The 143,596-nt window shown below is 47.0% G+C and overlaps 2 protein-coding genes and 1 non-coding gene across 4 annotated transcripts in view; all 3 read left to right on the top strand.

Moving 5' to 3' along the window:
• Positions 1–33,873: 33,873 nt before the first annotated feature.
• On the top strand, positions 33,874–116,770 carry LRRC20 (leucine rich repeat containing 20). Of its 2 annotated transcripts, none has more exons than XM_057505938.1 (5): positions 33,874–34,015; positions 39,483–39,623; positions 64,230–64,379; positions 91,880–92,047; positions 114,173–116,770. In XM_057505938.1, the coding sequence occupies exons 2-5, from the start codon at positions 39,542–39,544 to the stop codon at positions 114,325–114,327; spliced, it is 555 nt and encodes a 184-aa protein (XP_057361921.1). In that variant the 5' UTR covers positions 33,874–34,015; positions 39,483–39,541; the 3' UTR covers positions 114,328–116,770. The 2 variants fall into 2 exon arrangements, with proteins under 2 accessions (XP_057361921.1, XP_036784622.1); XM_036928727.2 differs by having other exon boundaries at positions 33,889–34,011; positions 39,477–39,623.
• LOC118933914 (U6 spliceosomal RNA) lies at positions 113,299–113,405 on the top strand. The gene has a single exon (XR_005033282.1). It is a non-coding gene; the product is annotated as a U6 spliceosomal RNA (small nuclear RNA).
• Positions 116,771–123,546: 6,776 nt separating the features above from the next.
• NPFFR1 (neuropeptide FF receptor 1) overlaps positions 123,547–143,596 on the top strand; it is a 21,350-nt gene continuing 1,300 nt past the window's right edge. Inside the window, exons 1-4 of the mRNA XM_036928590.2 lie at positions 123,547–123,858; positions 135,948–136,293; positions 141,042–141,141; positions 143,458–143,596. The exon at positions 143,458–143,596 is cut by the window's right edge and continues 1,300 nt beyond it. Coding sequence (XP_036784485.2) covers positions 123,547–123,858; positions 135,948–136,293; positions 141,042–141,141; positions 143,458–143,596 — 897 coding nt within the window. The remainder of the gene's footprint in view (positions 123,859–135,947; positions 136,294–141,041; positions 141,142–143,457) is intronic.

Below are 143,596 nucleotides of genomic sequence, written 5' to 3'. Positions count from 1 at the left end.
AGGCCACAAAAAGAGCCTCAGTATATTCAAAAAGATTGAAATTGTACCAACCAGTTTCTCAGATCACAAAGGTATGAAACTAGAAATAAATTAAGCAAAGAAAATGAAAAAGCCCACAAACACATGGAGGCTTCACAACATGCTCCTAAATAACCAATGGATCAATGACCAAATACAAACAGAGATCAAGCAATATACGGAAACAAATGGCAACAATAATTCAACACTGCAAAATCAGTAGGACGCAGCAAAGGCTGTGCTGAGAGGAAAGTATATCGCCATACAGGCCTACCTCAGGAAAGAAGAACAATCCCATATGAGCACTCTGAACTCACAATTAACAAAACTAGAAAAGGAAGAACAAAGGAGGCCCAAAGTCAGTAGAAGGAGGGACATACTAAAGATTAGAGCGTAAATAAATAAAATCGAGAAGAATAAAACAACCAAAAGAATCAATGAACGTAAGAGCTGGTTCTTCAAGAAAATCAACAAAATAGACAAACCCCTAGCCAGACTTATCAAGAAAACAAGAGAGTCTACACACATAAACAGAATCAGAAATAAGAAAAGAAAATCACTACAGACACCCCAGAAATACAAAGAATTATTAGAGAATACTGTAAAAAATTGTATGCTAACAAACTGGATAACCTAGAAGAAATGGACAACTTTCTAGAAAAATACAACCTTCCAAGGCTGACCAAGGAAGAAACAGAAAATCTGAACAGACCAATTACCAGTAACGAAATTGAACTGGTAATCAAAAATCTACCTAAGAAAAAAACACCTGGGCCAGATGGCTTCACCACTGAATGTTATCAAACATATAGTGAAGACCTAATAACCATCCTCCTTAAAGTTTTCCAAAGAGTAGGAGAAGCAGGAATACTTCAAAAACTCATTCTATGAGGACAGCATCACTCTAATACCAAAACCAGGCAAAGACACCACAATAAAAGAAAATTACAGACCAATATCCCTGATGAACATAGATGCAAAAATACTCAACAAAATATCAGCAAACCGAGTTCAAAAATACATCAAAAAGATCATCCATCATGATCAAGTAGGATTTATTCCAGGGATGCAAGGATAGTACAACATTTGAAAATCCATCAACATCATCCACCACATTGACAAAAAGAAGGACAAAAACCACATGATCATCTCCATAGATGCTGAAAAAGCATTTAACAAAAATTCAACATCCATTCATGATAAAAACTCTCAACAAAATGGGTATAGAGGGCACGTACCTCAACATGATAAAGGCCATATATGACAAACCCACAGCCAACACTATACTTAACAGCGAGAAGCTCAAAGCTGTCCTTTAAGATCGGGAATAAGACAAGGATGCCCACTCTCCACACTTCTATTCAACATGGTACTGGAGGTCCTAGCCATGGCAATCAGACAACACAAAGAAATAAAAGGCATCCAGATTGGCAAGGAAGAAGTCAAACTGTCCCTGTTTGCAGATGACATGATATTGTACATAAAAAACCCTAAAGAATCCATTCCAAAACTACTAAATCTAATATCTGAATTCAGCAGAGTTGCAGGATACAAAATAAATACACAGAAATCTGTGCATTCCTATACACCAACAGTGAACTAGCAGAGAGAAAAATCAGGAAAACAATTCTATTCACAATTGCATCAAAAAGAATAAAATACCTAGGAATAAACCCAACCAAGGAAGTGAAAGACCTATACCCTGAAAACTACAAGACACTCATGAGAGAAATTAAAGAAGATACCAATAAATGGAAACACATCCCATGCTCATGGATAGGAAGAATTTATATTGTCAAAATAGCCATCCTGCCTAAAGCAATCTACAGATTCAATTCAATTCCGATCAAAACACCAACAGCATTCTTCAACGAACTAGAGAAAATCGTTTTAAAATTCATATGGAACCACAAAAGACCCTGAATAGCCAAAGCAATCCTGAGAAGGAAGAATAAAGCTGGGGGGATTATGCTCCCCAACTTCAAGCTCTACTACAAAGCCACAGTAATCAAGACAATTTGCTACTGGCACAAGAACAGACCCATAGACCAATGGAACAGACTAGAGAGCCCTGATATAAACCCAACCATATATGGTCAATTAATATACGATAAAGGAGCCATGGACATGCAATGGGGAAATGACAGCCTTTTCAATAGCTGGTGTCAACAAAACTGGACAGCCACAGGCAAGAGAATGAAACTGGATTATTGTTTGACCCCATACACAAAAGTAAACTCAAAATGGATCAAAGAACTGAATGTAAGTCATGAAATCATAAAACTCTTAGAAGATAACCTAGGCAAAAATCTGAATATAAGCATGAGCAACTTCATCTTGAACACATCTCCTTGAGCAAGGGAAACAAAAGCAAAAAGCAAAAATGAACTCATGGGACATCAAACTAAAAAGTTTCTGTAGGGCAAAGAACACCATCAACAGAACAAAAAGGCATCCTACAGTATGGGAGAATATATTTGTAAATGTCATATCCTAGAAGGGGTTAACATCCAAAACATATAAAGAACTCACATGCCTCAACACCCAAAAAGCAAATAATCTGATTAACAAATGGGCAGAGACTATGAAGAAACAGTTCTCCAAAGAAGAAACTCAGATGGCCAACAGACACATGAAAAGATGCTCCACATCACTGATCATCAGGGAAATGCAAATTAAAACCACAAAGATATCACCTCACACCAGTAAGGATGGCCAGCATTGAAAAGACTAAGAACAACAAATGCTGGCGAGGATGTGGAGAAAGGGGAACTGTCCTACACTGCTGGTGGGAATGTAAGCTAGTTCAACCATTGTGGAAAGCAGTATGGAGGTTTCTCAAAAAACTAAAAATAGAAATACCATTTGACCCAGGATCCCACTCCTTGGAATTTACCTAAAAGAATACAACTTCTCAGATTCAAAAAGACATATGCACCCCTATGTTTATCGCAGCAGTTTTTACAATAGCCAAGATATGGAAGCAACCGAAGTGTCCATCCATAGATGAATGGATAAAAAAGATGTGGTACATATAAACAATGGAATACTATTCAGCCATAAGAAAGAAACAAATACTACTGTTTGCAGCAACATGGATGGAGCTGGAGGACGTTATGCTCTGTGAAATAATCCAGGCGGAGAAAGAAAGACAAGTGCCAAATGATTTCCCTCATTTGTGGAGTATAACACAATGAAGCAAAACCGAAGGAACAAAATAGCAGCAGACTTGGAGACTCCCAAGAAGGAACTAGTTGTTAGAAAAGGGAGGGGTGTGGGAGGGTGGGTGGGGAGGAAGGGAGAAGGGGATTGAGGGGTATTATGTTTAGTACACATGGTGTGGGGGATCACGGGGAAAACAGTGTAGCACAGAGAAGGCAAATAGTGAATCTGTGGCATCTTGCTACACTGATGGACAGTGCCTACATTGGGGTATGGGACGGGACTCAATAATATGGGTAAATGTAGTAAGCACATTGTTTTTTCATGTGAAACCTTCTTAAGAATATATATCAATAATACCTTAATAAAAAATTTAAAAAAGAAAGTTATTGTTAGTCCCAGGAGAGGAAATTCCAGGGCAAAATACCTCTAAAAACCAAAATCAGTCAAAGGGAGAAATAAAATTTAAACCCATTTATTGCTCACAAACTGCAGTCCGGGACCTTCTCTCTCTCCTGCTCCAACAGAAGCAAAACCAGCCCTCCCCTCGCCTCTCAGGTACAGATAAGCCCTCCTTGCCCAGGTAATTACCCACTGATATGGAGATGAACTTCTCTCCACCCCTGAGGATATGCAAATGCACTAAAGCCATACTTCTTTCCACCTCTGAACACCTATTGGTATGCAGATGTACTAAAGCCAGGCAAGATATTCTGGAAAATCTACAGTTTTACCCACAGTTACATTATCCAAAACAAAAAAATTAGAATAGTAGCATTGTTTTACATTTTGGCAAACATGTTAATACAAGGCAGCTGGAGCTCACATCTGTTGATGGATGCAGTCTGTTGTGATGTATTATTTTGATTCAAGTGTAAGAAAAAAACCCAGATTCACACAGATATGTAGCCGAAAAGAGGGAACCTCACAGCCTGGGAAGGGTCTCAGGGACCCCCAGAGATCTCTAGACCACACTTGGAGGACTGATGCTCTAGACAACATTGCCTCTGCGCATGTGCCCAAGATGAAATTAAAGAGAGAATCATGGACACCACCAACATCGCTATTTTGTAAATGAGGAAATTCCTATTTTGCAAATGAGCAAATTGAGGCTGAGAGATAGTGAGTGTTTAACTCAAGTAAAACAGCTACTTTTTCACTACTCAGAGAGCCAAACAGGTGCTTAACAAAGACACAGACAAAAGAATTTACACAGCAAAACAATTATTTTGGTTGGCAGTCTGGTCATGCCAGAGCATGACATGGAACTAATTTTGTGGTGTTGTGAGTGTCCAAGAATTCAGGAAGAAAAGCCCCTTGCCTGCCTTGCAGGTATCATTGATACACAATCTTATGAAGGTTTCACATGAGCAACACTGTGGTTTCAACATTGACCCATATGATCAAGTTCCCTGCCCCCCACATTGCAGTCATTGTCTTATCATAGTAAGATGCTACAGAGTCATTATTTGTCTTCTCCATGCTATACTGCCTTCCCCATAACCATTGTGAGTGCTAACTGTAGTGCCCCTTAATCCTCTTCTCCCTCCCTCCCCGCCCACCTTCCCCAACCCCTTCCCTTTGGTAACCGCTAGTCCCTTCTTGGAGTCTGTGAGTGAGTCTGCTGCTGTTTGTTCTGTCAGTTTTGCTTTGTTGTTAAAACAATAAATGTTTATTATCTCTGAGTTTTTGAGGGTCAGGAACTGAAAGTCCCTCTCTCCTGAGGTTGCAGTGAAAATGTTTGCCAGGGCTATAATTATCTGAAGGTCTGGCTGGGGCCAGTAGATTTGCTTCCGAGCTCACTCCCATGGTTGGGGACAGGAGGCTTCAGTTCTCACTGAGTGGACCTCTCCATAGCATTGCTCTAGTATTCTCATGAGAGTGCAGCTGGCTTCTCCCTGAGTAATTGAACAAGAGAGGGAACAGGAGTAAGCTACAATGAATCTTATGATCCAACGTCAGAACTCAGCTATCAAGTCATTACTTCTGCTACATTCTATGCATTAGAATTGAGTCACCAAGTGCTGCCAACATTCTCTAGGACAGAAATTAGGGTCTAACTTTGGAAGGGAGGTCTATCCGAGAATTTGTGAACATATTTTAAAACCACCACACTTGCCCGAGGTCACAAAGATTATAAGCATTTTAACAGGAGAAGCCCAGTGTGCAAGCACTGATAAACCTCTGCTTGTATGACACTTGTGAAATGTTCCTTTGGCCAAAGCAAGTCACATGGCCAAGCCCAGAATCAGTGTGGAAGAGGACAAGAGTCTACATACCAAGAGTTATTCATTGGGGCTACCAATAAAACAGTCTACCACAATGCAATATCTTTTATCTCCATGAAATGTTAATATTAAAAAATTTTAAACTTCAAAAATTGTCTTTTGTGACTTGCATTGTTTCTGTTTTCTTTGTATTTATTTCTCTAACTTTTTTTCAGGTTAAAAGGGTTCCTCACACTTCTGATGATATTTGGTTGTCCATTCATAGTTAGATATAAGTGAGGGACTAAAATACTTCAAGGAAGCTCTGAGTTTGAGAGATGGAGGAGGGACTGTCTCAGGGTGAAGTTCTCTATGGGGTAGTTTAGATGCAAGCCAGCCATTTCATTGGGGGACCCCCCAATTTTATCTTTGCTGGTCTGCGTTCTCCAAGAAGGAGCTTCTATATTCCTTCCTGGGAAGCAGAAGTCTGGGTGCCAGGTTCTGAAAGCCAGGCTGGGCCTGGGCAGGGAACAGGAACTCCCCATTCAGAACACAGGCTTTCGCCCACTCCCTTGCTTTCAGAACAACACCTTCTTCAGGTCACACTCTGGGAAGGACCAGGGTTTCCCTAGGACCTGCTATATCTATTGTTCAATCTCCCTAGAAGGTAAACTGCCCATCATCTGCAGGCAAGGTGCTTAGCTGGGCAGGAAGGTGGAGGAGATTTGGGTGTTCCAGCTGTTCCTTTTACAGACTTTGAACCAGTCTCATTCTTCCCTACCTTGCACCCCTGACTACTGAGGTACCTGGAGCCCCTGATCTGTGAGCCTTCCTGGAGAGCTGTGACAGGACCTGGCCTTTCTCTTGTTAGATGCTGCCCCTCGGCTTTTCCTGCTCTGCTATTCAAATTATCCCGTCTCTCTGCTTTCCAGCTTCTGCAATGTTGCCATCACTAGTTAGCTGTCATATCCTTCCCAGAATTCTTAGTCCTTATGTGTTTATGCTTTAAAAAAAAAAACCCTCCTCTGCTCTCAATTTTGGGTAGATCTAATGGGAAGTAAGATCTAAACCCATATGTGTAATCTGCCTTGTTTCATTTAAAGAGCAAACATGTTTTTAAACAGCCTATCAGTCAGGAGTCAATTGCAATAACAGAAAGAGTTTATTCAGAGAAGCAGGTACTTAATACAAACTATATAAACTAGAGGAAAGGGCTCTAGGCAGAGCCTCCAAGAGTGACCCTCAGAGCCCTGGAGAACTGACCCTCCAGAGAGCTCTACCTAGACCAGAGCCAGGAAACTGGGCAATAAGCAGCTACTGTCCCACCTGCCAACCCCACCTTGGCCGCAGTTCAGAGATCAGGGAGCGGCAGCCAGACCGTCAACTTCAAAGCCACACAGAGCTATTGAGTTCATGACAGCAAAACAGATGCCTGCAGCCACATGGACTCTCTTCCCACTTAACCCAGTTCTGAATCAAGTCTCGTGTGAAGGTGTCTGATTGGTATAATCCCAACCTCCAAAATACATCTGGGCTCTTGCTGCAAGAGAATATTTTTTTTAAATGCCCCCCTCTTTTATTTTTTAGCTTCCTTGCCTCTGCAGGATAAGAAGGCATGCCAGAAGGAAGTTAGGAAAGGTGTCCAGGGCACCAGTCTATGTATCTACTACAGAAAGTAAGAAAATGTGTATAAACATTTTGTAACTGGACAGTATGGATTCATTCCCGCCGTTTTTCTCATCTAACCTAATTTCCTTTCTCCCAGTCTCTGGGATTAAATTCTAAAAGCATCCCCTCCTTGCCTTTGCTCATGGGCTAGCACACTTTTTCTGTAAAAGGTAAAGTAAATATTTTAGGATTTGCAGGCCATAGGTCTCTGTCACAAATATTCAACTTTGTTGTAGTGAGAAAGCAACCATAGACAACATGTAGATAAATTAGTGTAGATCAGTAAGACTTTATTTACAAAAACAGGTGGCCAGCTGGATGTGGCCTGCAGGCCATAGTTTACAGACCCCTGCCTTTGCCTATATTGTCAATAAATCCATAATGAGCACCTACTGTGGTGTCAGGTGCTTTCTGGGGGAGGGGATATAGCAGTAAACAAGACAGAGATGCCCCTGCCCGGTGGATCAAACATTCTGCCTGGAGTGATGGTTTCTTCCTCTTTCACTTCCCTGCCTAACCCAGACTCTTATTTAATACCCATTTTGGGTTGGCTTGACTTTCCTCTCCTCAGCCAGGGCTGGTTCCCTCCCTCTGGGCTCCCATAGTGCCCTGCGTGAGGGTGGTGACTTGTACCGACCTTGTGTATGAGTGGTGTCTGCTTATGCATCTGGTTCCCTGCAGGATTGCAAACTCCTCAGGGATGAGGACTGAGCTTTCCTTGCCTTGCATCCCGCAAGGCCTGGCTGAGAATCAGCCTTTCGTCCTTGTGTATTGAGCTGATTTATAAATGGAATCACACTGTAGGTACTGTTTTATATCTGGCTTCTTCTTCAGCAAGTTTTGTTTGTATCAATAGTCCATTCCTCTTTATAGCTGAGTAGTACTCCATTTATGGAAACTCCGCAGAGGGATGAAAGTTTAAAGGGAAAAGATACCTCTGCTTTCCTCTCCAGAGCCTGCTGTGGGGAACTAGGAGCGTCTCATGCGGCCTTAAATGTACAGGCTGAGGGTCATCCCTGAATGAGGTTGTCTAGATAGTTGGGGATTGGGAAACTGCTGATGCAGTTGTGATGCCACAGATGCAGTACCCTTGGATTCCTACCTAATGTGCTGCCAGGATCAAACATGCAAAACGTAGCACATTTCTTGGGACTTTTAACATTTATTAGTGTAATTGGAGTTGCAAAGAAATGAAAGTGGCCTAGGGGTCCCTGACCCAGAAGTGCCCTTCCTGTAGTCTGTTATTTCATTGTTTAGCTATCCCTGCTTTCCAAAACTCATTGCTCTGAACTCCCCAGTATTCACCTGGTGCTGCTGTTCACTCTGGTTCTGTCCTTCCCAGGAGATGAGGAAGGCTGGTTCCCACCCTCTGTAATAAAGCCACCCACGCTGGATCTGTTTCATCATAAGGATAATCTAATCATCCTTTACCCTTGATTAACACTTTTCCACTTTACACAGCACTTTGGGAACATTTTTCACCCTAAGCTGGGTCACAGCTCTGTGGTGGATGTGGGCTGCTTATTATTCTTATCTACATTTTACAGATAAAGAAACTGAGGCTCAAAGAGGTTATGGCTGCTCTGAGGTCATGCAGCCAGGACCTGTGGTGTTGGGACTAGTGCTCCAGCTTCTGGCTGGCCGTCCTATGTGCTTTCTCCTGCATCATAAAGAGGGCAAGGTGTCTCTTGGGTCCCCACTCTTTATTGTCACATTCTGTCACTACCAATTAGCTTTGGCTGTTCTAAAACTTTATCTAAATAAAATCATACCATATGTACTGTTTCATATCTGGCTTCTTCATGTAGTATAAACACACTGGGGAATGAGCAGCATCCCATTTCTTGAGTCCCTGAAACATAAGAGACAGAATGTCAATAATAGAAACAGATAACATGGATAGTCATCTAGGGTGAGTCAGGTGCTCTATAAGGCCTTCCAGAGATCTTATCTCTAATACTCCCAACTGCCATATAAGGTAGGTATTCTTATGCCTGTTTTGCAGATGCAGAAGCAGCCTCAGAGAAGCTAGCTTGTCCAAGGTCACCTGCTGCATCTCTAGAAATTCTCACTGTGGTTGGAAACCGTCTGCTGTGTACAGGCTAGGACATCAGACATGCTTTCATTCAAATGCTGGCTTGCCCACCTGCCTGCTGTATGACCATGAGCTCTGAACCTGTTCTCTCATCTGAAAAATAGGAGGAGGAACCCCTCATTCACACAGCGCTCTTCTGAGGATTCAAAGTCAGGCCCAGCCAAGGTTTGGCCGATGGGAATAGTGGTTAGGCACCAATCCAGATTCAGGAAGTATCAGGGGCCACGGGGCTGGGAGAAGAGGGACAGGCAGAAGAGCAGATGTGTGACTGTCAGGGATGCCAGAGGGGCCGTGCTTCAGTCTCAGTGGTTCATCTTTGGAGATCTTGTCAGGTGATGCCAACGGAAGTCTGTAGTTGTAGACCTCAGTAAGTGAGGTACAGTTTGTCCAAAGCTATGTAAACACACTAAGTTTTCTGTTGAAGCCAGTTTATCTGCCTGTTTACTACAGTTCAACACCTGTGTTTCCTGTCTTTCTCCCTCTCCATTTAGTAGAAGCCTCTTTATGGGTACAATCCTGCCTCCATGACCCCTGGCCTGCAGGGCGAAAGTGGGCAGTGTGCTTAATGCCACACTGTGTTCAGTGTCACGTGCTGGTTTTGATAACTTGAGCTCCAACCAGAAAGAGCACTTTTGACATGGAAACATACCATATGTACTGATTCATATCTGGCTTCTTCATGTGCCATGTCATCCAAATTGTGAATGGTGTGTCCCACACTGTACCAGCCACAGCAGAATGGCAGGGCACACTGTACAGAGCCTGGAAGCCAAGTGTATGCTCACCAAGATGAAGCAAGAGGTGCTTTGCCCCAGGGAGCTTCTGTCCTCTTCTGGGTGGAACTCAGGTTTCTCCGTGGGAATCCCTTTCTGGGTAGGTGTTATTAGTTTCAAGGTGGAAGACTGACTTGATTACTAGGAATCCGATTCTCCATGCAGGCCTTGGGCAAGCTACCTGGCTTCCATCTCTCTATCAACTAATTCATTCAGAAATACCTGTTCAGCTCCTAATCTGGCCCTGACTCTGGGTTCATGGGTGAACAGGGGCAGACCTCATGGAACTTCTATCTAGCCATGGGATTCACCTGCCTTGGTGACAGCTCCATGCATCCAGTTCTCTTGGCTGGATTTGGATGGGGGTTATTCATGCATCCACACTATATTAGGTTCAGAAGCCTGGGGGAGCAATGACTGGCAGTATATGTAGGATTGCATTACTACCCTCTCTTCCATGGCTTCTCATTATTCTTGGAATCTTGAAAAAGGCCCTCCATGGTCTGAGCTCATCTCTTTCCTACCTTTTCCCCTCTCGCTTTCTGTGCTCTTGTTCCTCAAATGACAATACTCCCTCCCATTACAGGGCCTTTGCACATATTGTTCCCTTTGCCTGGTTGTTCTCTGCGGTGAAAAGATTATAAGATGACCCCCGTGATCCTCACCTCCTGCTGTCCATGCCTTTGAGTGTGAGTGGGGCCTGTGACTTAAAGCTAACCAATAGAATATGACAAGGGTGATGGGATGTTAAGTGGTGATTATCTTAAGTTATATAAGACTCCACCTTGCTAGTGGACTCACTCTGGAGTGCCTTTCCCTCTCCTTTTCCCTCTCTCTCTCTGTTGCTGGCTTTGAAGAAGCAAGCTGCCATGAGTCCTGCAGCCCCAAGGAAATGAATTCTGCCAAAGCTGGAATGAGCTTAGGAGTGGATCCTTCCCCAATCAAGCCTCCACGTGTGAATGCAGCCCTGCCTCACACCTTGATTGCAGCCTTGCAGAGGACCTAGCTCAGCTGTGTAGACTCCTGACCCACAGAAACTATGAGACAATAAATGTGTTGTTTTAAGTTGCTGTTTGTTGTTTTAAAAAAAAGGCTCTGTGAATTTATTATTATTCTCTGTATGCAGCATAGCAAACCAGTATATTCTCTCATACTCACCTAGTTGACTCCTACTCATCCCCACCTTACTCAGATGAATTTCTCAGGCAGCTTTTCTTACCCTCTCTGCCAAGTTCAAGGCTTATTTGAGGTTCTTGTGTCATTGTGTTCCTCACCTCCATACAACATGTCCAATTATAATTGTGTGATTATTAAATTAGTATCTGCTCCTCCACTAGACTGTAAGTTCCATGAAAGCCTCCTATCAATTTTCCCCAGGGACTAGCATGGTGCCTGAGCTGCTCAGGGGATACCTGTTGGGGAAATCATTTGTAGGACATTCAGGGAGAGAAGGAGTTCAGTGATAGACAGGGATTGTTCGATGGCTAAGGGCTAAAATGGGGAAAATGGGGGGAAGGTGGAATATGCAGTTCTAAAAACTCACTTTTAATGTGATGTATCTGGACAACTGAAGCTAAAAGTATATTAGTAGGCATCCTTGATGGGAATAATATCTCTCCATATCAGAATGAGCTCCCCCAGGGCTTGGCATGAGTGTATTTCTCCTTCCTTCTTCCAGAAGAACATCTAGTATTTTGATCACCAAGCAGCTCTCTTAACAATGTCCTCCCCTTGAGTTTCCACTTTCAGGAGGGAAAATGCAGGGGGAGAAAGCAGGGGTAAGGTAAGGTGGAAGAAGTTCCAGCCTGGCAGTTTTAATAAGGGCCACAAAATGCCAAATAGTTTGCCCAAATAATGGAAAAGTGAGTACATGGAGTGCTAGGTACTGAATTGTGTCCCCCCAACTCACCTGTTGAAGCCCTAACCCCCAAGGTGACTGTGTTTGGAGATGGGCCTATAAGGAGATAATTAAATGGGGCTGCTGCCTTTATAAGAAGAGATGCCAGAGATTTCCTCTAGCATGTGAGGATACAGTGAGAAGGCAGCTGTCTGCAAGCTGAGAAGAGAGGCCTCACCAGAAACCACATCAGCTGGCACCTTCATGTTGAACTTCTCAGCCTCCAGAACTGTGAAAAAATGAATTTCTGTTATTGAAGACCCCCAGACTGTGGTATTTTGTTAGGCAGCCTGATCAGATTAAGACATGGAGTTATCCAGAAGGCTCTATTTTATGCTGGGTGTGGATAAAATGAAAGGTCCTGTGGCCAGGATTCTCACCTGGCCCTGGTTGGCTAGCTCACTACACACCTGTGGGCAATATGTTGCTATTGACTCTATATAAAGAGCTCCACCCAGTGGTGTGGTTGTGATTTCATGGCACAGCTGCAAGGCTGCATGAGAGCAGAGCAGAGGCTGGAGCCGTGGCAGTGCCGAGGATAAAGGCTCAGAGTACGGCTGTGTGAGACGACTGTGCAGGCAGAGAGGCCCAGAGGCAGAGACCGGCTTGCTGCATGCAGACTTGCTCTGAGTGGACAGAATTTTACTGACTGACCTGCCACCATGGAAATAAAGTTGGGTATAACCCTTTCACCCCAAGAACGTTTTACTGTCATTTTCTTTGGTCACACTGAATCCATAGTGAACTTGCCTGGGACTGAAACCCATTGGCAAGGCACTGGGAAAATAAGGTTGGGGGCTTTAGAGTTTCATCTTGTGTTTCCTCTATCTTCACTTCAGTTTGTTTTTCACCCTGCCTTTGCACAGAGGCTGCTTTGATGTCACAACTTGTGGACAATTTTGGTCCTCCTCTGACCTCTTTTTCTCTACCCTTTCTCCTCCCTCCAGTGTCTGCACACTCGTCTCTCCTGCTTCCCTTGGTTCCTTCCTGGCATCCTCTTTTTGGTCTTCATTCACCATTTGCTACCCACCTGCCCCTGGAGTAAATGCTGATGTTCCCCAGGCTTTGCCCTTGGCCCCCTTCCCTTCTCACTCCACACCTCTCCTGGATGAGCTCTCCCACTTTGCTTTGGCTTTTATCGATAGCTCCCAAATTGATAGCTTCAGCCCAGATTTTGCTCTGAACTCCTGTGGGGAAAATGGAAGTTCCTATGGCCAGGATCCTCACCTGACCCTAAACTACTTGATGATATGGTTGGCCTACTGCTAGGCTACTGCTTCTACACCCATTGGCAATGAGCTATTATTGACTGAGTTTCTACATAAAGAGCTCCACCCAGTGCTCTGGGCAGAGGTAGAGACTGAGGTGGATTACAGACAGGTTGACTTCTGGATGCAGACGTGATTCTAGTGCTAGACCTACTGCTGGGAGACTAAAGCTGGATATAAACCCTTTTACCCCATTTGTTGGTCTCACTGACTCCACAGTGAACCTGCCTGGGGCTGAAACCCTCAGGCAAGACAACTTCCAACTTGGGTATCTAACTGGATGTCCCTGAAGCAATTCTGATTTTACATCCTCTAAATCTCCCCTCTACTCCAAATCCTCCCCTCTCCTGCATGCCCTTTCTTGGTACATGGCACCATATCCTCTGATCTCTCCAGCCAAAGATTAAAGGTCAACCTTGGTTACTCTTCTCCTCATTCTTCATATCTAATCAGTCACAGGACTTGCCTTTTCTGCTTCTTAAGTATTTATTTCCACCCACCTGCTTCTGTCTCTTCTGCCTTAGTCCCATCTGGAGACCCTGAAAGACTATGATATATTTGTTGCCTCTGTATGGCCTTATTTTAACAAGCAAAGGGAGAAGGGCAGTAGATACACAGAGGAAATGGTGTTTTGCTCTTTCTAAAGTTGCAGCAGAGAAGTGAGTTGATGTCTGCATTTGTGGAATTTAGTGCATTTTTTAAATTAAGGTATCATTGATATACACTTTTATGAAGGTTTCACATGAAAAACATTGTGGTTACTGCATTCACCCATATTATTAAGTCCCCCCCATACCCTATTGAAATCACTGTCTATCAGTGTAGAAAGATGCCAGAGTCAGATTTAGTGGGTTTTTTTAGTGAACCCTGCCCCTGGAGGCATTCATGGTGAGGCTTGGGGAAGCCTTGCATAGGATATTAAATGTGGTCTACTGCTTTGGGCAGGGAGGTGGGCTGGACCAGAGGTGGTACCCTGGTGACCGCATCTAATTTATAGATGCTTTTTATTTGGCTCACCTATAGTTTGAAATTCTCTAATGATTTGCCAACATTTAAAAACCTGGAGATTTCAACATAAAACATTTCTAGCTTTTCTTGAAAAGTCAGATTTAGCAATTCCCGGCCCAGAGCACAGTACAGATGCTGCTCCATCTGATAAACTGTTCTCCACATTTTTCACCTGCCTGCCTTGCTCACTCACTCTTCTGCCTGCAACCCAGAAGCACCTGAGCTCACTGTACCTGAACTAAATATTCTCAAATTCTCATCCAGCTTTTGATTTTACATAGCTGAATTTAGGCAAGGGAGGACACTCCCTTGGATTTTCTCTAGGTTTCCCCCACCTGGCTGATTGTAATAAATCCATCTTCCCTAGTCTCCTCAATAGGAAGCATTATTGAACCCATCTGTGTTTTGCCTCATCTCCACTTCCCTTTCCCATCCACCCCAATCATCTTCTGTTTCTAATACTCCTCTGGCACAGGTCTTTCACCCTCTGCAGCCTACCAGTTCCCAAAAGCCCAGGCTTCTCAGGCATTTCAGTAAAGAGTATGTGTGCCTCTGTCTTGCCATTGTTCTGGAAGTTACATGACTTCTAAAAAAGACATCAGAAGATAGATGAGGGGATGTTCTTATTTATATGAGGTTCCAAACATCCCCTAACAGGTGCAGATGGATTAATGGCTGTCCAGGGAGATGCCGGACCAGTTAAGAATGCTTTCAGCAGCAGGTAATAGAAAAAACTCTTCAAAAGCCTGAACAGAAGCCATGTAACAGGATGTCCAGAGCTCTGAGGCTGCTGGGAGTTGGTTCAGGGCCTGCAGCTAGCATATTCACATTCTAGACAAGAAGGAAGCTGTCTCAGTTTATCAGGAAAGCAAACACTTGCCCATGTACCTCCAGCTGATCTCTGTTTTTATTTCATTGGTGTTATCGGTTGAATTGTGTCCTCCCAAAGTTGTGTTGGAGTCCTAACCCTCAGTACCTCAGACTGTGACCGTATTTGGAGACTGCATCTTTAGAGAGGCAATCAAGTTAAACAGAGGTCATTAGGGTGGATTCTAATCCACCATGACTGGTGTCCATGTGAAAAAGTTGAAATTTGGATAGAGACAGACATTTACAAAAAGAAGGCAATGTAAAGAGATAATGGGAGAAGACAGCCATCTCTAAGTCCAGAAGAGAGGCCTGGAACAGATCCCTCCCTCACCGCCCTCAGAAGGAATGACCCCTGCTGGCAGCTCCTTGATTTGGGACTGCCAGTCTCCAGAACTATGAGACAATAAGTTTCCATTGTTTAAGCTGCCCAGCCTGTGTTGTAGCAGCTCCAGGAAACGGGTCCGATTGACCAGACCCGCACACCTGGTTTCCCCTAGTTTCAAGAGATGCAGGGAAAGTGATTATTTGGTTGGTACATTGCTGCCCAAAACAAAATGGGATTCTATTGACGAGGGAAAAGAAGGGGTGGATAATCGAATAGCAACCAATAGCATCAGCCAATATCTTGCAGTCAGGGGCAAGAAAAGCTGATCTACAAGAAAGGGTGGAGAGAATGGATGAATTAATGATTTCCTGGCCAATAAACTCCATGCCTGTGCCACATAGATGCTTCCATAGTCAGTTTCATTCCTCCCCTCAAGTAGCTCATAGTTAGACTACAGACACAAGGTCTGTACTTATAAACCATCTTTCCCTGGCGCCAGTAGTCTGAGCATGAAAATCAAGGTTTATTTCTTTGCTTTAGTCCCCACCTGCTGAATTATAGAAACCCCTACCCCTCCCTTTGAATGGTACCACTAATTGTTCCCCAGTGCCCTTTTCTCCTTCTTTTTCATAATAAAATTCACAAATTTTAGCTGGGCACATGACCACCCAGCCTCCCTTGTTGGGTGTGGTCACATGATCAAGTCAGGGCCATGAGACCTGGAAGACAGTGATGGCTGCAACTTCTGGGCCATCTCCCTAAACGCAAAGTGGCTCACTCTGGACACTCTTTGCTTCCCACCAGCTCAGAAATGGTCCAGCTGCAGCAGCAGCCTCGGACCCAGCCGTGGAAGCAAAATGTTGAAGACGACAGAGTAACTGGCCATCCTGGTTTCTAGATGACTCTTCAGAGCAGAGTTGTCAGCCTTCCCCAGATCATCTGTTTCAGGAGAGAGAACTATTTTATTCAAGTTTCAGTATTTTGGGGTCTTTTTTATAGCAGCCTAGTTGTACCCTGATTGATATTCTCCCTGAAAATAAAATAGGGGGTTCCTATATGTACCTGCAGACATGGTTGTCCTCTAACACTGTCCCCACTCTGACGTAACTTACACATACTTTGTTCCCAAAGCACATAGCAGTCGTGTCTCTACTTACAGTTTCTTGCAGGACCCAGAAACTAGAGGTAAGGCCAGGATAAGGCTAGACCTAGACCTTACTTTCAGGCTATATAAGAGTAGAATTGGTAGCAGAGAGTGAGAACCTCTTAAATTTTGTACCCTGGAATCCTCTGGTACCTCTCCCTAGTTTCAGCCCTGCCAAAAGCTATAGAATTGTCACTAAAAAACTTAAAACAGCTGCTTGCTCTTTGACCTAACTGCTAGGAATTTACTGCTAGGAATCCTTCCTATGGAAATAAATATACGATTGTTTTCTTGAAAGAGTATATAAATATAAGACTGGAAGGACATGCACTCAAATGATACCAGTAGATACCTTTTGGACATAGGGTGATAGGTAATTTTTTCCATTTGTAGTTTTTTGTTTTGTTTTGCTAATTTTCTGGACTTTGCAAATAGTTATTTTTGCAGTTAGGGAGGAAAAAACACTATTAAAATGTTTTCTAACTATTTTTTCTAAAAGTGACTTGTCATTCTTGGGCTAAGCACCTTGTACCTTCTGGGGAGCACTTTCCCACAAGGCTTTCTGATCCCTTACACAAATAACCCCACAGAGTTTCACCCCACGAACTGCCCAGACAGACACAGACATGTCCAAATGGGACAAGCCTGTTGCAGGTGCTATGTTCTTTGAGGGGATATGATGGCTTAAAGGCCCTGTGTAGGCCTGGACAGAACTCTTCTCCTTCGAACCTCCATCTCCTCCCCCAGCTTATACCCAGGGAATTGATATCCTAGTGGATGAGGTGGGATAGACAAGATTTGAATCCTGACTCTGCCATGTACAAACCACATGACTCTGGACAAGTCATTTGGTTTCTGTGCTCAAGATTTCACATCCCTGAAATGGAGATAGCACTAGTAGTTACTTCACAAGGAGGTCTTCTGGAGTGGATAAGAAAATGCATGTGAAGTGTGCATCACAGACTGGCATGAGGTGACACAACAAAAGGGAGGTTTTGGCATTGTTATTTACACCCCCATGTGGATGTCTGGACCTTCATCTTGTTGCGGGGCAGCTGTGTCTGGGGAGGTCTCTCCCTGTGCACTAGGTGAAACCTCAACCTGGACAGGGGAGGGTTCTTAACTTCAGATGAGAAAAATCTTGAACAGGTAGGACAAGTAAGGAAGGAATTCATCAAAGCGAGACTAGCGGGAAATGGCTGCTGTCTTGCAAGCAGCAGAGAGCAAGGAAGAAAGAGGGAGAAAAGAGCTCATTGAATTCTGTTTGGCCTAGGGCAAATCCCTTGCCAACTCCTAAAGCCAAGTTAACCTGGCATCCAGTGTCTGCTTGGATCTACACAGTGTGGGAACTAAGTCCCTACCACCCAACTGGTGCAGGGCACTGAATGAGGGTTGATTATATTCTGAGAACTTCCCAAAGGCAAAAAAGAAGGAGATTTTCAGGTAGGCTACTAAAGAGTATGACTGTACAGCAGCCGTCCTGTGTAGGTCTCCCAGGTGGCGGGAACTTGCAAGCCCAAATCAGAGCTCTCAGTAGCTCCTCCCTACTTATCCAGAGTAGAACAGAGACAGAGTGAAGACTTGTGCTTAAGTCTGGAAAATAGAATGAAATAATAAAGTAACAAAGACACTTACCACTAGAAGAGCGCAGAGACAAAACACAGTAAGTTGAGCAGTGAGAAGTCTTTATTTAAGGCAAAAACTACACACTTGAAGAAAGGGGAGTGCGAGCAACCTTGGAGAGGAGGCGCCCTTAAGGGCTTGGGATTCTGTCTTTTAAGGCTTTCAAGAATGGGGCAGTGGGAGTCGTGGGATGTAGGCTTGACGTATGGTCTCATATCTCTCTCCAGTGAAAGACGTTATGTCACCATCCACAGTCAGTCCTCCAGATATTCTGTAAAATAAACTTAATACAAGGAATTTACCAATCCTGTTCTTCTCCAGGATACTGGTTACCCTCAAGCAGTGGGGACATATCATTTAAGACTACTTGCCCTGCCCTAAGATAGGGTCAGTTGTTGGATGATTACTAAAGAATATGTTAAGAATCTTACCTCCTAACTCCCTGATTTTTAAAATGGAATCTGAACCTTAAGATGGAGTTTCTCTTGTTCTTACTGTACTGTTTATATCTTGGCATTTTTCATCATAGGCAGGAAGAGTTAATCATGGTGCTTGTCCCATGTCCCTGCCCTACTTCAGTCTCAAACACAATATTGGGCATGCTGACCTCTTGATCACCCCCTTACCCTAAAGCTGTTTCTCTCTGGGCCTAGGTAATGGCACCACCCAATAACAGCTGAAGCCAAAAGCTAGGGTGTCATCCCTGATACCTCTTTCCTCCAGTCTCTAAATTAAATCCATCATCAAGTCTTGATGATTCTGCCTTTTAACTGTCTTATATTTTTCTGCCTCCTGTCACCCTCATCTCTCTCCCAGAAGACAAAGTGAGCCTCCTAATTGTTCTTCCCATGCCCAATCTTGGCCCCCTCCAATACTTTCCCACACTGCAGCCAGAGGGATCTAAAATACAAATCAGATCTTGTCACCCTCCCTGTTCAAAACCCTTTATGACTTTCGATTGCATTTAGGGCATAAAAGGTTACCAAGACCAGCCCTGCCTGACCCCTGCTCACTTCTCATCCTATGCCTTCTCTTCTATTGCACACCAGCCTCACAGACCTTCCATTGGTTCCTTGAAAGTCCCAGCTCTTTGTAGCTTCAGGAGCTTGGCATGTGCTGTGTACTCTGCCTGGGACACACTTCTCCCACTCTTGTCCTGGTCCTGCTCACCCATATGATTTCTGTAGGCCCCAGACTGGATGCAGTTTTCACAAAGAGGCCCCTCCTAAACACCCAGTCTAAATCAAGCCGTACAGTTACTCACTTTCCCTATACTTTCCTTCAAAGCCTTTTCCACAAACTATCATGATCAAGATGTATTTGTATGTTCTTTTAATGTCTGCATCTGATATCAAATTAAACACTGCAACAGAGAAGAGATCATGTTTCTTTTACTAAATCCCATATCTGTGATACTTAGCACAGTATCTGGGGCAAAGTCTACATTAAATAAAATACTTGTTAAAAGAATTAGTTAAATATCCAATTAAACTGTAACTGAATGTTAATTTTTATGCTATACAAAGTCACAGTAAATGGTATAAGGATTTGGATCAGTGAGAACTTATTCTGGTCTAGTTTGGCCTGGTAAATCATCTTGAAGAAGCAGCAAGCATCCACCTATCTACCCATGTACCAATACAACCACCAGCCATTGATCCATCCACCCACTTGCCCAACTGTTCATCCTTCATTTCACCTGAGGGTCATCGAATACGTATTATGCACGTTGATTCAAAATGTTGAAAGTTGAAAAAGACTTAGAGATCATTGAGTACAATTAATCACAAGCATTTTGGACTTTGATTCACAATAAAAATATACATTTATATCAGACCCAATACATACATTTGTATAAAACAGAAATAAAAAGTTCATTAAATGATGCTATTCTCATGTGTAAGTCTCACTGCTGTTTTCTTTTCTATTTTTAAGAAGTGTCAGCGTTACGCACTGTGGCTGGCAGCTTCTGAGATGGCTGCCTGTGATCCCAACCTCCCGATAGCCATACCCTATGTAATCCCTTCCTTCGAAGTGTGAGCCAGACTTATGGACTTGCTTCTGAATAGAATATAGCAAACAGGATGAGATGTCATTTTCAGGATTAGGTTACAAAAGACTGTGACTTCTGTCTTGCTAACATTCTCTCTTGCTGATGCTTTCTTGACCTCTAGCTTGCTCCTTCAGATAAAGCAAACTGCCATATCATGGGATGCTCTCTAGAAAGACCCACACGGCAAAGAACCAAGGGAGGTCTCTTGCCAACGGTGTGTGAGGACTTGAGGTCTTAGTCCAAAAGCCCACAGGAACTGAGTCCTACCAGCAACCATGGGAGGCATCTTGGATGAGGATTCTTTCCAGTCAAGTCTTGGGAGAGAGACTTGGAGCCAGAGAACCCAGCTAAGCCATGCCCAGAATCCTGATCCACAGAAACCATGATACAGTAAATGTTTTTAGCCACTAAGTTTTGTGTAATTTGTTAAGTAGCAATAGATAACTAATGCAGTTACTAAATTGACTTCTCAACCTGTGAATGGGTAATGACCTGCAAATTGAAAAACACTGATCTAGGTCTAGATGCAAATTCTGTGCTGGGCAGTGAAGAGAGGTTCATGGATGGATAAGACCAGCTCATTGCCTTCAAAAAGCTTGTAATGTCTTTTGAGGATCTAACAATTTAATCGGATGCATATGTTTTTAGGTTAGAGTGTTCAGGTTGTTCAAAGACAGTAGAACTAAATAAGGTTCACTGAGGCTGAGATAGACCATTCTGATGAGCACCAGGACAACTTGGTTGGGGGAGTCCTTCTAGGAGAAAATAGGCTTCACAGGAGGACCCAAAGGGATTTCCACACCCAGAAAAGCTTGGAAGACAGAGAAGGAGCTCATGAAGAACTCTGCTCAGGGGAAAGCAGCCAGATCATATCTCATTTCCACTGTGGGTAGAGCCTGAGGATTACTCAGTATGCTGGGTGTGACCAGGGCTTTTATGAGGATCAAATGAGTAAATATGAGTAAAATGCTTAGAACGGTGGTGCCTGATGCTACATGTTGTTATTCTTGTGGTTTTGCTGTTGTCCTCTGGTCCTGGCCGTAGTTATGTTCATCAACAACTTTCGGATTACCAAACCCCAAAGCCTTTCCCAGTGCCTCCCTCACCCCCTGCAGCATCTGGCCCTGCTGCCCACATCCACTAGTGCAGGGCTCTAGACCCCCTCCTCTGGGAGCCAGCCCTGCCCTCTCTGCTGGCTTTCTTCTCTCTTACCTCCAGCTCCCACCTTCTAATGGTCCTATAGTGTGCCTCCTCAGACCCTGCCACTTCTCACTGCTGACCCCTTCTCTCTGAGGAGTCTCCTCATCTCACATACTTTCATCCAGGGTGCAATACAATGAGTTATAAGAAATACATATTTGGTCATTCAGATGACCAAATATATATTTCCCAGTATATTTGGTCTTCATCCACAGTTCCTGAAAACACTGCAGAGTCTTAAAGGTGAAATAGGTATCTTGTTAATGAGACTTTTGAACTCCACCCAAGGGCAGGGGCTGGAGGCTGAATCAGTCAATGGCCAATGATTTAGTCAGTCATGACTATGCAGTGAAGCCCTCACAAAAACCCATGAGAGGAGCACATCTCTCTCTTGCATTCTGCTTCTTATGATCATGGTATCTCCCCTGCCAAGTAAGTATGAATCCTGCTTCTTTGTTGGAGAAAGCTTCCATGTGCCACCAAGCCAGCCTCTACCTGGATAGAAACTCCTTTATTTGGGCTGTTGCCCTATGTATCTTTTCATCTGGCTGTTAACTTGTATCCCTTATTAAACTGGTAAACTTAAGTGTTTTCCCAAGTTCTGTGAGCTGCTCCAGCAAATTAATAGAACCCTAAGAGGGAAGTCATTGGAACCTCTAATCTGTAGCCTGTTGGTCAGAAGCACAGGTAAACTGCCTGGGGCTTGTGAACGGCATCTGGAGTCAGGGGTGGAGGGTAATCAGGGAGGACAGAGCTCTTAACCTGGGGAATCTGGCTGGTGCTGTCTCTTGGCAGATAGAGTCAGAATTGAGTTGACTCTCTGACACCTGGCTGGTGTTCAAGAATTGCCTGGTTTTGTGCATGGCTAGATCCCCTCCCCCCCGCCCCCATGCATTGAAATCGGGTCTGGGAACCTGAAAGGAGTTGTATTATTGCTGCTGTGTGAAAAAAGATACACACACCTCTAACCTATGAGGCTGCAGCTTTAGCTCTAGCCCCAATCTCTCTCTGGACCTCCTGACCTCTACTTCCAAGATTTGATGGACAGTTCCAAATGGACATCCCCCTAACCTCCTTCCCAACATACCCTAAATCCTCCTTCTCTTTATTTGCCCCTAGACCTGCATGTCCTCCTGCTCCCTTAATCCCTTACAGGGCACAGCCACGGCCCCCACACCTGACACCTCTCCCACACATTTTCCTCCTCCATCTCCACATTGATTTCCAAGTGCTGCAGAGTCTATCAGAAGTATCTCTTGAATCTGTTCCTTTTCTGTCCCCAGTACAACTACCTATGTCAAGCCCCTGTCTTTCTTACATAGATCATCAAAGGGGCTTTCTTGTGGTCTTTCCATAGTTTAGGGGTTATACATGCAGGCTGTGGATGTAGGCTCCTGAGATTGAAATCTTATTCTACTACTTACTAGCTGTGTGGTCTTTGACAATCTCTTTAACTTCTCTATGCCTTAGTTTCCTCATCTTTAAAATGGGGCTGATTAGTAATTACCTGGGCAAAGGAGGGCTCATCTGTACCTGAGAGGTGAGGGGAGGGCCAGTTTTGCTTCTCCTGGAGCAGGAGAGAAGGGCCCGGACTGCAGTTTGTGAGCAATAAATGAATTTTAAACTTAATTTCTTCCTTTGACTGATTTCAGTTTTCAGAGGTATTTTGCCCCGGGATTTCCTCTCCCCAGACTTATAATTATTATTATCATTATTGTTATTATTCCAAATAATTATATGCTTTCTTCCTTTCTCCCAGAGTATTTCCCTAATCACATCATGCCTTTGCTTAAGGGGTTTCAAAGCTCTCCATTACTCACTGTGGGAGATTGTTGCAGTTATGGTCCGCATATGTTTAGTCTTCCCTGTATCCACACCCTTGGTGTCCTTCCATATTGATTGTGGGCCTGGCCATGTTTTAGTTAATGGGGTAATAGAAAATTGGTGCCACTAGCAGAGGCTTGAAAAATGCTTCTGCTATGGGCTTGCCTTTTAGCCTGAGCTGCCACCTGGGTAGTAAGAGGGCATATGACTTAGAGGCTCCAGTCTGTCCCTGCTGAGACCCTTCAAACAGAAGCATGCCTACTGCCAGACACAGGAGTGAGGCTGTCCTAGACTGTCCAGCCCCAGGCAGAGGCCTGCTGACTGCAGACATTGGCTAAGCCAGTTCAAACCAGAACTGCCCAGCTGACTTGCAGAATTGTAGGGAAAAAACACTCATTTGTTGTTGTAAGCCACTAAACTTCCAGGCGGTTTGTTGCAAAGCAAGTGCTAAGTGAAACACAAGTATCACCTTGTCAGCCTGGCAGTAAGAGCTCTCATGATCAGTTCAACGTTCCTTTTCATGCCATTCCCATGGCTTCCTTACTCCCCTAGCCTCAAAGGTGAACATTCGGTGTTTCCAGGCATGCTTTATGCTTTCTGGCCTGTACACCTTTGCTCAAGCTGAGCAGCTCTGAAAACAGTCTTCCCTTCCCTGCTCCTTTCCCATTTTCACCCTTTTCTTGGTCTTCTATGTCTATTAAAATTCAACCCATCCTTTAAGACTTATTCAGGTAGCATATTTTCCTGCAGTTGGCAGGCAAACGGGGAGCAGCCTGTCCTTGAAACTCTTTACTTGGTACTGCTGAACTCATATTTCTGTTCGTTGTAATGTGAGACCTTCCCAAGGTAGGAGCTATATTCTTGGAGGTCCAGGAGCACTGATGTGAGAGAATTATTCCTTTTTCAGTCTCTTTCCATCATTTTGGATTGACCAAGTCACTGGTGTGTCTTTACCATCTCCGTAACCCTTGTTAGTCTGCTTTTATAACAAAGAGAACAGCCCTCAGGACCAGGCCTTTGGAAGTCAACAATACTTTGCTAGAATTTAATAACATCATTTTGTTTTCTTTATATTTTTTCCCAGTTTCATAGAGATTTAATTGACTTACTGTATATATTTTTATTTTATTTTATTTTATTTTTTATTTTTTTGAAGAACATTATGTTTACTAGGCTCTCCCCTACCCCAAGTCCCCCCCACAAACCCCATTACAGTCACTGTCCATCAGCATAGTAAGATACTGTAGAATCACTACTTGTCTTCTCTGTGTTGCAAAGCCCTCTCCTTTCCCCCACCCCCCACATTATAAATGCTAATTATAATACCCCCTTTCTTCTTCCGTGCCCTTATCCCTCCCTACCCTCCCATTCTCCCCAGTCTCTTTCCCTTTGGTAACTGTTAGTCCATTCTTGGGTTCTGTGATTCTGATGCTGTTTTGTTCCTTCAGTTTTTCTTTTGTTCTTATACTCCACAGATGAGTGAAATCATTTGGTATTTGTCTTTCTCCGCTTGGCTTATTTCACTGAGCATAATACCCTCAAGCTCCATCCATGCTGTTGCAAATGGTAGGATTTGTTTTCTTCTTGTGGCTGAATACTATTCCATTGTGTATATGTACCACATCTTCTTTATCCATTCATCTACTGATGGACACTTAGGTTGCTTCCATTTCTTGGCTATTGTAAATAGTGCTGCGATAAACATAGGGGTGCATCTGTCTTTTTCAAACTGGAGTGCTGCATCCTTAGGGTAAATTCCTAGAAGTGGAATTCATGGGTCAAATGGTAAGTCTATTTTGAGCATTTTGAGAAACCTCCATATTGCTTTCCACAATGGTTGAACTAATTTACATTCCCACCAGCAGTGTAGGAGGGTTCCCCTTTCTCCACAACCTCGCCAACATTTGTTGTTGTTTGTCTTTTGGATGCTGGCCATCCTTACTGGTGTGAGGTGATATCTCATTGTGGTTTTAATTTGCATTTCTCTGATGACTAGCGATGTGGAGCATCTTTTCATGTGTCTGTTGGCCATCTGAATTTCTTCTTTGGAGAACTGCCTGTTCAGCTCCTCTGCCCATTTTTTAATTGGATTATTTGCTTTTTGTTTGTTGAGGAGCATGAGCTCTTTATATATTTTGGATGTCAAGCTTTTATCAGATCTGTCATTTATGAAAATATTTTCCCATACTGTAGGGTACCTTTTTGTTCTATTGATGGTGTCCTTTGCTGTACAGAAGCTTTTCAGCTTGATATAGTCCCACTTGTTCATTTTTGCTTTTGTTTTCCTTGCCCGGGGAGATATATTCATGAAGAAGTCACTAATGTTCACATACAAGAGATTTTTGCATATGTTTTTTTTCTAAGAGTTTTATGGTTTCATGACTTACATTCAAGTCGTTGATCCATTTTGAATTTACTTTTGTGAATGGGGTTAGACAGTGATCCAGTTTCATTCTCTTACATGTAGCTATCCAGTTCTGCCAGCACCATCTGTTGAAGAGACTGTCATTTCCCCATTGTATGTCCATGGCTCCTTTATTGAATATTAATTGACCATATATGTTTGGGTTAATGTCTGGAGTCTCAAATCTGTTCCACTGGTCTGTGGCTCTGTTCTTGTGCCAGTACCAAACTGTCTTGTTTACTATGGCTTTGTAGTAGAGCTTGAAGTTGGGGAGTGAAATCCCCCCTACTTTATTCTTCTTTCTCAGGATTGCTTTGGCTATTTGGGGTCTTTGGTGTTTCCATATGAATTTTTGAACTATTTGTTCCAGTTCGTTGAAGAATGTTGTTGGTAATTTGATAGGGATTGCATCAAATCTGTATATTGCTTTGGGCAGGATGGCCATTTTGATGATATTAATTCTTCCTAGCCAAGAGCATGGGATGGGTTTCCATTTGTTAGTGTCCTCTTTAACTTCTCTTAAGAGTGTCTTGTAGTTTTCAGGGTATATGTCTTTCACTTCTTTGGTTAGGTTTATTCCTAGGTATTTTATTCTTTTTGATGCTATTGTGAATGGAATTGTTTTCCTGATTTCTCTTTCTATTGGCTCATTGTTAGTGTATAGGAAAGCCACAGATTTCTGTGTCAATTTTGTATCCTGCAACTTTGCTGTATTCCAATAACAGTTCTAGTAGTTTTGGAGTGGAGTCTTTAGGGTTTTTTTATGTACAATATCATGTCATCAGCAAATAGTGACACTTTAACTTCTTCTTTACCAATCTGGATTCCTTGTGTTTCTTTGTTTTGTCTAATTGCTGTGGCTAAGACCTCCAGTACTATGTTGAATAACAGTGGGGAGAGTGGGCATCCCTGTCTTGTTCCCGATCTCAGAGGGAAAGCTTTCAGCTTTTCACTGTTCAGTATGATGTTGGCTGTGGGTTTATCATATATGGCCTTTATTATGTTGAGGAACTTGCCCTCTATACCCATTTTGCTGAGAGTTTTTATCATGAATGGATGTTGAATTTTGTCGAATGCTTTTTCAGCATCTATGGAGATGATCATGTGGTTTTTGTCTTCCTTTTTGTTGATGTGGTGTATGATGTTGATGGATTTTTGAATGTTGTACCATCCTTGCATCCCTGGGATGAATCCCACTTGGTTGTGGTGTATGATCCTTTTGATATATTTTTGAATTCGGTTTGCTAATATTTTATTGAGTATTTTTGCGTCTATGTTCATCAGTGCCTCTGTGTCCTTACAAATTTTCTGTCTGGTGGATCTGTCCTTTGGAGTGAATGGTGTGTTGAAGTCTCCTAAAATGAATGCATTGCAGTCTATTTTCTCCTTTAGTTCTGTTAGTATTTGTTTCACATATGCTGGTGCTCCTGTGTTGGGTGCATATATATTTATAATGGTTATATCCTCTTGTTGGACTGAGCCCTGTATCATTATGTAATGTCCTTCTTTATCTCTTGTTACATTCTTTGTTTTGAAGTCTATTTTGTCTGATACTAGTACTGCAACACCTGCTTTTTTCTCCCTATTGTTTGCATGAAATATCTTTTTCCATCCCTTGACTTTTAGTCTGTGCGTGTCTTTGGGTTTGAGGTGAGTCTCTTGTAAGCAGCATATAGGTGGGTCTTGTTTTTTTATCTATTCAGTGACTCTATGTCTTTTGATTGGTGCATTCAGTCCATTTACATTTAGGGTGATTATCGATACGTATGTACTTATTGCCATTTCGGGCTTTAGATTTGTGGTTACCAAAGTTTCCAGGTTACTTTCCTTACTATCTAAGAGTCTAACTTAACTCACTTAGTATGCTGTTACAATCACAATCTAAAGGTTCTTTTCTATTTCTCCTCCTTTTTCTTCCTCCTTCATTCTTTATATATTAGGTATCAGATTCTATACTTTTTCTCTATCCCTTGATTGGCTTTGGGGATAGTCAATTTAATTTTGCATTTGCCTCACAATCAGCTGCTCCACCCTCCCTATCATGATTTTACTACCTTTGGTGACAAGTATCCACCCCTAGGAACACTTCCATCTATAGCAGTCCCTCCAATATAGACTGCAGAGATGGTTTGTGGGAGGTAAACTCTCTCAGCTTTTGCTTATTTGGAAATTGTTTAAGCCCTCCTTCAAATTTAAATGATAATCTCGCTGGATAAAGTAATCTTGGTTCCAGGCCCTTCTGCTTCATGGCATTAAATACATCATGCCACTCCCTTCTGGCCTGTAAGGTTTCTGCTGAGAAGTCTGTTGTTAGTCTGATGGGCTTTCCTTTGTATGTGATCTTATTTCTGCCTCTGGCTGCTTTTAACAGTCTGTCCTTATCCTTGAGCTTTCCCATTTTAATTACTATGTGTCTTGGTGTCGTCTTCCTTGGGTCCCTTGTGTAGGGGGATCTGTGGATCTTCATGGCCTGAGAGACTATGTCCTTCCCCAGATTGGGGAAGTTTTCAGCAACTACCTCCTCAAAGACACTTTCTATCCCTTTTTCTCTCTCTTCTTCTTCTGGTATCCCTATAATGCGAATATTGTTCCACTTGGATTGGTCACACAGTTCTCTCAATAGTCTTTCATTTTTAGAGATCCTTTTTTCTCTCTGTGCCTCAGCTTCTTCGTATTCCTCTTCTCTAGTTTCTATTTCATTTATTGTCTCCTCCACTGTATCCAACCTGCTTTTAATACCCTCCATCGTATACTTTAACGATTGGATCTCTGACCTGAATTCATTCCTGAGTGCTTGGATGTCTTTCTGTACCTCCATTAGGATGTTGATTATTTTTATTTTGAACTCCCTTTCGGGAAGAGTCATGAGGTCCATATCATTTAAATCTTTCTCAGGAGTTGTATTAACAGTTTTACTCTGGACAAGGTTCCTTTGGCGTTTCATGTTTGTATATGGCGCCCTCTAGTGTCCAGAAGCTCTATTCTGGAGCTGCTGAGCCCCTGAAGCAATGTAGGGGGTCGCAGGGGAGCGGTACTTGGGGTAGGAAAGAGCTGTTCCCCGCCTCCCGGCTCCTGTGCCTGTCTCCACTGCCTGAGCCAGTGGGCCGAGCAAATAGGTATAAGTTTTTGTCCCAGAGCAGCCAGATATGGATCCCTGCTTTCCACAAGCAGCCAGAATCCCAGTCTCCCCAGGAACTCTGCCTGTATTAACTTTCCAACCCGGTAGTCATGCGAGTCTCATGAAAGCACCATGAAATGTAGGTTTGTGCTCCCAGAGCAGATCTCTGGAGCTAGGTATTCAGCAGTCCCAAGCCTTCCACTCCCTCCCTGCTTCGTTTCTCTTCCTCCAGTGAGATGGGGTGGGGGAAGGGCTCGGGTCCTGCAGAGCCACAGCTCTGGTATGTTACCCCATTCGGTGAAGTCTGTTCTTTTCTCCCGGTGTGTGCAGTCTGACGCTGTCCTCTTTCCTGTTGCTCTCTCATGATTAGTTGCGCCAATTAAATTTTCTAATTGTATCCAGTTTTAGGAGGAAGCCTCTGTCTCTCCTCTCACACTGCCATCTTTAATCCTCTCTACTGTATTTATTTTTAAGGTTACTTTCTATTTATGGCAAGTGATACTAATTTCAATTTATAGTAATGATATAAAATGTCCTTTTAAAATAAACATTTTTAGGTTAAAAATTGAGTCAATTTAAAGGAAAAAGTAAGTAAATAATAATGTACTGTGCTAGTAAATTGTATCGCTAAGGAAAAAAAGTTCTGATGTATATAGTGTGTGCTTATTTCCATGGTGTAAATTCTCTCACCATGCCTACTTCCAATACCAAGATGATGCCACTGAACACTGAGCTGGAAAAAGACATGCAGAATGAGCTGTCTGAGTCAGTACTAAGTTACTCATGCTCACCACTGGGTGGGGCTCAGATATAGCAAATATCAGGAAGTGGTACAGCAATGGCTAAAGCTGAAGAAACACTTGATTAAAGTCACCTTTTGTATGAATTGTATTTTCCATAGCAAGGTGCTTGCATCTTATGGATACTGATTGCTTCTTGTTCATCTTTACAAATCCTGTATTGCTGGAAGGCTGATCATGGTGATTACCACTCACCAGGCTGAAACTTCTGGAAGAGGGACTGGATGAACTGCTCTTTTGCTTAGGAAGACAGTGATTTGGAGTGACAGAACATTCCTGGCTGTGGCTAACTCAGCTCCAGGCAAAGGTGTGGCTCCAGGTGGAGGGCTCTGGGAGGCACAGGATGACGTATGGGGGCTGGCTCACACATGTCAATGGGATTTCATATTTTGTTTCTACCCAAATATGCTTTTCCCTCAAGGGGTGTATGATAAGGACAAACATATAGAATGGAAAATGAGAGATTTAAGACCCTATATTAGTTTGTTGGGGCTACTGTAACAAAGTACCATAAACTGGTGGCTTAACAACAGAAATCTGTTGTCGCACAGTTCTGGGGCTAGAAGTCGAAATCAATGTGTCAGCAGGGATGGTTCCTTCTGAGGGCTGTGAGGGAACAGTCTGCTCCAGGTCTCAGTCCTTGGCTTATAGATAGGCATCTGCTCCCTGTGTCTCATCACATTATCTTCCCTTTATGCACGTTTTTCTGTGTCCTAATTTCTCCTGTTTATAAAGACTCTAGTCATATTGGATTAGGGTCCACCTATTGACATCATTTTAATTTAATTATCTCTATAAGGACCCTATCTCAAAATAAGGTCACAGTCTGAGGTACTGGGAGTTAGGACTCCAACATGTCTTTTTGGGGAGATACAAGTCAACCCACAATGAGTCTCGAGATTGATTCTCAGAATTCTTTGATGAGAAATGATGAGCTCTGTCGTAGAAGTTGACTGCTGGCTCTGTCCACTCAATAGTATCCCTTACACAAGTGCTGTGAGAATTTATCTTGCTCAGTGAGAGGTAAAACTTCCCAGAAACAACCAGGTTAACAATTTTGTCATTGCACAACAGATTTCCTATCTGACAGGCAGCTTGCAAAGCTTCCACGCACCAGCAGCGGCTATGTCCAAGCCCTGGCAAACAGCTAAGTCCCTCTCTGTTCATAGATGAAGGTTGTATGGCTTCCACCTCAGGTGACCAGGCTTGGACTAGGTCCAAAGGGGGCCGTCCAGACCTCCAAAAGATGTTCTGGATCTCTTGAGGGGCTTATTTGAGGCCAACTGAGCTTCTTCACTGAGAAGCTTCAGTAGGGCTTCCCCTTGCACAGCCCTATCTTCCTGTTCCCCTCATTTATTCTGAAACTGAAGGTGGCAATGGTTATCTTGTGACTGAAAGACAAAATTTTGCCAATTGTTTGTGTTGAATGAAATCTGTAGTACTGCAATTGAAAATCTTAGCACTGTTCATAAATACTTACTGAGCATCCACTCTATGCTGTATTGTGGAGATATTTATTGAGCACTGCAGAAGACTGCTGAACTAGTCCCAGTTTTCCACCCATTCCCATATCCATATTCCTTGCAATGCGACTGCTGTTCTGCCATCAGATGGAGTCTATTTCCCTACTCTTGAACCTCTGTTGCATTTACAACTCGGTTTAGTTAATAAAACTGTGAAAGTGATGTAGTGGCAGTTTTGAGCCTAGACCTTGAGAGACCTTGCACAGTTCCACTCTTGTGCTTGGAGCCCTGCAGCTCCACATAAATCCAACTATGCTAGCCCACTGGTGGATGATAGACATGTGGCCCAGTTATCTCAGTTCACAACTAGCCACCCCCCTCAGAAGCAGAAGCCTCTGGCTGCCTAGTCACTGATCCCAGATGCATGAGGGAGTCCAGCTGAGACCAGAACACTTGCCCAGCTGAGCCCAATCTAAAATGCTGACCCATAAAATCATTAAATAAATAAATAGTTGCTGTTTTAAGCCACTTCTAAGTTTTGGGGTGTTTTCTTATGCAGGGGAAAAAGTACTGACTGATAAACATTTACTAAGTGCCAAGCTCCGGTCTATTTGAAATATGGTAGAGTCTTGGGAGAAAAGACTTGTGCAGAGATGGCATAATAATGGGCATGGTGTATTAAGTGCTCTGGAGAAGCAAACACACAAGGAACAGAAAAGGTGGCATTTGAGCTGGGGAGTAGTCTTGTGTGTGTTGAGTTGAGAGGTCCAGGATGAAATTCTTGGGAGAGGGGACTAAGTAAGGTGAGGCATGAATGTGGGATACCCCCGGCTGGGGCCATCAGTCAGTGGTATTTACAGACCCCTTACTATGTATACAGAAGGGCTGTACTGGCTATCTCAGGCCTACATATGGCCTAACAGGGGAAAGAAGATATCCATGTGTAGAAATTCACTAGAAATATAAGGTTAGTTTTAAGTGAAACAGAATGAAACTGTGAAGCAAGGTCTGCTTTGTCCAGAATAATAAGGATGTTGGCTTGGGCAGAATAGGCTTCGATCCACTTGCTATTTGTATCTGGCACCTTGTATATACGTGGGAGCAACAGAGCAATGGTGAGGTAAGGGAAAGGTTCCCAGTCTTCCCAGGATGGTGTCAGAAAACACGGCTGCTCAGATGTCCACATCCATGGTAACCCCTTAGGGCAGGGTCTGTGTCTGGTTCATCTTGATATAATCTAAGACACAAGACCTTGCATACCCTAGGCATTCAGTTTCAAAGGCTCTTTTTGGAGATGTTTTTCATCATCTTCCCTTTATTCCAACTTACCCATTGTATTCATTTCCTAGGGCTGTTGTAACAAACTGCCACAAACTAGGTGGCTTAAAACAAGAGAAATTTATTCTCTTATAGTTCTGGAAGCTTGAAGTCCAAAATCAAGATGTCCATAGAGTTGGTTTCTTTTTGGAGGCCCGAAGAATCCATTTCTTGCCTCTTCCAAGCTTCTGGTCCTTGCCCAAAATCCTTATAGTTCCATGGCTTCTAGACTCATCACTCCAGTCTCTGCCTCTGCCTTCACCTGGCCTTCTTCTTGTGTGTGTATGTTTCTTTTCTCTTGTTACAAGACCACCAGCCATCCTTTACTCCAGCATGACCTTGCCTTAATTAATTCTGTTTGCATGGACCCTGTGGATAAAATGAAGGTTCCTGTGGCCAGGATTCTCCCCTGGCCCTGGTTGGCTAGCTCACTGCACACCTGTGGGCAATATGTCGTTATTGACTCTATATAAAGAGCCCTGCCCAGTGCTCTGAGTGACATGGTGGCAGGGCTGCAAAGCTGCAGGAGAGCAGAGCAGAGGCTGGAGTGGTGGCAGCAGCGCCGAGGACAGAGTCCCAGAGGGTGGCTGTGTGGTCAGAGAGGCCCAGAGGCAGAGACCAGCTTGCTGCATGCAGACTTGTTCTGAGTGGACAGGATTTTAGTGATTGACCTGCCACCGTGGGAATAAAGTTGGGTATAAAGAACATTCTACTGTCATTTCTTTGGTCACATTGAATCCATAGTGAACTTGCCCGGGGCTGAAACCCATTGGCAAGACAGACCCTATTTCCAAATAAGGTCTGCATGAGATACTGGGGGTTAAGACTACAAATATCATTTTTGGGGAGATGCAAGTCAACCCATAACACCCATCAAGACCCAGGGGAATGTGTGTTCCTTACCTGACTGCCCCGGTCCTCAGGGGCAGAATTAAATCTTCAGGACTCTCACTTATTTAATACATGCTTCTGTTTGTTAGGGCATTTGACTGTCCATCCTCACTGGGTGGAGCTCCAGATGAAGTCCGGAGCTTCATCTCTTTCCTGTTTTTCGTAAAGCTGAGTAAAGGGTATGGTGAGTGCTCCATAAATGAAGGCCTGTGGAGCAGCTCTCTTTCCCTCAGCTATCATGCAGAGCACTACACTAAACACTTCAGCTATTAATCCTCACCATGACCCTGTGAAGTAGGTATTCATATATTTTAATTCCTATTTTATAGAAGAGAACATTGGGATATGGATAGAGAAAGTAACTTTGTATAGTCAGAATTATTGTCTCTAAACACCTGTAGGGACAACCTGAAGCCATCACATGAAAAGTTTCCTATTTCCCATCTATGCGTTTTTCAAAGTGCACCTGATCTGCTAATTCATCCCCATTCCCTTTATAAAAATAAATCTGGAGCCTCAGCCCTATTGATCCCAGGAACTGTGGTACGTTCCTGTCCACACCCCCGCCTTCCCAAGCGTTTTCCCTCCAGAAGCCCCTCACAAAGCGGAGCCACCATGCCCACGAGAGCGCGCGGGCTACCTTCCCGTGCGCGCCGCGGCCTGGCGCGGCGTGGGGACTCGCGCGTTGATTGGTTGCCCACGGGATCTGCTCCCGCCCCGGCGCGTATTCTGGAGCGGCAATTGGCCGAGTGGCTGTGCGCGCCGAGCCCAGCCCCGCGCGCACCCTCTCTGCAGGCTCCAGCGCGCTGAGGTCGCATGGGGCGCCGCCGGCGGCCGAGGGAGCGTGAGTGCGTTGCGCAGGGCGCTAGGAGGCATTGTCGCCGTAAGTGGAGCAGCAAGCGGCCCGGAATGGGGCCCCACGCTTCGTGCACCGCAAAGTAAATGTAGTCTGAGGCTAAGCCCTGGAGGGGCTGGGGGAGAGAGGGAGAGAAGTGTCCCGGTTTCTGCAGTGTACCCTCCCCTCCCCCAGGTCACCCGGTGGAAAGAGCAACGGTGCATCAGCTGCCGCTTATGCTATGCCAAGGGGCCAGGCGCCGCGCCGGCTCTTGCTTGCACAGTGCGGCGATCCCGGCTGGGTTCGGGGAGTGGGCGCAGTGGTGCCAGAGAAAAGGAATCCCCGGGAAGCGGTCCTGGGAGGGACTCCATCCCCGCGGGAGGCGCCCCAGCTAGGAAAAGGTTTTGTTTATTTCTTTCCTGAGGCAACGCATTCTGGATTTGCTTCCGCTCTGAGGAGCTGCGGAAGCGTACGTCTCCTCCTCTGGGAAGCGCGGAAGTCCCTGGACCTTTGAGATCACCAGCGTTTTCCCCTCTGCCTGCTTTATTCAACCCAATCCCCGCCTTCCCGGCCAGCAGAAGGCAGAGGACGAGGAGCCATTGAGTGCGGGTGCTGGGGGGTGGGTTAGATGGGTGAGGCTAGGCGCGGGGACCCTGGCCGGGCCACGACTCTCAGTCCTGGGAGGCGCAACCCTGAGATGCCTAGATGCCTGTAGCGGAGCGTGCGTGGAGCGCTGCGAACCCCAAGGCTTAAGAACAAGGCGCCAGCCGATCCCTGTGGGCTTCTTTCCTTTGGGTGGAAAAGTGGGTCAACTCTGTTCAGGGCTTTCGGTGCTACTTGGGTCTGATCCAGCCTGTAGCCTTTCACATCCCCACCTGCTCCCCCGCTTGCGTGGCCCAGAGGACCCGCTGGAGCCAGCGGTGGGGGAGCTTGCACACATGGCTCAGAAGGCTCGAGTTGCCCTAAGGAACAGCTGCCAAGCTCTAAAGTTCCCAAGTGACCACACCAGTAACTAAATATAGGAGCAGCTGGTGTGGACGGGGTGTCGCAGCAGCTCCTTTGCACAGATAGATCTCAGACCTCCAAATAAGGTAGAGTTCTCATTGGTGAGGGCAGGAGCCAGGGCAGGGGGATATGGACAGGGTTTAAGCAAAAACTATTCCTCCTGCAGCCCTGTAAGCAGATAATACCAGGTTACAGATACAGGATGCCGGTATTAATAGCTCCCACAAAGCAGGACAACTTTTTTCTGGCATGTACTTTATTATGTCCCAACTTATGTCTGTATCTGTTTAATCACCTATTGGTAATGCTTTATTGTAGGAAGCACTTAACAGTTTGGAAGAACCTGTCTCAAAAGTTATATATCATTCACTTCTCAAAACAACCCAGTGAGGAAGGTGGAATTTCCATTTTACAGATGGGGCTAATTACGACACTTACTTTCCAAACTGGTTGGATTAGGTTGCTGTCATCAAAAAACTCCATAGCTCCTTGCAGAGAACAGAGGTCAGACTTATAGGAGTGCCTTCAAGCCCCCTGCCCCAGTAATCTGGGGACGGACTGGCTCTCTGTGTCCCTCCTTCTCTCATCTCTTTGGGTACCTCTGCTCAGACCCTGTCTCTCTTCCTTTTTCCCAGCTGTGCCATGTGCTTACATGGCAGAAAATACATGTTCCTTGGGCCTGGCGTGGAGGCCCTACTAATATCAGGCTCATTCTTCCTCTTGTCACTGAGTTTTTCTTACCCAGTGGGAGGCTCATCTGGCCCATGTTCTGTCTCTGTACCTTTATTCCCCCAGTGTAGACCTTCTAGAGGATGTTTGTTAGATTTAAACAGTCCTTGGGATCCTGTTGCCAACTCTGGCAAAAGGAAATTGGGATGTATGGAGAAGGATGTGGTGCTGAGACAGCACAGGTTTGAACCCTGTGCGGAAGGGGCTCAAGGATTTGGAGCGCTTACCTTGAAATTTTCTGAGGTTTCCCCTGCAGTCCCTTTGGGACACTCTCTGGCTTTCTTTTACTCCCACCCCTGCCTGGGGGGTTGACCAGATGCCTCAAGGAGCACAGAACTTGGGCCTCTGGGGTTATCTGGGGTTAGTCTGGTTCTGAGAGGGGCTGCCTTGCATGTTGATTGCTCCTACCGGCCAGTGTGCTGTTTCTTTCATGGGATTGCGCAAGGTTGGGCAGCCAGGATGGTGTTAACACACCAATTTTGGTTGACTGAAATTGTTTATATAGACGGAGGGCCCTCACAGCCTTGGGGCAGCCTTTGCATCCTCTGTCACTTATGTGTGAGTTGGACAGTGTTCTCTTTTTCTCAAAAACAGTTTAAAACAAAAGAAAAGGGCAGGGTGGGGGGGAAGAAAAGAAGGGCAGCTTAATTTTTTTCCTCTCTCCCCCTACCTCCTTTCTCTCTGAGCGCCTGTTATATGCTAAATAAATTTTTGCTATTGTTTTGTCAAAGAGGCCCAGTGTTGGGTTGAGGCTGAGAGTTGCAATCAGTGAAGTCAGACAGGTTTGTAAGCTCCCTTTTAGAGATCCACTCCAGACTCCTGTCATCCCAAGTTTGTCCTTCCCTCAGTTCTGGGGTCTGATTACCTCACCTTGGGCCTTATACCACATGTGGCTCTGCCACCCTCCCATCTCACAGCCTTGCCTGTGCCAAAGAGTGACAGGCCTTTGTCATCTGACCTGGGAGAGACACTGTCAGCTGCACTTTGTGAAGGAATCCTTCCTTGTAGAGGGGAGGGGAAGTATTAGGTGAAGGGGGATGTGGTTTCCTAGCCACTTAGCAGGAGCCTCTTGGGGGGTCTAGGGCACATCTGTGTTGTACCCAGAGCATTCTCTGGAATGTAAGAGGCCCCTCCTTCTAGTGACTTGCTCTGACACACAGACTTTACAGGTTGCTCTTGTCCCTGCTTTGATGTCCATTCTGTGACCCATGCTGTAGGCTGTTTGAGCTTGCTACCAGGGGATGAGGTTTCAGTTTGACTACTTTTCATCAGGGGGCTCAATGGCAGAAGGCACCACTGCCCCCACCTGGTGACAGCTAGTAGAATTGCAGGCATGGTGCCTGATTGAAAGTCATCACCCAACCACTGTTAGCACAGACCCTGGGTCATTTGGAGATTTACCTTCCCTTTCTCCTCTGCTGTGAGGCCACGATTGCCTCAGTGATGTTCCCTAGAAAGCTCTCCCTCATCCGAATTCAAGTCAGAGCTATTTCCTGTTTTCCTCTCTTCATTCTTATGCCCTGTATCTAATAACTGCTCAATGTATGTTTATGATTTTTTTATGATAAATATTGGAAATAGGGAAGGGAGGGAGTATGGTAGGAAGAATTCTAGGCTGGGAGTTAGGAAACCTCAGTTTTTTGTTTCCATCTGGCTGATTTACTTCCCCTCTTGGGTCCTCAGTTTTCCCATTCATAAGGGATTAGACTAAGTCACGAAGATTCCAGCAACATTGCTGGGACTTGGTCTTCTGAGCCATGTGGTGAAGTTGTTGGGTCCAGTTTGTCATGGTCCTCACTGTCCAGCCCAGACTGTCCTACCCTGGCCCACCTTATGCAAGTTGCCTACCTGGCATCATTAGGCATTTGAATTTATGACCCTTCTCATTTAGACAGTAATCTTAGAGATTTTCTGTAAGAGTCAATTGACCTATATTTAGGTTTGAAACCCAAATGATCCTCATCATAACCATTGGGAGATACTAACTAAGCATCTGTATTCAGTGTGTTATAAAGTGCAGGGAAAATCAAGAGTATAGATGTGCTTCCTGCCCCAAGCTGCCCATAGGCCAACTGGGGAGACAAATATGTGTATTAAAAGAAAGCTCATGAACAACCCAAGGGACTTATGCTAAGACATTAAGTGCTGCTAAGACTCGCAGGGAGCAGAGAACACTGAGGGCTGGGGCAATGAAGGAAGACTTCCTGGAGGTGGAGAGATGGAAACCCTGTTCATTCTTCAAAGATGAGTTCCACTGAGTTGTTTTTTCAAAGTCACATGGGTACGAAACTGGGATTAGATGCCAGCATCATGTCTGCACATACACTGTTTTATCCCCTTGACTAGCATTTGTTGAGTACCTACGTGTCCTGGGCCCTGGCCTAGACAGGTGTAGATATTTTGTTCAATCCTCGAATGAACTCAGCCAGACAAGTGTTATTAGATCTCCTACTCTGATGAAGAAACTGGGACTCAGAGTAGTAGAATGTTTCCCAAGGCTTCTTAGCTAATAAATGGCTGAGTTGGGCAATAGGCCTATCTTCAAAAAACAGTCTTCCCTTTGCACAGTGTGTCTCAAACCTTCAGTGTCAGGTTGCTTAGTGGGATACACACACATACCGAATTCACCACTGCCTGTCCCCAAGCAGCTGGGTGGGCTTGGCCAGCCCCAGCTCTGCCTTGCCTGCCCCTTGCGTCCAGTGAGCATAGGTAGGCTTTCTCTTGGTATCTGTTAGCAGCTCTGAGCACTACTGTCACCCCCGTTCTCTCTGGCCTTCCCATTCTTCTGCCTTTGACCCTCAAAGTGTGTTTGTCAGAGCTTGAGCTGTCTGTGCAGCTGGGATTGGGATCCAGGGAGGAGGAAGGGCCTGATCGTGGCCTCAAGTTGGCTCTCGCCGGTGGTGCAGGTGACCTCTGTAGTGAGCAGTGGATGTGGAGCCGGGCGGGCCAGATTACTGCTATTTACTCGCTTTGTCCCTGGTCAGGTCATTTAGTTCCTCTGTGTGCCTCGGTTTCCTTCTCTGTAATAAACAGGAGTTGGAGATGTTTCTAGAGTCCTTTATGTCTTTAACACCTCATAATTTTGCTGGTATTCCTCACCCTTCCATAAGCCCCTTTTCCCCCAGTGATCCAGTGTCCCTCCTCTCATTTCCCTCCCTGACCCCGCTTTTCTCTCCTGGTCTTGCAGATAAACTAGGCATCTGGCTGATAATCAGGTCTGCAGGCTAAAACTCCAACTTCCCTTCTGTGCTGATACAGAAGGGAATTCTTAGAGACTATCTACTAGCCAGACTGTGAGCTCTGACCTGGCAGGGCTGTGTTTCACTTACCTTTGTGTCCCCGCTTCTGGGCATGCAGAAGGATGAGATGGCAAAGGTGGGTAAGATGAACAGGGTGCCAGCCAGAGACTGTGGGATGGAGTGACAAGTGCCCCCCCTGCAGTTGGCTATGCCCCACCTCTTCCCCACTGCTCCACCTGTTAAGTGAGTCACAGGCCAGTGCACATCTGAGTTCAGGCCCCAGCCCCATGTTTGGTGAGGTCACACATGTCAATTGTCCTGGTAAACCAGGAGGGCTGGGCTGCCTCCACCCTCTGATGGGCAGATCAGCTGCTCTGAAGGCTGAGCCAGATGTGGCCTGGGCTCTGGGCCACTCAGGAGGAGGTGAGTGGCCTGGGCCCTCCCTGCAGCCTTCCTGCAGCCTGGGTCCCCAGGAGGGTGGATTCAGGGGTGTGGCCCAGGCTAGTGGGCGGGTGCTTCATGGTTCTGTGTCTTCCCCAGGCTCAGGCCCCCCCCTGTGAGCAGCAGACCAGCCTCGTGGCTGGCAGCAGGATACCCACGTCTGCATGCTGAAGAAGATGGGTGAGGCTGTGGCCAGAGTTGCTAGGAAGGTCAATGAGACGGTGGAGAGTGGCTCTGACACACTGGGTGAGTGAGGGCAGGGCTTTTCAAACTGTCCTGTAAGTGGTTTGTGAAATCTGTTTAGAAATGTAATAGTAAGGAAAGATAAAAGAGACCATATTAGACTGTGCTCTTCATCATGAGAAGCGTTACATGGAACTTCCATTGCAGCTGGGTTGAGTTTGTGTATACTGGGTCCCAGTGTAAGACATAGTTCCTGCTCTCACACAGAGATTTGAAAAACACTGAGTGGCAGTTACATCTGCTGGGAGCCTGTCTGCCAGCCCTGGGACTGCTGATGACTCTATGTTTGTGTCCTTGGACCAGGTGCCCAGTAGCCCTGTGCCCCAGGACCTGTACAGGTGCCTCAAGAGTGTGAATTACTGAATCTTCACAACCTCACTGTGGTGGATGGTATCACCAGGCATGACTGGTCTTCAGATGAGGAGGAAATGGAGGGTCGAAGGCAAAGTGGGTTTTTCCAAGGATATCCAGCCAGTGGGTCCCTTTTCATTGTACTGTTTAAACCTGGTCTTTGGCATATGGGGAGGAACTCACAGGCAGTGGGCATGATGTGCCTGTGTGTGTCTGTGTCTGTCTCACAAAGGAACATTTCTGTGGAGGTTACTGCCTGAGCAAAGACCCAGAGACTGGACAGGTAGAGCATCTCTGCAAGCAGTCATTGGTCAGGTGTGTCGGAGGCTCCTGGGGCAGGGGGTGGTAGCCCAGAAAGTAGAGGAACACTCAGCCTTCAAGATAAGCTTGTTTGCCACCTCTTCCAGGAAGCCCTCAGTCCTATTCCATCCAGCCTTTGCTCCCTTTCTCCTCTAGTATCTGTTTAGTTTGTATATACCGGGTCCCAGTCTAAGACATATTTCTTACTCTGAGTCACACAGAGGTTTGAAAAACACTGAGTGTCCCTAGAAGGCAGGGAGCCTGTGGTCCTTGGCCCCCTATCTCCACAAGAGCCAGAGCAGTGTCAGGCACTTTGTAAGCACTTAGAGGTATTTGCTGAACTGAGCTAAAGTGAGAGCAGCATCTCTTCTGTCAGCAAACAAACTTGAAGGTTGTCACTGGTTCGGGAGGGAAGTCTCTGGGGGGAGCCTTCAGCTGGAAGCTGATGGTCATGGGCCCTCAGTGAGGAACCTTGGAATCCTGTGGTGGTCACTGATATAGTTGTACTTACCCTAGCGTTCAAGGCTGTCCACACTAATATGGCCTGGATTTGAATCCCCACTCTGCCACTTACTACCCTGCTACCTTAGCAGGTTGCTTAACCTTTCTGAACCTTGGTTTTGTCATCTATGAAGTGGGGATGGTAACTGTGCCTGTCATCAAGGTAGTTAGTAATAATTGTAATGTCTGTAAGGTGCTTGGCATATAGATAGCTGAATAAATGACAGCTATTATTATTTTTTGTTTTTCCTTCCTGCCTTTTACTATGTTGTTTACGGCTGGATCTGCAATTAGGTGCCTAGGTTGCAAACTACTTGATTAGGGCTGAAGGAGAAAAGACAGCTATTATTTTTAATCTTTTCTCATCTCCCAGGGCTGGAGGTGGGGCCTAAGTCCCTCCCTCCCCGACCATGCACACATCTCCTCCAGCTGTCAGCCAGCCGCCTGTCTTCACATTGATTTCAAGTGGGAAGATGAATGCAAATCAACAAATCTCTGCAGGGTATAACCTGTTTCTACCTTAAAATGTCTCAGTGGCATATGCAGCTCAGTCTAAGTGAGACGTGTGAAGAGGGCAGGGGGCAGGGGCAGCCGATGGCAGAGCGGAGTTCTGACCTTCCGGGGAGGCGCTTAGTGAGGAGGGGTATCACCAGCAGAGGTGGGCCTGTCCGCAGTCAGGAGAGGCTGCTGCAGAGGTGCCGCTGTGGCGTGGGGAGGTGATGAAGGATGCCATCCACAGGTGGAGAGCCAGGAAGGCCATGTCGAGTCTAGGCTTCCATGTTGGGGAGCAGAGAGTGTGACTCAGTTGGCTTTGCAGGCCAGGTGGGGATGTCTGAACTGAAGAGTGGCCGTCCGCCTGGGTGAAGTGTGCCTAGGGTAGGGCGTGCGGGGACCCACTCCTCTGCTCTGCCTGGCCACCTCCCTGCTGGAACGCTGACCGTCTGGCACCTCCCTGCTGGAACGCTGTCTGGCACCAGAGCCTGGGCCCTTTCCCCAACCATGCTTTCCTGGGGTAGGAAGCACCTGGTTTCTGATTACCAAGGTTGTGAGCACAGCAAAGCTCTAGTCAACTTTTGAGAGGAATTAAACACTTTAACCCTGGTGGTCTTGACCACAGCTCACATGGAGGTGAAATTTTAGAGGTAAAAGCGTGAACTTTAAAGTTAGGGCTGACCTGTAGGGGGCCTTTTAACCTCTTCATGCCCAGCGAGGAAGCAAAATGCCAGACCAGGCCACTGTGGTGACATTTGCCAGGGAGGCCCACTCTACACCCAGGGGCAGGGGCTTAGAGGAGGACCTACCCCATCACTCTGACCCTTTGTCAAGTGGAGCTCATCAGGCTCACGCAAACTGAGGGATCTGGGGTCTAAGCAGTCAGCACGGTGTGTGCTGCACGGTGTTGGGGGACTCCCAAGGGTATGTGCAGTAGAGTTCTGGACTTTATCTCACCCGTGTGAGATAAAGACCAGTGATGACTAGGGCTCCATGCTAGGCTGTCAGATGGACCATAGGTGGTCATAAATCAGAGGTGGGAGATGTTGTTGGCTGATGAACTAATCCAGGAAGGCTTTCTGGAGGAATTGGGAACTGAAGTGGGTCTTGAAAGATAGATCAAGTAACTCAGTATGGTTTTCATGTAAAATAGTAAACCATCTGAAGCAGCCTAAAAAACTTGGACCAGAAAATTGCTTTAATGAATTTTGTTATAGCTATATAATGCAAGGAATGTAGCTGTTCACAGTGATGCATAACATTTCATTATATGCTTGAATGAAGACTGGCTGGCAAATTCTCATGTATAATGTGAAGTGAAAAAAACAAGAATCCTGAACTATGTAGACAGTAAGATGCCAGTTACGTTAAGCAGGTCTACACATGGAAAAAACTGGAAGGAAATACACCAACATCTACTATTCTGCCTTTTCTGAGTGTTCTGTAATGAACATGTTACTCTTATAAGTAGAGAAGAGTAGATTTTAGGGAAGGACCACCTGCCACTACAGAAGCCCACTTGCCAGCAACAGGTGAGACTTACGGGGATAGCTCCTCCTCTAAGCCCCTACCCCTGGGTGTGCAGTGGGCCTCCCTGGCTCTCCTCTTCTGCTGGGCTCCCCTCCCTGCCTCCCTGTGTACAGGCCCCAGGGATGCAGGCATGATGGATGGATGGCTGCTCCAAAGCCGCAGGTATCTGGCTGCAGAGTGGGAGATCCCTGAGAGACTGGGCTGGAAGAGCTCAGTTACCTGTCTCAGCTTACTCGGGTGGTGACACAGGTAAGCATCACATGCACTCCCCCAGGTGCTCGTGGGTGCACTCTGGAGACAGGCTTGCTGCTCCCACAACCTGAGCTTTGGTTCCCAGCCCTTGGCGCCCCACTCCAAGCCCCTTCATCCCCTGATGTGTACTGTGTACACACCACCTGGAGGACCCAAATGCCCCAGGAGGGCCAGTCTGGTGGGGGAGGCAGATGCACACTCACATACTTGGGCCCTCACCCTGAGAAGTAGGTTCCTTTCCACCTGGTCCTTAGTCTGCCCCCAAGCTTGAGTTGAAGGTAGATCGATCAAGTAACTCAGTATGGTTTTCATGTAAAACAAACAATGTGTCATGTAAAGTAAAGCAAACAGTGTGAAGCAACCTAAAAATCCTGGACCAGAAAATTGCTTTAGTGAATTTTGTTATAGCTGTGTGATGTCACTTACGCAGCTGTTCACAGTGATGCATAACATTTCATTGTATGCTCGAATGAAGATACATTTTCCGCAAGCCTCTTGCCCCTCCTCAGCATCATCTTCTACACTTTTTGAATGAGTTTTCAAAGAGTCAGGAACTCTGCATCAGACTCCATCTCCTCTCCATCCACCCCGTGTTTCCCCAAGTTGTTCTTTCTCTTTGTAAAAGCCTCATACCCATCTGGGGCTGCTAGGAGCCTCTGTCTGACCATACTCTTCCCTCTGGCCAGTAGACCATCCAGCCAGGCCTCTCTGAATCCCGCTCTTCTCCAGGGGAGAGGCTCTCAAGTCTTGGGGGATCACTTTTAAAAATTGATCCTAATTGAAGAGGAGCAGGATTTGTAAGGCCTGGGAGAGTGTGGAATGGAGGGCAAAGCTGGCTGGCATAGAGGCCCGGGCAAAGATGGGAAGAAGGAAAGCCCAAGGCAAGCTGGGAAGGAAAGAAGCCAGTGTTTATCTGGGGCCGGTGGCGTGTCAGGCTGCTGTGCTGGGCACGGATGTTTGTGTGTGATCTCTTCATTCTTTCTATATAGTCATCTACGTCCTGGCTGAGGACTCCTTAGGGGTCCAAGTCTGCTCTCCCTGTTGACTCTTGCTCACAGTGGATTGTTCCAGGTGGACTTTATGTAATTTTAGGCCCTGCCCTCTCGCTTGGAGCCTTACCTGCTGACCCTGGGTTGAGGGTGTATGTCCTCCAGAGGGCTTGTGTTTGCTTTGGGCAGCTGCCTGAACGTGTGCCAGCCGAGAAACACGTTTTTAGTTAATTTCTAAGCCCTAGTTCCAGTTTCCCTTGGACTTTAAGGGAAGTGAATATTCAGATCCCAGACCTAAGTAAGGGCAGGCCTGATTTCAGAATCTTCAGGGAGATTTTGTTTATTTTTTAAGCCAGTGCCCAGGTAGAGACAGAGCAGCTCTCTAATTACCAAAAAGTGGGTTTTATCCCTAGTTCTCTCACTAAAGGTAGTCCTTCAAAATAAATCCCAGCTTTCTGCAGGGGTCTCAGCTTCAGCTTCCTACCTCTAGCAGGCCCAGAGCTGGGCTTCTGATCCCTCTTGGCCTTTACACCTGACGCCTCTGGTTACCCAGACTGTCACATCAGCCCAGCCAGAAAAGTATCAGAACCTGCCAGCACTCTGTCTTCAAAACTCCTCTCTATTTTTTACTCCAAGGGCTTGTGTTTATTAAATACCAAGCACCATTGTCAGCACTTTACTGGTTTTGACTCATTTAATCCTCACAACAACTTGATGACAGAAGTGATACTAATAACATCCTCATTTTACAGGTGAAGGAACTGGGGCATGGAACTTTTTTTATCCAGCATTTCTAAGTGCTTTGAGCACGGGGGTATTCAGCTTGTCTCTTGCTGTGTTGAAGTAGGAGTTTTGATGTAGGAGTTTTTCCATTTTATAGATGCTGGAGCTAAGACCTGAGGATGGGAGAGACTTGCTGGTGACACAGCTGTTCTGAGGTGGAGCTCAGCTCTATGAACCCTGTGTGCCCTACCGCCCTGTTGAATCTCAGTGTGAGCATGGTGATCCCTGTATGACCTGTATGACTCTTCCCTGCCTTGAATTTTGAGAGCCATTGGTGTATGATTTACAGTCTGGAGCTTCCTTCTCTTGGGTTTTGGGGAGCTGGTCAGGGAGGTGTGTTGTCTGGGTAGGCCTTTGGATGTGTGTGTGTGTGTGTGTGTGTGTGTGTGTGTGTGTGTGTGACAGACAGAAAGAATGAATGAATGAGAACATGGATATGATCCACCCCCAGGGAACTGAGCACCCAGGTTGGGAGCTTTGAGATAATTAAGTCAGGAGACCAAGGCTAGAGAGAAGGCACATGAACCCCCCTCCCTTCCATGCTTATCTGCCCTTGGCCAAGTGTTTTTCTCCTGTACTCACCAGCAGATGGCGCCGTGTCACCAGGTGACAGGTCACTGAACCCACCAGGCCGTTGATGGGTGAATGCCAGGTTCTGACCTGCACTTCCGCTCCCAGCCCAGCTCCAGTCCTATATTTACATCCTCAGCTGATTGCACAGGGATCTGGTTTTGCAGCCTCTTTCTTGAGCAAGGGTACTCAGGAAATGCAGTACTCATGAAGCACTTAGTATATACTCCCCTAATCAGAGTAACATCTTCCTTTGGGTCAGACACTGCCGCTGGCTGTTTTTTCAACACACATTAACACCTACTGTGTACACACCACCTGGAGGACCCAAATGCCCCAGGAGGGCCGGTCTGGTGGGGGAGGCAGATGCACACTCACATACTTGGGCCCTCACCCACATATCCTGTGGGAGGGAAGCAGCCAGGGGCTGTGGTGGGAGCAGTTTTCTTGGCCTGAAGAGGGGCTGCTCCTACCTCAGAGCCCAGGAGACTAGTGCTGGTAGGAGTGGTGGGTGAGTGTTTTCCTGCAGTATCCCCTGACCTGGACAGTCCTGAGGGTCAGCCGGGCGCAGGTCAGTTCTGTAGGTGTGGAGGAGGAATAGGCCTCAGAGGGCAGCCCTCAGCCTGCCCTGACCTGTCTGCTGTCCATGAGGGCTGGAAGCCTCAGATCTGCCATCCTCAGCTTCCTGCTTCTCAGCTGGGGAAGCAGGCTGGGAGGGTGCCAGTTGGGGAGGGGGACAGCGGGACCCATTGCATAGGCCCCTGATGCTCTCCTAACTCTGCTTCCTACCCAGCATGATTTGAGAGGGTGACTAGGAACCTTCTTCCTGAAAGTCTGTCTCTAGACACGGTCTCTCTGGATGGGGGTCCTGTAGAGCTAATGGCTGACCTTCATCTTTTCTTCTATACCCCTCAGCAGAGCACTTTTTTCCCTTGAGGGCCCAGTGCTATTTGAAGTGCAGGCTTTGTAGCCCTAGGTCTCTAGGTGCTGCTCAGTCTTGGCACTGTTGATTTCGGGGGTCGGATAATCCTTTGCTGGAGGGCTATCTGCACAGTAGATGTTTATTGGCATCCCCGGCCTCTGCCCACTACGTGCTAGTGGTACTGGCTGCTGCTCTTCTCCCAGTTGTGATGACCAAATCTGCCTTCCGGCACTACATACAAAGTGTCTCCTGGGGCCAGAGTTGCCCCCACTGAGACCCAGCGCTCTGGGAGGTGTGCCTGGAGTTGTTGAGCCCACTGTGGTACGGTCAGCTCTGCCAGGGCAGGACGGGCGCTGAGTGGAGTTTGGTTGGTGAGCTGAGAAGAGGATGGGAGTTTGTTTTATGGGAAGGGCTATCCAGGAATCAGGAAGCTGAGGTTCTGGACTTCACCCTAACCACACCTGTGGGGCTGGCTTGCTGTCTATAAAATATGGGGCTCCAGTCTTGACCTTTTAAATTTTTCTCTGTGTTAAGCCCTCATTGACTTCCCCTTGCATAGAGAGTAAAAGTCAAGCTTGTACCACAAAGCTGGGGATGACTGACATCTGCCAACTTTTTCCACTGCACTTTGAGCCAGTTGTTTGGGGCTTCCCTCATTGCATCCAGCCAGACTGGCCACCTTTCAGTTCCTTGAACTACTAAGCCCTTTTCCTACCTCAGGGCCTTTGCACATGCTGCTCCTGCTATCTGGATGCTCTTCCTTGTTCTTCATATGGCTGGGCCCTTCTCCTGTGTTAAGGTTAAGCCTAAATGTTTCTTCTTTAGGGAGGCCTCCCTGGCCTTCTTTTCTAAGCAGCTTTCAGCCAATTGTTTTCTTAAAAAAAAAAAAGCTGTGAAAATTTATGCACACATAGGAAAGTCTATAAAACCATTCACACTTAGTTCTGCACGTATTTATAAAACAAGTATTCATGTAGCTGTCATCCAGGTCTAGACAGGAACATCACTAGGACCTCCAGAACTCTCTGCCGCCCCCAGAGGTTGCCACTGTCTTAACTGTTGAGGTGAACCTTTCCTTGCTTTGCTTTAGTTTGGTCTTGCTCTCCTGTAGTTTTCCTGGCCCTTGGGTTCTGGAGTGAGCAGGGTGTGGGGGATCAGGAGTCTTGCGCAGGCAGGATGTGCCAGTGCAGAGAAAGGGGGAGGTGGTTTGTGAGGGTGTTATTCAGATGCAAATAACCTTTGGAAAGAAAAATCCACACCGCAGCCTGTGGCGCAGAAGCACAGGGCCTGACACTGGTGTGCTCTTCTTATTCCAAGGTGAGCGACTGGTGTCGGTGCTCCCAGGGCCCTTCTGAACTGGCTCAGAGAAGTGGACGTGGAGGACAGGTGCAGGTGGGTGGGGCTGAACCGTGGATAAAGTGAAGGTTCCTGTGGCCAGGATTCTCACCTGGCCCTGGTTGGCTAGCTCACTACACACGTTTGGGCAATACATTGCTATTGCCTCTATATAAAGAGCTCTGCCTAGTGCTCTGCGTGACACAGTGGCAGGGCTGCAGGGCTGCATGGCTGCACAGCTGCAGGAGAACAGAGACTGGAGTGGTGGCAGTGCCAAGGACAGAGACTGAGATGGCTGTGGGGGCAGAGAGGCCCAGAGGCAGAGACTGCCTTGCTGCATGCAGACTCACTCTGAGTGGACGGGATTCTAGTGATTGAATTGACCTGCCACCGTGGAAATAAAGTTGGGTATAACCCTTTTACCCCAGGAACGTTCCATTGTCATTTTTCGGGTTCATTGAATCCATAGTGAACTTGTCCGGGGCTGAAACCCATTGGCAAGACATGACCCACTGTTGCGCAGGCGAGGAGAGGGCCTTGCAGGGGAAGGGTTTCTGGCAAACGTTTGCTACCATGCTGTGTTCTGGCATTTCCTCTTTGTGCCACATCGGCATGGGCTCAGTGGGGGCCTGTCTGGACCCCATGGTGTCAGGTACAGAAGGTGCTGTGGAGAGGAAGAGAGCAGCTCAGTGTTGGGAGGTAGCTCTTGGGGTGGAAAGAGAAAAAATTTATTCTAAGGCTCCAACCCAGGCATTTGCACTCAGAGAAACACTTCAAAAACTGTGTATTTCAATCAAAATAACAATAGGTGTTACATGAGCCTGGTGCACAGAGCATGAGGTCCAAAAGGTAATCAGTGAGAAGCCAGGCTTCCTCGCACCCCCTGCTCTGGTCCCCAGGCCCCTTCCTCCCTGGCACAGGGTCCTTGGAACTAGAGGGTAGTTAGGAGTCACAGTCAGGGTCAGGCTGGCTACCGTGAGGGTCACGGGATGAGGATGGCTAGCTGGTGTCCTGAGGCTTTGTTAGGACTGCTTCTGACAGGGTAGAAGAGGACCCCAAAGCCTGCTGGTTGTGGCCCAGGTCTCTCTGTTGGGGTGCCCTGACTCCCCCTCTAGAGCTTTGGAAGCTCCAATGGGCACGAGTCCCACCTGCCCCCATTCCAGCCCTGCTGTAAACCTCAGACTTCCGGAGGGGGAGATGGGAGTGGGGGCCGGGGGTGGTGACCACAAGCACAGCTGGCCTGTCCTTTGTGTTCCATTTGCTGCCTGGCCCAGTGTCTGTGCTTGAAAGCACCTGTTGGATGGATGGATCAGCTCCTTCGTCCGGTGGGTACTGATCGTTGTCTTGTCTTCTCTCCGAGTCCTCCCCTTTCTCATTCCTTTCTCCTGCTGTGAGTACCAGTCCGACCTCAGGGGACTCTGCTCTGTATTTTGCCCATGAGTGGCTTCAGGGCTGAGAGTGATCTGCCCGAGGTGACTTGATAAGTTAAGGGCAGCAGCAGATCAGAATCCAGGTCTCCAGACGTGCTCTGCAGGGCCACATCTTCAAGAGGACATCAGGCTCCATCCCTTCTTTACTTACTGTGTGACCTTGAACAAATTCTTAACCTTTCTGAGCCTTAGTTTCCTTATCTGCAAAAGGGGGCTGATGATAATGTCTTCCCTCAGAGGTGGTTGTCACGATCGATCCAGTGAGATGATGCTCAGTCAGTGTTGGCTACTGTCATCCATGCAGAAGGCCTGAGAAGACCTCTCCAAGGTCTGGCTCAATGTGTGGCCTCAGAGCTGTCAGTGGCCACACTCTCAGCATCCTCGTGGCTGTCGTTTCTAGTCCCTTTTTGTTCCTCCATGTTAGTGATGAGTCATCAACTAATTACACTAATCTTATTATCTCATATGGGTGACTGGGTGTCATTTGGTTGTATTCAGTGTGGGATTTACTTCTGATTTTAATTAAATGAGGTTTTTTTTGAAGGTGGCCAGGTGGCTTGTGAGGAAGCAACAGGGATTGTTTGGGGAACAGCAGAGCTGAAGCACATCATTATAATGAATTTTCATGTAAACACAATGTCTTTGCATACAAATAGCAGCATCTCCTCTTTACTGAGCACTCACCGTCTGCTATGCTCAGTGCTAAGCTCCTTGCGGACATTTCATTTCATGCTCAAAACAACTGTGTTAGGTGGATCATCTTGTCCTCATTTTTTTAAAATTGAGGAATAATTCCCATCCACAAAATTCACTATTTTAAAGTGTAATATTCCAGTTTTTAGTGTATTCACAAAGTTGTGTAACCATCATCATGATCAATTTTAGACCCCAAAAAGAAACCCGATACCATTAAGCAGTCACTCCGTGTTCTTCCCATCTCCCCAACGCCCTAGCAACAACTAATCTACTTTCTATCTCCATGGATTTGCTTATTCTAGATATTTTATATAAATGGGCTCATATGGTATGTGACCGTTTGTGACTCAGTATGCTGATTTTGAGGTTCATCCATGTTGTCTCAGTATTACATTTCTTTTCTCAGCCAAATGATGTTCCATTGTGTGGCAGTACCTTATTATTTGTTTATCCATTCCTCCATTGGTGGACATTTGAGCTATTTCTTTTTTTTGTGGCTATTGTGAATAATGCTGCTATGAACATACAGGTTTTCGCATGAATTCTTGTTCTCATTTTACTGAAGGGAAAACTGAGGCTGGGGTTTAGTAACTTGCCCAAGGTCCCATAGCCAGAAAGTCCCAGCTTACAGCCTCTGTTTGGATCCCGAGGAAGAGAGAGCTGCCCTCAGTCGCCGCTGCAGCCTCTTCCTGTTTAGTTCTCTGGCTCTGGCGTGGTTAGAGCACGCCCTCACTGCTGGATGTGATGGCCCCTGACCCGGGAGCCATAAACTCAGCTGTTAGCTCTTGAGGCAGACCCTTGGCAGTTACACCATTTACCAGAGAGGTTGGGGCTTCTACAATAGGTTGGTGAGAAAGCACCTCTGAGAGTCCAGATTCCCACATGGGCAGCACTTGTCTGCACCTCTGAGCTTGGCCCTGAGGGGATTTTAGTACCCTTTCCCTTGTCCCCATCAAGGTGGATCTGCGCTTAACCAGGCTTCTTAGCACTTGAGGGAAGACATTCCCCCTTGGGGTAGCTGGATGTTACTGTCTTTAAACTGAGGTATTTGTAAGAAGTAATAGATGCTTGTTATAAAAATGTCACATAGTACAGATGTCTATAGAGTGGGAATTAAACTCCTCCAAAACCATGACCATGTTCAAGTTAAATGGTCTCCACATTTCCAGAAGGCCTCCTTGCCCATTCCCCCCTTAATGTGAAGCGCCTTTCTGTCCTTGTCTAACTACCGTCCAGGTTCAGTGTGCTGTTGTGGTGGAACTCTCTGGTTCTGCAGTCCTCAGCAAGCTCCTCCTCCTCTGACTTTTCTACAGGTGGCGGGATGTGGGGAAAGGCTGGGAGAGGCTGCCCTAGAGTTGGGGAGTTAAACACCAGCAAATTCCCCCAAAAGACCTGAAAGCAGATTGTTCCTGGGGAAAGGTATTTGTCAAGAGGGAGTAGGGCCAGGATTCCTTTTTGTCTTAAGCCTTCTGGAGGTAGTTAGTTCAGTAAATGCCATGCATGACTAACTGTTAAAACCTAGCCTCACTGTGCACCGCAGTGCGTTGCTGTCAGTCCTTGATGACTAGTTGTTTTGCCTTCTGTCTGTATCCCACACCTCCAGCTTTGGGGTGGCACTTCAGAGACTGGCAGCATGAGTCACCGAAGCCCAGTTGTTTACAGTTTGCTTCTTCAGCCAGGGTGCCAACTCTCAGCCCCTAGCTCTTGAATACACCTGGAAGTGCTGGGAATGTGATCTTCTGGAAGGGGTGCAGGCTCTTCCCAGCAGGCCCAGGTCTAAGTTTTCATTTTCATGTTCCAGAAAAACCTGCTTTCTCTATATCTGCCTCTGAATGAGAGTCCCATCCCACCCAGGTCCTCTGATCTGATGCCTTCATACAATCCCATGTGTTATTCTGTTAAACTGAGCTCTCTTAGAGGAGCCAGATAGCGTGGGTTTAAATCTTTTCTATTTACCCACTCTGCCACAGTTTCCACAGTGATAAAATGGGATTGAACATAATAGTACCTACCTCATGGGGTTGTTAAATTAAATAAGGTGTGTCAGGTGCTCAGAAAAGTCTCAGGCACATAGGAAGTACCATAGAAGGGTAAGCTATCATTATATTGCTTTTCTTTAGGACTGTCTTCTGACCATGGTAGGCAGAGTGAGTGCAGTGTAGTGTAGACTAATACAGTGTTGTGGAAAGACCCTGGGCTTTGCAGTTGGACCTACTCTGGGCTCGAATCCCAGCTTTATACATGGGCAGCCAACTTCACCAAGCCTCAGCTCTCCCCATTAGAGTGCATGTTCTAAGGCACAGATGTTCAGAAATGTTTGCCTGCAACTTGTAGCCTCTCCTTTTTGACAGGAGTACTGGCCAAAGAGCCTTTGCTTAGAATCAGGGAGTCACAGAATGTCCGGCTGGTTGAGACATCTACCAACTACCGTTCTTGGCACATAGAAAATACTCAGTGATGTTACCCCCTCCCCCCCACAAATCCCATAGCCTCAACCCTCATTTTATAGTAGAGGAGATAAGGCCATAGAGAAGTTGTCTCCCTGAGACCCCATGGCTGAGAGCAGAGGGCCTGGGATGAGAATGTGGGTCTCCTTAGCCCAGCCCAGGGCTGCTTCCATGCTGAGGGTCACCTGTGCTTCTTCCAGAGCTGGAAACACAAGCAAGGCGAGAGAGAAGAAAGCAGCTCTGTCCTGAAGGAGCTGGTCTGAGGGGAAGCAGGAGGCATACAGGACAAAATAACTTGCCATGAGTAAATGTAAAGCTTCTACATGGGCACAGGCCAGCCGGTGCTCAGTAAGTGTGAGTTACTGTCATCATCACCGTTGCCATCGTCTGGAAGGCCCAGGTAACCACTGTCTCAAACTCGAGAGGCATCTGAGTTGGAAGACTTATTCAAACACGATGGCTGGGTAACCCCCCCATGCCACCCCTAGAGCTTCTGATTCTGGGGTCTCAGGTGGGGCCTGAAAATGTGCATTTCTAACAAGTTCTGGGGTGGTGCTGATGCTGTGGGTCCACGGAGCCCACTTGGAGACCTACTGCATTGGACTAGCCCTTGCTGTTGAGAGGAGTCCTCAGATTTGCCTGGGAGAAATGCAGAATCTCAGGTGCTGCCCCAGAACTGTGGCATCAAAAGCTTCACAGTAGCAGGATTCCCTAGCTAATCTGTTTGCACATCATAGCTTGAGAGGTGAGGGTGTAATGCAGAGTTCTCTACCCTCACCGCATGTTACAATCACCGGGGGAGCTCTGGAACCCCCAGATTCCCAAGCCCAAGATCACACCAATCAAGTCAGAGTCTCTGAAAGTGGGACTCGGGCATCTAGGGTCTGTAAAGCTACCCTGGGGATTCCAGTGTGTGGCCAAGTCTGAGAACCACCTGCTGGAGTCCATAGTGGCAGCTGGGAGGGGTCTTGGGAAACAATCAGTTCCAATCCTGGCATTTGACCAAGATGCCAGCCAAGGGCTTAAGAGCTGACGGGTCCTGCTGAAGGTGCCGCAGACAATAAGTAGACACATCCAGGCTCCTGATACTGGATAATTCTTTTACCAGCTCTTTCAACTTTTAAGCCCCCTTCATTATAGCTCCATGGTAACTACAGCTTATCAGTTCCACAGGAATCCATCGTAAATCTTCTTAAGACTGTGCTCATTGGGAAGTCACAATCTCCTGTTTTGTTTCCGAGAAGCTGACCGTTCTGAATGAGAGCTGCATATTGCAGGGAGGCTGTGTAGCACAGCAGGCACGTCCTAGAGGCTCTGCCACTTACTAACCAAGGCCCATGGCTCTGTGCCTCAGATCCTTTCTCTAAAACTGTGGATGGTAGTAACAGTACCTATCTCATGATGCTGTTGTGAGCATGGAGTTAATACAGCAATGCTCAGACCAATGACTTGCACATAGGCAGCACTTTATAAATGTTTATTATTTCATTGACCTGGTGACCTTGGATAAATCATGTGACCTAGAGCAGTCCAATCCTTTAACTTTTCTGTGACTCAGTTTCCCCTTCTGTTAAATGGTGGTAAGTGCAGAACTGACCCTAACAGGGTGGTTGTGAGGAATAGAAGAGAGTGTGGGTCTGAAGCCCTGAGCACAATTTCCAGCACACAGCTGGCATCAGCGAATGGTAGCTGCTGTCATATGCTACGCAAGCTTATAGGTGGGGCAGGGCCTGAGTCAAGCTGTTCCCAACTTTCTGGAGGCAGCATTTAAACTGGATTAAAGGTTCTGGGACGGTTTTGCCTGGAGAAAGGCGTATAACATCCTTCATCCTCATGTACGTAAAAGACTGTCATGCAGGAGCAGATGTACTGTGTGTGATCCAAGAGGGCAGAGGACCAGTGTGCAGTGGCAGGCTAGCAGTTACCACGTGACTGAGGAAAGAGCTCTGACAGTTAAAGCCATTCTGAGGAACAGAGGGTGAACTCCCCGTCATCGGAGGTGTTCAAGGAGAACTCTGTGCCCTCTGGTGGAGACATTGATGGAATTTCAGGTCTAAGATTGGAGACTGCGTTACTCAGTTACCCCAGTTTGCTTATTGCTAAAAATTACTTGGAAATACTTGTTAAAAACACAAATTCCCTGGTGTCATAGCCCAGACCCACTGAAAAAGAATCTCAGGGTAGGGACATAGTACCAGCTTCTCCAAATGATTCTTACTGGGAAGTTCAGAAAACATGGGCTAAATGACCTCCGGTTTCCTCCTAACCCTGAGATTCTGTGAATAAAGACATTATGTGGAAAACAGACATTCTGAGTGGGATCAAGTCACACTGGTCCTAGGTTTCCTCCCTGCGGCCTTGGGAGCCTTGCTTCTTGGCCAGGCCACAGGGCCAATGTGCCTGCCACTTGAGTCCCTGATACTTTCTCTTTAAGCCCTGTGAGTTGTTTATCAGGGGCTCCTCAATCCTCTCCACTTCTCTGTTAGCAGGTCCACCTCAGCAGGGATGGAGCAGGAGCCAGAGTTCTTTGTTTCTAAGAAACAATACAGGCCTGACCCAGCCCTCCTGACTTCCTGCAGAACATTCTCTGTCCTTCTTGAGTTTTGCTTGCTTTGCCCTGGTTCTGCCCACCAGTCACATTGCACTAGGCATTCATTAGAATTAATGAGGTAGATCCTTAATGAAGGATTTGTGCATTGTGGATAAAAAGCTTCTTTATTAACACCAGTTACTGTCTTAATTAGAGGTTTGGGGTGACGCAGTTTGGCCTTCTTGCAATAATAATTATATGCATACCTCAGAGATGTTGCAGGTTTGTTTACAAACTACACAGTAAAGTGAATATCACAATAAAGTGACTCAAGTGGATTCTTTGGTTTTCCAGTGCATAGAACAATTTTGTTTACACTATCCTATAGTCTATTAAGTGGGTAGTAGCATTATATCTAAAAAAAAGTGCACACCTTAATTAAGAAATACTTTATTGCTAAAACTGCTACTCACCTGAGCTTTCAGGGAGTTGTAATTGCTGATCGCAGATCACCATAACCAGTATGATAATAACAAAGCTTGAAATATTGCAAGCATTACCAAAATGTGGCACAGACACATAAAGTGAGCAAATGCTGTTGGAAAAATGGTGCCAGTAGGCTTATTCAATGCCGGGCTGCCACAAACCTTCAATGTGTAAAATAACATGCAGGATCTGTGAAGTGCAGTAAAACTTGGTATGCCTGTGTAATTATGGGGATAATTGTGCCTTGTGTTTATTACAGCCTCATCCCCCGAAGCTTCTCTATTCTCTGCCGCAGCTTCGTTACCAGTGGCAATGGGCACTGGGGGAAGGCATGCTTGAATCCAACTGCTGTCCAGATGTTGGTGTTGTCCCTGTCATTGAGTACCCCTGAGCCCCAGTTGGGGACTGTGGGCATGCATAAACCAGCAGGTAGCAGGAAATTATTCCAGTGTCAGAGCCTTCCTCTCTGAGGAGCAAGGACAAGGCTCTGGGAAATTGCAAAAGGCAGGGCTCAACGGTGGTGGCCCAGAGGAATGAAAGCCCTCTGGCCTTTGCTCGTGTCATGGCCCATGTTTGGGTTGCCTTCCCTCTTTCCCCTCTGATTCTAGTCAACTCTCATCCCTTAGCATCCAGCCTGAATCTAGGATGCCCAAGTGTCCTGAATTGCCTGGGACTGAGGAGGGGTCCCCAGGGTGCAGGACTTTGGGTGTAAAATTGGGAACATTGTGGGCAAAGCAGGACAAGTTGGTCACCCCACTGAAATCTTTGCATTCAGATTCTTCGTGCTCCATCATCTTACCAAAATGACCCTGGACAATTTACCTATCAACACGGGCCTCATTTTCCTCCTGTGAGGGTAAACTCATGGTTGTATGGGAATTTAATGAGTTAATATATAAAAAGTGCCAACTACCGTGCTTGGCACATAGATAATACTCAGTGATGTTACCTATGTTTGCCTTATTGAGTTGTGAGACCTTTGAGATCACCCGACCTCTGTCTGGTTCAAGAATCCTCCCTGTGGTAACCCTCCTTGATCACACCCCATGATGTGGCCCTCACTCCCTCACACAGGAACCTTTTCTTTATGACTGGTGAACTGTTCCCTGTACGTCAGCTCTGAGCACCCGTAGAGCATGGGAATCTCTTGTTGATGATCTCCCACAGCTCCTTGTGCATGACCCACCTGTCCCCATTCTGGGTCTTCTCTTCCCTGGATGGGACACCATACTGCCCTTGGTGGGTCCTGGCCCCCGCCTCATTCTGGCTGTGTTCTCTGGAAGTAATAGTGCTGTCTGTCCCTGAAAGCCCCAGTACCCAGCATTGAACTTGGCTTAGCTCAGGGGAGCTTTTTTCTACTTCACACAGTTATAGTGGGTATTGATAGTACCCAACCTCTAAATTAGACCTAGAGAAGAAGGCTTTGGGGCCTCTGTCCCCAGAATCTTGGTGTCTGAACTGGAAAGGACTACAAGCGTTTGTAGCCAAGACCCTGGTTTCCTGATGAGATGCTCTGCATAGGCTCTTCTTTCTCTGGCCCGGCCTAGAGGCAGGCACCTGGGCAAGACCTTGACTCAGGGGTCAGGTTACAAAATGGTTAGGATCTCTGGCTTCCTCATCAGCCTAACTATTGTCTAAATCTTACTCCCCTACTTTTAGCTGTATGACCTTGCACAAGTCACTTAATTGCAGTTTTCGTATATGTACAGAGGGGAGTTCTTACAACCCAGCATGTGTGAACAGTCAGTGATACTATTTCTGGTATCAGCATCCTCAACCCCCAGGGAATGAACATGAAGTGTTTTGCTGCTTGTGCACAGATGGGAAGAAGACTGGGCGAGGTTGAGATTTGTTTCAGCTTGTCTGGGTACCTTTACCTCCATGTTCTTGTCTCAGGGACCATGGAGAACTCTTCCCAAGGCCACGGACCTCTCTCAATAGGGAGTGGAGTCCGTGTTCTGTGCTGGTGGCTGGTGATGTGGCCTAGATGGGTGTGTTTGCATCCCATCCCTGTGGAGCCCTCTGCTGTCTATGGCAGCCAGACCATCCTGAATGGCAACTTCGCGGTATATCCCTCCCACACACCAGTTTCTGGTGGGCAATGCTGGAGTCAGAAGGTGGAGGGAACAAATGGAGTCCCCAAGAACAGAAGCATTCAGAGGGAGGTCATCAGGCCCAATGTGGAATGGTGCCTGGCGCACAGTAGGGCCACCATAGCTCTTTGTGAAGAGTAAATGAAAGCAGCAGGTATGGGTTCATCTCAGGCCCGTGGCACCCTCCTGATGTGGGGCCCATATGCTTCTGTGACTTGTGTCAGTTGGGAAATGAGGCTGCAGAGGCCCTGTGTTGCTTGACTCAGACACTGGAAGAGTATGAGTGTAAGGTTGGGGGGTAGTGTGGGCAGCTCGGATGAGAGGGACGAGGCTGTGGGCTGGGCCCTCAGGGAAGACAGGTCCTTTGAGGACCCTGGGAAATAACTTGAATGGTTTTATGGCTTTATATCCCTTCTGCCTTCATCATGAGCACTTTCCCCATTGTGGGGTGGAGGGTGCATTGTATGATTGATTCTTCAGTGCAGACCTGAAAATTCCATCTCGTAGCTTCTGCTCCAATCCAGTAGAGAGTCACTGTCTTTCTTTGATGAGTCTGCCTTTCTTGTTTCTCTCATGGAAGAGGAGCAGGCTGCCCTCAGTTTATCCTTAAATTTGCCATGATATTTTTTCCTGTAAAAGCTATTTTTTATAAATTTTCCTACTTTAAAATTATAGTATCACTCCATGAAAAATATTTTTATTTAAATATGTGGTGGTTCTTTACTTATTTTGTATAAAATAAACAGTGGGACTATAAATAGAAGCACATTGCTCAAATCCTTTTTAATAACTATTTAACATTCTGGTTATTTTCCTTTCTATCTTCTCTCCTAGTTATGTATACTTTTTTACCTAGTTGGAATTACAGTGTGCATATAGTTTTTTCTGTTTTAAAACAAAAAAATCTCAATGCTATACTTTGAACTATTGAACAAGAAAGACACTGAGCAGTCGTAGATTGATAATACTATTTAAGGAGATCTACAAACATATGGTGGGGAGTAAATGCCAGAACTCCACATAGAAAAATATTGAGAGACACGAACAGTGTTGTCCACAGGGAAAATAACAGTGGTTAATTAACCATGGAAGATAATCAGTCTCATTATTGATAGAATTGCAAATTAAAGCAAGGGATACCATTTCCCCTGATTGTATTAGCAGAGATTGTGTTTTAATGATCCTTCTACTCGTTGGACAGGGTACATGTAAATCGGCATAAATATTCTGGAAAGCAGTTTGGCAATACATATCAAGAGCCATATATTTGTGTACTAATTTTACTTTCTCCCGTGTGAATATCTTATATTCTTTTCCCATCTTTCTGTGGTGTCTTAATTTTTAAAATTAAATTATATTGAGGGTTTTAAATAACAAAGGTAACTCTTTATGCATTCTGTTTATAAATTCTTTTTCACAATCTGTTGGCTTGCCTTATTTTTTTAAGCACCCAGATGTTTTATATTTTTTATACAGTTAGATTTGTTAATCTGTCCCTTTGTGATTCTTTTTATGGCTCATAGCTTTAGAAAGTCATACTCACTTAAAGGGTTGTATAAATGTTAAATTCTGTTTACTTTTTAGTTTTAAAATTTGATTTCAAAAAATATTTCAAGTGTAAGAATATCTAGAGTTTATTTGATTCTGAGGTTGAGAGTCTCTCTTTTGTTTTCCCCAAATTGTTATCGGTCATTCTGACACCGGTTATTAATCCTTCTCTTCCCCAGTGTATTTGTGAGGCCTCCTTTATTTATTCATTTATTTATTTTTTATTTTGGTATCATTAATCTACAATTACATGAAGAACATTATGTTTACTAGGCTCCCCCCTTCACCAAGTCCCCCCCACATACCCCTTCACAGTCACTGTCCATCTGCGTAGTAAGATGCTGTAAAATCACTACTTGTCTTCTCTGTGTTGTACAGCCCTCCCCGTGCCCCCCACGCACTATACATGCTAGTCGTAATGCCCTCTTTCTTTTTCCCCACCCTTATCTCTCCCTTCCCACCCATCCTCCCCAGTCCCTTTCCCTTTGGTAACTGTTAGTCCATTCTTGGGTTCTGTGATTCTGCTGCTGTTTTGTTCCTTCAGTTTTCCTTTGTTCTTATACTCCACATATGAGTGAAATCATTTGGTACTTGTCTTTCTCCACCTTGTGAGGCCTCTTTAGCACTCATTAAGTTATGTAGTATTTCTGGACTACATATTTTCTATGAGCTATTTTTCCTGTTGTCCCCTATGTTAATTATTGTAGCCTTATAATAATGGTTATCACCTTTCCCTATCTTCTTCTTTTAGAGAGAAGTTTATCCTTTCTTATTCCCTCAGATGAAATTTAAAACCATTTCATGTTAAAAAAAACCTCTTTGGGGACTGGAGTAGGAATTACATTAAACAGTCTATAAATTAATTTATTTAAAATATGACCATCATTTCAACATTCTGACTTACCGTGTTATGTATCTTCACATATGAATCTCTTTTAAAACAGCTTTGTGAACTTTGCTATTTCTCTTAATATTGGTCAGATATGTTTTACATTATGATTATATATTTGTATTATTGTTGCTGTTTGTAATTGGATCCTTAAAACCCTATTTTCTTGCTGGCATATAGGAATATTATTGAATTTTGTATATTTATTTTGATTTGCCACTTTGCTGAGTTCTTTTTAATTTGCATAGTTTGCCAGATGACTATTTTGGGTTTTTGAGGTTATGCAGTCATTTCATATGCATATGATAATCATTTTGTCTGTTTCCAAGGTTTGTTTTCTCTTTCTTTGGTCAGAACTTCCAAGACCATAGGCAGGGATACTGGGGATGGAAGGCACCCTTATTTTGCTCTTTGTTTTAAAGGGAAATTGTCTGACATCTTCCTCGATGTTGTTCCTCATGTGAACGAAATCTGTCCCTTTTACCCAAAGGAGTGGTTATGATTTACAACAGCCCCAACAAAGACTCCTTTCTGCCCTTTGTACATCTGGCAAAAAGCACTATGGGACTCAGAGTTTGGAAGTGTTTACTCTTTCTAGAACTCTTAGATTGACCCGAACTTTGCACCTGCAGAGCTGGTCTGGTTCCAGCACTTGATTTCTGTCTGCTAAGAGCCTGACTGCTGGAGGTTTGTTTCTTCCGGCACCTGCTGATAGAAAGGCCAGTGCCTGACACTGGGCAGCAGAAGGGCTGAGCTCATCTTGGGTAGCCTCAGATCAGAGGAAGCAGTAAAGACACTTGTGAATAATTTGCTCTACAGAGGACCCCTGTGGGCTGCCAGTCATCTAGACTTTTGTCCTTACCCTATCTGTCCTCCTTTCCTCAGACCAGCCAGTGAGATCACCGATACCACAGCCCTGCCCTCTGAGCCTGCTGGATTTCTGCTGGCTCTGTGCTTTGGGGGTCTTCCCAGTCCAGGGGGAAAGCAGACACAAAAAAGAGTTAATACAATACATGATGAAGAAGTGTCATTGGCACTAGGTGAGACTCAAGAGACTGGAGCAACTAACTGCTTAGGGCAGCCAGAGAAGGCTTTTTTGGAGAAGATGACATTTAAGTTGGTCTTAGAGAAAAGTAAAAATTTTGTGAGGTGGATGAGGGAGAAGGGCTTCTATTATGATTATTTCTAGACTGCATCACCGTTGCTGTTGAGAATAGGTCTTTAAAAGCTATGGCATATAGGAATATTATTGAATTCTGCACATTTATTTTGGAAGAGTCTGCAAAGGCTTAGAGGCCTTGGGGAGAGCCTGGCTTCTTTTTTTTTAAATTTTTTATTAAGGTACTATTGAATTACACTCCTATGAAGGTTTCACATGAAAAAAAGTACGGTTACTACATTTACCCATATTATCAAGTCCCCACCATACCCCGATGCAGTCACTGTCTGTCAGTGCAGTAAGATGCCACAGATTCACAATTTGCTTTCTCTGTGCTACACTGTTTTCCTCATGACCCCCCACACCCGAGGGGTACTAAACATAATACCCCTCAATCCCCATCTACCTCCCTCCCGACCCGCCCTCCCCTACCCCTCCCCTTTGGTAACCACTAGTTCCTTCTTGGAGTCTGTGCATCTGCGGCTATTTTGTTCCTTCAGTTTTGCTTTGTTGTTATACTCCACAAATGAAGGAAATAATTTGGCACTTGTCTTTCTCTGTCTGTCTTATTTCACTGAGCATAATGTCCTCCAGCTCCATCCATGTTGTTGCAAATGGTAGTATTTGTTTCTTTCTTATGGCTGAATAGTATTCCATTGTGTATATGTACCACATCTTCTTTATCCATTCATCTACTGATGGACACTTAGGTTGCTTCCGTAACTTGGCTATTGTAAATAGTACTGCAATAAACATAGGGGTGCATATGTCTTTTTGAATCTGAGAAGTTGTATTCTTTGGGTAAATTCCAAGGAGTGGGATTCCCGGCTCAAATGGTATTTCTATTTTTAGTTTTTTGAGGAACCTCTGTATTGCTTTCCGCAATGGCTGAACTAGCTTACATTCCCACCAGCAGTGTAGGAGAGTTCCCCTTTCTCTGCATCCTCGCCAGCGTTTGTTGTTCTTAGTCTTTTCAATGCTCAGGGAGCCTGGCTTCTCTGGGGAAAAGACAAAGTACTGAGAGAAGGGCCAGTGCTCTCTGGGCTGGCAAGTTCTCCTGGGGTTCAGGAGTTGGTATTGATCACCAGTAATCAGGGTGATCCAGGAAGATTGGCAGAAGAGGCAGGATGGGAGCTGGACTTGAAGCATAGAGAGGATTTGGATAGAGTGGGAAGGGGAGCGTGGGGTGGGAGAGATGTAGATAAATAATATTTGAAGCCTTCCTGCTACATACCTGCCAGGCACTGTGTTAGTACAGGCACACCTTATTTTATTGGGCTTTGCAGATAGTGCATTTTTTACAAATTGAAGGTTTGTGGCAGCCCTGTGTTCATCAAGTCTATCAGTACCATTTTTCCAATAACTTCTGCTTACTTTGTGTCTCTGTGTCATATTTTGGTAATTTGTGCAATATTTCAGACTCATTCATTATTATTATACTTATCAATGGTGATCTGTGATCAGTGATTATGACTCACTGAAAGCTCAGATGATGGTTAGCATTTTTTTAGCAATAAAGTATTTTTTTAAATTAAGGCATATACAGTTGACACTTGAGCAACATTGGGGTTAGGAGCACCAACCTCCTGCAAGTAAAAGTCTGTGAATAACTTTTAACTACTAAAACTTAACTACTAATAGCCTACTGTTGACCAGATTCTTACTGATAACATAAACAGTCAATTAACACATATTTTTTGTGTTGTATGTATTATATACTGTATTCTTACAAAAAAGTAAGCTAGAGAAAAGAAAGTGTTTTTTCAAATTGTTGCAAATCTCCAAAAAATTTTCCAGTGTATTCATTGGAAAAAAATCCATGTGTAAGTGGACCTGCCCAATTCAAACCCATGTTGTTCAAGGGTCAACTATACATTGTGTTTTTAGATGTAATGCTATTGCATACTTAATTGGCTATGGCATAGTGTGAACATAACTGTTATATGCACTTGGGGAACCAAAAATTTGACTTGCTTTCTTGTGATACTCACATTATTGCAGTGGTCTGGACCCAAACCTGCAGCATCTCTGAGGTCTGCCTGTACATTGAGCACTTTTTATTATATTTATTTTTCCCTGGCAGTCCTGCTAGGTAGGTGATGAGACCCCCATTTTACAGATGAGGAAACTGAGGCTCAGGGAACTTAAGTGACTGAGATGAGCCGGAGACTAATTTCTGAGCCTCCATGCTTTCAGTGTTTCCCTGTTGCCATATGTATAACACAGCTCTACTGAGATGTAACTCACATACTGTACAATTCAGCCATTTAAATTGTACAGTTTGGTGGTTTTAGTACATTCAGAGTTGTGCACCTCTCAGCAGAATCCAATTTTCAATCGTTTGCATTACCCTTAGAAAGAACTCCCTCCACCCCTTAGTTGCCACCCCCCGGTTACCCCGTCCCAAGGGAACCAGGTTTAAGTTCTGTCTCTACACATTTGCCTGTTCTGGACTTTTCATATAAATGGCCTCATACAACATATGGTCCTTTGTGACTGGCTTCTTTCACTTAGCAGATGTTTTCAAGATCTGTCTGTGTTTTAGCATGTATTGGTTCTTCTTTTTTTTTTTTTATTACTAAACAACAAATTCCATTTTATGGATAATACAACATTTTGCTTATCATTTATCTGTTGATGGACATTTTGGTTGTTTCCACCTTTTGGCTATTATGACTAATGCTGCTGTGAACATTCATGTGTGATGTGTTTTTGTGTGGATATATGGTTTCATATCTCTCGGGTATGTACCTGGGAGTGGAACTGCTGGGTTATATGTCAACTGTAGGTTTAACCATTTGAGAAACTGCCAGACTGTTCTCCACAGTGGCTTCCCTGCTGCCTTTTGCACAGGCCTGCCTTCAGAGTGACAGGCCTGGGAAGAAGGTCAAACCATAGAGTCTGAACTGCCTCTTTTCAAAGAAGTAGACTGTTAGAAAGTACTGTTAAGACTGCAGCTTCATTGTTGAGTCTTGGTGATTCCAGAGGGACTTGTGGGTTCCGCAGGGCCTCAAGGATACTTACTGCTGTAAGTGCTGATCATCATTGTGCCAGCAGAATCTGCCTTCTGCATCCATCGCTGAGCTATTAGAGAAGGTGCTAGAAAAAAACCTAAGGTTCAGGGTACAAGATAAGAATAAGTGTGGTTAATGGTGATGAAGCCTCTTAGAAGAGGAGGGCAGACGTGACGGCTAGGAGAGAAAGGAGTCTGGGAGGAGAGACAGGGTCAGGGTGCAGGTGGTTTGGTTTGGGGCAAGTCCTTGCATAGCTGTGGCTGCTTCTCTGATGTCTCTTTGTTCTTTGCAGACCTGGCAGAGTGCAAGCTGGTTTCCTTCCCTATCGGCATCTACAAGGTCCTGCGGAATGTCACTGACCAGATCCAGCTCATCACTCTGGCCAACAATGAACTCAAGTCCCTCACCAGCAAGTTCATGACCACGTTCTGTCAGCTCCGAGGTAGGCCCAGTCAGCTAGCCCTGATCCTTCAGGCTCTGACCCTGTCTGGGGGTTGTCTCCAGGGCCAGACCCCCATCAGTTAGACTCAGCAGATCATTCCAGGGGAGGCTTTGTGGATGGACTGTCTTCCCCACAGCTTGGAAATCTCTGCACATCATTCCTGCTTCTAGCTGCCTGTGAGTCCGACTGGCTAGTTCAGTGCTGTAGGTCCTAGAATGATTCTCTTGTTGAACAGACCACTGGGCATTCAGGGTCCTGAGGCCCAGGAATAGTTTTTCCTCGGTAGACTAGAGCAAGCCCCTTCCTGCCTCCCAGTGTAGCATTCTTCTCCCATGCTGCTTCCTCAGTTCAGGAGTGACAGATGCCAGGGTCCTGGTGTTTCTTCTGCTGGGCACACAAAAACCATGTGGACAGGGTGCTTGTCAGGGAGATGGGCAGAGGCCACAGGTGGGAACTGCAGATGTTTCAGATCCTTGTGAAAGAGCTTCTTTGGATGGACAGGCAGGATGCATCAACCACTGCTGGAGTGTGCATCCCTGTCCACGGAGCAGTCCCGCTGTCCCTCTGTGAGCATCCACTGCCACTCAGTGGCCTGTATGGTGGAGCTATAGCCTAGACACTTGGTATGTGTTTGTGAAATGGTGGGGCCTGAGAATTGGGGAGGGTGCAGGAGGCATAGGAGACATGATTCCTGCCTTCTAGAATTCTCTATCTGATAGGGGCATGAAAAGGGTCTAAGGAGCTGTTTAGAGAAACCAATATATAAAATGCTGATAGAACTTGAGGGACTTGAGCAATCATATCTCATATGGCTTATTTTATGCTTCCTAGAGGAGATGTGGGCATTCGGCAGAGGCCATAGGGGAGAGGGAGGCATGAATTGGCAAACTTGGTCCAGGGACAGAAAGCAGCTTTTACCCGGCCCTGGAGGGACCTAGAGGCAGGACCTGGAAAGGCCACCAGCTCAGTGCAAACACAAGGGCAAAGAGGAGGGGTTGATCTGTGTAGCCGTTTCTGAGGGAAGCTCATAGAGCTCACTGATTTGTGCCTAAAAAGCGAAAGTCCCTATGACTGAAGGACAAGGAACCTAGGCCAAGACTTGTTTTCCCAGAGGCTCCTGTGGGCGCTTATAACTAGGCCTACTCTAGCCATCCTTCCTTCTCGGGTGGCTGCATCATCACACAGGTGTGATGGGTCCTCATGGCCAGCAGGCCCCTTGGACCAGCAGCTCTCAGCCCTGGCTCAAATCACAGTTATCTGCGGGGCTTTTCTACAAACATAGTTGGCTCAGCTATACCCCAGGACCAGTTGAATCAGAATCTCTGGGCCTGGGCCTGGGCCAGGCATCTATTAAACTATACCAGTCATTCTAATGTGCCAGCAGTCAAGGTTGAGACCATGGCTCAGGGGTTATATATGCAGGTGCCTAAGAGACTAGCATGTAGGTAATGAGTGACTCTGATTGGGTATATGATAAGAGAGAGTGGTGGGGACTGTGGCAAAGTAGTACACTCCCTGCTCAGCTTCTGCCCTGTTCTTCAAGCGCCATGAGATTGTTCTGATTGTTTTATTCAGTAGAAGTTTTGATATGGATTTTCAGGTGAATTTTACCAATCTTTATATAATATGGAAGCTGATAAAACATATTTGCAAGCTAGATTGACTCCAAGGGCCACCAGTTGGGAGAATCTCCCATGAAATACTAGGCTCTCTCTGCTGTCTCATTCCATAGGGATGAAGGGAGAGAAGGGACTCGTCAGGAGCAAGCAGTACACCCAGGTTGCCCAGCTTGCAGGCCAGGGCTGCCTTTCCAGGCCATCTGCATTAGCTCAAGGGTCCCTTGGAGATGTTTGTTTTCCAGAGGAGAGAAAGATAGAAAATGGATGGGGATGGGGTGGTTGGCTAGGACCCTCAGGAAGGGCACAGTTAGGCAGTGGGGCTTCCGTTTGCTAAGAGGAGAGTTCATTTGTGCTTTCCTTCATTCAGCCTTCCCTTGAACACCTGCCATGTTGCAGACCTGTGTCCAGAGGCTGGGAAACAAAGGCCAGTAGACCAGGTCTGTCCCTGGAGGAGCCCAGGGTAGTGGGACAGAGTTATCCACAGCACTGGTTACTGGGGTACTGTTATGCAAATCACTGGGGCTGCTGAGAAGAGGGACTAATTCTTCCTGAGAGTGGCATGGGCATGGAAGCAAGAGCTGTCCAAGGACTTGAAATGGGCAGCTTCTTGTGGGATGAGTAAGAGACCCTCTCCATGGAGGAATACACTCAGGAGCCCTGCATCCTCACCTTAGCCAGGGAAGTGTTTTATTGTGATACCCTTCAGGTTGGAGCCTGTTGAAGGATGCCGTTGCAACTCCCTGTGGGGCTGCTGGTGGCTCCCAACTCTCTGTTGGATGACAAAGGGAAGGCTGTGCTGTGGCCGGTAATTAGATTTCACAGAGGCAGTAGCAGATAGCAGGAAGGTGACCGGAGGCAGGGAGGTGCTGGAGCTGACACCACCTCCTCTCTGCTCCAGCAGACACAGTGCTGGGCCCCAGCCTTTGTTGTGGTTTCCTTTTCAAATAGAAAAACCTCTCTTCTCTGTGTGAAGAGGAGGCTTGAGCATGCTTTGCTGGGCTCTGCACAGCCTGCCAGCATCCTCTTCTTGATTCTTGACAGAGCATAGGCTGCTTTGGTGCTGGAGAGAAAACCGTCTGCTTACTCCCTGCCTGCCAAGTTGTCTCCTGTGGGTGCCCTGCGGACTGTCTTCTGCTGGGCTCATGGCCCCTCAGAGTTGGGTCATCTTTAAGTGATTCCATCCCCTTGATAGCCATCACCAGTTTTATGGAACGAAAAGCACAAAAGCCAGTGGTGTAAATGGAATCTGTCCAAAGGGAAGGCAGACCCTTGGAGAGTGGGTCCCAGTGTCTGGCTCTGACTCTTATGTCCCCTCTTCTCCTGTGTTCCTACCGCCCCACCTCCTCCCAATGCAAGTCAGCCAGATCTTTCTTTTTATTGAGCATGTCCTGGGCCTGCCAGGACACACCTGTGAAAATAAATGAAGGCCACTCAAAGGAAAACACGCAGAGGCTGTTCATTCAGAGCTTCCTGTAGTGAGGGCCTGAGCCACTGTCACTTGCACTTGGCAGAGACTCAGAGGCAGGCAGAGTGGGAAGGCTTTACAAAATTATCTTTATGGGTATAAAAGATGATTTCAGCTAGGCCCTGGTTAGGGGCACTGCCCTGGGGATGCTGGAGGCAGGCCAGCTAGTAGCAGGGCAGCCTGTGGGATTGGTTAAGGTACGTACTTGGCTTTCTCTGGTTGGTCCTAAGTTGGAAGTAGGGACAAAAGTTAGGAAGCTGTCAGTTATCAAGCCCTGGCCACTTGGGGCCAGTTGTTGTAGGAATATTACTCGGCTTCCTGGCTTGTCAGGAGAGAGCAGTCTGACTTCCTGCAGGTCTCACTTAGAGCATACGAGCTTCCTGGGCTGGTTACTGGAGCTCATGGGGTGGTTTCCTGGGCAAGCTCCTCAGGTGGTGGGTCGGCGCTCTGATTTCACATTTGGTCTGGCCACTGTCTGCTCTCTCACATTTAGTCTCTCCTAGCCTGTCTTTCAGCTCAGTTCAGCCATTCCTACTGAGCACCTGTTCTGGCCCAGCCATGGGCATGAACAGGTGAGTCATAACTCAAGAGTCCGAATCCACTGGGCACTTAGCCCTCCTAGCTTCATGTTGAGTGTTTTCCACACGTCATCTCATTCAGTCCTCCTAGCACCCAACCTTTGGAAAAGAAAAAAAGAAAACTTAAGACCTAGACCTGGACCTTGAGGAGGCCCCTCTGGGGCGTAGGTGTATAAGAAGACAACACCTCATAATGTGAGGGTCATGCAGCAGACATTTACTCAAAGCCCGCTGGGCGTGTGGAGAAGGGAGAAGTCAGTTCTGCTGTGGTGAGTGGGTGTGTGCTTCTGCTAGGGCTGCCTTCACAAAGCAGACTGGTGGCTTTGACAGCAGACATCTGCTTCTCTGAGTCCTGGAGGCTGGAATCAGACATCCAGGTGTGGGCAGGTTTGGTTTCTCCTGAGGCCCATCTCCTTGGCTTGCAGGTGGCTGCTTTCTCACTGTGTCCTCACACGGTCTTTCCTCCGCATGGATCCCTGGTGTCTCTATGTCCTAATTTCCTCCTCTTATACGATACCGGTCAGTTTGGATCAGGGCCCACCCTAACGACCTCCTTTTGTCTTGATCACCTCTTTGAAGACCTTATCTCGAGCTGCTGTCACGTTGTGAGGTACTGGGGACTAGGGTTTTGATATACAACTCTGGGTAGGGGGACACATTTCAGCCCCATAATAGTGGGGAATCAGAAAATTTCCAGAGGAAATGGCTTAGAGGGTGCATATGACAGATGCTTAGGAATTTGTGAGATATAAAAGGGGGCGTTCCTGAAGCATCTTTCAGGGAGATGAGAGGTGTGTTTGAGATATGACTAGAAAAATGGTATAAGACTGAGTGTTATAGAGCAGGGGGTTATGGTGTGTCATCAGGGACTGACTGGAGGGAGAGGTCTGCCCACACAAGAACACCTGGGAAGGATGCTGGGCCTAGGGGATGGGGTAGGCCTATGCAAAAGGCCGAGAAAGTTGTGAAGTGCAAGAGAAGTGGTGTGAGTCAAGTTGTGAGGCCAGGACGGTATGGGAGGTGACATCAGGACCAGGCAGGAGAGGTCTCATGGGCCGGATCCATGTCAGCAGGACCTCGAACGCGAAGTCCCAAGCTTTATCCAGCTCCCAAGGAAGGTTATGGGACCCTTCCACCTGCTCAGAGTGGATAAGTCCCCTGACAGGGACAGCCTGGGCCTGGGAGGAAGGGCTGCTGCAGGGCAAGGCTGGGTTTGGGCTGGTTGAGGTGGGGGTGGGGTTCATTGTGGGGGTGGGTAGCAGGGAGTCTTGGCTGCTCTGGTCAGGCTGGGTGCCTCCGTGGAAGCTAGCTGGCCTGAGACCCTGCAGCTGGAGAAAACTGGGCTTGATAGAGGCTGACCTGTCAGAGCTGGGCTCCAGAGCTCCTAAAAAGGCATTGAACTGGGGAACAGTCACCTGGATGGACCCTCAGTCAGAGGAGAGTTGAGATTTTCTCTCTGCCTTGTCTGGTTTTGTGCTGTGATTTTCCCAAAGCAACTGGCTTCTCGTCTTCTTCCTAATGCTCCCCCAAGTGTGTGTTCTTTGAGCTCCTCTAACAAGGAGATGCTCACCAGCCATAAGCCCCAGGAGGAGGTGCTAGGGTCCCCTCCTCGAGCCTGGGCCTCACACACAGTGACATCCGGGAGATGTCGGTAGAGCAAAGGCTCCTGGCTGCTACCAGAGGGCTGTTGTCATCACCCCAGGGGTCTCCCAGGGGCAGCAGGGCATTGTTTCCTGAAAAAATGGGTATTTTTTGTCATTCTCTCAGCTGTAGCACATCAAGAGAGTGGGAGGAAAGCACAGGGCTTTATTTTCACCTTGGCAAGTCCCTGGTGCCAGAGCGCATGGCATGTCACTTCCTCTGGGCTCACCCTGGGGCCCCACCATGACTGGCACCTGGGAGTATGGGCAGAGGGAAAGGACAAGCTGGCTTGAAGAAACTGGGTTCCTGCTGACCGGGGGGGATGGGGGGAGTTGAAGGAAGACAGGGCTGATCCCTCTGTTCCTTAGGTCATGCCATCAAAGCCACCACTCCCATGGGTCAGGGATCTTGGAAGTATTTGGGGGCAGGAAGATGGTGTATGTCAGGGCCCCAGAGGCTTCTTTCCTGGTGTTCTGGGAAAGGAGAAGAGGAGGTAGCGGGGTCAGTGGGTACAATAATGATCCAGAGCTGGCAGAGCCAGAGAGCCATCCTCAGAAAGTCTCTCAGGCAGGAGCCGGGACATGTGGCCCAAAAGCACAGGAGACTCTGGGGTCTCTTCCGGTCCTACTTTGCCTGGGCTTTCTTTTCTTTAGCAGATGGCACTTAGTGGACAAAGAGGGAGGAAAAGTGGATCCTTTTCCCTTGTGTTGGGAAAGCAGGGCAGACATTAAGGCTTTGCAAAGGTCATTTGAATGTTGACATCTTGGGTTTAGTCTGGAATCAGGCAGATCTACTGAGTTGGGCATGAATTTTCTGGTTTCCTCTGCACAGGCCACTGGCAGGGTCTGGGAGGGTCCATCTTACATGAGTTGTCTACAACAGGAAGCTCCCAGTTGCTGATGATCAAGAGTCCCTAACCTGATAATTGAGGCCGTGATGAGACTGTGGCCTCTTGCCATCAAGGGCATCTGTCTTCTGTCTTCAAGGGCATCTGTCCCCTGGGGTCACCTGGCTGAGCTCAGTGGGGCAAAGGCCAAGCTGTTTGTGCCCCCTGCATGCTTGTGGATAGTGGGGTCATCCCTCCCTAACAGAAAGATAGAGGAAACTAAATGTCATAGGCTTCAGCATCCTTAGGATAGAATCCCAGAGATGGGATTACCAAGGCTGGCATGAGCATTTGAGGCTGTTGGCATACACTGTGAAGTCATCAAGCACTGATGTCACCCTGAGCCTGAGACCCACCAGGGGGTGAGGACCAGCCTGCCCTGTGGTCAGGCTGAACCAGGACCCACAAGGGAGAAGCTGGGCTGTTTGGTGCTCAAGGCACAGATGCCGAGTTCCAGTTCAGTTCTGGGGTGCAGTGTCTTCCATTCGCCCTGTGAATACACTCTCCATGCTGATCCTAGCCCTTCCTTCTTTCCTCCCTGGATGCAGCCAGTGGTGAGCCCCAGAAAGACTGAGGAAGAGCACAGAATAAGATGAGTGAGTGTATTCCCCTGCCCACCTCCCTGTGAGGACCACCTCGGGCTGGCTGAGCCCCCTTCTGAAGGTCACTTCCCTCGAGGCAACCTCTACACAACTCTCTCCACCCAGGGTTCCTCTGGGTGGGAATAGGTCTCTTCTGACCTGAGTCACTGTATGATCCCCTGAGGTTCCCCTGTAGCCTCCCACACCGTTGTAAATAGTTTGTTGTAAATAAACCATCCTTGAACTATCCTAATTTGAGTGCCATCTGTTTTTGGTTGTGGCCTTGACTGATGCTCTCAGCCACTTATTAGCTCTGTAACCATGGGCAGTTTGTTTAACTGGTCGGTGCCTCAGTTTCCCCCATGGTACAGTGGAATAGTAATGGTCTCTACCTTATAGGGCTCTTGTGAAGATTGAATGGTTAACCCCCGCACAGCCTGGGAGGGGCTGCCTCCCTGGCCCGTGGGAGTAACAGGCATTGAGTGCGTGAATGGATGGCTTCCCACCACATGGTCAGCAGAATAATGACCCCCCTGAGATGTCCACTTCCTAGTTCTTGGAACTGTGACTGTGTTGCCTTAGATAGCAAAAGAGACTGCAGCTGTGATTAAGTTAAGGACCTTGAGATGGAGAGATAGCCTGGATTAAGTGGGGGGTGCCGATGTAATCCCAGGAGTCTTTATAAAAAGGCAGGAGGGTCAGAGTCACAGAAGTTGTGATGACAGAAGCAGAGATTGGAATGATGCGGCCATGAGCTTCCCAGGGGCTGGAAAAGTCCAGTAACAGATTCTGCCCTAGAACCTCCAGAAGATACGTAGCCCTGCTGACACCTTGATTTCAGTCCTCCAAGACCTGTTTGGTCTTCCGACCTCCAGAACTGTAAGGTGATTAATCTGTGTTGTTCTAAGTCATTAAGTTTGTAGTGATTTTTACAGGAGCCACAGGAAACATACACACCAGAAGGGTCAGACCTTCCTGCCTCAGTATCCCCATCTTGCTTGCTTTTCCTGCTCTCCCGCTCCACCTCATTGCGGAGCCAGGGCTGTGCCCCGAAGGGGAAGCCTTCCCCAGGGAACTGCTGGCCTGCTTTTCTCAGCTGCCTTACTTCCCTCAGTTCCTCCCAGTGTCTGGCCCCTCCTGTGGCACACAGGCTAGGTTCTGGCAGAGCTTGAAGTTAGTCTCAGGTGTTTTGTTAAAACCCCTAGTAGGAGCTGCTGCCCTGGCCACTGTGGTGGTGGCTGGGGAGTGTAGTGGGTGAGAGAGGAGGTTGAATTGTCCCAGTGGGGCAGAACCTGGGACCTGCTTTCCTCCAGCACAGCTGGGGCCTGGGATGCTGGTGGGAGGTGGCTAGCTCTCCTTCGAACATCCAAGCAAGACAACTGTTGTTCCACCGGAGTCCTTGGCAGCACAGTAATTGTTTCTTTGATTTGTTACAGCTAAACAAACTGCCTAAGGATTGCTGCTTTAAAACAACAGTGTGTTACTTCCTCCAGCTCAGGAAGTGGGCCAGCTGGTCTCTGCTGGTGGTTCTTCTGCCCCACATGGTATAAAGGCTGAGGTCACCTCTCTGAGGAGGGAGGTCCTGCATCCCCAGGATGGACTCCAACAGGGAGGAAGTGCCGAGCTTAATCTGGGCTTGGACATCCCACAGCATCACTTCTGCTGCATCCTATTGGTCAAAGTGGCCACAAGTCCACAAGTCCAGCCCAGATTCAAGAAGTGGGGAACTAGTCTCTACCTCTTAATGGGAGTTGCTGCAAAATCTCAGCCCAGAGGGCATAAGGGATGGGAGATACTGCTGGATCATCCGGGAAAACAGTCTGCACAGTGGCTTTTTTAGTCTATTGGCTGGAGCACAGGTGGATGCCACCTTTATCATTCCTTGTTTGCCCAGCTCTCCAGTGCCTGCTGTTTGCCATCTGCTGTGCCTGAAACAGATATAATTTACCATTGGGGTCTGAAAACCTGCCCTGGTATTTATTTCCAAGCTGTGTGACTTTAGGCAAATTATTGGACCATTCTGAGCAGCTACTTTCTTATCCTAAAATGAACATGATAATATCTCATGGGAAGTGTATAAATCTCATATGCTATTTATTTGGTATCTTTATTTATATATCCTTATAAACCAAACTATATCCTTTTTTCTGAAAGTGACAGGAATAAATAAAATAAATTCCCTTTAGAGGGGAGTTGTAGGCATCCTGGAAGGTATTCCTGCCAAACAAGCAGAAGAACGTATCCTCTGTCCTGGATCTTGACAACCCTGGAAATCAGCAGGGCCTGGCACACCCCTGCCACCCGCCTGGGACTCCTGTGCACACCTGGAACTCTGGAACATTGTGATTCTGCATAAACTCTGATGCCTCAGCATTCCAGGGCCCAAGCTAACACTTCTCGCCCCTGTGTGACAAGGGACTTCACAGTTACCCTTCATTTCCCTGTGCTGAGCTCTAACGCACATCCCGTTTGCCCCTGGTTCTGAGATTTACAAGAGTTTCCATTTCCTGTCTGCCCTCCTTACCCACTTCCTGTGCATGTCTCTAGTGTTATAAAGCTCTATGCTTCATTGGAAAACAGATTTCTATTACTTGTATTTGAATAGGCAATAGATGCCCACGGCATAACATTCCAAGGTTCAGAAAGGGTTGTAGGGAAAAATAAGTGTCCCTCTTACTCCAGTCCCCAGATATCCAGTTCTCCTGCCCAGAGGCAACTACCATTACCAGTTCTAGAGATATTTCATGCCAACATGAACATAAATGTATTTATTGTTAGCATTTATAGTATACCACAATTGTAAACACTTGGCAAGTATAAAATTATTTAAATCTATGTAACCCTATAAGGTCAGAGCTGTATTTTAGATGAGAAAACTGAGGCAGGGAGAGCATAAATAACTTACCCGAGGGCACACTCAAGAAAGAAGGGACCGGAAAAAAAAAAGAAAACAAAGAAGGGACTGGGTGTATATACTGTTTTCAACCTGCCTTTTTTCCTTAGCAATTTATTTTAGAAATTGGTCTGTGTCAGTACAGTGAGAGCTGCCTTGTTCTTTTAATGGGGGCAACATGTATAGCACTTCATTTTAGTTTGTTCCAGACCCAGTTAGAAGAGTTCTCTCATCCCTTCCCTCTGCCCACCCTAGAATGGATATGGCTTTTGGAAACTTTACTCCTGTCTCCTCCCGCCTCTGTCCCCTGTGGGCAGCAGCTGCCTCTGTGCTGACCATGGGCCATTTGAAGGACACTTAGTGCCCCACTTGAACTGCTGACTGCTCTGCAGGGGGCCCTTTCAGGAAGGAACATGATTGCTCATTGATGCAGGGTCACAGGTAAGGTGCTGATTGATCCTCAGTGGGCAGGTATTTTTGGAGCTGGCTTATTTCCTTGCTGTCTGGCTACATAATTACTGCAGGCCAGTCTTGTCTGTTCTTTATCAGCAGGCTTCCTTTACCCAGTGACGTTAGTCTCAAACCACAGAGTCAGCCTTGGCAGTTGTCCAAGATAAGTATCATGTGGAAGTAGTAAGAACTTGGGGAAGGAGAGGTCCATTAACAGACACTGGAAACGACAGTTCAGTAGGCATAATAAATAAGGGAATGTCATGATGGTCTGCTCTTGGGTGAGGATGGGGTTACTCTTAGGAGTGGGATGGAACAGTCACTTCTCCCAGAGCCCCTGTCTATCCTGGGGGGCCCAGGCTGCTTGGCTCTGAGCCCTGGCATGAGAGAGCAAGAAGAAACATCTGGAGCCCACTAGGACCAGAAGACCCCAACTGTCTGTGTCCAAGTGAGAGGGTCGGTGAGACCCTGGGCCTTCTTGTGACACCAGCAACGAGAAAGAATGTGTCATGACACCAGGGGTGAGAGGGAAAGCTAGATGCACCTGCGGCTCCATTTAATCAGAAGCTCACACACCTGCCCATCAGGTGGCTGGGGCTGTTGGCTGCACTTTTGTTCTTCCTCTGAAGTGAAAACAACAGAGAAAACCTCAGATGCCTGGATTGGGGCAAAATAAAGTCCCAGGAGTTAGACAAAACTGAGTCTTTGATAGGTGTGGGGGCATCTATTTCAGGAAACCTACTTTCTTTGCCCTCCCTTGGTGAGAGGGCCTGGAAGTGGTTCCATGGTTTGGTTCCCATTCAAAACCAACCAGGTTTATTATGAACAACTTTGCACTTACAAATTTGACAACTTAGGAGAAGTGGACCATTTCCTTGAAAACCAAACACTATCAAAACTCAACCAATACAAAACAGACAACCTACATAGTCCTATAGCCATTAAAGAATGGGATTCATTAAAGATATCCCCTCAAAAGGATGGGTTTCATTAAAGTCTATGGGCCCAGATAATTTCACTGCAGAATTCTATCAAACTGTTAAATAAGAATTAACATTAATTTACACAAGTCTCTTCCAGAAAATGGAGAAGAAAGGCACCAATTCTATGAAGCCAGTATTAGTTTAATTTCAAATCCAGATAAAGATAGTACAAAAAGAAAGACTACAAACCAGTATTGCTCATGAACAAGGACACAGAAATTCTCACCAAAATGTCAGCAATAAAATCCAGCAATGTATAAAAAGAATTACAGGCTATGAACAAGTAGAATTTATCAGTTTTTCCAGATATGCAAGGCTGGCTCACCCTCACTGAATTTGAAATTTAGTCAGTGTGATGTATCATATCAAAGGGTAAAGAAAAAGAATCATGCAATCATATTTGTTGGCAAAGAAAAGGCATTTGACATGCTTCAACACCCATTCATGATTTAAAAATAGAAGCACTTCAAGGTTTAAAGATGGTGGTGTGAGAAGTGAGACAGAAACTTCCTCCCAAAATCACATATAATACAAAAGTACAGCAAATACAATGAATCCTGAAAAAGTGACTGGAAAGAAGGTTGTGACAGACTGCCTACATCCAGGGAAAAGAGAAGACCTCACAGAAAAGGGTAAAGTAACAAAGCTGCGATCCAGTGGAACCCAAGTCCTTCTCCAACCAAGCTCATTGGTGGGAGGAAGAGAAATGGAGTGGGGAGAGGGTAGAAGCCTAGGACTGCTGAACACCCAGCCCTGGAGATCTGCTTCAGGAGGATGAACCCACATTATGTGGTGCTCTAGAGATTAGTGGGGCTGGAAAGCAAAGACAGGCAGAATACTTGGAGAGACTGAAATTCCAGCTGCTTGTGGAGAACAAGTAGTCATAACTGGCCACTCCAGGACAAAAGAAAGGCAGACACTTTGAAAGACTTCCCAATGCTGAGAGGGCTGCTAAAGGGTCAAGGATTACACAGAGCTTGCTGCTCAGGAGAAAGGAGAGGTGGACAAAATTGTCCCAGCACACTAGCCCAGCAGGTTGGGAACTTTCAGGAGCTTCAGGTGCTCCATCCCTGTGGCTGGTGACATGCACTAAGGCCCCACACCGCGATACGCAGTCTGCTGCTCCGGCTGCCCACCCAGCACCAGTTTGCAAACCTGCCCCTGCCATGGCGCCAGGCCAGCCAGAGGGTGGCTCCGCCTATGGCAGCTACAGGGGCACAATGCACAGGCTCTTCCCTTTTCACTTGGCCCACTGGCCCTTACAGTAGAGGCAGGCACTGCAGCCAGGAAGCAGGAAAGAGCTCTTTCTTCCTGGGAGGCACCAGTGCCACTCGCCTGCAACACCCACCATCGCTCCAGATGCTGGGCAGCTCCAGAGAGCAGAGCTTCTGGGCATTAGAGGGTGCTGCCTACACAAAGTTATTATTTCAGAGTAATCAATGCAAATATGAAATGGCAAAAGAATCTGGTACAAATCAAATCCCACAAACACCAGAAAGAGAGCTCAGTGAAACTAAAATCACCAATCTTCTTGATAAAGATTTCAAAATAAAAATCATAAACATGCTCACAGAGCTACAGAAAAATATTCAAGACCTCAGGGAAGACTTCAAGAAAGAGATACAAACTTTGAAAAATACAGTATCTGAAATGAAATGTACAATGGAGGGATTTAAAAGCAAATTGGATGAGGTAGAGGAGATGGTAAATGAAATAGAAATTAGAGAACAGGAATAAAAAGAAACTGAGGCACAGAGAGAAAAAAAGGATCTCTAGGAATGAAAGAATATTAAGAGAACTGTGTGACCAATCCAAATGGAACAATATTCACATTATAGGGGTACCAGAAGAAAGAGAAAAGGGGATAGAAAGTGTCTTTGAGGAAATAATTGCTGACAACGCCCCCAATCTGGGGAAGAAAATAGTCTCTCAGGCCAAGGAAGTGCACAGATCTCCCAACACAAGGATCCAAGGAAGACAACAACAAGACATATAATCATTAAAAATGTCAAAGATCAAGGACAGAGTATTAAAAGCAGCCAGAGAGGAAAAAGATCACATACAAAAGAAAACCCATCAGGCTATCATCAGACTTCTCAACAGACACCTTACAGGTCAGAAGGGAGTGGCATGATATAGTTAATGAAATGAAACAGAAGGCCCTAGAACCAAGAATACTCTAGCTGGCAAGATTATCATTTAAATTTGAAAGAGGGATTAAACAACTTCCAGATAGCAAAAGTTGACGGAATTTACCTCCCACAAACTGTATTTTGGGTGGACTGCTATAGGTGGAAGTGATCCTTATGCTAAATAGCTGTCACCAGAGAAAATAAAATGACAGTAAAGGAAGTACACCACATTACTAAGCAAATGCAAAATTAAATCAACTAACCTCCAAAGTCAGTCAAGGGATACACAAAGAGTACAAAATATGGCACCTAATATATAGAGAGTGGAGGAGGAAGAAAAAGAAGGGAGATAAAAAAAAGAACTTTAGATTGTGTTTGAAATAGCCTACTAAATGAGTTAAATTAGACTGTTAGATAGTAAAGAAGCTACCCTTGAACCTTTGGTAAATATGAATCTAAAGCCTACAATGACAATAAATACATATCTATTGATAATCAGCCTAAATGTAAATAGACTGAATGCACCAATCAAAAGACATAGAGTTACAGAATGGATAAAAAAACACAAGACACGTCTATATGCTGCCTACAAGAGATTCACTTCAAACCCAAAGACATACATAGAATTACAGTGAAAGAATGGAAAAAGATATTTCATGCAAGTAATAGGGAGAAAAAAGAAGGAGTTGCAGTACTTGTATCAGACAAAATAAACTTTAAAACAAAGAAGAGACAAAGAAGGACATTACATAATGATAAAGGAGTCAGTTCAACAAGATGATATAACCATTATAAATATCTATGCATCCAACATAGGAGCACCCAAATATGTGAAGCACCCAGCATAGGAGCACCCAAATATGTGAAACAAATACTAACAGAATTAAAGGGGGAAATAGAATGCAATGCATTCATTCTAGGAGACTTCAACACACCTTTCACTCCAAAGGACAGATCAAGCAGACATAGAATAAGTAAGGAGACAGAGGCACTGAACAACACATTAGAAAAGATGGACCTAACAGACATCTACAGAACACTCCACCCAAAAGCAGCAGGATACACATTCTTCTCAAGTGCACATGGAACATTTTCAAGAAAAGATCATATACTAGGCCACAAAAAGAGCCTCAGTAAATTCAGAAGGCTTGAAATTGTACCAATCAGCTTCTCAGACTACAAAGGTATGGACTAGAAATAAATTATGCAGAGAAAACGAAAAAGCCTACAAACACATGGAGGCTTAACAACATGCTCCTAAATAATCAATGGATCAATGACCAAATAAAAACAGAGATCAAGCAATACATGGAGACAAATGACAATGATTTAACACCTTAAAAATCTGTGGGATGTAGCAAAGGCCATGCTAAGAGGGAAGTATATTGCAGTACAGGCCTCCCTCAGGAAAGAAGAACAATCCCATATGAATAGTCTAAACTAACAATTAACAAAACTAGAAAAAGAAGAACAAATGAGGCCCAAAGTCAGTAGAAGGAGGAACATAATAAAGATTAGAGCAGAAATAAATAAAATCAAGAAGAATAAAACAATAGAAAGAATCAATGAAAGCAGGAGCTGGTTCTTCGAGCAAGTTAACAAAATGGATAAACCCCTAACCAGACTTATCAAGAAAACAAGAGAGTCTACACACATAAACTGAATCAGAAATGAGAAAGGAAAAATAACTACAGACACCACAGAAATACAAAGAATTATTAGAGAATAATATGAAAAATTATAGGCTAACAAACTGGGTAACCTAGAAGAAATGGACAACTTTCTAGAAAAATACAACCTTCCAAGGCTGACACAGGAAGAAACAGAAAATCTGAACAGACCGATTACCAGCAACAAAATTGAATTGGTAATAAAAAAAAACTACCTGAGAACAAAACTCCTGGACCAGGTGGCTTCACCGCTGAATTTTATCAAACATTTAGTGAAGACCGAATACCCATCCTCCTTAAAGTTTTCCAAAACGTAGAAGATGAGGGAATACTTCCAAACTCATTCTGTGACGTCAGCATCACTCTAATACCAAAGCCAGGCAAAGACACCACAAAAAAAGAAAACTACAGACCAACATCCCTGATGAACATAGATGCAAAAATACTCAACAAAATATTAGCAATACGAATTCAAAAATATATCAAAAAGATCATCCATCATGATCAAGTAGGATTTATTCCAGGGATGCAAGGATGGTGCAATATTCAAAAATCCATCAACATCATCCGCCACATCAACAAAAAGGACGAAAACCGCATGATCATCTCCTTAGATGCTGAAAAAGCATTCAACAAAACTCAACATTCATTCAAGATAAAAACTCAACAAAATGGGTATAGAGGGCAAGTACTTCAACATAATAAAGGCCAAACATAATAAAGGCCATACAACAAACCCACAGCCAACATCATATTTAACAGCAAGAAGCTAAAAGCTTTTCCTTTAAGATTGGGAACAAGACAAGGATGCCCACTCTCCCCACTTTTATTCAACATAGCACTCGAGGTCCTAGCCACAGCAACCAGACAACAGAAGGAAATAAAAGGCATCCAGGTTGGCAAGGAGGAAGTTAAACCATCCCTGTTTGCAGATGACATGATATTGTACATAAAAATCCCTAAAGACTCCACTCCAAAACTACTAGAACTAATATCTGAATTCAGCAACGTTGCAGGATACAAAATCAATACACAGAAATCTGTGGCATTCCTATACACTAACAATGAACTGGGAGAAAGAGTAATTAGGAAAACAGTTCATTCACAATTGCATCAAAAAGAATAAAATACCTAGGAATAAACCTAACCAAGGAAATGAAAGACCTATACCCTGAAAACTACAAGACACTCTTAAGAGAAAGTAAAGACGACACTAATAAATGAAAATTCATCCCATGCTCTTGGGTAGGAAGGATTAATATTGTCAAAATGGCCATCCTGCCTAAAGCAATCTACAGATTCAATGCAATCCCTATCAGAATACCAATGGCATTCTTCAATGAACTAGAACAAATAGTTCTAAAATTCATATGGAACCACAAAAGACTCCAAATAGTCAAAGCAACCCTGAGAAGGAAGAATAAAGCTGGGGGGATTATGCTCCTCCAGTTGAAGCTCTACTACAAAGCCATGGTAATCAAGACAATTTGGTACTGGCACAAGAACAGGCCCATAGATCAATAGAACAGAATAGAAAGACCTGATATAAACTCAAGCATATATTGTCAATTAACATCTGATAAAGGAGCCATGTATATACAATGGGGAAACAACAGCTTCTTCAACAACTGGTGTTGGCAAAACTGGACAGCTACATGTAAGAGAGTGAAACTGGATTATTGTCTAACTCCGTATACAAACGTAAACTCGAAATGGATCAAAGACCTGAATGTAAGTCTTGAAACCATAAAACTTAAAAGAAAACATAAGCAAAACTCTCTTGAATATAAACATAGCAATTTTTTTCTCAACACATCTCCTCAGGCAAGGGAAACAAAAGCAAAAATGAACGAATGGTGCTACATCAAACTAAAAAGCTTCTGTACAGCAAAGGACACCATCAACAGAACAAAAAGGCATCCTACAGTATGGGAGAATATATTTATAAATGACATCCAACAAGGGGTTAACATCCAAAATATATAAAGAACTCACATGCCTCATCACTGAAAAAGCAAATAACCTGATTAAAAAATGGGTGGAGGGTCTGAACAGATACTTCTCCAAAGAAGAAATTCAAATGGCCAACAGACACATGAAAAGATGCTCCACATAGCTAATTACCAAGGAAATGCAAATTAAAACCACAATGAGATATTACCTCACACCAGTTAGGATGGCCAACATGGAAAAGGCTAGGAACAAATGCTTGTGAAGATGCAGAGAAAGGGGAACCCTCGTACACTATTGGTGGGAATGTAAATTAGTTCCATCATTGCGGAAAGCAATATGGAGGGTCCTCAAAAAACTAAAAATAGATATACCATTTGACCCAGGAATTCCACTTTAGGAATTTACCCTAAGAAAACGAGATCCCAGAGTCAAAAAGATATTTGCACCCCTATGTTTGTCACAGCACTGTTTACAATATCCAAGATATGGAAACAACGTAATTGTCCATCAGTAGATAAATGGTTTTTTAAGAAGATGTGGTACGTATACACAATGGAATATTATTTAGCCATAAGAAGAAAAAAAAATCCTACCGTTTGTCACAACATGGATGGAGCTACAGGGTATTATGCTCAGTGAAATAAGCCAGGCGGAGAAAGAGATGTACCAAATGACTTCACTCATTAGTGGAGTGTAACAACAAAGCAAAACTGAAGGAACAAAACAGCAGCAGACTCACAGACTCCAAGGAGGGATTAGCAGTTACCAAAGGGAAGGGGTTGGGGAGGGTGGATGAGTAGGGAAGGAGAAGGGGATTGAGGGGCATTATGTTTGGCACACATGGTGTGTGTGGGGGTCACGGGGAAGGCAGCGTAGCACAGAGAAGGCAAGTACTGACTCTGTGGCATCTTTCTACGTTGATGCACAGTGACTGTGGTGGGGTGTGGAGGGGGACTTGGTAATATGGGTGAATGTAGTGACCACAATGTTGCTCATGTGAAATGTTCATAAGATTGTATATCAATAATACCTTAATAAAAAATAAAAACAAACAAACAAACAAACACCTTTCAGCACACTATGACTATGGGGGAAATACCTCAACTTGATAAAGAACATCTTAAAAGTCCTGTAGCTGACACGAGACTTGGAATGCTTTACCTCAAAGATTTGGAACCAGGCAAGGATATGTGCTTTCATCCTGAAAGTTCTAAGCACTGCAATAAGACAAGAAAAAGAAACAAAGGACATAGTTTAAAAATGAAGAAATAAAAGTGTCCCTGTTTGCTCATGACATGATTGTCTACATAGAAAACTCCAAGGAATCTACAAAAACAAAAACCCTCCTAGAACTAATAAATGAGTTCAGCAAGTTCTCAGGATACCAGATCAACATAAAACCTACTGGGTCATGCACACTCAGTCCTCAGAATGCTTTCCTTGACTTCCTGTCTCACTTGGAATAAATGCACTATCTTCCCAAGGTCTCTGAGACATTGCAGTACCAGTCTTATCTTTGCTGCTTTTCCTCTCTCACTCCACGCTCCAAGCACACTGACCTCTTTTCTGTTCCTTGGATGTGCCAAGTTCTTCCTATCCCAGGGCCTCTGTTCTTGTTACTTCCTCTTGTAACTTTTCCCTGGGCTCTTTGCACATCTGTTTGCTTCTCATCATTCACTCTGACCTTAAATGCCTTCCTAGCAATCTGAAATAATCTTATTTATCTGTTTTTCTTATTTATTACCTCCTCCCCTAGTAGTATATAAGCTCGTTAAGAGAAAGATCTAGTGTTTGCCCCCATTTCCCCGCAGTCATTCAGTGCCTGCCCAATGGTGGGTGCTGACTATTATGTGTTGAGTGAGCGAGTAGAGAAGTCAGTCTTTCTGATTGACTTTCCTGCAGGCATTGTGTCCCAGCTGCATCTATCTTCTATTTTCCCTTTTCATTCCTGCCTGTAATGTTAGTTTTATAATCTACTTAAAAGGCTTATAAAGGATTATAAAAGCCCTCATACTCCAACAATTACATTTCATGGATCTTCTACCTCTTTAACAAGTAATTCCATTTATTGAGTGCTTTTACTTTTCAAAGGTTATCCTTTTCATGCTCAAGCACCAGGCTGAGCATGTGGGTGCTTCATAAATATCTGTATTGTGAGCACATCCTGCCTTTCCCAGTACTCCCAGCTCATCCTTGCTGCCCTGCTCTGAGTGGGCCGGAAGACTTTTAGCATAAAGCCATCCAAAGAGAGGGTGGGCCCAAGGACACATGGGTCAGACCAGAACCAGGTCCTCTTGGTTCTCCCCTCTTCATTCATTCACCACTACCTCAGCAGGGAGTTGCTGAGTATCTACTCTGCCAACAGGTACTGCAGAGATTAGGCATGCAACACTGGGGAAAGGTGGGTGCTGGGATGACCCCCTTCTCTCGGGGAGCCTGGATGGAGTTCAAATCCTAGTTTGAGGATTGGGAGAGGAAAGTCAAGTATCTGGGGGAGAGGTTGGTGTTTGATCACTGTGTACAAGTTATTTCATCTCTCTGTAAATTGGGGGTAATTGGTGACAATAAAATTAAAATGATGATTTCACATAAACCCCCAGAGTAAGTACCTGTAACGTAGTAGTGCTCAATAGATGTTAGCTATCATTGTTACAAAACCCATACCCATTGAGCTAAATTTTGACATCGAGCAGAAGGTGTCTGTTCTGAAAACCCTGCCCCACTCAAGCTCATCACTTAAAACACTTTCTTAATGAAGCAGGAGCTTGATTGACTGCAGTGGGCTAACAGTGCATCTTTAGAGCACATCTGGGCTGCCTTGGAAGCCAGTAATGGTAAGCCTCTCCTTCCCATTTCAGTGCGGCCTTTTTGATAACTCTAATGCAGTTAAGGAGCTGAATGCCCAGGGTGCAACCCTGCCTGCCCAGCTGTCATCCCCTCTGTGCCTTTTGCTTCTCAGAAAAGCTGCGCTAGGGGAGAGGCTGCCCTTAGGCAGGTCCTCCTTGCAGCTGAGCCTTTTCTTAGAGCCTTCTGCTAAAAACAAGTGTGGCCTCTGAGAGCAGCCTTCCCTTGGGAATATGAAGCTGGGGCAGGGGGCAGTTTTGTGTCCTAAGTCTTTTAATCTTTAGAGCAGTGATCTCTGGAGAAGGATACACCGAGCAATGACTTGGGAAGCTGCCTAAGCTCTATTGAGTGGAAAAAGCAGTTCTCAAAAGAGCACATAAATTATGATTCCATTTTTGTTTTTTTAAAACAATACCTGTCTATCCATGTACCCATCCATTAGTATGTGTATAGAAAAATATGGAAGAATGCATATGAAACAATCCTCTTTAGGGGTGGAAATACGTGGGATTTTCATTTTTCTATGTTGTATATTTTTGTGATATCTGTATTTTTAGAATGAGCATGCACCACTTTTGTAAGCAGAAAATGCATTTAAATAATAAATGTTTCAGTGAGGACAGGAGGCCAGTTTTGCACCAGGAACAAATAATCCCAATTTCAGTGGCTTAAAACAACAAAATCTTGTATTTACAGTTGGGATAGCATTCTGGTTTCTGTGAGAGATATCAGCACTGTTCTTATGTCTGAATGCTAGGCTACCTGCCACTTGCAGTAGGGATTGAGAACTGGACGACTCTTCTCGAGAAAATTGCTTCAGCACAAGCAAGTCTATGTGCAGTGGAAAAAATATTAAAACAGTGATAACAAATATCTCCCTTGGTGATAACAGATTTCAGCAACAACATCTGATTTTAAGCAGTGCACCTGCCTGAAGCTTCTTCAAGATAAACTTGCAAACATTATTCTTCCTTAGCTAAAATCAAGTGGCCTTGTGTGTGTCAGGGTGTTGAAAGTCATAAGTAGAGTGGCTAAAAGCCACTGGACCCTGGAGCCAGACTGGCCTGAGGTCAGAACTTGGCTGTGCCATTTCAAACATCCTGATCTGTAAAGTGGGATCCTATCTATACCCACTTAAGTGGGTCATCATAAGGGTTAAGTTGAGGTAAAACATGGTAGACACTGAAAAAAGGGTACCAGCATTTTATGAGTGCTCAAGGAGCTTAGGTGTATTTATTACTAGGTAACAAGTCACCTGTGTAGTCATCTCCAGAGCGTGCCTGCTGTTCCTGAGAACATTGACCCAAGGAGTCCAGACTGAGAGCTATGCCTTTGGGATGGATTGCCTAGTCAGCAGATAGTCTATAATTTGATAGGAGTGAGTGTTGTCCTTTTCCAGAATGGGGTCCCACCAGATTCCAGACCCACTGCAAAGTCATAAGGGTCAAAGTAGCTCATAAAGAAGAGCCTGTTGTTCAGAGTGGTTCTTGAACAAACATTTCTGGAGGCAGGAATGCCTTGTTTGGCTTGTACTTTTTAATTAACTGTGCTGGGTGAATGAGCAGTCTTGACTTACTGACACCTAGGGCATCAGAATGTAGGGAGTTGGCATTGGATTGTAAAGTCTGGAAGGGTAAGCCTTCCACGGGTCTATCAGGCTCTGAGCCTCTCCACTCGCAGGGCCATCATTGTCTCCATTCAACTCTGCTTAAAAAGTGCTTTGTCTTCCCTTTTGGAGGCCGCCCATAGTGCTTTTGGAGCCAGTTTCAGATTTCAGCTGCCCCTCTTGCTTCCTGTGTCATGTTGGGCTAACCATCTGATTTCTCTGTACCCCAAGTTTTTTCACCTCTAAAAAAAGAGATGATAAAATTTACCTCTGAGGTGCTGCGAAAATTAAAGGAGATGATGTGTATATAGCACTTGGCATATAGGAGGTGCTCAATAAGCATTTAATTCCTTCCTTTCATAAGGTGTAGGAAAGAGAAGGGACATTCCTCATTTTACAGTCTGGAAAGCCTAGCCCATGGACACATGGTGGCTTGCCTAGGATGACTGCGACTCAGAAACTAAGCAGGGATTTGACTAGTCACGGGTCTTTGCATCTACTGACCCTGTAACCACTTTTCACTGGTTCTAGGCCCCACTTAAGGAACATGTATTGAGCGAGCATTCTGGGTAGAGGGTCCCTGCCCTCTTACTTCTCTCCCAGCTGCAAGAGGAGTGGGTGTGATCATGCAAAAGCCTTAGGACAGTGTTCATTCTAGCAGCACATGAGGGAAGGAGATTTGCAGAGCCTTTGAGTCATGGCTGGAGCAAGATAGAGACATAGAGAAAAGCTATTGAACAGCAGGGAAAGAGACCCAGCAGGACAAGCTAAGCATTTATTAAAACATCAGTCACATGAAAAGCTTTCCAGCTCCCCAGCCATGGAGAAGCTCCCAGCTGATTTTGGGCACATCTCCCCAGCAGGTGGCTCAGCTCCTCTTCTGTCCTGTGGACATACAAACTGGGCTTCACGTGGAGGTGTGTTCAGCCTCCCAGACAGGCTCTGTTCTGCCATGGTTCGTTCCATGCAGCCCTGCTCCGATCTTGGCAGCTGGATGGCTCCCTCTCCCACTCTACTTCCCCGAAGAGATGGGGCTCTCTTTTCACTTCCCCTTTCCTTTATCTGTGGATCTCAAGGAACATGGAAACATATGACACCAGGCATGGATCTGCTAGGTGTGTGTCACCCTGGGCAGGTTACGTGACCTCTGTGAGCCTCACTTTGCTCATCCATAAATTTGGGTAGGAATTTTGGGGGAGGATTATATGAGATTTCACAAACAACTAATGAATACATTGCCTGGCATATAATGTCACTCAGTAAACATCCATACATTCATACCTGTCCCTTCTGTCTCCTTTGTCACCAGCCCCTTTGTCACATACTTTGTGGCCAGCATTGGGTCCTTCTGGGTCATCGCAGTCCTGGCTTCCCTGCCCCTGTGCAGGCTGCACACGGAGGCAAGCTCCTAAGAGGCCCCAAGAAGCCCCCTCTAGGGTTCTGATCTGCTTTGGGGCTGTAATTAGACTCAGGCCCAAAAAGATTTGATAAAAGGCTGTCTTTTTTTTTTTTTTTTTAAGTAACGATTCTGAACGTGTAAGTAAATGCTCTTCCCCAGCTCATCAGCAGTTACCCTTGTTGCCCCCCGAGCTGTGGGGTCTGGCCCTGTAGTGTAAAGGGTGTGGGCCAGCAGGCTGTGGGACCACCTGCAGACTCATATGCACTCTGTGTGATGCTGAGGCCCTGTTTATGAGGTCCCCGCTGCTTGGTCTTCCACACACCTGCTCCACAAAGGCCTCAGGACCCTGCGGAGGCATCTGAAGCAGCAAGGGATAGTTTTGTGTTTACTATAGCTTCAGGCAAAGAGCATTTTCTTCTCTTCTATGCCCAAGTTTGGGGTGGTTAGAAATACAAGTCTAGTAGGTAAGTCAGTACTAATTGGATTACTGGATTCACTAGGTGCCATGCTTGTTTTACGGTATCTATCTGCCTGTCTGTTGTCCAGCCATCCTTCTGTGTAGCTCACATATGTAGATTTGCATAGTATTTATTTTGTGCCTACCTGCTCAAAGCCTTTTTCATGTATTAATTAACTTAAATTCACAGCAATCCTATAGGAAGGTCTAGTACTGTTCTCATCTTACAGATGAGGGAACAGAGTTAAAGATTAACAATTTGCTTAAGGTCACACAGTCAGGAAGTGTCAGTCTGAATCTGAGCCTGAGGACACCAGACTCGAGCCTGTGTTTGTCATGCCCGCACTGTACAGCCTCTTACTGCAAGCCATGGGAGGAGGCTGAGGGGCCTCCCCATCTGTGTGGGGCCGTCCAATGTGTAACCCCGCGGATGGGATCTGCCAGGAGGATGCAGCAAGTTCCAGGAAGGGAGGACCCAGAGGGAAACAGAAACCAACCTGGGGACAGCCGAGACAGCTGAGGACATTGCGTAGCACTGAGTGGTGCCTGCCGCCGAGCTCAGCAAATGGAGCTGTGCCCTCGAAAATGCCCTGTGATCCCCAGATGCTGCCCTGTAAAGGCCAGGCTGGCTCCCCGGGTGGCTCATGAGAGGCTCACTGGCAGGCTGGCTGTGAACCGGGGATTTGGAAGTGTCACAGCAGCCAGACCAACAGAGCAAGGCAGGCTCATTCCCAGAAGACGAGGGCTTGGAGAAACACTCTGCACAGGAGCGAGCAGCCAGGGGGACTGGACCATGTTCTCGTCTGAGAGCAAATGTCCATTCTAGGGAAGTGGCTTCTGAGAGATCCCTCAAGGCAGCCACCCCCTGGAGGGCATCTGGAATGTGCTCTCCACACCCGTCTCCACTGGCTTAGATCTGCCTGGGGCCCAGATTCTTCACCTGGCAACAGTGTACAGTAAGAGTTGAATAATTTTAGGGAAAGCAGTAACAACTTTTTCCATTTTTATGTAAGTGAAAAAGAACACATCAATTTGAGGAAAAACGATATATGTAAAATAGAATTTGGCAAAATTGTAAGGGTCATACTCAAATCCATTCATTTATTCATTTGTGTACTCACCAAATGTTTATTGGGTACTCACCACTGTGTACCAGGCAGTTGTGGGCACTTTTCTAAAACAGAGGCAAAGCCCCACCTCATGCAGCTTCCATCTTTATCCCTTCCATCCTGGGGGGAGGCAGACAATGTACAAACAAGTTGTGTTAGGTAACAATGATGCCAAGAAGGTAAATATCACAGGGAAAGGGGACAGAAACCGATGGAGAGGATCCTATTTTGGAGAGGGTGACATTTGAGCAAAGATACAAATTAAGTGATGTACAAGCCTTGCAAATGTTTTGGTAAAGAACATTATAGAAAAAGGGAACTGCGAGTGCAAAGACCCTGAGGCAGCAATGTGCTCAGAGTGTTTGATGAAACACTGTCTGGCAAAGGCATGCTTGGGGGCTAGATGTTCTCCAGTGTCCCTCCCAACACTGTGACATTCTAACCAATGTGGGTAGGGACATTTTCTGGCTTCAGGTGTGGCTACCGAAGAACCTGACTACTGGAGGGGTCTTGGGTTTGTGTGGGGTGAGTTGTGGTTCTGCTGATGGAGCCTTGGGTTCAGGATATCCCTGAAAGTGGGAAAATAAGAGGCAGGCCAGGACGCCTGCATCACAAAGCTGCCTCCTAAGGAGAAAAGAGTCATATTCATCAAATATTTACAGAGCGACTGTAAGGTGCCCCTCAGAGGGAGCTGTATGGAAGGAGAAAACAGGAATCAGCTACTGTTCCCACCCGCCAGAGCCACAGTGTGCAAGAGCAGGGGACCTGCAGTATGGCTAGTGCTCAGGTGTGTGTGGGTGCAGAGGGCTCTCCAAGTGGGCCTCTGCCCTCACTGCACAACCCTAGCAGGGGCTCTTGGGACCTGAGAGCAGCTCATCTCCCCCAACTCAGGGTGGCATCATGGGGGATGAAGAGCAGGTACCATGGAGTGCAGAGGGAGGAGCAGGGCCAGCTATGTAATTGATGGGGCCCAGTGCAAAAACAGAAATGCAGGTTTCTCATTCAGAAAGTAGGAGCAAAATGCCACTAAAGGACCATAATAAGCTTTTTCCTTTCTTCTGTGGTCTCTCTCTGTGTGCCATGTTGCTTTTCATTTGCCATTTAATGTCCTTCTAAGTAAGGAAAACTTAAATAAATTATTAGCATGACTTTTACCACCCATCATTTTACTGTGCAGTGCCAATCTTAAATGCATATATCAGAGCATTTAACTTGCATGTGGAATTGTGAAATTACACAATTGTATTTTCAGATTCCAGAGGGTGCGTCGAGTGGGCCAGAAAGACAAACTCAAGCTAGACTCAGGAAGGTTGGAAAGAGGAAGAGAGGAAGTAAGGACTCTCATTAGTGTCTAGGGTCGTCCCTGCATTACAGGCATGAACCTTCAGGCCTGACAGCTTCCACCAGATGCTGGACCTCCACTCTTCCCTGGCCAAGGAGGTGCAGCCAGACATCCTAAGGATATTTAACCTCTGCCTCAGGAAGGGCTCAGTACCTGGGTCAGGGGTGGGCGAGAGGCTCCTTCCTGCCAAGGATCAGCCTCCAGCTGCCATCCACCAGACACACTTTGGTGATGCCGGTCCAGGGCGCAGAGTACCAGGGGAAGCTGCCACTGTGCTCCACTCCAAGAAGCCACAGGTACATGTGCCTGACTGACCCTCCCTGTGCCCAGGTACCTGCTGGGAATGGAGAGATGCAACAGGGCAGGAGAGCAGGGGCGAAGAGGGGGAGGCCAGCATGTCCTGGGGCATGAAGGCACAGGAGAGAGCAGGCTGCCAGGAACCCGTCCTGTTAAGGTGGTGGGAGGCGGAACCAGGTGTGACTAGGACTCCATGACTCTGGCTCTAGTTACAAAACACAGGTTCCAGGATAAAATTATTAGGACATGGCAGCACAGAACATTCGATCCCAAGCACGGGATAACCCCTTCTGAGCCTGGGAGCCTGTGTGACTTCACTGGTCGCAAGCCCACGAAGCCGGTCCCTGGAGAGGAGAGCTGAGGTCACCCTGGGCCTCAGTTTCCTTTAGGTCAGACAAGGTGAGGAGGTTCCCCCGAGTCTTGTAACAAAGGAGCGTTCACTGTAAGGTCACATGTGGACGGGGCTGGGAAACCAGCTGAAACCCAGGCCCTGTGGGGCCCTGCCTCATCACCTCACTCTCGTGGTAATTCTGCTTCTCTGACTCTCCTGCTTACCTGCTGCCGGCTGGTTTCTTCTGCTAACTAGGTTCCTCCTAATGTTTATTGAGTATGTACTATGTGCTAGACACTGTGCTAAGCACTGTACAGACATCTGGTCTTTACAACAGCACTGCACTGTAATACTAGCAGCATGTACAAATGCCAAATGCTTACTGCGTCTGGGCCCCAAGCCAGGTGCTTTTCCCATTGAATGGATTTAACCCTCCAACAACCATCTGAGGCAGGCCTTATTATTAGACTCTTTCTACAGGTGAGGAAACTAAGACCTACAGGACTTAAGTAACTGAGTGAACAACTTGTAGGAGGCCCACTTGGGTTTGAGCCAGGCAGTGGGGGCCCCAGATCCCCACTCTTAAGTCCTACATTATGCTGCCTCCCCGCTCCCCATTGACTCTTGGTTTCTGCCCCTCATCCCTGTCCTTGCCCAGGGCCCCCAAAGGCTCCCTCCCAGCTTCTCTCTGTGGAACACAGCATGTCAGCTGCAGCCTCCACCATGCCTGGCACTGCCCTGGCCAGATTCCCAACAGAGGGACCCCCCCCAGCTGCTGGTCAGCTTTCAGATTAGTTGCTCTGAGGGCAGGAGCCCACACTCATCTGGCCACCTGAGGCTGGGCAAGGGAGCAGCGTCATGTCACACAGAAAGCTTAGCCACCCCTGGTGGCTGCTTGAGCAGGGAGGGTGCTGAAAAGTGGTGTGCCTCGGATGGGCTGCCCAAGCTGACCTGTCCTGTCAAGGCTTGGAGTGAGGCCTTGTCTGAGGGAGTTGCCAGCGCATCCTGACCTTTGGGCCCAGGCTTTTGTTAGGGGAGCCTTCATTCCAAGATCAAAGCAGGGAGCCCAGCTCTATGATGGGTGGCAGGCCCCAGGCAGTGGCAGGAGCTATGCCTTTTCTCACATACACTGGAATCAGCCCCTGCTGGGAGCCTCCTGGCGGCCTGGGGTTTCCTGCTGTCTCCTCCAGGGGCGGCCAGCAGTCCCTGTGGTCTCTAGGTTGCTCCCTCTCTCCTGTCCTTTCTCTTCCTCGCCCACACGCAGAACTCCACCTGGAAGGGAACTTCCTGCACCGCCTCCCCAGTGAGGTCAGCGCCCTGCAGCACCTCAAGGCCATTGACCTGTCCCGGAACCAGTTCCACGACTTCCCTGAGCAGCTCACCACCCTGCCAGCGCTGGAGACCATCAACCTGGAAGAGAACGAGATCGTGGGTGAGTGGAGCCAGCCCACCATCCCCTGCCCATCCCTCTCTCTGCGTTCCTACATCTGAGCTGTCTTTCCTGAGGGGGGCTTATAGAACCCAGGCATGGGGCCCTGGAGTCAGACTTGGACAGACATGAGGGCAGGCTTGGGCTTCCTGGAACGAGACAGCTGAACATAGGCACTGCACCTGGGAAGGTAACCGCTCGCGGCCCTGCCACTGCTGGGGGCTGAGTTGGACATTAGCTCTCACCTGGCAGGGAGAAGGCCTCAGCTTTCCCCACAGCAAGTCCTGACTAGCTGGGCCACCTTGGACCACAAGCTGTCAGTCTCCTGTCTCCATCTGCCAGCCTAGGCTGTCTCTAAGACCCTTCAGCTTAGACTCTGTACATGTTTACTCCCTGATCCCTGCCCTCCTTCCTGGCCTTCACAGAGAGCACTTCACCATTATTCAGCAGGGCCATGAGGCAAAGCATGTGTCAAAACATCTCTGTGCCTTCTAGTACAAATACACGTGCCCTAGGCAACAGGAGAGTCTTGGATCCTGGTCTGAGATGTGCCCTCTGCAAACAACAGACCCCAGTGAGTGCTTCCCTTCCAGCCGTTACATACCTCTTGGTCTCATCAGGACCTGAGCATCCTCTCCAGCTTTTGTCTAACCACCGCCCACACTCCAGGACCCAGCACTCACCAGGCTCCCTCTGCACCCCTCCTCTTCAGCTTTTTCCAGCTGCCTTGGTGTGCTGTGGAAGCCAGTCTCCAGCCCCAGTTTCTCCACCTATGACATTGACTCTAAAATTGATGGTGTCAGTAATAACCCCCTTTGGTTGTGCTTTTATTTTTGGAAGTCCTTTCATAGCTATTATGCCATTTGATTAAAAGTAAGAGCTCTCTAGTGGTTTTGAGCTGCTTGATGGAGAGCAGCCTGCCTCGTGTGGTGGTGAGTGATGGTTCTGTGAGGGATGCTGTTGGCAGGACGCTGGCCCTGGCTGAGTGGAAGGTGGGGCCCGCTAACCACTATGGTTCTGGGTCCTTTCTTTTACAGATGGGTAAATGGAGGCTCAGAGAGGTTAGGAGAGTACATCAGGTGGCACAGTGAACCTGCAGTAGTGCCAGGACAAGAGTATGTGATTCTAAAACTCAGCTCTATGCCTGGGATGGGGTCCCTTGCCTGGCATCTGGGAAGGCCGTGGGGATGGACTCCAAGACCAGGGTCCCTGAGTGGCTTGCCCCTGGATTGGCCCCCCTGGTCACCCGGGCCCTGGTGCTGCCTTTAGGTGGAAGGAACATGCCCAAGGTACCTTTTCACTGTGCTGCCCTGACCACCCAGTGTCTTGCTCTGAGCCCTTCCTTCGTGGCAGGCCCTCCTTGTGGACCTTTCCTCCCCTGCCTCATAGTCTTTGAGGGTGTTCCTGTGCCTCCACTGCTTCGCTGCTTATCCAAATGGGCAGTAACCCGGCAAGGTTCCTGCAGGCTGATGCCAAGACCAGAGCTGGGTATGGAGGTGCAGGCAGGTCAGGACAGGCTTTGGCCATCGGCTTCCGCACTTCCTCACAGCCTCCTGGGAAAACTCACATCACCTCTCTGAGCCTTAGCTTCTTCTCTACTTTCAAACAGAGGTTCTCCCAGCCCACCCAGGAGGTGGCTTTCCCCCAGGCAGGGTTGTGGGGTGAGTGGGCATCTATGCTGACTGACTGTAGTACAAGAGTGACTTTCCCCAAAGTGGCAGAGCATGGTGGCACATGCCCTAATCCCTCCTTTGCCACAAGGCCAACAGTATCCCTCAGCAGCAACAGCTCCCAGAGCAAAGATCACTGTTGTGATTCATTCTGTCTTTCAGCAGAGTGACAGTAATAACTGCACTTGGAAGCATGTTACAGTTTACCAAGAATGCTCATGCACAGTCCTAAGGCAGCAGAGTGAACGTCCCCATTTGATAGATACAGTAACTGAGGCTCTAAGATTCCCCTACCTTCAAGGTCAAATGTCTGTTGCACGCCTGGCCAGATAAAAGAGACATCAGTCACTGGGCTGCAGTTCCCAGTCAGTTCAACCTGTGAGCGAGCCCCGTGCTGCCCAGTCTGGGCCAGGCCTGCGGGATGTGGAGATGTAGGGGACTGCCCCTGCTCAGCAGAGGATTCTGGTTTCCCTAAGTGCCCAGCAGCTCCCAGAGGTGCTCAGTGGATCCCAGGGGCTGTCACTGTGGGAGGCCTTGGGGTTCTCCCATCCCTCCAGATGGGTCACGGAGGCAGCTGTTGTTCTCTTGATAGAGTCTCCCCACTTCTGTTTTCTACCTTTCCTTGATCCATCCTGGTTTTTTGAATTGCTTCCTAACTCCCAAACCAATGGGAGGGTCAGGCCTTCCTAGCTCACGTGGAGGGAGGAGGGTTGTAATCAGCGTGAAGAGGACGGAGGCTGCGCAGCCCTTCATTATGGAAATAATTTTGCACTACTCACCGGTTGTAGCTGATCTGCAGGATCTCATGATGATAATTGTAGTACGAGCTTAGGGTGCCTGAAGAGTCACTTATTTTTCCCTTTCAGAGCCCTCAGGGGATATTGGGAAATTTGTAGTGTTTTTGAGAAATAAATTTGAGATACGTGAATTGCCTTGAAGCCTCAAGTAATTAGAGAGCAGGCAGCTCTGAAAACAGCCCCACCTTCAGCCCAAGGAGGCTTGCTCTGAAGGGGCCTCCCCAGAAGGGGCCCCCAGACTGGCCCCAGGAAGACCTGGAGGCCTGCAGCATTCTGGAAGCTGCCAAGGCCAACTCCATCACCTTCTGGTTTCTGAGTAGTGCTGCTACCTATTTTCCATCACTCTCTGGGCACTGACAAGGGGAGTCAGGGCTCCAGTCCATAGAGGGGAGAAGCGACAGGACTGGAGTAGGCATTGTGCACGAGAGAGGCAGGGATACTTCTGTGTGCTTCCTGATACCAGCTGCCCGTAGTTGTAGTGCTCAGAAGAAGCTGCATGTCCTCAGGTCATATATCTGGGTAACATGTGGTGGCCTCTTTGCTGGCCACCTTGTACAAATATCCTCTGGTCTGTGGGTGTGGTATGGTCTCCATGTCCCCTGAGCTCTGGAGCCGCCCTGCTCCCTGCTGCACCCAACATTGAGCCTGGTGTCTGGCATCCAGTAGGTGCTCAGCTGGTTGGGAGCAGGAATTCCAAAACCTGGGAGGCCCCCTAAAGTGACTGAGGCATGAAAGAGCAGATTGTTTCAAGTTGCTGGCTATGACCTGCTGATGAGTTAGGAAGTCAGATCAGTAGACTGAGACCAGCATGTGATGGTGTGCATCCCTTGGAGCATGGTAAATGCTGCTTTGCTTTACAGTGTGCACGCACACACACACACACGACATATGCACTGGGTCATGGTGTAAAAATGTATTTATTACTCTGGGTCATAATGAAAAAAACATTGAAAGCTACTCCTATGAGTTGTCCTGCAGAGATTTGGGGATTTGTTCTCTGCCAGTCTGGCATCCTGTGCCCCAGCTACACCACAATCTTCCCTCCTCTCATCTCCACCCATGTCTCTGTCCATTGTGTCGCCACCACCCCACATCTGGTGGCTGGTTGGTGGGAGTTGAGTGAGGATGGACAGGGAGACCTTGGCTGAGAGAGTGAGCTCTCTACTCACCTGAGTGTGGAGCCAGGTAGAGGGCAGGTTCAGTCCCTACCCCATCCCTCCTCACCAGCCCTCCACAGCCTGCGCCCTCAGTCAGGAAGTCCTGGCCAAGTCCCGTGAGCCTACAGGTCTGGGCCGGGTTCAGATGAACACGAAGTAGTGCAGATCAGGGGACCGCTTCCCTACCCAGCTTGCCCCCTGGTGCACACACAGCTACAGGTGCCCCCATCCCAATGGGAGTCTTCCTGGGTCCTTGGGGACAAGCCTGCCAGGACATGGTCGCTTTTTCTAGGCACTGCCAAGAAGGAGAAAAGGATTAGCAATTCAGACAACAGTGAATTACAAGTTTCTGGATATGGGATGGTCCCTATATTTTCCAAGCCAGAAAGTGGTATATGGAAGCTTCCAAGTATTTATAAACAAGACAGCTTGGGGAAGGACTTCCTGGGTCCTTGGGGAGAATTAGGGACTACAAAGATGAGTGAGGTGCAGGTCCTTACAGCCAGGAAGAGAAGGGTGAGTGCAAGAGATTCTGAGTTACTATATAAGACAGGTGCCAGGGGAGGACTCCCAGGCCAAGGGTGATGGTCCATGTGTCCCTGTGAGGTGGCGGTCGCAGGAGAGCCCAGGGATGGTGTCAGAGGAGCCAGAGGCATTTTCTCTATGAGCAATGACAGTGGGGACATGATGGATCCCTCTTGTCAAAACTAGGAAGTCAGCTCTTTCTCTGCAGCAGCTGTCACGTGACTTGAAGGTGGGGGCAGGGGCAGCACGAAGGCCTGCTTGTTCGCAAGTACTTGACGCTGCATGGTGACTCAGCAGATTCCTGGAGCATTGTGGGGGTGAAGAGAAAATCATTTTGCTTAGCAGGAGAATATTTTGATTAAGCTAGAATTTAACTTTCTGTAGCCCTCAATTTGCTGGGGGTTTCTCCCCAGCGTATCCACTGTTCCAAAGAAAGCAGGATATCACAGGAAAACACCCTCTTATTAAGAATTTAATAAATATTTGAAAAAGCATAGTATCTGTGTTATGTAGGGATGCTTTGGGCTGCATCTACTTAAAATTCTGTTCTCATACTGTTTTACCTCTTACTGTCAAGGCCAGTATTTCTTAAAGTGGGATCCCAGGATGAGCCCATCACCTGAGAACTTGTTAGAAATGCACATTCTCAGGTCCCTCCCCAGACCTCCTCAGTCAGAAACTGGGCCGTGGGGGGTTGTTTAACAAGCCGTCCCCTCCTGGTGATTCGGCTGTGTCTGATGTTTAAGAACCTCTGCTGAGGCTCTGGCTTCTTAAAGTGTCAGTCCCGGACCCGCAGCCTGGGCATCACCAGGGAGCTTGTTAGACATGCAGAACGCTGGGCTCCACCTCTAGCCTCCCAAAGCAGAATCTGCACCTGAGTAAGACCCCCAAGGGATTTCTGTGCACAGTGGGCTAAGAAATGCTGGTCCGGGGCCCTTCTCTGAGGCACCAGGTGCGTCTCGGGCAACTGGCTGTGCTGATGTCCCTGTCATCCTCCCAAGCAAAGCTTCCCCTTCAGCCTCACCGAATTCCTCAGGGTACACACCTCAGATCCTACATCTGAATCCCCCGGGGTGCTGTTAGAAAGGCAGGCTCCCAGGTCCTCTCTCAGACCTATCAAGTCAGAATATCTGTGGGCGGGGCCCAGGAATCTGCATTTCTAACAAGTGACCTAGGTTGGGACCGGGGGTTATTGATTGAGAATCTATGTGAACTGACGTCTCTACATCTTCTCTTCCTGTCCCCATATGCTCCCAGTCAGTGCTTGGCCCTGCCTCCTCTGCCTCCTGAATCATCTGTGGCAACCGGTTCCTCCTTTCATATTTCATACCCACCTACCCCCTTTTGTCTTTCATCATAGTTTGTCTGGGCATGGTACCAACCCACAAACATAAGTTTTCCACAAGTACAGGACCCTTGTCCCCGGGATACAAGAATGGAAATGGGGGCCACGTGGAGACTTGGAGCCTGCCTGGCCCAGGGCATCACTGGAGGCCCAGGCACTGTGTCACAGCACCCTCTCCCTTCCCTGGGCAGGCAGGGGCAGGGCAGGTCCTTACAGGGAACCACAGCTTCACTCTGGCCTCCAGCAAGAGAGGAAAGCCTCCAGGATGTGGTGTCTCCACCAGCCCCACTGGCCTGGGGCACAAATGCCTACCAGGACCTCAGGATCCCCTTCTCCTGGCATTCACATCACTGTTCCGGCCTCACAGAATAAATTGATCTCCACCATGGGGGCAGCCCATGGCTTTATTTCACTTTGGGGGCTCAGCCAAGCTGCCCCCCAGTGAGAGGTTCTGCAGGCCCTGGTTGCTCTCGGACCTTACCTGTGGTCGGGGATGAGAAGAACACTGCATACCAAGGGCTGAGTGAGTGGTGCACATGGACCTGGGCGGAGGAGAACTTCTGGAGGAGTGAGAGCCAGCGGGAGCCGTCCTTTTGTTCCACAGCACAGCCCCACTGTTCCTTTGGTGAGACAGGAGGAGACTCTCAGTACTAGTTCTTTCACTGGAACCCAGGAAATGGATTTTATTTTTATTTATTTATTTATTTTTATTTTGGTATCATTCATATACAATCACGTGAGCAACATTGTGGTTACTAGATTCCCCCCATTATCAAGTCCCCACCACATACCCCATTACAGTCACTGTCCATCAGCGTAGTAAGATGCTATGGAGTCATTCCTGGTCTTCTCTGTTGTACTGCCTTTCCTGTGCCCCCAACCTACACTATGTGCTGATTGTAATGCCCCTTTTCCCCCCTTATCCCTCCCTTCCCACCCATCCTCCCCAGTCCCTTTCCCTTTGGTAACCAACAGTTCCTTCCTGGAGTCTGTGAGTCTGCTGCTCTTTTGTTCCTTCAGTTTTTGCTTTGTTCTTCTGCTTCACAGATGAGTGAAATCATTTGGTACTTGACTTTCTCTGCTGGGCTTATTTCACTGAGCATAATACCCTCTAGCTCCATCCATGTTGTTGCAAATGGTAGGATTTGTTCTCTTCTTATGGCTGAATAATATTCCACTGTGTATATGTACCACATCTTCTTTATCCATTCATCTACTGATGGACATTTAGGTTGCTTCCATTTCTTGGCTATTGTAAGTAATAGGAAATGGATTTTAAACAGAGGAAACCCAAGAGGAGCAGAAGTGGAAATATGCTCTACTTGATCTAAAGAGATAAAAGTGTACAGACTTTTCAAAACCTAATAGTTGTGGATGCCTAGCACAGCTCCATTATCTCATTTAATCTGTGCAAGCCTCCCTTCTTGATAGGTGGTGTTATCTCCCCTTGACAGCCAGGAAGATAGGCTCAGAGAGGTTAAGCAGCCTGCACAACATTGTGGAGGCAGGATTTGAACCCAGGTCTTTGGTGCTCCAAAGCTTGCCAGACCTTAATTTGATGGAGGAGGAGGGTGTAGGTAGCTGCATGGAGAAGCAGGTGCAGGATGCCACATGTCTGGTAGGCACCCCAAAACTGTGTGCCATTTCCAGTTGGCAGGGCATGAGGGGATAGCTTTCCCACCGGCCTCCAGCAGCTCAGGTGGGAGTCCTGCAGTTGCAGAGAAAGCAGCTCTCCTAGGAGGGGGTCACACTTGGAGACCTTGCTGGCTGATATTTTACAAGAGGCTGATTAGCAAACACATTTTCCGTAGTTCCCTGCCTACCACCAAAGGCCAACAGCCCCTAAGGCAGGTGAAAGCAGAGAAGCTGGCCTATGCCCTCCTTTGCCTTCCCCATGAGGCTGCCGGGCTCTGTTGGGGACAGGGACGGTGTAATCTGAGTGTGGATTCATAAGTGGTATGCTCTGGGACCTCCAGCAGCAGTGAGCTGCTCTGTCCATAGCTTCTGCCCAGAGCTGTAAAAGTAACACATGAAATGTGGCTGGTTACATCTTTTGAGCTCCATTATTTCCTGTTTTGCACCACTAGGGGTTTAACCAATCTGTGGTTGTGGGCAGTTGAAGCCCTGCCAGGCTTTAAAGGAAAGATCCATTCCTAGTGAGATCTCACATTAAGGGGAAACTGTGCCAAGGCTGAGGGAATCTTGGCCCAAGAGAATGCTTTTTGACACAAGGCCCAGCCTCCTGGTAGACCAGACAGACAGTGACATAGTGGGGGACTCAGGTCTCTCCAGCTTGCCAGGGCAGGTGCCTGGATCTGTAAGTGCCAGCCGGCTGCCCTCAGACCTTCCCCTGCACCAAAGAGGCCGCTCAAGCCATGAGCAGGAAAGGCTTCTCAGTGTTTCCTTGGGCCTGTCTCCCTGTCTTCACTCTGGGCGGCACAGAAAGGGAGATCCCTGCGGTGATACGAAAGCAGAAGTTAGGGCCGACTCCTCTTCTGCCTCCTTCACTCTTCTTCTTATGACATGTGGCCCCCTTTAGGGTAAAGAGCCTCTGAATTGGACTCCACCCAGCCCTGACCATGTTCCAGTGCTTCTCCCCTCCCTCGGCTTCTCAGAGTTGCTTCTTAGAGTTTTATAGCAGAAAAGCCGTGGGTCTAAAGCTCCACTCCCATCATTAACATGAGCAAGTCAGCTCTCCTCTGCGATCTGCCATCTCCTCCCTGCTGCAGAGTTGGGAGGACAATTCCACTCTTTGGGGCTGGAATCAGGGTTCACTGTGATCACTTCCCACCATCTGCTGGTCCTTCTGCCCTTCAGTCTGCTTGGAATCCTGACCACATGCACCCGCTCAGCCTCCCCTCCTGCCCTCGCCTCCACTCCTTGCCTTCCAGCTTACTGGACCTCTTTTTGCATTGACCTGGAAGCCAGGACAGAGGAGGTAGGGGACACTGCTAAATCTTTGGACAGAGGCTAACCAGTGGGCGACAGCATCCAGGACAGCATCACCTGGTCAAAAAAGTTTTGTCTAAGTTGTCTTTCCAGAGGATTCTGAGTGGTCAGCCCCCAGCAGAATTTGGGGCTCCAAGGATAGATCTAAGCTCAACTGTGGGAATGTGTAGCTGCCCGCCCCTGGGCACTGGGTTTGGATTTCCCTCTGAGCAGTCAGCTGGTGACAGTCTGAGCCTTGCCCTGCACCCCTAACTCATTCCTACCTGGTGGTTCCTTTAAGAGCTTTTCTTCTTCTTTTTCCAAACTGTAAAGGAGGATTTAGAGGCTGACAGTGATCTGAGCAGAAAGATTTGTAAAGTTGGTATCAGCAACCTTAATTTCCAAGCAAGGAGTCATTTGCACATCCACCCAAGGAGAAAAACCTTTGCGGGGAGGCAATTATTTTTCCTGTCACCTGCATGTCCTACCACCCCTCACTTCCAGACACTTGGCAAACGCAGATGAGGCAGTTCTAGTCCTCGTGCAAGTGTAAGGTACACACACGCCTGCCAGCTGTGAGGGAGGGGATAGCAGGCACTTGAGAAGTGACCCCAAGTCATTCTTTTCTGAGACCCTCCCAGGGGCATCTAACTGAACAGCTGGAGGAACCAGAAGAGGCCCAGAGCAGCCTGAGTTTGAGGGTAGGGAGTGGCATGGGACCCAGGCCTTTCAGTGGCCAGAGTGCAGGGGGAGAGGTGGAGGGAGAGCAGAGACTTCAGCAGGGTGGAGGGATGGGCCCAGGAGAGCAAGGATGGGAAATTTGACTGGGGAGCTAAATGCCAGGCAACTCAAGTCACTTCTTTGGCTGTCTCCAGAGCAGCCACTAAGACCATGTTGTTTCTGAAGAGAATTTTTATGATCCAGCTTTGACTGCATAGTGGACCCAGGGGTGTGCAGCAGCCAAAGGCTGTGGGCCCACTCGAAGCCCATTAGCCCACCCATGCTGCCAGCCAGGCACGTCCATGGAAGAGGGAATTGTAGCGGTCTTTTCTCCTCCTTTCTCTTTTCCTGCAGCTTGTACTTAAGGAAAAAGTGTCTCTAGGTTTGTTAGTGGATTCTTCAGACACTGTGTGCTCCCCATCCTCATGACAGGTACCTGCTGCATTCTCTACCCTTCAGTAAGCCATACTCCTCAGGGAGCACCTTATGGTTCTCTCTGCTGGCCCCTGTGGCCCCACAAGGCAGAAGACTCTCTTACAAATGGGAGGCTGAGGTTCAGAAGAGCTAAGGGGCCTGCCTGAGTTTGCACAGCTTGACATGACAGATCTGAGGCTTAGGGCTTGGCTCTCTGCCCTGTCCACTCTCCCGAATGGCCTCTCTTTCTGGAGGGCACTTGAACCCCCTGATCCACACAGCCTTCCCTGAGAGCTGCAGGATTCAGCTTGCAGGATTGTCATGCCTGAGGGCAGGGGCTACGTCTGTTTTTCTCCTGTGCCAGCACCCACCCCCAGCATGCTCTGTCCAGGGATTTGTGGGTGGGGGAGGTGCAGTCACTGCCCCCACCTGGTGCCCTCCAAGCCTTCTGAAGGGACAGACCCTTCAGACTTCACGGACAGCTGTGAGGGAGGGATGTAGATGTGCATGTGGCCTGAGAGCCCTCTTGTTACAGGCATGGTCTCCTGTCCATCCAGGTTACCATAGTTTGCCTGCTTGTCTCCTGTGGCATTTGGAGTGGGGGCATGAAGCGCAGTTCAGCTCAGCACAGCATCCATGTTCTTAGTTCAGGTCTCCAAGCACCAAGAGCTGTGTCAAGACTGAGATATGCGGACAGCACCAGCTGCCAGGCCAGCCCGGATTCTTGAACATTCATGTGCCTGCAGCCACCCAGGGAGGCTTGGGCGGCCTCCCAGGGGCTGCACAAGACATGAGGCACTAGGGCTGCAGCGCTGCTCCTCTGCATCTTTACACAGCCCCCGAGGTGCCATTGTAAGGAGATGTCCCGAAGGTGCAGGCTTCACACTCAGCTGGCTGGGATTCTCGGGGATAGAGACAGAGAATGTGAAGGCCCTGAAAAATTGGGCATTCTGGCTGAAAAGAGACCATTCAGGTCAGAAGTGGGACAGCCAGGCATGTGCAGTCTCTCTAGTGCACTCCCACTGGGGGCAGGGCATAGGTGCTGTGGGTGCCATGATTTATTTCTAAGCTGTCGAGGAAGTCAGAGAACTTGGGCCCTGGGCCACCAGGTTAGGAGTGCCTCAGATCCCAATCCCAGAAGGGACCTTACCTGTCATGGGTCCCAGCCGCACCCAAAGTGGGAATCAGAATTCTGTCACTCGTCTGTTTTGGGAAGCTCACTCAGTACCCCTTGCCACCTCCCTGGGCCCAAACTCTTCCTCCTCTCAGTGTCCTTTTAGACTCGGTGGTACCACAGGAATGAAAAATAGTGCTCTGGAGTGACCATTTTCATCATCTTGCCTATAGTGGGTCCCACTGGCATGAAACAAGTTTGCCAGCCAGTAGTGCTAATGACTAATGAAGTCAAACTGACCTTGGGGAGGTAATTTTCTCTAAATACTGCCCACTCTAATTCTGCCATTATTGATTACTTAAAGGTTCTACAAATACAGACAAGAGTCTGGGAAGGCTGTCCATAGTGGGAGGCAGGCTGGATCCATCTGCACAGGTGGGAGGAGGGTCAGACAGGGCATGGGGTCACTGACTGGCACCTTGTGGAATAATAGGAAGATGCAGTGGACTGTGCCCCACAGGTACCAGCGTTCATGGTATTCGGTCCAGGTTGGGGTCCTTCCTTGCCGTGGCTGCTCTGTGGCTTTAATCCCCACTTAGGACACTAGACCTTGAAACTGAAGCCCATTACCACCACCACCAAATGCTTGTGGGCCACAGGAGAGTCAAAGGAACTTTATCTTGGCTTCATAAAAGGATTCTAGAACCTCATATCCTACATTTTGCAGTCACAGGCTGAAAGATGAAGTAGCCCTGGAATGCCTTATGGACTGGTAGGCTCTTGTTGTCTTAATAGTTATCTGTAATAATATTAACAGTTGGAATGTCTAACAATAGAAACAGGAGTCAAAATAGCCATAATAATGTGACCAACTTGTAACCTGAAAAGATGTTTTCAGCATGTCATTAAGAAAAACATATTAATCTCACAGTATCTGGGAGGCTATTTTTGAAATACAGATGTATGTACATACACACACGTGCATATTAAAAAACTGATAAGACCATATACCAACATATTAACCATGATTGGTTATAGATGGTGGAACATGGGTGATTTTTGCTCATTAATATTTTCTCTCTTTCTGGTTAATATCCAAAATATATAAAGAATTTTTTTAAAAAACCCAATTAAAAAATGGGCAGAGGACCTGAACAGACATTTCTCCAGAGAAGAAATACAGATGGCCAAAAGGCACATGAAAAGATGTCCCACATTGCTACTCATTAGGAAAGTGCAAATCAAAATCATAAGGAGATATCACTTCACACTGGTTAGAATGGCCACTATCCAAAAGACAAGAAATAATAAATGTTGATGTGGATGTGGAGAAAAAGAAACCCTCCTGCACTGTTGGTGGGAATGTCAAACGGTGCAGCCACTGTGGAAGGCAGTGTGAAGGTTCCTCAGAAAACTAAAAGTAGAAATACCAAAGACCCAGTAATTCTACTTATAGGAATTTATTTGAAGAAAAAAAAATCCCTGATTGGAAAGATATATGCACCCCTATGTTTATCACCACGTTATTTACAATAACCAAGTTATGGAAGCAACCTAAGTGTCCATCAATAGATGAATGGATAAAGAAGATGTGGTATATATACACAGTGGAATATTATTCAGCCAAAAATAAAATCCTGCCATTTGCAATAATATGGATGGAACTAGAGGGTATTGCGCCTAGTGAAATAAGCCAGGCAGAGAAAGACAAATACCATATGATTTCACTTATTTGTGGAATCTAAAACCAAAACAAAACAAAATGACCAAAATAGCAGTAGACTCACAGACACTGAGAAGTGACTGATGGTTACCATGGGGAAGGGGTTGAGGTGGATGAGTGGAGAGAGTGAAGGGCATCAACGGGCCCAATCATAATAATATAAATTGGTCATGGAGAATAGTAGTATGGCATGGAGAATATAGTCAGTGGTTCTGCAAAATCTTCCTATGTTGACAGATAGTAACTGCACTAGTCGGGGTGAGGATTTAATATGTGTGATTGTTGAACTACTGTGTTGTATATTTAAAACCAATACAAGATTGTATATCAATGATACTTCAATAAGAAAAGTATTTTCTCACTTTCTAAATTGGATTACTGGTGCTAAAGGGCCAGTGATCTCTCATAGCCTTGGTCCACAGAGGCCTAGCCCTAACTGGCAAGTGTGCACAGAATGAGTCAGGCCAGAGGAAGGGGCCCAACTGTTAAATGTACTTTGGTCAGAGTTGCTTAATCAGGCAGTGTTGGTGGGTTCACTGTGTGCCCAGGGTGATCCTGCACCTGAAGGAACTTAAAATCCAGTTCAGGAGGTAAAACCTTCATTCATTCATTGCCCCATTCATCCAACAAATAGTTACTGAGCACCTGTGGGCACTATGCTAAGCACTGCATTTGCAGGATGAGCACACATATGCACAGGTAGCAGATTGTGACACATGATACAAGTCTGGTATAAACTGTTGCAAGAGTTTGGATGGGGACCAAAGGTTGTGACATAGGAGGTGGCCTTTGAGCTGGAATAGAGGGCTCAGCAGCTGGAATAGGAGGGTCAGCATGACCCACAGGAGAGGGAATAACTGAGGCCCCTCTTCCTCTCCAGGTGAGCCAAAGTCCAAAGACCTGGCTTCTCCCATCATGCCACCAAAGTGCCATGTGGCCTTGGGAAGCTCATTTAACCTCTCCAAGCCTCAGTTTCCCCATCTACAAAATGCAGATCATTCCATTTCCTCCTCTCCACCCTCCAGCCATCTCCCCCTCTTGTCAGGATGTTGTGAGCATAAATGTTCTTACTCTAAGCTTTACCAGACGCTCCTCGTTGGCCTCTTGGGCTTGTCGCTTGCTGAATTGGTTGCTCTGGCTTGTTGATTCTGCCAACTTTGACACAGGCTGGTGGCCCCATTGCTTCTTCCTCTCAGCTGTTCAAATGACTTTAGCGATTAAATCAGGAGACAGAAATAGCACTGATCCCCGCTTTGCACCTGAGAGGGCCATCACTCCTGCAGCAGAGCGGTTTGGAGAACGCCACCACAGACCCCAGAGCAGTCGCTCGGTGCCAGACTTGGCAGTGACAGGCTGAGAGCTCAGGCAGCACTGGTCTCTGCAGGCCTGGAGTGGCAGGAATTTGCCCTGAGTCTGGGCTGCAGCTGGTCTTTGTGCCATACCCAGCAAGCTTGCGGCAGGGACATCACAGGGAGACCCTCCTGCTCTGTGCAGGCTGCTGGCCTCCATGACTGAAGAATGGAGGGGTCATGCAGTCCAGAGAGAGAAAAGTCCTAGTTCAACCCTTTCTGGAGAAACTGAAGCAGAACCAGTGGTCCCAGTGGCAAGTGGGGAGATGGGGTGACTTAGCTGTTCTGAGCCTCAGCCCCCATCTCTGAAGGGAGGCTGTACTGACAGTTGAAGTTATGATACCCTCAGCCTGGGTCCAGCCCTAGTGGATTGCTCAGTGAAGCCTGCTTTATGCGATTACCTTCTGGGGGCTGAGGGGCCAGTGGAAGGAGACTGATCCTGTCCTTGGCCTGGCCCCTCTGTGCTGTGGGATGAAGCACATGGGCTTTGGAATCAGGAACTATCCTGTCTTCACTTACTGACTTGGTGAACTTTCAAAGAAAAATAGAGCTGGACAGTAGTTAAAGCAGTAAAAACAGATTTTATTCAGGACTGTTGCAATAGGGGGAAAGTGACCTCAGTGTAGAACTAGGCTCAATTCCAAATATACATGGGCAAGGGGGAATTTACAGCCAAGGAGCAGGCTAGGGGGTCTAGACGGAAATTAGCAAAAGGGAATCATCAGCGGTGGGGGCATTCTAGCTAAACTGACCTCATAGGATTCCTTCTGAAGGCAGAGAGTGATCAGACATCACGTGGGAGGGGGTGTAGGATGCGGAACCCAATTAGATATTGAGAGTGGAGGATTCTGGCTAAACCAATTTAGCAAGATTCTTTCTAAAATTTGACAATGAGGGATGAACACAAGCACAAAAGTCATGCCTTGTTAAAAAGTTTAGGGGAGGCAGAGAGGAGTTAAAGAATCTTTGTCAGTACTGAGAATCTGAGGCTCAATTTCCTTATATGCAAAATGGGTCAGTGTGAGGAACCATCTAGCATAGCGCCTCAGATACTGGTTCCCAGAAGCAGCCTCCTTTGCTGGGCCCCTTTAGACAAACCTCCCTGGGCCTTGGTTTCCTTCTGTGTTACATGGGGTTATAATATGCTGTGAAATGACCTACCTCTTAAAAGCCCAGTGCAAAGGGGCTTTCTTGTCTGGGCAGTGGGGCAGAGGGGATGGTGTCTGGCCCACCCACCCGCACTGCTGGCTCTGCTGTTGTCTGTGGCCATTACAAAGCTGTTGCTAATGTGAAGAAGGTAAAGGTTCCACGTCATGACCCCTTTTCTTCGCAGGCATTATTTGAAGGGAAAAGGGGGGCCCAGCTCACAGGAAGAGAGCCAAGAGTGACTGTGGGCAGCCCCTTTCTTCCGTCCCCATTCCAGCAGTGCCCCCACCCAGTAAGGGGTAGATGGGGCAGGCTCTGCAGCTGTGTGATGTGACATTAGCATGTGAATGAGCTCTGTGGAAAGCAGGTGGGTGGTAACTAATAGCTGTGGATCTTGCTTCTCTTGCCTCCCTGGAGAATGCTCCATAGCTGCATCCTGAAAAGCGGCCTTGTCTCTGCTTCCTATTGTGCCTGAACCTCCAAGCTTGCCTTGGGCGCTGGGTCTCCCCACTGCCTCCCGCACTTTCCCGTCCTCTCACTCTGTCATGTAGGTTCCTGCCTGCCACGTAGGTAATGACCAGCCCCACTCAATGCCCTATTTCCAGTCTTCTTGCTAAGGACCCAGCTCCCAGCCACTACCTACCCTAGTAATGCCCTCCCAGCTGCCCACAATTTCTTTTTGTGCCCAGATGTATATGTGCCAGATATGGTTTGGCCCTGGGGATTCAGGGACAAAGAAAAGACTCTTCCCTCAGGACCTTAGAGTTTGCTGTGCCCCCAGGGCTTGCAAGGCCTTGGAGTAGATAGGCCACTGAGCTAACAGGCAGAGCTGGGCCTCCAGGGAGCTCAGAGCCAGGTCACTCCAAGGTGCTAATAAGCGAGGGCAAACTCCAGGGAGGGGATCTGGCTGCCTCTTCACCAGGCCCTGGGATGCCTGCACATCTATGTTCTAAACAAGCCTCTATCTCAGCATCAGCCTGGCTACCTCATGGCTGGATGATCTGGGTCAAAGTTCCTTCTGCCCACTGTGCCTCAGTTTCCTTACTTCCTCCCAGCTGTGAGGTCTCTGTCATGATCTTTACAGACCCTGGCAAGCAACCCATGTAAATGAGTACCTCGAGGGACCTTCCAGTTGGTTCTCTCAGCCCTCAGCAGAGGTCCCATGTAGGGCTTCTAACCTGTGAGTGGTGTTAAGAGGCTCAGGGAACTGTAGAGCTTTCAGGAAAAATCTGAGGCTCAACACCTCTTCCCTTCCCACATGATCTTACATCCGGGTTATTTCTGTGGTGAACTCCGACTGAGACTCTGCTGGCCAAACTGCCAGTGGCTGGCATCTGCACGCTCAGAAGCTGTAGGGTTTGTCTTCAGATTGGGGCGGTGCTCGGCTGGTGTGTTGGTGCAGGCACCGGAGCAAGGGGTCCTACACTTACAGCGCTAGCATACTGCATGCAGTCGTCTCATCCAGTTCTCACGGTCTCTCTGCAAGGTGGACAGAATGACCCCCATTTCACCAGTGAGAAAGTTGAGGCTCAGAGATCCTGCCTAGGGCAACACAGTCAGTCATGGAACAGCGAGTCTTATCTTTCTGACTCCAAAGCTTTGTTTGGTGTCTTAACCTGCCCCCCTTCCGCACAATATCAAATGAAGTGAAGGATCTGGGAGCATTCACCTGAAGAACGGACTGGGCTCCATGTTTCACAAGTTTTATCAAGGACAAGAAGGGACAGATTCTGGAACCAATCTGAGAAGATCTCCAAGAAGTTCTTTCTCTCAGGGTAGGTCCACAAGGGAAAGCCTGTCGTGAGACTCCAAGATTCTGTGACTTCTGACCTGTGCGCCTGGCTCCTCATGGAGGTGGAGTCCCTGGGCTGCGGAAGGGAGCTGTTCCTGGCTGAGTGGCCCCACATTGCTGTCAGCATCCTGGTCAAGATCCCCAGGAGCTCTGCAGGAAAACTGTTTTCTGTCTCCTATTACTAAGGGACCTTTGGAGGGTTCTCATGGTTGGGGAGGGGGAAGGAAGATGGTGGAGGTAGTGGAGGGAGCTGGCCTGAAGACCATAGACTGTGGAGCCAACTGGCCTGGCTTCATATCCTGGTTCCAGCACTTCCTAGCTGTGTGACTATGGGCACTTTACCAAACCTCTCTGCACTTCATTTTCCTCATCTATAAAAGGGAGGTAATAGTACTTAAACAAAAACCACCACTGACCACAAAACTTGACCCAAAGCAGAGATCCTGAAGGCCCTAATCCGTGCAAATTTAGGCTGTGCTGAGAACACCTTGGGCTGATAGCCTTGGGGAGAAGAGGCTCCTGGGAACTCCCATCCCCACCTAACCCAGCTGAGCATGGACATTGTGGAGGTCACTGTGAATCAGCAGGTGGCAAGCCAGGGCCCCAACTCACCTCTTAAAGTGTGCCTTTGCATGTCGAGTCTTCTCTATAAAGTGGGCAGAGGGGCACCTGTGCTTCTGTCCTCCCATGGCTATGGAGGGATCAAATATGGAAATGATTAATAAACTTGAGTGACTTGCACGTCTAAGGAACTGTACTTAGTTAGTGACCTACCCTTCCCATCTCCCAGAAGAGCTAGGGGGTAGTTTCATCCCTTTACCAAGTCCAGAGGGAAGGAGAGTCTGTCTTCAGAGGATTCAGTTGTGGGCACCCTTGCCAAAGGGTAGCCAGCAGAGCCCAGTGTGGGCTCTCTCACCCCCTTCCTAGGCACTGGAGCCCTGGGCACTGCCGGCCCGTCACCGCAGAGCTCTCAGGCATGGGAAGAGAAGGATGTTGCAGTACCCTTGCTGAAGACCTGGGGTGTGTCAGCCTGGAGGTGCAGGTGGGCATGTCCAGGCAGCCTACCTTTTTCGAAAGGGCTGGGGAAGCAGGGTGACTGGAGCTCCAAGTAGACTCAACAGGAGTTCTAGAGTGCAGTTAGATGAAGTGCATACACATATCCTTAGACCACTGATCCTGCTCCTAGGCTTTCCTCCAAAGACATTGTCACACCAACCTTTAAGGACAGAAGACAGCCACCTATGTGCCCATCCCAGCACTGGCACAGTAGAGAAGTAGAGTGTGGTGGGGACACAGGTTGGTGGTCTAGGCAAACAGATGAGACATACACAGGCCTTATGGGTGGATTGCAAAAAGTGGTTTAGTCGCTAGCACCTTTAGTACAGGCACCAGTACCCTTCCCACTGGAGGGAACCAGGACTTCCTGACAGCTGATTCTCAGGCTGGGGCAGCAAAACGTCAAGATGAGCCTTACTAGAAAGTAAGGAATTGCATCCAAAGTGCAGTCAGGATTCTCTGGAGCCAGACTGAAAGGGCTCCCACTGGCCAAATCTGGGGTGATTTGACCAGCAAAATAAATATAATAAGGAATAGTAAACCACTAGAAATACAGGAGTCCACATTGATAATAAGTAGATAAATGGCAGTGAAGGGGAGGTTCTTGCTTAGAGTAAAATGCTGAGCAACTGTCAGAGTCGGTAAACATAATTTTGCAGCCATTGTCAAGATCAGATCAGGCAAGAATCAGCAGCAAATGTTAAATCTAGGGGTGATAGATGCTTGATTTTGAGGAGGAGCAGGATATTTGACGTGCCCTTAAAATGTGTCCCCACAGACTCCTTGTTAGTTGCAAGGGCAAGGGAGGGAAAAACAGACAAGCTCAACAGTAATTATACAGTGGAGAAATCAGGTAACACTTGGGCTGGGTGATGAACATTAACATCTCTTAGGAGGGACAGATGGACACATGTGTCTCCAATGTGATAAGAAGCTCATGCCGCCTTGGTGGTCTTTCAGCTGAGGATGTGTATCCCAATCTGATCACCAGGAACACCAAACTCAAAATGACGAACTCTGTATTAAAAAGGCAGGGCTGATAGTCGTGATATGCTTCCAAAATGTCAATGTCATGTAAGACAAAGGAGCCCAAGAAGATATAACAACTAAATGCAATACCTGACCCTATGCTGGATCCTGTATTAGAGCAAGGAAAAGCTGGAAAGGACGTTATCAGGTGATCTGAGAAAACAAATATGGGCCATGTTAGATAAGTGTTCTATCAATTAAGTTTACAAAATCTCTAGCTGCGGTTATGTAAGAGAATGTCCCTATTAGGAAATACACAATGAAGTAGGGATAAAGGGCTATGATGTATGTGTATTGCCTTCAGATAATTCAGAAAAAGGTGTGTGTGTGTATAGAGAGAGTGTGCATGCAGAAATGATAAATAAGGTTAAATGTTAGTCAAAGGTATATGGCATATTCTTTTTATCTTTGTAACTATAAATTCGAGGTCATTTCCAAATGAAAAGGTAAAAACAAAAGAATACCTTGAGAAAATAATATTCAAAATGTTCCAAATAAAAAATTCTTATACTGAAGGTCTAAAGCCAGACACATCCTAGATGTTTCCACTGATAATCAGTTCAGAAACAGGCCATATTAATCAGTGAGAAAAATCAGAAAGTGTAAACTGCAAAGAGGCACAGGGAGTTCTTGAAATGTTTTATAGCTTGATCTAAATGGCAATTCACATGAATGTATACATATATTTACAACTACCTGCACTTTAAGCATTTTACTGTATCTATATCAAAAAAAATTTTAGTGGAGCTTAGTGAAAAAGTACAGAAATAGAATGAGAGCTATAGCACAATACCATTGACTTAAGTGAAAAATATGTGAAAATGTGCCAATGTGGTCCAAAATTAAAACAAACACAAAACAAAAAACTCTTAACTCTGCCCAATGTGCAGCGCCCGAGAGAGGCAGGCACTGCCTGTTGCCATTACCAATGGACTCAGAGGCCTGAGGCCCTGGCCCTGTCCTGGGCTGGGGTGGGAGGTCAGACGGGATGTGGGCTGCTCACAGAGTTGGAGCAGGGCAGAGCAAATGCAGCCTGAACCTGTGTCTGGGCTTGCGTTCAGAGCCTCCCAGCCCTGGGCCATATGTCAGCATTGGCTCCTGGCTCTCCACTGCCTCCTGTGTCCAGCCACTGTTTTGAGTGCTTTGTATTAACTCCTCTGATCCTTACAACAGCCCCGTGGGATAGGTGTTATATACCTCCCATTTTATAGATGAGGAAACTAAGTCACAGAAAGCATGATTAATTTGCCCAAGGATACAGCTAGGAGATGGCACAGCTGGGATTTGAACCCAATGTTCTAGATTAGTCTATAAACCACAATATGCATCCTAAGTAGACCCTTCCCTATACAGTGGTCAAAAGTGGGGAACAAACATTAGGTTATCAACAAACATTAGGCTCCCTGGGCCCAGATGGGAGGGCCTGACTCTCTGGGCTGAGAGGTCCCATAGTTCTTGGTGTTCCAAACTAACCAGCATCTGGACCTGGAAGCTTCTAGATGTCACTGATACAATCTTCCAGTGCCTTCCCTCCCTATGCTCTCTGTCTGGCATCCTACCCCCGACTCTTTTGCCGCTACTACTGTCCAGCCCCAAGTGCCCCTCCCCCTTTATTCAAGTCCTGTCTATCCTTCAAGCCAGAACTCAGCCTCCACCCCTGTGCCCAGCCTGGCCACTCCCTCCCTGAACTTCTGCAGTCTTTTTGGAAACATGGATTCCAGCTTGGGCTCAACTTGTAGCCTCAGGCAAGTTACTTCCCTGGGCCTCAGGTTCCTTTAATAATGGAATCTTAACACCCATTGAGTACGATGTGGAGTACATATATTTCCCTCATTCATCCTCAAAGAACCCTGCAAGTTATGTACTATTATTATTACTCTGGTAGGAAGTTTACTGATTTGCTTTAGGTACACAGCTGTTACATGGCTGATCTGGGACTTGACCTAAGACTGAGTGATCCTGCAGGTTAGGTGTGAGGAACTGCCAGGTGTCACCAGTTGTTAGTTAATATAGCTGCTGCCTTGTTACAGTCCTTTTTTTTTTTTTTAATTGAGGTAGAAGTCACATAATGTGAAATGAACCATTTAAAAATGTACAGTTCAATGGCACTTAGTACGTTCACAGTATTCTGCAACCATCACCTCTACTTAGTTCCAAAATACTTTGGTCACCCCAAAGGAGACCCTGTTATCCATTAAGCAGTCATTAATCCCCATCGCCAGCACTTGGTGACCACTGATCTACTTTTTGTCTCCATGGATTTGCCTATTCTGGACATTTCATCTACAGACATATCTTGGAGATACCGTTGGTTCAGCTCCAGACCACTACAATAAAGCAAGTCTCACAATAAAGCAAGTCAAATGAATTTTTTGGTTTCCCAGTGCATATGCAAGTTATGTTTACACTATACTGTAGTCTAGTAAGTGTGCAACAGCATTATGTTGAAAAACAATATAAATGCCTTAATTAAAAAATACTTAATTGCTATGCTCACTTTGGCAGCACAGATACTAAAATTGGAATGATACAGAGAAGATTAGCATGGCTCCTGCACAAGGATGACATGCAACTTTGTGACGCATTCCATGTTTAAAAATATAAAATTTATTGCTAAAAATTACCATCATCTGAGCTTTCATTGAGTCATAATCACTGATCACAGATCACCATAACAAATTTAATAATAAGCAAGTTGGAAATGTAAGGATTACCAAAACGTGACCGACATGAAGTGAGCAAATGCTGTTAGAAAAATGGTGCCAGTAGACTTGTTCAATGCAGAGTTGCCACAAGTCTTTAATTTGTAAAAAATGCAGTATGTGTAAAATGAATAAATAAGGTATGCCTGTAAATGGAATCATACAAGTGACATTTTGTATCCGGCTACTTTCATTCAGCATAATGTTTTTGAGTTTCATCCGAGTTGTAGCATGTGTTGCTACTTCATTCCTTTTTGCGGCTGAATAATATTCCATTGTTTGGCTATGCCACATTTTGTTTATCCATTATTCTATTAATGGACACTTGGCTATTGTGAATGGAGCTGCTGTGAACATTTGTGCACAGTATTTATTTGAGTACCTGTTTTCAGTTCTTTCATTTCTATCCAGGAGTGGAATTACTGGGATAAATGGAAATCCTTATGTTTAATTTTATTTTGGTGGTGCTTTCCTGCATGTGTTATGATGCCCTGGTGCGCCCAAGGGTCCCTCACAAAGAGCTGGGCACCAGCAGCTGAGCTCCATATGCAGTGGGTGATGGAGAGTTTCTCCCCATCAGTGTCAATCTCTTTTTGTTCCCTCATCCTTCTTCACCTCCTTATCCCCCTGGCTCCCTTAACCTGTCCTCTCTCCCCTACAGATGTGCCAGTGGAGAAGCTGGCTGCCATGCCCGCCTTGCGCAGCATCAACCTCCGCTTCAACCCACTGAACGCCGAGGTGCGCGTCATCGCCCCACCCCTCATCAAGTTTGACATGCTCATGTCCCCGGAGGGGGCACGGGCCCCTCCACCTTAGGTCTCCCTCCTCATGCCCACCCAGCAAGGGACAGAGGCCACCTGGCCTGGCACCCTGAAGGGAGGGAGGGAGTCCCAGAGGCTCATGAGAGGTTAAGCTTGGGGGGTCGGGGATGGGTGGGCCAAATAGCACATGGTGGGAGGGGGCGCAGCTGGTCCAGGATAGATAGCTCAGAACAGTGGTGGGCCCTGGAGTGCCCCAGAGGGAGGAGGTGAGTGGGCACTGGAGCCGAGACTCACAGCTTCTGTGCGAAGTTAGGCAGACTCCCACCCTCTCAGAGCCTTATTATTTATTTGGGAAAAGGGGCAGTGGCGGGGGCCTTCACCTCCTTTGGGCTCCTTGAGGCTTTTCAGGCAACCCATGCCTCCAAGTTACCTTCAGATCATTTGGCACCTTCTGAGCCCACAGATGAGCATCACTGAGCATTTTCTGGGCCCCTGTGATTCTGAGTCCTTGTTACCAGTTCTGAGAGCCAGTAGCTGCCCTGAGAGGAATAGAAGACAATCTCCATCTATTTATTGCCAGATGAGACCCTTAGTTCCCAGTCCTCGCCTTGTGGGTCTCTGGATTGGTGGGAGCCTGAACCGGGAGTCGTGGGAAGGCTGTGGAGAGAGCATGGCCGATGCTCAGTAGGGCTGAGAACGTGTATATAGGAACCTAAGGCCTATTGGGCCAGGAGACCAGGGAGCAAATCAGGCTGGCTTGTCCTCGCTCACGATCAAGAAATCGAGTAGGAAATTGAGTGTTCCTTGGGACTGACCAGCTGTGCCTGGAATCACCCTTTAAGCTGCAGAAGAGGCGGCCTAGAGAGAAACAAAGCCATCTGTGCCTGTGGCTCTGGTCCAAGGTAATTAGATGGCCGTCCTCACCACACCCTCCCTTTGGCAGCAGCCTGGCTGCCTTGTCATTGCTCCTCCTTGGGGCCGAAGACACTATGGACCATTGGATTTGTGGCCAGTCAGCTCCCAGGCAACCTTCCAAAGCCCTGGTGTCCTAGTCATCTCTAGGCCTTCAACCTGGGGTCTAGAATTTGGCCAGTCGGTAGGATGGCCAACCAATCCTGTTTGCCCAGTACTGACAGGTTTCCTGGGACAAGGGACTTTCAGTGCTAACACTGGGACAGTACCCAGCAAACAGGGGCAGCTGGTCCCCCTACCAGGAGAGAGCCTGAGGCTCTTGCTTTCTGATGACATCTGTGGCTTAGAGAGCCCCCGACCTCCTGATCTCCCAGGTATCTACCTCCCACCTTCTCATCTGTGGAGCAGGCAGGCTCAGAGCCCACAGCCCACCTGGTCTGGCCCTTTGTCTTCATCTCTGGGAGACACTGAGGCTCCAGGACTTGCGACACGCATGACCACCCAAATCCTATGTGCACGGACAAGTAGCCACTCTTCCACTGCTAGGGTTAGGCTGTTCAGAGCTCAGACCACGGCTCAGAGCAGTAACCCTTTCTCAGAGTGCTGCCGTCCCCTTTCCCCCTCCCCAGCCCTGGGCCTGTCCCAGCCCAGGCCTCCCATCTCTTGGAAAGTTGCTGACAGGTTGGGTCACTGGTGGCCCATCACTGAGCATTCAGTGTCCCAAGAGATGATTTGTTTGCTCTGCTCGTCTTACAGGCCTGGTTGGCCAAGCTCTGGGAAAGGAGTTTTTGGGGTGAGGAGGTCTGTACAGGATTTCCAGAGCTATGGAGTTCAGCTGTAGACATTTGGGACAAGTGGGGGCTACAGTCTAGCTCAGGACTGGCCCTGTACACCCTCTCTGCTGGAGTGAGGTCTCTCCTGGTCAAAGAAGAGGTGTGCTTTTCTGACATGTACATAGGCATTTTATGGCCAGAGCCTCACAACCTGAAGTGTGGTCTGTGGACCAGAAGCATCAGCATATGGGGGAGCTTATTAGAAATGCGGAGTCCCAGGCCCCACCCCAGCCCTCCTGAATCAGAACCTGCATTTCAACATGATCCCCAGGTGATTCCTACAAGCACTTTACCATTTGAGAACCAAGGGCCTAGGGGTGACCCTAGGGATGTCCTCAGAGTGGAGAGTGAAGATTCTCTTGCCCCCTGCTACTTACAGGGCTCCGAGTCTGTGCTCATCCCTCTCTGTAAACCAGCCCCAGGACACCCTGGGCCTCTTAGAGCCTTTCAGAGTCTACACGACTCTCCAGTGAAAGGGGTGACCCAGAATCACCCAGGAATGAAGGTTGGATTTGCCTGGTCCTCTGGACACTGCCTTTCGGGTGAACCTCCATCTGCCAAGCTCCTGCTTCCCCAGATCCTCACCTCTGGCCCTTTGAAGGGGTTTTTTCAGGAAGCTGTTTTCTACTCTGCTGGGAGAGTTTGCCCTTGCCTGCCTAGGAAAGCCTGGGCAGTCAGAGAAGCCCCCAGATCAGAGCCCACAGTGTGAATGAGCCCTTAGCCTCAGTTGCAATAAAGAATGCATTGGTTTCACTTGCCTGGTTGATGTTGGACTCATTCCCTGACTCCCACACAGACTGGATGTCAAACCCAACCACCTCTGAAGTGGAGGGGCTGCTTCTCTTGCAGAAAGCTTGTGATAAAGCTAGAGTGGCGTGATACTCAGAATATTTGCAGATGGGCACAGGCTCAGCCAAGCAAAATTGATGCATGCCCTCCAGCTGCACTGCTGGAGAGCAACCAAACATCAGCCCACAGGGAGCCCTGTATGCCTGGTAAAGGATGAAGGGACCCATTCCCCCACTTTTCCCCCTGCTGATACCAGGAATTACACCTTTAGCAATTCACTGGGGGGGTCATGTGGTTCTCAAAGGGATCTGTGCACCAGCAGCAGCCCAGGGAACCGGTTGGACATGAAAATTCTGGGCCCTCCCTCATCTACAGAATCAGACACAGGGTGGGGCCCAGGATGCTAACGCAGGCCTTTCAAGGTGTTCTGATGCATACTCACATTGAAGACCCACTACTGGGTTCAAGGCTAAGGTCAGTTTTTGTTTTATTTAGTCTTTGAGTTTGTCTTGCGTTTTAGGCCAGACACTTCATTATTTTTATTTTACAAACACATAGCTTAGTGGGTACCAGGCAGTGGCTAAATATGTTACAGACATTAATTTATCTAATCCCCATAACAGCTCTAGCTAGCTCTGTGAGCTGGACAAATCCCTTTCCTCTCCCGGCAGGTTGCCTTTATGTAAAGTGGAGGGCTGCTCCGGGAGGTCGCCAAGCTCCTGGCCTGGGAGCCCTGCTGTAACTTTCCCCTGTGGATTAGCCTGCACTCAGGCTGCTGCCCATCCCAGCCCCAAAGGTCAGACAGAGGACTCTTTTCTTGTCAAAGGCTAGCGCACCAAAAATATCCCCAGATCCATCCGTTGGTCAAACTAAGCTCGTGACTCTTCTTGCAGGATAGGAGGGCTCTCCAACTTGCTGGAGCTTGACTAGTGTGTCATCATGTGGGAGAGAGTCGTGGTCGTTGGGCGATTCTTGAATCTGGCTTCAGGTGGGGCTTACAGGGCAGGCAAGGACACCTTGACTGGGACTGGGTAAAGTCATGACAGAGGTTAGGAGCGGTGACACAACAATCGGGCATTTTGAGGCAAGGGGTCCAAGGAGTCTTAAGGTGTAAACTCTGCGTGGTAATGCTATTTACTGATTGTTGAGCAGTCAAATGATTCTTCAGGAAGCTCTTGGAATGAAGAATAAAGTTATTTACAACTTATACTTCCTGGGCAAGTTTCCTGGGATCGTGCTGTTATGTTGAAGAAGACAGTGGAATAATAAGGTCTTCTTAATGCAGACAATAAGCTATGTGGGGCTAGAGGTTTTTATTATTGAGATAAAACTGACATATAACATTGTATTAGCTTCATGTATATAACATCATGATTTGATATATGTGTATATTGTGACATGATTGCCCCAATAATCTAGCTAACATCCATCACCACATGTAGAGGGTTTTGATTCTCAATCTCCCCAAAATACTGTGTTGGACCTTAGAGCCCTGCTTTGGAGCTGCCCTTTACGTGAGACGTGCCTGTCCCTTTATAGAAAGCCAGCTCTGGGGCAGGGAGCAGTTCCTGGAAGGGTAAACTTTGGCAGCTGCCAGGAGCTGAACAGGGCCCTGGGAGAGGTGCCAAGGCCATGAAGGGCAGGCCTGGGAGACGATGTGACTCGGGGGCACTGGGTGGGACATGGGCTGGATGGGCACAGGAGCGGCCAGGCCACGCTATGGACTTGTGTCTCAGGGCCAGGTGGGCCAGACCCATCCCTCAGAAAAGGGACACTGGCCCAGCTGCTTTAGCTCCAAGCAGGAGCACTCACTGAGCGCCTCCTGTTTGTCAGCACTGGGCAGTTTTCTCATTTGATGTTAGCAGCACCCTCTCAGTGCCCACTCTCCAGATGAGGGCACAGGCTTAGTTTGGGTTAGCATGTGAGTAGGAAGGAGGAGAGCAGAGCTGGGATATGAACTGTAGGCTGGTTTTTGGGGGAGAAGCAGCTGCTTTCTCCTGCTCACACATTTCTCCGCCCCTCACAATCCTATGGGGAGGCCTCTCTGAGCCTTGCTTTCCTCATCTATAAAATGGGTGCTAACACTGATTTCCCTAGTGCCATAGGGATTAACAGCAGATGATGTAGGTCAGTAACCTTGGGTGAGCAGCATTATGCCCATTTCATACACCTGAGAGCTTCCTCTCCCGTTTGTTTTCGCCTGCCCCTGCGTGGGCACAGCCCTCAGCTTCCAGACAAGACCTCACCTCCCAGGCCACTGCAGAGCACTTGTCACGCATTCCTGGAGCATGCATGGGCGATTCACTCCCATGAGGAATGAGCAGATTTCCAGCTCACACTCACCCCATCTTCACATTTCAGCAATCTAGGAAGCTCCGTCTCAGGCCTCTGAGGACGAGTAATGACTTGGGATGATGAGCATTCAAAGCCTTGGCTAGCAGCCAGCTGAGGCTCTGCTCCTGTGTTTGTGTACATCCCAATTCTTACAGCCAAGGGACCCAGGCACCCTCTTTCCTGTAGACAGGAAACACTGAAATCAGGATGTCTTCAAGGGTGGAGACTGCTGGACTGCCATGTTGCACACTCCAGTGGCTGTCATTCACAGTGTGTTCCAGGCACCAGTTACATAGAAAAGTGGGAATGGGCCCTTGAAGTTGTGCAAGAATGGAGCTGGATCTCCAGACTGCCCACCAGAGTCAATCACTGGGGTGTTTTAAGATGCAGATTCCCAGGCCCACTTGTGCCCCAATAAACCAAACTTGAAGCAGGGCTCACACCTCTGCACCTTAAGTCTATTTTCCTCCTTCACAGCACCCAGAGGATCCTTTTAAATTCTCAGTCACTTGTCTGCCCCGAGTTCTGCAGTGGCTGCCCATTGCACTTCAACCTATAAACCAAGTCCTTACAACGGCACTCAAGGCCCAACATCTTCCCTCTCATTTCTCTGATGTGCTTCCTGCTCCTTCACTGTGCTCAGGGTACACCAGTTGCAGCTGTTCTCAGCCCTCTGCCTCAGGTGGGCTCAGGCCTCAGGGCCTTCGCGTCCCACCAGGAAGTCTGCTTCCCAAGGAGTGGCAGGGCGTAGGAAGTCCTCCTCACTTTGGTCTTCCCGTCCTTCACCAGCCATGCTGTTATGGCTGGGGCTTTTCCCAAGTGGAGTGGCCGGTAACATGCATGACCTGAGAGAGCATGGCATCCCCCCAGTGCCCCACTAGCCTGCCACTGTGCCTGAGGTCCCATGGGTGTGACAGCATTGCTTTTGTTTAAGCGCTCCCTGTGTGATCTTATTCCAACCCCCAAGGACTGTAAAAGGTTTTCCCACAGACAAAGCTGAGCAGTTAGACCAGGCTACTCAAAGTGGCCCTCAGGTGAGGTGAGCAGCATCAAAAGCCCCTGGCAGCATGTTAGACCTGCAGAGGCTAGGTCCCTCCCCAGACCTGCACCAGAGTCTGCATTTCAGCAAGACCCCCAGTGATCTGTGGGCACGGTAAAGTTTGAGAAGCCTAGCTTTCAATGACTTTGAGATCCCCTCCCACCTCAAAGTCCCTGTGGCAGGTGCCATAGCGTAACATTCAGAAGTTAAAAACGAATCTTATAGGTACAGGATAAATGTGTCAAAGATTTTATTCAACTCATGAATTAATGAGGGAACCACTAAGATGGTAAAGCTGGCTCCAGAGCATCTGAGGAACTGGAGTTTACATAGTCCTTAAAAAAATGTTGGAAGAAGATTGATACTATACACAACACTGTCAATAGTCAGCTTTGGGGTTGGCTTCTCTTCTACTGGACACAAATCCACAAGTTAACATCTAACTTCTCAAAGTCTATGCCTTCAATGGCAACTAATGAAACCATAGCAGTACACACTTGTGGGCCAGCCTGTTAGCACTCCATGCATGCTCTTAGCATCTTGGCCTCATATCTAGGTTCTGGGTAATATTTCCTAAGAGCAGATTGCCCTGGGAGGCTGTTAATATTCCTGGGACCAAGAGGATCACCTGCTGCGTGTCTCTGTTAAATGACTGGAACCACCCGAAGCTTGAGGAAAAGGAATGACCCAGAGCTGTGAAGAGAGAATAGAGGAGGTTGAAAAGCAGCTAAAATAAAAATATGTACTGGCGCTTAGCACGTGTCTGTGGGTACGCCAAGTACTTTCCATTTCTTTTATCATTTCATCCCCATAACAACATGACATAGCTACTATTTGTACTTCAGTTTTATAGATGAAGACCCTGGGGATAGGGAAGACAGAGAACCCAGCCAAGACATTAGTTGGTGGAACAACTGGGATTCAAATGCAGGACTTTGATGGGAGTCCATGTCTCTTAGAATTGGTATCCAAGGCCCAGAAATGGTTTACAAAAGACCCCACCCCACTGCCCCAAATAGATGGCCACTTTTCCCAAGAACCTTCAACACCTTCCCAAAGATATGTTCTTCCTGATACTGTGGAGGCTGACCTGAACCCCATCTTGATGTAGAAGCTCTCACCATCACCACCCATGGTGCAGGACCCCAGCCAGAGAGCTGGAGTTCCTCAGTGTGCCCCCAGCCCCTCCCCAGAAGGAGAGTTCTCCAGAGAGGAAGGTGAACTGTCAGAGGGAGACAGTTCCGGCCCAAACCTCTCCCATTTTATAGATGGGAACACTGAGTTCCAGAGGGCGTGTTCCAGACAGCATGTGGAGTGACTTGCCCAAGGACATGGAGGAAGCTGGTAGCAGTGCCTGGATGAATGCTGGGTTTCCTGGCTCCTGCCCTGGGTTCTTTCTGGGGCCTTTGCTGGGTCCTGGCCTTTGGGAGCTAATCTACTCAGCACCTGAGCTCTCCTAAGCTCTCCTAAGCCGTTCTGCTGTGGAAGTCAGCCATTAGAATCTTAGATTGTCATTTACAAATGCAGATAACAACTTTGACCTCCCTCCTTGGGGAGAGCTCACTAATAAGCATTTTGAAGGAAGTGCTCTGTAAGTGCTCCTCTGGATGAGGAGCAGGAGGGACAGCTCTGGGCTCCCAAGAAGGGATTCCACCCCAGTCCAGACCCCAGCCTTTCTGCAGCTCCCCTGGTTGCATTCTTCAAGCGGACAGTCCCTCCTCCCTAGCCCCACCTCCACCAAATAGATGCTGAAAACACCAATAGTGTGTGGGGGCTCTGCTTCCCAGGGACCATATTGCAACAACACTTAGACCCCCGTCCCTTCCCCTGCAGGTTCTGAGCCTTTTCAAAATGGCGGCTATGCCAGTGGCCTCCTTGGCACAAAGACCTGTGTGCATTTCCACCCAGGGAGAGATAGGCTGGGTCTCCCAGGGGAGATGCTCAGCATTCCCACCACTGGGGATGTAGCCCACAGGGCATTCTGTGGTTTCATGCAAACCCTTCTCCCAGACCCCTACCAACCCTCTCAGGCATCTGGGAACACACCTCCAGCTCTGCTTAGAGGAGAAGCAGTTCGTGTGAGAGGCTAGCAGAAACCTCGTGCATTCCATTCACACTCCCCCAGGGCCTGTGACCAGGCAGGATGCCAGGATGTTAAACCTCCAAGGAGAAAGGCAGTCCTTCAGTCACACTATTGTCCCCTTTGGCCTCCCTCACTGCTCCCTGAAAGCTTGAGTCTAAGAAGTTGACCACCTACCTCCTCCCCTGCTCCCTTTAGACTCTTCTCCAAGCAGGTGTCCACATCAATCCCAGTAGACACGGGTGACTCTTCTCCCTTCAAGGACCTTCTCCATCCCGCTGCCCTCCTGCCACCTCCTGGCACCCAGCTTGCCCGATGGAAATCAGTTTCCAGGATGGCGGGACTTTCTGTGGAAAGACTCGCTAGGACACAGTGGTTGGGGTGGGGTGGGATAGGGGGCAGCTCCCTGATGATGAGGGGCCAGGCTGAGGGCTTGGCCAAAGTGGGCAGAGTCGGGAGCCCTGAAGGGCAAGGAAGTGGTGGGGCTCATCCAGATGGATAGGGATTGCTTCTGCCTGGAAGGACTGCATGCATAGCTTCTCAGATGCTCCCAGAAGGCCAAGAGGCTTGAAGGCAGACGGAGGTGGAGGGCAGCAGGGCTTGCCCAAGGAGTCCAGAGGAGTGTTCTGCTTCTTTCCTCCACCATCCACCTGTGCAGCATTGGGTTGGGCATTCACCTCAGTGGCTACACCTTCAAAACAGGGGCAATGGTATCTTGCTTGTCTGAAGGGTTGTGCATCCAGGGTTCATGGCTGGGAAGTACTCCATGCACACTTGACAGCAGCCTTGAGAAGAGAATCAGGAATGCCGTTTTACAGTTGGGAGAATGAGGTTAGAGGGCCACATAGGGAGGAAGAATTCACCCCCAGGTCTTTCTATCCATGGCACTGCCCTGCCTGCCCCTCAAAGGCTGGACCAACTAAGTGTTTTTATGGTGCCACATATTCTTGGGCACTCCTCAGAGTTCCAGTGGTGGAAAAAAGAAGTCTGTAGAAGAGGAGGCAGAAGGAAAAAAGAGACTTTGTGATCCAGAACCATTCAAATAAAAAAGGTAGTGGGGAGGAAGTTGACCACAAGCTTAAGTTAATGACAGGTTCTGGGGCTCGCGGACAGGGGTGCAGGGTTATTGGACGTCGCTGCTACGACTGCAGCGGATAGTGGGGTGTGTCCCCTATTCTGGAGGGGTGTTCAGCCCCTGCGGTGAGAGTCACATGAGGGAGGTGGGTCCGGGTCGCCCTGGTGCGGCGGGCAGGGGGCGCTGCGGTCGGCGCCCGTGTGCCGGGTGCCATGGCGACGGCGCCGCATGAGCCCCTTCCTCCCGCCCGCCTGCCCTGGAGGCGCTGGGCGGCGGGCAGCTGGCTACTGGCTGCAGAGCCCGGAGGGCGGGCGGTAGCGCTGAGCGGGAGCCTTCAGGCCCGGCGGGGAGCGAGACCCCGCGGAGGGCTCGCGCCTGCGAGTGCACGACCCCCGTCCGCCTCCCGGAGACCCGCGGAGCAGAGGCAGGGCCGCGGGCTGGGCAAACCCAGCGCCTGGAGACTGGCCCGCTGCCTCCCTCCACCAAGACTGTCCCAGAGCCGGCGGGAGTGGGCAGCATGGAGGGTGAGTGACCTGGGAGACCAGGGGTGTGGGTGAGGGTGGGTGGGGTACTGACTCAGGAGTTGTGAGCTAGTGGAGAGAAAAGCGGCTGGGGTGTCTGACCACCCAGGGCTGTCCAGAGTCAGACGCTGTGACAGCGTGTTTGTGTGTGCGACAGGCAGAGACAGAGAGAGACACACAGAGAGAGAGAAAGACCCAGAGTGGTCTGTGAGAGAGACAGAGCGAGCAAGCAGACGTGGTTCTTTTGTGTCCCTGTGTGCCTGGACAGATATAATTTGAAACCAAGTGAGGACAGCTTGGCTATTAGCTTTAATGAAATTGTCATTGGCTTTGCCTGCTAAAAGGGGCTGGAGAAGTGGGGGAGATGGAGTCCTAGACAAGATTTCCTCTGTGAGAGAGAGGGAACTACAGGCCTTAACTTCAGGACTTTCAGGGAGAGTGGCCCCAGGGGGTTTCAGACCCCCTCCCAGCCAGTGGGAGCAAGGAAAATCATATTTAGGCTGAGAACTGGAGGACTGAGGGCCAGCTCACCGGTTGGCTGGGATGGTACCTAAACCCCTTGGTGCTACTGGTTACCCATCTGTTGAATGGAGAAACTTTCATTTAGCTGGCTTCACAGGGTGGCTGTGAGTGTAAAATAAGGCAAGATGTGTTGAACAAATTCATACCAGTAAGAGAAGGCTGCTGCAGAAGGTAATAAAACCCTGAAATTCCAGGCAACTGGGAACACTGCTGGCAAGAAAGAAAAGGCGGCTTTATTGAACATCTTGTGTGGCTGCACTTGTGGCTTTCCAGCAAGCTAGGGTTTGAAAAGTGCACGCACAAAAGATGCAATGAGGAATGCATAACCCAGAATGAATCTGGAAGATTGGTGAGATCTATAAAAATAGTGTTAACACAGCACCAAAGCCTGAGTGAACAGAAGCCGGGGATAATTGGCACAGAGCAAAGAGCTTTCAAAGTCCAAGTAAGGATAACATAAAAGCATCTGCTTGGGGGCCTGGGGTGTATGGTGTGAATTTAATGCACAAGGAAGGGCAGTCAAAGCAGAGCACAGGCAATTTTACTTCAGATGGTGGAACAAAGAGCAGAAGGAGGAAAATGAAGCCCAAGAGAGGCGATAGGAAGAAGACAAATGACATCCCAGGGACCTGGAGGCATTTGTAGATGTAATCGTTGTCCTAGAGGAAATTACAGAGAATGAAGGAAATTACAAAACTGAAGATGGGCAAATGTCCTGATTTTTGAAAGGGAAAGAAAGATTAAAAAAAAAAGAACTTTAAACTGCCAAGATTAGTGAACACTTAGGAGACAATAAAGCAATCATATATCTCAGAAGTTCTTCAAAGAATACCATCCTGTACACTTGTGAAAATATGTGCGTGAGTATTTTCATCATAGCACAAAACTGGAAACCATCTAGATGTCCACCAATAAAGGAAATTAAATGAGGCACACCTGCAACAACATACTATGCAGGCATTAAGAACTGTGTTTAGGATTTTATTTACTGGCAGAAAAATAAATTCACTGTCTACTGTGAGTAATAAAAAGCAGGTTTTAGAACATATGCAGTGTGATCCCCTTTATGCAAAATTACATAGGCTTATTATTGGATTTGTATGGAAGATATATGCAAAGAGACGGTCACTAACGTATTTGGATTCTCCTGCTTCTGGGAGACAAGGATTTGGGTATAGGAAGTTTATTTGGGAGGTGATGTTTATTTATTTATTTGGGAGGAAGAGTTTACTTATCTGGAAGCGGAAGTCAAGAGAGTGAGATGGGAAAGGGAGAGAAGGCAAGAAATGGTCCATGAATGAGCTGGATGCAGCTGTGAGCACCAGGGGGTTTCTATTCCTCTGGGGTCCCTCTGAGGAAAATGCAGAAAATACGAGAGATTTGCCCCGCATGAGATTGGGGGCTGACTGTTGTTTGGCTGAGGGCTGCTGTACTCCCACACTCTGGGTTGCTCCTAATCATGGCTTCAGAGGAAGCAAAGCAAAGAGATCCCTGGGTGCACACTTGGTGGGGCACTGGCAATGTGCAAGGAACTGTCCATGCCAGCTGGAATCTGGGCTGAGGGAATGTGGCAGGAAAGAAGCACAAACGCATTGACGATGAGGGTTATCTCTGGGTCTGACATTTCAGTCATGTTTACTCTTCTTGCTGAAGAGACCCTGGATGTTCTGGTGGGAAAAGGGAAGAGGGAGATGATCCTGGAAACAGGGGCTCATGCTTGTTCTGTATGGCTCAGGGAGCAGAACTGGGACAGGGAGGGGCAAGGTAGTAAGACCATTCAACTCAACCTCAGGATGAACTTTCTATCATTCAAAGCTGGCCTAGAAGCTGTCTCCTCACTCATTCTCATTATTCAGTTTGATCAATGGGAACTGCCTGGGAGCAGAAGGGAGAATTCTTCCACAGATATGGCCTGGAGGGGTCTCTGAGGACCCAGAAGCCTTCTTCCAATACCTGTGGGCAGCCAAGCCTCCTGTCAGGCCCTCCCCTTGGGCCTTGGCCGGGATATGCTCTGTGGTAAATCAGCAGAGGACAGCAATCCAGGTCCACTTCCCACTCCCAATTCCAGCCTTTCGCCAATCTAGTGGCTTCCTTTGGCCCCTGACAGCCTCCACAGCTACCTGCCTGGCCTAGGAGCTCTGTGGCTGAGGCAGGCCCATCAGCTGGGAGGTTATATGCTTGCACTGCCTGGAGGTGGGCGTACTGTGGAGAAGCAGCCCATGCAGGGCAAGGAGGTCACTGGAGAGCAGCAAGCCAGCTGGTCTCCCTCCAGCACAGGACATAGAAGCATCTTAGAGGTCCAGGTGAGTTCTGCTTTTCCATGCCCCTGGAAATGCTCTCAGAGGCATTATGCCCTGTTCTTTTTTGCAAGGCACTCCATCCCTTTGGAGCTGCTCATCCAGTCTGGGAGGTGGGCAAGGAGACAGTATCACCCCCATGTAACAGATTATAAAGATTGACCTTAGGAGGTGCAGCCTGCCCAGGCTTGACGCTGCCTTGCAGGTCTGCTGGCTCTTTCTGCACAAACGATCCCGATTCTGGGGACACTTGGGCCTGCAGCCTCTGTGGAGTCCAGCTATCTAGCTTTGTCCTTCTAGTTTTGTCTGCGCTTTCCTGTCTCAGCTGCTCCTGAGAAGGCAGAGCCCAGATAGGTGCAAGTCAAGGATCTCACTGGGGCCATGGTCTTTCTGAAGGCAGTCTGTCCTGCTTCTGGCAGTGAGTTGAGGCAGTAATTTCTGCTCCAATCATTGTGTGGCCTGTTTTATTGCAAAGACTCCAGGTTATTAGAGCCAGCAGAAGCCTGGGTAAGCAGCTATTCAACACTGATTTTACATATGAGGAGACTGAGGCACAGAGTAGAACTGACAGCACAGCTAATTTCTACCAGATCTACTTAAGATGAAAATACAAAAAAATTAAGTTCGGTTTCTCCTTCTCAAAAACTTTTTGCTACTCTCTCATTAATAACTGAAATTGCGCCATTAGAGCTTTGCTTTTTCTGACTTAATGTGACTCCCTTTGAAATTCAGACACTCGAAAGGTGCACTGCACTTGAACCTGTTATGAGTCATTTTTCATCCATATGAACAGGTTTATAAGGCTCTTTCCTGAAAAAAGATCCTGCTAGGAATAGGGAGAGAGAGAACAGGAATAGTTCGAAACAGGGACTCTGAGACTCCAGGTGGTGATGCCTGGTTAGGAAGTATTGGGTGAGGAAGAATGGATCCCAAAGGAGTTAGGAGTTCGCTTCCACTATTTGTCAGTTGAGCCCTGGCTCTACCTCTGGCCACTGTGTGCCAACTTCCTCAGGAAAGGTTCTGTTCCCTAGTTCACATAGGAATACCAAGGAGTGGTGTGGGGGATTAGGCTCCCCATCATCAGTCCCCAAGCCTCCCCAAACTAAACACACCTCTCTGTAAAAACTGTGTGAAAGCAGCTTTAAGACAAGTTCTCAAGCTTCTCCTTCAAACTAAATTGCCCCTGCAAGTCCCTCTTATATGCAAGTTCTGGAGTGACCACCCCCGGGCTAACTCAACCTCTGTTTTCTGGCTTCTAGGTTTGTGTCCTTTACCATCTCCTTCAGCAGTCTCTGTGGAAGAGTGCATGGCCTGTTAGAGGCAGCATAGGGAGGGCAAATATTTGATCTGGGGAGCTGGAATCTTGGGGCTCTGTCCCTATCCACCCCTACCTGAACTCTGGACTCTGCAGACCCCCAGGAGGTCCAAGAATGATTGGCGTTAATCCCTTTGTATTGTTGCTGGGCAGCTGCAGCTGGGGAGGCCTCTCCCTGTGCACTGCGTGAAACCTCAATCTGAACAGGGAGGATTCTTGACCCTGATTGAAAAAGAATTCTTGGCCACGTTGGACAAGTGTAGGTAAGGAAGGAATTCATTAAAGAAAGAATAGAAGTGAATGTCAGCAGGCGTGCAGGCAGTAGAGAGCAATGAAGAACAGAGGGACGAAAGGGAAGCTCATTGAATTCCTGCTCGGCACAGGGCAAACTCCTAAAGCCAGGGTCACCTGGTCCATGGGAACCAAGCCCTTACCACCCCAGGGTTTGGGGGAGCTGCAGGGCGCTGGATGGAGTGAGATTATGTTCTGAACTTCCCAAAGGCAAAGAAAGGAGATTCTGGGGAGGCTACTAAAGAGCATGATCGTACAGCTGCAGTCTCGTCCAGGTCGCCCAGGCAAACCCAAATCAGAGATCTCAGTAGCCGTACAGTACTTGTCTGAAGTAGAACAGAGAGAATGAAGACTTGGGCTTAAGTCTAGAAAATAGAATGAAATAGCAAAGTAACAAAGAGGCTTATCAATGGAAGAGCACAGAGACAAAACACAATAAGTTGAGCGTGAGAAGTCTTTATTTAAGGGAAAATGTACACACTCAAAGGGGAGTGCGAGCAACCTCAGAGAGTAGGCACACTTAGGGGCTTAGGATTCTGTCTTTTAAGGCTTTCAAGAATGGCGCAAAGGGGGGGCATATTGTGGGCTTCACATGTGGTCTCATGAGGTCTATTTCCAGTGAGAGACATTACATCACCATCTATAGTCTGTCCTCTAGAATTCTGTAAGGTAAACTTAACAAAAAAATTTCTTGAACCTGTTCTTCCCCTCAAGCAGTATGGACATATCATTTAGGACTGCTTGCCCTATCTTAAGATGGGATAGGTTATTGGCTGATTACCATAATATACGTTAGGAATCTTACCTCCTAACTCCCTGGTTTTTAAAATGGAATATTAGCCTTAAGATGGAGTTCCTCCTGTTCTATTATACTATTTATATCTCAGCGTTTTTCATGATAGGCAGGAAAAATTAATCATAATATTTGTCTCATGTTTGCCCTACCTCATTACTAATCAAGACACTGGGCTATAAGCAACAGAAACTGTCTCTGGCTAACTTAACTGACAGTGGGAATTTATTGGAAGAGTATGGGTAGGTCGTCCAGTGGAAGGAAAAGCTGTGTTACTAGGACCCAGAGTCAAATCCAAGCAGAAAAAGTCTGACAGGCCATCTTTGGGCCAGGGGTGAGTGCAGACCCCTGATTGACAGTCCCTTGAAAGCTGCATGCAGGGAGGGCTTATCCCCAGGGGAAAAATCAGTGCTAGAAGGGGTATTGGATCCAAGATGGGCCACAACCCCAAATGCCCATCACTCCCCTGAAAGTGTGTGTAAAACTTTGAGTGCACTTTTTGAGAGAGGATCCAAAGCTTTCAAAGACTGTAAGTTCCATCCAGACAGGGACCATTTCTTGGTATATCAGGACAGAGCCCTAGGAAAGCATCTGTGAAATGAATTCAAAAATCAGAGTCTGTAGGACTTTGATGACCTCCAAAATGTTAAGCACCACTAAATTTGACTGTAATCACTCTGAGGGCAGAACTATATAATTCAGTGATTCTCAGATCCAGCTATATTTGGAAATCACCAGGGGAGCTTTTAAGAAAAATACCAGTGCCTGGACCCCGCCCCCAGGGATTCTGATCTGGGGGTGGGGGTGTCTGCATTGATAAAAGCCAGATGATTTTGATATGAGTCGGAGTTCCAAACCATGATATAGTCAGTTTTAAATCACATTTATCAGAGCTTTCTTTTGATTAGAAATGTCAAAATGCAAATTTGTGAAAAGGAAAATAAAAATCACTTGACACTCCCTGTTTTTGTTTTTTGAGTCATTCCTGCACACACACACATACACACACACACACACACACACACACACACACACACACCCTTTCGTATGGAATACAGCTTTTTAATGCATGTGCATACTATTTTGTATCCAATACAACCCACAGTCAGTATTTTCCCCATCATTAGCTCTTGTTCTGTTCCCTAGGGTAAATCCCTAGGAATGCAATGACTGAATGCTGGAGCTGATGTGCCCCAGTTTCAAAGGCTGAGCTGATCTGTGCACCCATTCCCCTCCACCCCCCAACTCCCCACCCCTGCATTACACAACCACACTCTGGCCCTCACTGAGCACTTTTCATCTCTGACAATCTGATTGATGAAAAGATTGCCCTGATATTCTTTTAAAAGTACATTTTTCTGATTACGAATGAACTTGAACATTTTGCGCTGTTCATTAGCCATTTGCGCTGCTGTGTGCCCCGTTCTTCAGCTGGCCCCCAGCGCCTCCCAGCCCAGGCAGTGTGAACTCAGGAGGCTCTCAGGAAGTGGGTGTTGAACCGTGACCAAGATCTCCCTCCAGTATGGGGCTGAGCTCCCACGTGGTCCCGGGGCAGACCAGCAGATGGCGACAACGATGACGTTATTAGAGGGAAGGCTGTGAACTACTCAGGGAAATACCCAGACTGATTTCTATGCTCAGGGCATTCATTTGGGCATTGTTTTCGCTCATACATATCTTTCAGGCTTTGCAGGGAGGGCCAGACCAAAAGTATTGGAAAAATATCCTCACATCCATTGTGTAGTTTAATACTGTCAACACTGCTGCTACTGACTTTGTGACAATTTTCTCTACCTCATCATCTTGATTGCCCTGTGCCCAGCATTGCTGCAAGTTCTTTGAACACATCATCTCACTGACTCCTCAACACAACTCTTTTCAATATATGTGAACTTAGCTCCCTTTTTACCAGTGAGGACTCTGGTTTCCAGAACCTTAGGTCAAAGCCAGGAATAGTGTGTTTCCATTTTAAAGATGAGAATGCTGAGTTCCCACAGAGGCGAGGAGGTGTTTTAGTCCATTTGGGCTGCTATACCCACACACCATAGACTGGGGGGCTTATAAACAGCAGGAATTTCTTACAGCCCTGGAGGCTGGGAAGTCCAAGATCAAGGCACAGATTTGGTGCTTGGTGAGAGCCCTCTTCCTGGTTCCTACTGCCATCATTTTGGTGTGTCCTCACATGGTGAAAGGGATGAGGGAGTCACGGGGGTCTCTTTTATAAAGGTACTGATTTCATTCATGAGATCTCGCCATTATGACTTAATTAAAGGTGCTACCTCCATATAACATTACACTGAGATTAAGCTTCAACATATAAACTTTGAGGGGACATAAACATTCAGTCGATTGCCTCAAGTCACCAGGAAGGAGGCAGGAAGGAGGGCTGGGACTTCCCAGTCTCTGTGTATCCACTGTCTCCAGGGTTTAGGGTCCAAGTCCTTTATTTTGTGGTTCTCAGACTGGACCATGCATTGGACTCACCTAGAAGACACATTAAAACAGAGATAGCTGGATTTCTGGTTTCCTGGGTCAGGGGTGAGGCCAGACAATTTGCAGTTATAACAAGTTCCAAGTGATGCTGGTGGTGACGGTCAGACAGCACACTGTGTGCCTCCCTCTTCCTTCTGGCCCTGGGCTTTAAGTGACCCAGGGCTCATTCTCTAGCGTATCAGAATGTCCTAGAGGCCACCATTACTATATCCTGAGACCTCCGGGAAGCAGTAGGGGGATGGCTTAATTGGGCTCAGTGGATAAAATGTTCACAGGCTGTAGTGTATCCACAAGACCATGAAGCAGATCCCAGAAAGGACAAGTCCAGGGTGTTAATGAGGTTTCCAGCTGCTGGCATGGAGTCCAGGTTGGGTGGGAGGCCTGCCTTCCTCCAACCTATCTCATCCCAGCCTAGGGAAGTTGCCAGGGATAGGAAGTTTTTCCTCCTCAAGAAAGGATCTTTCTGCAAGGCTTAAAACTGGGCTACATGTAAAGACTGATGCCCAGGCTCAGCCGAGGGTCTAGAGATGGGTAGGGTTGCTCCCAGCACTTCCCAGGGATAGACTTTGGAATAGGAGCTCACTAAGCAGGTCTCTGAGGCCAAGTGAAGGACAGTAGGGCAAAACAGGCTGGCATCTAAGCCAGGCAGGTCTTGGCAATTTTCTCTACCTGTCCAGATTTTTCTAAGTCTTGGAGACTGATTCAGAGTTGATTTTGGGAATTAACTGCCTGGCAAGGTCCCCAGCAGACTTTATGATGGGCATTCTTTCTGGAGGAACCTGTGAATAACAGCAATGCTGGCTTTGAGCAGGACATTCTGATACGCTAGAGAATGAGCCTTGGGTCACTTAAAGCCCAGGGCCAGAGGGAAGGTGTCAGGATCCACCTTTCCTTTCTTTTTCCCTTCATACAAATGTTTATTCATTCAACAACCATTTGTTGAACCATTTCCTATGGGCAGGCACTGATAAAATGCTGGGGATATGGCTGCCAAAGAGGCACTGCAGACTCTGGCTCTCTACTGGCTAACTTTCAAGGGTGGATAAAAACAATAAACCTGAAAAACAAATTATTGACAGATTGAAGAAAATAAAGAGGATGCCATGAGAAGTAATACTGGGCACCTTCTTTAAATAGAGGGATTAGGTCAGGCTTCTCTGAGAAAATGACATTTGATATGAGAGCTAAAGATGTGGAAGAGACAGAAATATAGAAAGGAATAAAGTCCTTGGGGTTGGAAAAAGCAAGAGTGTGTAGGAGCCATCACAGAGTGTAATGGGCAAAGGAGGGAGTACCGGGGGTGAGGCCAGGAAGACAACAGTGGGAATCAGACCATGGAGTGTTTTGGAGGCAATAGCAGAGTCTGGATTGTACAATGGAGGGATCAGGCTGACATTACCTGGGACCCTTGGGAAATCTCAGCATTAGAAGAAACCAGACATAATCTGATCAAGCCTCTAGATCTGTCAGTTACAGAAAGTATACGGGACAGAGAGCAGATCATGTAAAATGACATCACAATGGAGCAATCAGCAAAATCCACTCTGCAAAAAATTCTACAAACAAATGACCCAGGCATTTATATGACAAATAAGTTGAAGGGAGGGAGGGAGACAGAAGGAGAACTTAGAGTGCCTTAAGAGTCACACCAACCAAATGCAGTGTGGTGATGGTGGTAGATTTAATAATAATGGACCTTATTGCACCATATTCCCTGTGTCCACACCCCTTTTGTATTGATATTGGCACTCTTCCTATCTAGAGGTGGACACTCTTTCTCTTCTGGTTTGAATCAGGCTGACTTTGTGACTTGCTTTGGCTGACAGAATGTGACAGAAATGATGATGTGAAAATGCTGGAGCCTCCATCTTAAGAAGCCTGTAGCTTCTTCTCTTGCTCTTGGAACCCTGAGACTACCAAGCTGTGAAGATGCCAGTCTAGCCTCTTGGAAGATGAGAGGCCATGTGGACATCCCAACCTCTAGCCAGCACTAACCACCAGCCGTGTGAGGGAGGTTGGGCTTTCCAGCCTCAGCGAAGCCATCATATGACCACATGTGTATGAGTGATTCTGAGAGACCCACAGAAGGGCCACATTCTACATTTTGGGGTGGTTTGCCACATGATGGTAGATAACAGAAGCAGATCTTGTTTGGATCCTCATTCAAACAAACCATCTTTTAAATATATATATATATATAATGACCATCAGGGAATTTTGAATGCTGAATAATTGATAATAGTAAGATATTATTGTTAATTTTCTTAGATGTGATAATGTACTGTGGTTATTTTTTTTTTGTCCTGTTTTTTAGAGATTGCAACTCTGGGAAGAAGAAATCCCGGGGAAAAATACCTCTAAAACAGAAATCAGTCAAAGGGAGAAATAAAGTTTAAAATCCGTTCATTGCTTATAAACTGCAGTCTAGGGCCATCTCTTTCCTGCTCCAGCAGAAGCAAGCAAGACCTCCCCCTAACCTCTCAGGTTCAGATAAGCCCTAGGTGGCCCAGGTAATTACTCATTGACAGGAAGATGAACTAGGGCTCTCCACCCCTGAGGAACGCCTGTTGATATGCAGATGCACTAAAGCCAGGTGAGATATTCTGGAAATACTACAATTTTACCCACAGAGATACAAACTGAAATATTTATGGATAAAAGCGAGTGATGTGATGTTCACTTCAAAATAATCCAAAGAGAAGTAGGAGTGTAGGTGAAACAAGATTAGCCTTGAGTTGATAACTGTTAAAGGTGAAAAATGTATGTAGTGGTTCTGTGTACTCCTCTCTCTGGTAATGGTTCATTAAATTATTAACTCTTGTATGTGTTCACTGTAACATTCTCTCTTGTATATGTTTGATATTTTCCATATTAAAATAAAGATGTTTGGGTACAACTGGTGATGCCGGAGCACCTAAGCAGGGGGTATCCTCTCCTCCTCTCACTGTACACCTGAAGCTTCCAGCATCTCCATCTTCCCCAGTAGGCCCTCCACTAGGGGTCCTGCTTTACCTGCTGGTCCCGGAGGCCCTGATTGTGCCAGCTCATTGGCCCTTGATCCCCCCTGGGTTTCCCTAGGCTCCAGGCTATACGCCTCCAGTGAGCCTGCAGGCCAGTGGTGAGCTGTGGATATGAAGAAAGCTCCCCAAAGACTCTTCATCCCCTGAACAGACCACGTTCCATCCCAGAGGAGGGCAGGAGGAGAGTTTTCAAGACAACATCATGAGTCACCACATCTAATGACTTCCCAGAAGAGCTGTGGTTGGACACTGAGTGGCTCCCTCCAAGAGGCGGTTGGAGAAACACCGCGCAGCCTGGTACCTACAGAGCAGGGCCAACTCTGCTGCGTACTTCTGTGCTACCTGAGCAAGTCACGGGGCCCCTTGGATCCCAGTTCTCTCATTTCAAATGGGATTGATACCTAACCTGTTTACCTCATGGTTAGCTGGGAGGGTTAGATAAGATAGTAGATATGAAAACGCTTTGTTAAATGCTCTGCAAATGAAGCAGATACCAGGATGGGAGGAGGTGAAGGATGGATGGTGGCCTTGGCTTTGGACAGTCTTCTGATGAACTGTGCCTTTGATCCTTAGCTCTGGTTCAGAGTTCTCTTTCATTCTGCCTTTCTTTATTGCCTTCTTGCTTTTCTTAACAAAAGATCTATGGAAGAAATGAGGAGGGCCATCAAAGATTTTGATGGTATAGAAGCCAGAAGAAAAGAGGTGGTACACTCAGGAAGGGTTTGACTGAAGAGAGAATAATAGAGAGACTTCACAGGAAGTAGGGGAGGGTAAGAGAACCAGCAAGGGATGGGGAAGCCTGCAGGGCCTGGCAAGCACAGGAAGCTGTTGGTGCATGGTGAGGGAGTGGTGTTACTCTGGCCCCCCAAGAGCTAGAGTCATGGAAGAAGAGTCACTCAACAGGAGCTGTGCCCATAAGGACAGCCCCAAGGGCCCCAGGCAGGGGGGCAGCCAGGAGATGAACACCCTGACCTCTCTCCTCTCCAGTCCTTCACCTCCTTCATTGCCTCCCATGGGCTGAATCCAGTCAGAAACTGTGGGCAAGAGAACCTGACCGATGTTGTCCTTAGAGGTCAACCTCTGAGGCCGAGAACAGGGCTGAGAAGGGTGGAGCCTAGATGAGGTGGGGGGAGGGTATATGTGCAAATGGAAAATGGCTGACATTGGGAAATTAGTTGTAGACAAGATGAGGCAGGAGATGAGATCAGGGTTTGAGTGGCTGTGGGTTGAAAGTTTTGGATCAGTGTACCCAGTTGCAATTGGAGTTGAGCACATGATCTGGAAACTAAGGCATGGCCAGGGTTTGGAAAACAGGAGGGTCTCACCAGAGGTGAGATGTCAGTTATCTCTTCTTTGCCTAGGATCCTGACCCATATGCTCCTTTGCTCCTAGGGGAGCCCGCCCAGCCTCCCAACAGCAGCTGGCCCCCAAGCCCGAATGGGAGTACTGCCAAGGCCACTGTGGCTGCAAACCTCACCTTCTCCTCCTACTACCAGCACTCCTTGCCAGTGGCAACCATGTTCATTGTGGCCTACATGCTCATCTTCCTCCTCTGCATGGTGGGCAATGCCCTGGTCTGCTTTGTTGTGCTCAAGAACCGGCACATGCGCACCGTCACCAACATGTTTCTCCTCAACCTGGCTGTCAGTGACCTACTGGTGGGCATCTTCTGCATGCCCACCACCCTTGTGGACAACCTCATCACGGGTGAGTGTAGGCAATGGAGGCAGTGGGAGTTCCCTCCACCCCTGAAATCATTGCTGGCGTGGCCTCCTGGCTGAGATGCTATTGTCTCAAACTCCCACATGGTCTTGTATCTGAGGAATTAGACTAGCAATAATAGATACAATGAATTAATCATTTGCTTTGTTCGAGGCATTGTGTGACTTACTCTTCCTGCATTATCTTGACTAATCCTTACAACAATCTGATGAAGTATGTGTTAGTGTCATCCCCATTTTATGGATGAGGAAACTGATGCTCAGAGTGATTAAGGGATGGGTCTGTCGTTGCACAGCTATACGTTAGTCCCATATTCTCACACCCATATTTCTAACCACTGCACCATTCAGTCTTCCTCTCCTAGGTAGCTCTCATGGGCAGAATGAAAACCAGGGGAAAGAAGGGGTAGGGAGGCAGTTTTCCTCTGGATACGGACCAAAAAATCCACTTATTTGAACTGTTCTCCAACAAAAAAGAACTCTGTCCGACAGGTGGTTAGCTCCCTGTTACTGGGAGTGTCTAAGTAGGGAATAACCAGCTTTAGTAGGAATTTGGTGGAAGGGATTCAAGCAGAACCAGACCACCTGAACTCTAAATTCCTGCCTGTTCATCCTGCAGATATCAGAAGGATTCCACTTTCACCTACTCTTTCCCATGTGATTCGCCTTTCTTGTTTCAGAATAAGGCTCCGTAGACCCTGAGGCTGAATGGGGAAGGACCCGCTTCCAGAGCTGTGGAGACCCCTGGAGGTCTGAGCCTGAAGGCGTGAGCTCAGAGCTCACAGGAGATGGGGATCCAGAGCCTGGACAGCCCCACTGGGACTGACTTACCAGACTAGGGGCAGGGGAATCACAGCATTTGTTTCTATAGGTTTTAGGATCCAGGAAGTGGAACTGGGGCAGGTAGCTTGCCCCCCAGCTATACAGCTCTGCTGATGGGACCTTGACTCACTGCTGAATCCTAGGTTCTTTCAGGGCTGCTGAACATGAAGTGCTTATCTTTCCCCTTCCCAGCATACCTAGACACACACATATGCATACATGCACACATGTGCAGTGGTGCACACACATACAGGGACACACACATGGTATAGTGAGATCACTGGTTGTTTTCACATACCTAAATTAAAAAACTCATTTGAATAGATAACACATTCACATGGTTCAGTAGTTAAAAGCTACCAAAAGTTATCCAGTGAAAAATATCCCTTCACCTCTGTCCTCTGTCCTCCCAACTCTTCTCCTGGAAGGAAACCAAGGTTTCCAATTTCTTGTGTCTCTTTCCAAAAATATTTTACATAAGTACAAGCAAATTAAGGAAATGCAAACTTTCCAAACAGTGCGTTCTGCACCGTTACTTTTTTTTCTGCTTAAAAATAAAGCTTGTATGTTGTAAATAGGATTCACTAAATTTTACATGGAGTATATTGATAAACAAAAGATATTTTTAAAATTCCTTTTACAACTGCTTAGAATTCCATCGTGTAGATGTACTATAATTTATTTAACCAGTCTCTTTTTGATGGGTGTTTAGGTTGTCTCTATTGGAATCTTCTGCAATTAAATAAAACTTCATACAGCTTTTCTTTGTTCTTACTACTTTCTTTTGGAACACAGGTGCAGAGGGTTGAACTACATCCACTATTCATGGCACTATGTAACTTTACTCTGTAGTGAAGCCCCTCATTTATTTTATATTTATTCGTTCCCTTCTATACTCCTACCCGACTCCAAAGCCCTTTCCCTACCCATAGGCAAACATTCCATTACATGTGTCTTTTTGTTTGTGTGCATTTTACAAAGTGTGCATTGTGAATGTGTGCGTGTTTTACATTTAAGTATTTTTGTTAAGTTACAACTTAACATACTTTTGCCCTACCCTTTTTTATGTACAGCTCCACAAGTTTTGACCAACATGTAATGTCATATAGCTACCACCTCAGTCAAGATATAGAAAAACTTCGTCATCCCCAAACCTCCCCCTCGTTCCTTTGCAGTTAGTCCCATCCTCCACCCCCTTACACCGTTGATGTGTAGGGACAGAAAACATTTCGCCTTTGCAAGAATGTTGTATTAATGGAATCACACAGTATGTAGCATTTTGAATCTGGAGGGGTTTTGTTTTGTTTTGATTGAAGTGACAGTCAAAGTTGAGAACATCTAGGACAGATCATTCCTGACTCCCAGATTGGGAGAGGTGTAATATTCAGCAATTCCTCTCCCAGGCCTCATATCCCAAAAATATTCCCTGCAGTGCCTAAGGATAAGATATTCCCCCACAGTCCCTTAGGGTGTTCACTGATATGTTTTTTGTAGTGATGGAGAGTTAGAGTCAGAGCCTTATAATAAGATATTCTCAGAGAAGCGTCACTCCCCTGTCATCACTACTACCTCATCCCTCCTTTGTTTCCACCTCATTCTACAGCCTCCCTGTATAGGTAGCCAATCTCATTATTTTTTTAAGTACCTTCCTGTATTTCCTTTGTGCAGATGAGCAGATAAGTGGATGTTTTCCTATATCCCCTTCTTTTTTACATGAAGGGTAATATATTATAGCACTCTTTGCACTGCTTTTTGAGCTTATAATGCATCCTGGGAATCACTTCAGATCGGTTCATAGTGGTGTTCCTTATTCTTTCTTTACAGCTGTATAGCACCCCATTGTGTAGCTATAGTTTATTCTACCATTCCTTTATATGGGAATTTAGATTGTTTTTAGAATTTAATTTTAAATCTAATTTGTTTTAGAAATTAGATTCCTTTATATGGGAATTTAGACATTTTGCAGTTGTAACAATGCTACAATGAATAACCTTGTGCGTATGTATTTTGTATCATGGAGGTGTATATTCCAAGTAGATTACCAGAGCAATGTGGCCAGATCAAAAGGTAAGTGCACAATTTAGGCGTTGCCTAGTTCCCCTCCAGAGGGGGGGTGTCAGTTTGCATTCCCACCAGCAATGTCTGAGAGCTCCTATATCTCCAGTCTTGCTGTAGGCGTTTGCATTTTTCTAATTGTGACTGAGGCGTGAACACTTTTTCATATGTTTCAGGTGGATTTTTAAACCTTTTCAGTGCATTGCTTATATTTTTTTCACATTTCTCTATAAGACTTTTGGTCCCTTGTTCCTCAATTCTTAAGGGTTCTTTATATATTAAGAGTAATAATACTTTGTGGTATATGTTGCAAACATTTTCTCCAAGTTTGTCAATTGTCTTTTGACTTTGTCTATATAAATTTCTGCTATGCCATTAAACCATTGTTATATAGTCAAATTTTTCAGTCTTTTCTCACCTCTGGATTTTGAAACATAAGTAGAAAGCCTTTACTTACACATAGATTAAAGAAGAATTCACCCAGTTTTTTTGTTTTTGTTTTTTCTAGTACTTGTACAGTCTTTCACATTTATATCCCTAATCCACTTGTAGCTTATTCCTGTGTATGGTATGAGATATAGATGCTAATTTTATCTTTTTCCAAATGGCGACCCAGTTGGCCCAGCACTATTTACTAAAATGTCAGTCGTTGCCACAGCCATTTCAGATTCCATCTCTAGCATGTACTAAATTTCTACTGTACTTGAATCTATTTCTGGTCTTTCTATTCTATTCTACTGTTCTGCTTGTTTGTTCCTGAACCAGTGCCACAGTGTTTTAATTATAGATGTCTTATAATGTGTTGCAATGTCTGGTAGGAGCTGGTCCCCTTTTTTTGTGTGCCAGGGTAGTTTTTCTGTGCCAGGGTTTTCCTGGTTTTCCTTGTGGATATATTGTTAATTTAAGAGAATGATTTTGTGTTATAGATCTCATCCTATTGCTCATCCTATTGCTCACTTTTTTCACTAAGCCTTCTATCCACATGCCATTTCTACATCTCACCTGTTGCTCCTAACTGCTGCTGGGTACTCCATGGTGCACATCTACCACATTTTACCCTCTGGCCTCCCAGGGATGGACACCCAGGTGGCCTCTAGCCAGTGGTGTGCTAGGGCCAGCTTGTCTGTGCTCTGTGACACCATGTTGGTAGTTCAAACTTTGCCATGTAGAGAGATTTATACTTAAGGACTTGGCAAATGGTACAAACCAGAGCTTTTTTTTTAGAGCCTGTTTGCCAGCACACCATTGCCTCTATCTCTCCATCACTACAAAAAACATTTTAGTAAACATCTGAGGGACTGCAGGGGAATGCCTTTGTGATATGAGCTTGGGAGAGGAATTGCTGAATATTATACCTCCCTCAACCTGGGAGTCAGGAGTGATCTGTTCTAGATGTTCTCATCTTTGGCTGCCACTCAGATCCCCTGGGTAGGAGAAATATGATGTCTGGGTCCCATGTGCAGAAAATCGGATTGCAGTCAGTCTGGCATGAGCTTGCACACTGGTTCTTTACAAAGCTCTCAGGTGATTCTCGTGAGCAAACAGGATTGAAAACCACTGATATAGAACCAGGGTAATGGGAGTGGAAAGCCAGGCAGGGCTGGATGGATCTAAAGCTCATGGAGATAAATCACTGGTGCATATAAGGATTGTCTCTCTAATAGTCAGAACTGTCTACAGTGGTATGAGCTGGTCAGTTTCTCATTCCTGGAAGTGTGTAAGCAGAGGCGGGCTGACTACCTTATGGCACATGCAGGAAAGATCCAAGCCATAGAGGGGACTAACTCAGATGGCCCAAGCTCTCTGGTTCTTTGTGGTTGAACATCTCTCACTCTGTGGTGGCCTCTGTCATTGCAGGGTGGCCCTTTGACAACATCACATGTAAGACGAGCGGCTTGGTGCAGGGCATGTCTGTATCAGCTTCCGTTTTTACACTGGTGGCCATTGCTGTGGAAAGGTGAGTGGATTCCAGGTTGGGTTATCCTGGACTGACTGGGGCCTGGCACTAGGAAGAGCCCCTGTCTCCACTGTTGGCCTGGTTGGAAGGCTGGGGCTGCTGTGCAGTTGGTGAGGCTGAATCCTGAGCCATAAAGGAAGGACTGTGGGACTGGCGATCCTTTAGACTTGGAGGACCTGCAGAGGACACCACCACCTCCCTCTGGGAGGTCTGGAGGCAGCTCTCACGGAGGTTTAATCTCCCAAGGAGACTCCTGGGTCTTATGAGGAGCTAGAGGGCATTCCTTGTTTCATGGGCAGCAGAAATCCTGCCATCCATGAGTCTGAGCCAGGGGAGCCAACTTGAGGGTGGGCCTCGGGACGGCTGGGGAGGAAGGGTTTCTCTGCTCCCTCACTCTGCCTCCACCACCTCCTTGCTGGTCTCTGGCAGTCCAGGCCCTACTGGCACTCCACCCCATCTCTCGCTACTTCTAATCTTCAGCCTCAGATTCCATCAAATTCTCTGATACACTTGGGACTGCTAATGGAATGTAGTTGGGGGCCAGGGAGGCTTTGGAAACGATAAAACTGGCCCAGCTGCAGTGGGGGTTCCTCCTGCCGCTCCCCCTCCATCGGCCCTTTCACTAAGGGTTCACCATGGAGGCCTCTCCCCAGGCACGGAGGCAGGCTGGTAAGCTGGAGGTGGTTTAGTCATTGTCTTCAATCTTCAAACCAAGCACCCTCTACTCCCTGTATGACCTTGCATAAGTCACTGAACTGCTCTAAGCCTCTTAACTACTCTAAGCCTCAGTTTTATCAACTGTAACATGGCAAATACCCTACCATTTACAGGAGGGTGTCAAGGAGGTTAAAGTGAGCTTCTGCTTGTAAAAGCTGATGTGCATTACCTGGCCGAGTCCAAATGTCAGCTGTGAACATTATTTTATTTCTTCTGTACACCCACACCCTCTTCTTTGACCTCTTCCAAACCTGGGCAGTTCTTAGCTCCACCCTTTCTAGAATCTAACACCCTCATTCTCTCTCCACCTCTGCCCTCATTATCCCCAGTTTTTTTGTGACCCAGTGAAGTAGGCAGCTGGAGGGACAGAACTGGGTTTGTGTCTCTGCAAGGCCATTAACTAGCTGGGTGAATGGGGGAAGTCCCTCTCCTTCACTGATCTTCATTTTGTTATCATTGTTAATGATACATGAGTGTGGAACCTCTCCCAGCAGTGTTTGCAATATTCTTCAAGTTCCTGCCTCCTTCAGGAAGCCTTCCTGGTCTGCCCCAGGATTCTCTTCCATCCATTAGCTGCTGTTGCACTTACAGCCAGTACTATGCTTTAAGAAGTATTTGTTTCCTGGCAATTTCTTAAGTATGTGATGTTATGAAATCCTTAGACCAAAGTCATATAGGTTGAGGCCACAAGGCTTGAGACAGGCTGTGGGAGAGGTAGAAGGTGCTGTCAGGCAGGGAAAAGAGTGAGTAGGTGGGAGAGCAGGACATAGTTTGGTGAAGTGGAAAGAGTTCTTGACTGGGAGTCAGCTCTAAGCCTGTGTTCTAGTAGAGATTCAGCCCCTAAATGTGATATTTCTGGACTAATTAGACTAGCATCTGTGGCCAGGAGAACTGGGCACAGGTATTTAAATTTTTAAATGCTTCAGAAGATTCTGATGAATACCAAGTCTTTACAGCTGATGGTTTATATGGCAGAGAGAAGTAAGGCTGGTCCCTTTGACATGCTAGCTGTGTGACCTTGAGCCAATTATTAACAGCTCTGACCCTCAGTTTCTGCACCTGTAATAAGAGTGTAGTAATAATCACTGCTGAGATGTTCTACTGAGGAAATGGTACAGACCTGTGGTAATACCAGACACACTTCCAGGGACGCTGGGTAAAAATGAGAGACAGCCTGTCAAGTAGATGCCACACCTGAACTCCCAAGATTTTCCAGAGAGATCTATAAGCAGCTAAAAATTATTTTCTTTGATATACCTAATCAGCCTACTCAAGGACAGAGTGTGCAGACTGATCACTATGCTGGCTGCCAGGGAATGAGTTTACTTCCCAAAGTGCACAAACAGTATTCATTGTTCCCACGCTGCCTGCAGGTCCCTCCTCCCCTCGCTCCCCTCAAAAACCCTGTTTTTGCCTTTGTTCCTTGGCTACCCCTTGAGGGGCTGACTCCCTCACGGAAGGAGAAGCCAGTTTGCTTGCAAACTAACCTAATTAATGCTTGTCCTTTGGCGGTGCCTAAGGTGTCCACACCCCACCAGCCCTCAACCAGGATTAGCTCTCCTCTGAGAGAACTGGGTTCTCCTTCCTCCCTCACCACAGGTTCCGCTGCATCGTGCACCCTTTCCGCGAGAAGCTGACCCTGCGGAAGGCGCTGGTCACCATCGCGGTCATCTGGGCCCTGGCCCTGCTCATCATGTGCCCCTCGGCCATCACGCTGACCGTCACGCGCCAGGAGCAC

Source organism: Manis pentadactyla, chromosome 8 (assembly GCF_030020395.1).
Source record: "Manis pentadactyla isolate mManPen7 chromosome 8, mManPen7.hap1, whole genome shotgun sequence".
Classification (NCBI taxonomy): Eukaryota; Metazoa; Chordata; class Mammalia; order Pholidota; family Manidae; genus Manis; species Manis pentadactyla.
Note: the sequence above shows the minus strand (reverse complement) of the source record. Positions and strands in the feature narration are given on the sequence as shown.

Bases quoted from the DNA above. Each gene is read 5' to 3' on its own strand.
- LRRC20 (XM_057505938.1), top strand. From the start codon at position 39,542: ATGCTGAAGAAGATGGGTGAGGCTGTGGCCAGAGTTGCTAGGAAGGTC. The intron at 39,624-64,229 runs GTGAGTGAGGGC...TGTTCTTTGCAG, and splicing joins GAGTGGCTCTGACACACTGG to ACCTGGCAGAGTGCAAGCTG. The intron at 64,380-91,879 runs GTAGGCCCAGTC...GCCCACACGCAG, and splicing joins CACGTTCTGTCAGCTCCGAG to AACTCCACCTGGAAGGGAAC.